Source organism: Leptonotus elevatus, chromosome 1 (assembly GCF_054856555.1).
Source record: "Leptonotus elevatus isolate MCC_2025b chromosome 1, RoL_Lele_1.0, whole genome shotgun sequence".
Taxonomy (NCBI): domain Eukaryota; kingdom Metazoa; phylum Chordata; class Actinopteri; order Syngnathiformes; family Syngnathidae; genus Leptonotus; species Leptonotus elevatus.
In genome coordinates, this window is record NC_141239.1 from 31,074,916 (window position 1) to 31,188,795 (window position 113,880).

General features: G+C 40.9%; 3 protein-coding genes and 1 long non-coding RNA gene across 8 annotated transcripts; 2 read left to right on the forward strand and 2 right to left on the reverse strand.

Annotated features, from left to right (window-relative positions):
- Nucleotides 1–4,406: 4,406 nt before the first annotated feature.
- emc10 (ER membrane protein complex subunit 10) lies at nucleotides 4,407–10,639 on the reverse strand. 2 transcript variants are annotated; one of them, XM_086091600.1, is made up of 8 exons: nucleotides 10,456–10,639; nucleotides 10,291–10,357; nucleotides 9,820–9,932; nucleotides 9,549–9,662; nucleotides 9,099–9,283; nucleotides 6,017–6,110; nucleotides 5,660–5,775; nucleotides 4,407–4,641 (listed from the first exon to the last, which is right to left on the reverse strand). In XM_086091600.1, exons 1-7 carry the CDS (start codon nucleotides 10,543–10,545, stop codon nucleotides 5,689–5,691), a joined length of 750 nt encoding a protein of 249 aa, XP_085947726.1. In that variant the 5' UTR covers nucleotides 10,546–10,639; the 3' UTR covers nucleotides 4,407–4,641; nucleotides 5,660–5,688. The 2 variants fall into 2 exon arrangements, with proteins under 2 accessions (XP_085947726.1, XP_085947718.1); XM_086091592.1 differs by lacking the exon at nucleotides 5,660–5,775.
- LOC147181664 (uncharacterized) lies at nucleotides 9,992–14,148 on the forward strand. The gene is made up of 2 exons (XR_015096715.1): nucleotides 9,992–10,145; nucleotides 12,573–14,148. It is a non-coding gene; the product is annotated as an uncharacterized LOC147181664 (long non-coding RNA).
- A 12,388-nt stretch (nucleotides 14,149–26,536) lies between these two features.
- On the forward strand, nucleotides 26,537–52,496 carry mybpc2a (myosin binding protein Ca). 4 transcript variants are annotated; one of them, XM_086091554.1, is made up of 28 exons: nucleotides 26,537–26,580; nucleotides 27,650–27,664; nucleotides 28,499–28,582; nucleotides 29,113–29,261; nucleotides 30,092–30,209; nucleotides 30,388–30,436; nucleotides 35,555–35,611; nucleotides 35,695–35,867; nucleotides 35,938–36,070; nucleotides 38,952–39,076; nucleotides 40,997–41,102; nucleotides 41,168–41,337; nucleotides 43,643–43,808; nucleotides 44,670–44,776; nucleotides 44,855–44,884; nucleotides 45,489–45,628; nucleotides 45,700–45,859; nucleotides 47,334–47,438; nucleotides 47,512–47,700; nucleotides 48,014–48,148; nucleotides 48,650–48,817; nucleotides 48,894–48,982; nucleotides 49,853–50,048; nucleotides 50,352–50,491; nucleotides 50,560–50,719; nucleotides 51,155–51,291; nucleotides 51,367–51,553; nucleotides 52,366–52,496. In XM_086091554.1, exons 4-28 carry the CDS (start codon nucleotides 29,124–29,126, stop codon nucleotides 52,395–52,397), a joined length of 3,210 nt encoding a protein of 1,069 aa, XP_085947680.1. In that variant the 5' UTR covers nucleotides 26,537–26,580; nucleotides 27,650–27,664; nucleotides 28,499–28,582; nucleotides 29,113–29,123; the 3' UTR covers nucleotides 52,398–52,496. The 4 variants fall into 4 exon arrangements, with proteins under 4 accessions (XP_085947680.1, XP_085947706.1, XP_085947698.1 ...); XM_086091563.1 differs by lacking the exon at nucleotides 26,537–26,580 and adding an exon at nucleotides 26,725–26,746; XM_086091580.1 differs by lacking the exon at nucleotides 27,650–27,664 and having other exon boundaries at nucleotides 26,564–26,580.
- A 22,860-nt stretch (nucleotides 52,497–75,356) lies between these two features.
- lrrc4ba (leucine rich repeat containing 4Ba) lies at nucleotides 75,357–107,630 on the reverse strand. Its single transcript, XM_086092493.1, has 3 exons — nucleotides 107,261–107,630; nucleotides 86,789–87,281; nucleotides 75,357–78,448 (listed from the first exon to the last, which is right to left on the reverse strand). The coding sequence occupies exons 2-3, from the start codon at nucleotides 87,029–87,031 to the stop codon at nucleotides 76,520–76,522; spliced, it is 2,172 nt and encodes a 723-aa protein (XP_085948619.1). The 5' UTR covers nucleotides 87,032–87,281; nucleotides 107,261–107,630; the 3' UTR covers nucleotides 75,357–76,519.
- Nucleotides 107,631–113,880: the final 6,250 nt, after the last annotated feature.

Here is a 113,880-nt window from a genome sequence, read left to right on the forward strand (position 1 = left end):
AATAAGCGGCCAAAGTATTTGTCACACAGACGCACTAAAAACAGCAGGACGGAGCGGAGCGTCTGAGGGAGGGAGCGCATACGTTGTTCGTAAGGTTTTGTAGACGTTCTTCTTCTACATGCATGATGCGTAACAAACAATAGAAATACACTCCAGTGTGATGTCATCAGCTTTCAATTTCAGTACTAAATAGTTTCAAAAATACTTATTTCTTTTATTTTCTTTCATGTGCTCGTATGCTCTTATTTCGCATTCATCTAATAGTTCCACATGTGATCTTGTTGAATCAAGTACCGACAGTGTAATGCTAGCAGTTATATCATTATCCACTAGTTGGCAGTATAGCCTTATGTTTGTGTGTTAGGACACAGAACGATAGTGATGGGCGTGACAGTTCTTTTAAGTGAACTGAATCTTTAGAATCAGTTTATTAAAAAGAACCTTTCAAACGATGCGTTCATCAAATCGTTCGTCTACGCAACAGGTCAAAAAAAAAAAAAGAACTGACGCAAGATGGACGATGTCAAGCCGCCAGGACCGCTTAAAATGACGGGAAACGTGGACGCGAGTCGGCGGGCGTTCAAGCAACAATTCCAGCTCGACCTTGCCGCCGTTGGATTGGGTAATCGGGCGGACGAAAGGAAAATAGCCCTTTTAGCGGAGGCTATCGAGGTATTCAACACGTTTGTATATGATGATCCTGAAGACAAACACAAGTTTGAAAAGGTCCTCTACAAGTTTGATGAGCACTGTCTTGCCAAGAAAAACGAAACTTATGAGAGATATGTGTTTCAATCAAGGCTTCAATAGCCAGGTGAGGCCTTTGATAATTTTCTCACCCATCTAAAAATAAAAGCTAAGTCCTCCAACTTTGGCCAACTAAAAAAACTCAATGATAAGGGGTCAGATTGTGTTCGGGACTAATGAAAAGAAGCTAAGAGAAAGGCTGTTGAGGGAAGCGGACCTTACATTGGAAAGTGCAATGAAAATATGCCAAGCTAACGAGCTAGCAAAGCAACAGAGACAAAAACAGAGACAATGATCAAGCTCCGTTGAATTGTAAAAAAAGCGGTGAGAGTCACAAGCCAAAGCAGTGTCCTGCATTTGGGAGAACATGTGCAAAGTGTAAGAAACAAAATCACTATGCAGAAATGTGCCACACCAAGAAAGTGCTTGAAGACACAGATGCCAGTGATGATTTAAGCGGTACGTTTTTCATCAAAATGGTATGAGGAAAACTATGTGCAGCCCCAGAACGAAGGTGACGGAGAGCATCCAGTAAATGCAGTTAAAGAAAATAAATGGATCGCACCTCTGCTAGTCAATGGGACACTAGTTACTTTTAAAATTGACACTAGAGCCAAAGCAAACTTGATCAATGAAAATGACTTAAAATCACTGGCAGAGAAACCAAATAGAGTCAAAGACAAACCCATGTCATTAAAAGCATACAACAACCAGCCAATAGAAACTACGGGATGTTGTAGGCTAAAAGTGACTGCAAAAGAAAAGTTTGATGTTCACAATTGTGCCAAGTGGACTGGAGTCGATCCTTGGAGACAAAGCATCCGAGGACCTTGGACTAGTGAACAGAATCTACCAAATCAACAGTAATGATGTACAAACAGACAAAACAAACAACAAAATGTCACAAAGTGAAGGTAGTACAAATATAGTGAACAAATACATTTCCGTCTTCAAAGGACACGGTATGCTGCCTTGCTCTTACAAATTACGGCTCAAAGAAGAAGCCGAAACCTGCAAAACAGAAAGATGTACCGAAGGAACACCAAATTCAACTGCAGGCAACTTCTCAAATGACGGAATCTCTGAGAAGATCAACAAGACCTCGAAAACCACCTGACAGACTTATTGAGAAGGTTTAAATGTTATATTATTGTGGATAAAAGTGTTGCACTGTTAGTTAACAAATGTTTAAAAAATAAAAAGAGTGAGAAATTGTTATATGTATATGATATGTGTATGGTTAAAAAAAAGGCTTTGTAATAGGTATTGTTAAAACTTTGGAGGGGAGATGTAATGATAGCAGTTATATCATTATCCACTAGTTGGCAGTATAACCTTATGTTTGTGTGTTACTGGTTGAACCAAGTGTGTAATGGCTGTGCAACAATAAAGAACAATCAGCTGACAGCACATGTTCCTGCGTGACTTCTTGAATAATAGAAGGCAGAATATAACAGACAGTACATATTTACATAGCAAAAGAAACAATGAAATAATTAACAAAAAGTGTGTATTGCAAAAAAGGTTCATTAGGGATCACATTTGGAAAAATATATTGGTCAAAGAGAATCATTGGTATTGCAAAAGAGATTTTTTTTTTTTAATGGGGCTAATTCGCAAAAACAAACAAACAAAAAAAAAACATTTAAAAGGCAAAGACAGTAAATGGTACTTCATTTATATAGCACTTTCCACCTTACAAGCGCTTTACATTCGACTACTCATTCACCTACTGATGACGCAGCATCAGGAGCAACTGGGGTTCAGTATTTTGCTTACTTCAACGTGGTCACAATGGCATGGGATCGAAACCACAACCTCGGGGTTGTAAGACAACCACTCTACAACTGAGCCACGCCCAGTAAAGATCAGGGGGCATATTTCCAACGAGAAAATGTGGTGTTAAACTTTTGAAGAGAAAAAGAGGGGGTGACGTGATGTAAACATAAATAAGCGGCATATTAAAACAGCATTTTTAAAGAAATACGATGCATATTTTAGGGGGAAAAAGATATTTGCAAAAAATGTGCCAATTTACAGAAATAGGTAATATTTGGACAATGAGGAAATAATAGGGAGCATATAAAACATTGTTGGCATATTATAATATTTTTTTTTAAAGGGGGCCCATATAAAAATTAGGGGCACATTTGGAAGGAAAGGAGAAAATTCGGTGGCCTATTACAGATTATAAATGGGGCCTTACTTGGAAAAAGAATAAAGAGTACAGGACATACTTGATTTTTTTTTTAAAGGGTTGTATTTTAAAATATGATACTGTATTTGCAAAAAAGAAAAGTAAAAATAGACTGCATATTAGAAAAAATACTGGTGATATTTGGAAAATATAAAGTATATAAAAAATGGGGAATATTGGAGAAAAAATGAGTTGTACATGTAATTAAAAATAAAAGGGGGGGGGGGGTTATTTTGTACATGCATGAATTTTGATATTAATGATAATTTATCTTCATTTCATCACGTGTCTTGACTGCCTAGCTTCCACTTGAGTGTATGTTAGGTTTTTTTGGGGGTGCTTTTTTGCCCAATCAGATGTCAGCTTATATTGCCATGTCCTTGTAATCAGCCCAGGGCCTTCAATGCCACAAGTGCAGGCCCATGACACATACTGTTAAGTTAACATTGTTTTGTTTTTAACTAATTAGATATCAGATTCACAACTTTCGGCCTTCTTGCAGGCTCAAAGTCTGCGTGTTTCCATCCTGATTGGTTAATCAGAGCCATCAAATCATATTGCAGCACGGCTTGACATGCCCTTGAACAAGGGCGGGAATCATAATTATGCATAGGTGGCTGAGCAGGAGAGGTCCAATCAGGCATGATTGAAAATCCAAACTGGCGGACTTTTCAAGAAAAATTGGACATTGTGAGGACAGACCGACCAACATTAAAGTTGGTTGGTTCGTTTCACGGAGTAGAATTTCGGCACTACTACCAGAGCAGCAAAACACACGCTAGCGCTGAAAAGCGACAATAATACGTTTCTCATGTAGTATATTTCAAATGTTGATGTTTTCGTCATCCATCCATTATCCAAACTGCTTATCTTCACTCGGGTCGCGGGCATGCTGGAGCCTGTCCCAGCTGTGTGTGTGCCCAGCCAATCACACGCAGGGCACACACAATCATTCACACTCACAATCACTCATATTAAATATTCATTGTGAACTACTATATTATAACATCAAGGTTTGGACTTAACGCAATGCCTCTCAATTATTTTCAATTTATTTCCACTGGAAGAAGAAAATGATTGCCACATATAGATTACATTCTTGTATATCATTTTGCATTATTATGTGCTCGTGCTGGTTGAAGAGGCGGATTAGGAAGGCCAAATGCAGCACCTTCCACTGGTGCAAACCTTCATCACAATTTATTGTATTAGTTACTAGTATTGACACCAGTTTAATTTTTATCCTTGTTAAATATATTTCAAAATGCAAACGCGCTGTTTATGAGCTATCATATGTTGCATCACATCCTAACGAGTCATTTAGAATGAAGTCATCACATCTCTGTTTACATCACTGAATGTATGCTATGGAGATGCAGTTACAAACTATGTTTAGTTGTTGTTGTCGGAATCTAAAATTAACCGTCGCCGCTTGCTGTCAGCTCAAACCACTTCAATCCGATAGGTCATAAATACTTTTATTATTCTATTCACAGTAGTATTAAAAAAAAAATTAATCACAATAACGCTCATGTACAGCAGCGCACAAGAGAATTTTGGGGAAAACAAAACAAAACAACAAAAACAGATTATCGGCCACCGCCATTAGCTGCGCCGCCACCGCCGGCCCCACCGCCTGATTGGTCCTGAGCGCCTGACATCATCAGGAAGAGAACCAGGGGTACGATGTACATCCACTGGGGGAAAAAAACATAAAAAAACAAAAAAAACAATTCAGTTCTTGGCTTATTCCTGACGAGCTTCAAGAATAAGAAAAGCCTGTTAGCAGGTTGTTAGTGGTTAAGTGGAACATGATTTATTCAAGTCCCTTCACACAATCATTCCCAGTTAGAAATTACCGATCTCGATATAGTTAGAAAGTGTCACATTTCCTCAAATAGTGGCCTCTGCTATAATAGATGCCACAGCTCAATTAATGAATTGATTGGACCTAGAAGGCCATATTAGGAGGCACCACCATGAGTCATGTCACTCTAGTCAGGTTTCCATCCAAACGTTTCCAGCCGCTCTTCTTTTGCAAATATGTGCCGCGAGATGACGTTGCAGTGACGGAGCTTTGGGAAAATGGGGAGTTCCAGGTGGGAATGTTGGTTTTGACGGACTGAACGGAAGTAGTTTGTCTTGTTGGCTTCCCTCCCGCATGGAAGTGAAGTGTGTCGTTACATTGAGAGCTGATCTTAATAAAGCCGGCTAAAATTGCATTCAGGTTTTTTTACTTTAATTAAATATAAAAATAATCGTGTTTCTTCGTCTCCCCAAACATATCTTACTTTATCATCCGTCATTTATTGTACTACAAACGTGTAGTATCTGTCAAAACGTGCAACGTATATCCGCTCATGTAGTCGCTTTTTCGCAAAACCTGTTTCCATCGGCAAAATGCGCATTTTTCCTTTTTTCGATACGCTTCAAAAACCAAAATTTCTGCCGTTTCCATTCAGTTTCTTTTTCGCAATTCTTGAAAATTCTAATAAAAATAGGTGGATGGAAACCCACTGTCTGTCGCTAACCAAAACAGCAGGACTTAGAGGCAAGACTCAAATGGGGCCTCAAGACACCAGCATTTCTTTTTGTACACCTTACAGATGCCTCGTCTTTCTGCAGTCGAGTACTAGGACAAGCAATGGTGGCCACTGTGTGAGGGAATGAGCAGGATGAAGATGAGGAGCCACAATGAAGCATTCTCATGTTTACTTCCAGTGAGTGAGTCTGGGGGGGGAGGTTCAGCTCTGCTCTCTGCCTCCCCCTGCTGGGGGCTGTGCCGAATTTGAAGCCATGAGGAAGATTGCGCCTCCCAGTATCAAATACCACTGCAACACAACAGCACAGCAACCGGCATACAACAGTCAGCAAGGCGCAGCGCGGGCCATGAGACGGCGCCATCTTCAGGCGCAGGTGTTGCATCGCAACTGACAGACGCAATTAGGGAAGCACTTTTGTAAACATCCATCTCGCCGTGGTCGGGGAAGCAAAAAGACGGAAGTTTGTTGACAAGCGGGAAAGACGAGCACAGCTTTGAAGAGGAGTTGTACGGCCGGGGAATCCACTTACGTATTTAGCGAAGAAAGACTTCTGCTCCTGAGGATTCTTGCCTTTATTCTCAGACTCCTGCTCCAAGCGCTCCAGGAACAGAGCCGTCTCGGGCCTGCGAAGACAATTTGAGGCAATTACAAATCAAAAAGAGTCAAAATGTGCCACCGAGTGCTGAGAGATGACAAATCCTGGCGGGAACGCAACTGCAAGTGACGCCAACAGGTGGAGACGGATGACATTCAGAATATTTGTTCATGTAAAAACTATTGGGGTCATTGTTTTTAAATTATGCAAGTCATTAAATGATTAGAAAAATACAAAGTAACGAAAATAAATAATTTTGAATTTTGTAGACCGGTGAAATAAAAGCAGCAGATTTTGAAGCATAAAGATAGCAGAGAAGTGCAATCTTTCGTTCGGCTGTGGAAAGAAAGGAGGGGGAGGAGCACCTTGCGCAATACAGATAAACACAAAGACACTAAGTAATACACACACAGAAAAAATTCTCAGCCACAAACAGGTAATCTACTGTCAACTTTAGCAATGTGAAAACATTTTTATTTCATGTGCCAATAGGGGAAACCCTTTCTCGATTGGTTGATAATATTGGCCCCGCCCCACAACTTGCACTTCCAGCCTTGTGCCCCTCAATTGAGTGTTCCCATTGATGAGTGTGTAGTAGGGCTGTGCAATTTGTGGAAATTCAATTACAATTACAAAATTGGCATAATCGTAAACAAAAGAAAAGATTAATAATACCAATTTTGATTTGTATAAATTTATATATTTGCACTTTTTTTTTTTTTTTTTTTTTAAATGACTAATGTCATAAATCTCGTTTGGTCCAAAAGGAACTTGCATGATTAATGTTTCAAATAAATGTATTTGTCTTGATATTTTTATTACGTCAAAACATTTTCTTCTTTTGTTCCAAAAAACAAATGATTGTCCCAATCCTGATTTCAATTATTATTAAAATAATTGTGATTAAATGTTCTTCATATTCGAGTGTAGGGTGTCCCAGTTCTCACCTGAGTCACTACGCCCTGCCCCCTTTGCGCCCTTGTTCTACACTATATTACCCACAATTGATTGCAGTTGACCAAAATAGCCTGAAAATGGCGGCGTTCGATGGTAATTCCTGTGCCGAAAAAAAAGTATTTTCAAGTATAAGTATCAAAGTATTTGTTTTATCGTTTATATATGTGTAATTTTAATAGAGCTGTCAAATGATTACATTTTTAATCAGATTAATCACATATTATAATTTTGATTAATCATGATTAATCACTTAATTAAAAAGGCTTTTCATTAAAAATAAATTGCCCGCTAAATATGAAGAGCACCTATTATAGTTATTTTGTATTATCAAACAATAAAGTGTGCAAGTGCAGGTATAATTTTTGTCCACTAGTAGTCGCCATGCTCATATTCTAGACTATAGTATTGAAGAAGAAAGTGGCAATTGAGCTCGTTTTTCACAGATTGGGAAGAAAATGTGCTTTGGCTTTGACTATTGTTATCTTACCTGTGTGTATGTGTTTCTACAGTGTTTGTGAATATTTGTTATTTGAAGGAATATTACTACCAGAATTCAATGGTAATTTACCGCTAGCATGTCAATGGCATTTTTTATTGAGTTTAGAATTAGCATGTTTTTTTGTTTTCTAATGAAGCAGGTATTGTAATATACAATGTGTGTAATTCTTTTTCTTGAGTATTTAGTTTTACAGTAAACTGAAACTGATCTCAAAAAGTAGGGGTGTTAGAAAAAATAGATTTGGCAATATATTGCGATATTACAGCACGCAATTCTCGAATCGATTCAATATGCGGCCGAATCGATTTTTAAACAGAATTTTCTTTATTGGAATATTCAACAAAACGTCTTACTTAGGGTTAGGATTTACACATTAAGCATGGAAAAATGTTATATTAATGGAACATTAAGCGTTAATATTTTATTTCAGTGCTGTTCAAACAAACAGACTGCAACCTGAATTTTCAGATAAATAAATACATTTTCATACAAATCTTACAGTGTACATGTACAAGTTTCGTGATTAGTATTTTCAAAATTTGAGTTTTAAAAATCGCAATAATCCATTTATAGTTTCGTATCGGGATTAATCGGTATTGAATCAAATCGTGACCTATGAATCGAATCGCCAGGCACTAGGCAATTCACACCCCTAGTTTCAAGCACACGGAGGGAGGGCAGAATCACACACACTTGCTGTGCAAGTAACAGTACGTTGAGGGAACTTGCACACACATAGAGCACTGTTCAGCACATTAACGGTTTTCTTCAATTATACTGTTTTTAAGTCATTTACCGCCAAAAACGTTTAATGACGTATACTACAATCCAAATGAATGCTGCCAAAAACGTTAATTCATGTTTACTAGTTTTTTCCTCTCTCAAAAGGCAGTGGGACGTCTGTGCAGCGCTGCCTTGTCATTGGGGTATTAAAATCCCAAAACACCCACTAACTATGGCCAGCAGATGGCAGCATTGTATCTCTTTTCAATGGGCTCCCGTTAGTATGGAATTACACTGAAACATGACAAATCTGATGTAATAGACCATTTTCAAGGATGACGTGAATGATCAAACCCTAATCTAAATCGCACAGCGTCACTAAACAAAAAATATTAGTGTCAAAGTCACTGTTCAGAAAATGTCTCAATATTACTCAAATGACCTATTTGCAAATGATGATTCCTAAAGAACGGAATAAGGTAGAAACATACTTTTTTTCTAATGAAAGAATGGAACGCGATCTTTCATTTGATACCCACCATGTGTATGTAGTCAGAGTACACAATATTCTGTTTGCCTTGAAAGATTAGTTAAAATGCTCGAAATCGGCTGGCACTGTCGGGGTTGTTTTTTGGATAACGTGCGGAAGTAGAAGAGTTAAGATCGAGAGAAGCCAAAATCCAAATCGCGACTAAATTTTGATTAATTGCCCAGCTCTGTGACTCAATTAAGCGTTTGGGCCCTACATGCAATCACTTGAAGCCATCGCTCCTCTCGCCAGTTCCTCACGAAGAGAAATTATCAAGTAGAAAGTAACGAGCGTTGCGTGTGACCAACCCGGGCGCGTTGATGGGGGCCATGATGCTGAGCGTGGTGTTGAAGAGCTCCAGGTCCACCTCGTCCTCCACGTCCGCCCCCCTGCACGCGCCGGGCAGCGTGACGATGGAAATGCCGATCAGTGTGCCCGACACATCCGTGTGCAGCGTGATCACGTCGCTCAGGTGGGACTCCACCATTGCGCACTGAACAGAGGGAACATGGCAATCATCATGATTATTATTATTATTACGAACATTCATGTTCATATACTAGAGCAGTGGTAGTCAAACAAACCTTAAAAAAACAACAACTCTCCAAGTAAACCCTTGCATGTGCAGTTTCATTCACAAATTTCAAAATTTATTTGAACCCTCTGCTGAAAATCATGACTATGCACCGGTTTGGTGCTCAGGTCAAAGCAATCGATTTTTTTTTATTGGTGCCATCTATTATTGTCGAAAGACTTACAGCTCTGACAAAAGCAGTGAGATATCCATCCATCTGTCGCTCCGTCTGTCTGTCAGCCTGCAGCGAAACCCGAGGCACTCTGATTCGGTATAGACCGTCCACAGACGCCACATCCTGTCACACATTTTTAACACGTTTTAATACATTCATATTGCTTTCAATCAAAAGTGGATAAACGTTTATGAGGTATAAATAAATACATACAAACATGAATAAATAAATGGGGGATTGAAAAAAAAAAATCTTGCTGTTTACTGCTGCTTTGACTCACTTTGAGCTTGACTCTGTCATCCAACGTTAGTTGGTTCTGACTCAGGGACACTCCGGGCTCCCTGCCGGCTTTCAGCAGCAGCGCTCCACGCACCCGGAACTTGCTTACGTCATCTGGACAGAGATCACGCGAGAGTTCTCGATTAAATGCACCTGTTTAATGGCATGTTCAAATGCGGCGACAGTTCAATCGTGTGGGAGCAAAGTAAATAGACAGGATCTTTGAGAAACTATGATGGCGTGATTTACAAATGACACAAGCCGAATTAAAGTCAGAACAGTAGAGTTTGTGAATATCTCGCCAGACACAGCCTGCGAATGGCGTCGGTAAGTTAAAGATAAAGAAATCGAATATTTTCGAATGGCGTCTGGTCGCTAGCTTGTTCTCCCCAGTAGCACTGAAACGGCTTCGTGAGGTGACTAACAAAAACGAAGCAAAACAATTTGCTCTTAAACAGGAAAACTTCCTCACCAGCTTCAAAAGAATGTTCTAGAGGCACGGAGAAATCGCTGAATTCCGCATCTTGGACGTCGCCAACCTGGAAATCGAGGGAAACAAGTAACACATTAGCCGTTTAACACACCGCTAACGGCTTCATCGAAGATCATCGATGATTTTGAAACGACACGCACGTACCCTCCTGCCATTGTTGCAAAAGACAATGTCAATGCACACAAGCGATAAAATAAAAGAAATAACTGCCGTCGTGATTGATAAAGGCTTCATTTTCGTATTGCCAACCGAGTTCAAGCATGTAAGGGCGACGCAGCGTTGATAGAACGCCGTTTTTGCTTCCGCTGGTTTCTTTCGCAATAAGAGTCTTCCAAATAAATGACAACCTAGTTAATGATTAAATGGATGCAAAAGTAATTGTAATTAAGTAGTTCCAAATGTGTGTATTATACATTTACTAATTAAACATGAACAACTAAACGTAAAACGGTAAACGAAGGTACCGTTGGCAAAGCAAAAAAGCAATACAACGTTGGCGCTTCCGATATGCTGTCATAGTAAGAGTCAACCAAATGAATGACAACGTATGTGTTTCCGAACGTGATATAATTGATCAAATAACCCTCGAAATATCAATGGATTGGTTTAAAAGTCTATATTTCATGTTTTAAGTTGAACAAATTACATGCAAAACTGTTTCGTCATCAAAGTGTATCATGCACCTCTCTTTCTTAAACGACAGAGGTCACCAAATGACAAAGTAAGGTCCATATCGCCTGGTTCCTATTTTAAAAATAAATACACAAATACTTAAATAAAAACATAAATAAAATGAAAAATAGCACAGTAAAAATGTTTTAAAAAATCTGAAGACGTATATTTAAAAAAATACATAAATACATTAAAAATAGATAAAATAACTATTTGTTTGTTCAATAAACAACATTTGCCATAGAGCTCACAATTTATTTTAGCTTTAACACTTTTATTGGATGTACAACAGCTGAGGAGGAGGATGATGTCATGCAATAACACGTCTAATAAGGAAGGAGATTATATATAAGTAGCTGACTCATGTAGTTTTTGCAGAACTTGAGATGAAGTATCTGGTCACCGATTAGGTGTTATCTCTCTCTTTAACACCTTAAACAGCTGTGCTATTCTTATTTGAATGTAAATGTAGACTTTATATGAATCTCTCGACTTTGTCGCGTGTTCAAATGGCGTGTTGTGAGAAAGAAGACCACAACTTTTTTTTTTAATTTATAGATAGGCTCATGATGCAGAATGTAGGACTCCATGCAAAACAGATGTGAAGCAGATGTCAGCAACGGTTATACAACATTAACCGTATCCGTTCCTGTAAACCTCAGCGGTAAGCAGTTTACAGGAAATTAAAATGTTCACATTATACTAGGGATGTTCGATACCACTTCTTTTTTCAGACTGAGACCAATACCAAGTACTGATTTCAATAATACTTTTGATACATAAACATTTCCCCCCAAAAATGACATAATTGTAAAGAAAGACCTATATACACCCTTAAAATGGCATAAAATGAAAGGCAATTTCCTGTTCTTCTAATTTCTAGCTTCTGATTGTTTAACAGCCACAGGAGGGCGGCCCATACTGGTATAGATCGCGGGTACAAATATCTTGAAATTAGGCCAAGTATTGGATACCTGGTATTAATACTCGCCCGTCTCTATGCACTACTGTAAATTCTTGTGAATAAAACTGCAGAATAATGTTTATTTTTCTTAACTCTCTGTACATAAATGACACATTTTTCATTTTTGTTTTGGTTGGGTACTTTTTAAAAATTAAGCTCCAGGTGCCAGTTTCACTCAGCAGCTTGAAATTTGGTAGGAATGTCTATCATAAGTAGACACACAAAAGTCGCCAACGCTCATGCCCCAAAAGACACAGGAAGTCGGCCAATTTTGTTTAAAGCAGCCATTTTAAGCTTTCTTCTGCCATTTTCACAGGACCTTTAAAAACAAACTTCTACAAATTGTGTCCGATTGCTACCAAGTCTGAGCGACAAATACTTAACAGATGAGTCATACAAGTGAGAGGAATTTTGATTACTGCCCGAAGCCAGCTGGGATAGGCTCCAGCACCCCTGTTACCCTAGTGAGGAATAAGCGGTTAAGAAAATGGATGGATGGATGATTTGTGTGGGTGAATTATGGCAGCATGAGGTTTTAGCTCAAAAACTAAAAATCTTGTTTAAGCCCTTTTCACTTAAACGTCTAGCATTTCATGTTTTTGTATATCTATGACATGTCTTTCAGGAGTTGACCTACAAAAGACTCAAAAAGCCATATTGAAAAGACACAAGAAGAAATCAGCCAATTTTAGTTCAAAGTGGATATTTTTGCCTTTGGCCATACTTGGAAAAATCATCTCGTTTCCCTTAGCAACTTGATATTTGGTAGAAATGTCTTTAATGAGTAGACTCATGAAAAAGACTAAAGGCATGCCTGAAAAGTCTCAGGAAATCTGCCATTCTGGTTTAAATTAGACATTTTAGGGCCATTTCTAAGGGAATATTTAGAAAATTCAACCACTCAAGTCAATTTCACATAGCAACTTGAAATTTGATAGACCCACAAAAGTCTCAAGAAGCCAAGATAAAGAAAAGTCCGCCATTTGCTTTGACGTCAAGTGGCCATTTGATGGTCAATTGTGCCATCAGATTGCTTCTGCATTAGACACGCCTTAATACCGTGTCTGCTGAGTTTATATTTACATCAGCTGTAAAAGTATCCACAGGCATGTCAGCGTCTGAGTCACGGGGAGTGTACAGGGCACCTCCCAAAGAACCCATGAGATCCTTGATCTTATGGATCCCACTCTTGCTGACAGCTCAGACAAATGTAATTGTCCAAGTCGGGCAGTGTCCCTCCACATTTTCCTCTTTTTATTTTGGACCACAGAAACGCCCTCGGGGCCTCCGTCACCCCGATGATTGATTAGAGCGGCAGTCGTTAACACCTCCGATGAGTTGCACCTCGGGGGCGGGCGGCGTCTCCCGGCGGCCCTGATCTCCTGCTCTCTAAGCTGCTGCCAAGGTTTCAGGTGACAAGCGCTCTGTCACTCCAAGAAGATGAGATGACTGGCAGCGTTGGCGGGCGGTAGGAGGAGGAAGGAGGCGGCGGTGAGGTGATAAAAAGGGATGGAGCAGGAAGTGCAGGCAGATCCCCGAGACGACGAAGACGCTTTGGAAGTGACTGTGACAGACATGCCTGAGCTCCAGGAGCCTGGTAAGATGGCACACTAAAGCTGCCGGCATGTCGACACAAAGGAACAGCTAACCGCTAACGTAGCCTGTCAATCACCTTCCACTGCTCGACTCACGACAGGCCCACCAGGAAGCGCACAGCTTAAAGGAGGATTGAAATTGTACGTTCTATTCTATAGTTTAATACACCATCAGAAGCTTAGTGTAAGGGAATCAGATGGTTTTGAAAAACAGACGTTGAATGCATTTGAATGAATGCAGATGATGACTGAGGTGTGTACGCATTTCTTGAAATAATTGCTGATGTTGCGCTTTGATTTTGTATTGTAGCTTTAATGCCAAGGTCATTTTTTAGATTGTTTTTTTATTTTCTCGTCTAATTTTCTAACATTTTCTTAGACTTTTTCAGTTTTTTTGAAATAGTTTGTGTAATTTTTCATTAAAATTATTTTATTTTTATTTTTTTTATTTTTAATTGCCTAATTTTGTATTTGCAACCTAACGAGGACAAGTGGTATCAAATGGATGGTTTTGTATTGTCAGAATCATTTTGTGTGTTAAAAAAAAGATCCTAATGTTTATAGTGTTTTACTTTTGACTCTAATATTTTTTATATTCATCAATTATCTTGTGTGTTTGTTTTCTTTAGCATTTTAGTTTCTCAAGTTTTGTCTTTTTCCCCAACATTATTTGACCATTTTTTTGGTCTATTTTGTTTTGTTCCAAATAGTTCTCTCTTCTTTCCCAGTATTTTCATCTAATTATATATATATATATATATATATAACAAATCTATTTTGTATTATTTTTCCTAATATTTTTGTCTGCTGTTTAGTGATCCCCCCTCCCACCAATATCCTAATGTACATTTGTATTTAGCCTAATACAAGTTGTAGCTATTAACCTCGGGTCCTGTAGTCGCCATGGATTGATGTGGGAGATGTTTTTGACACGCTCGACTTAGCAAATATTTGTCCACCAAAAAATGGCTTCAATGATTTCATCCAAAACAAACGTGGCATAAATTATGCTGCTAACTTTAGAACTGAAATTCTATTTGTGAAATTATTGTATGAGTATGTATGAGCGAGCGTTTGACGGAGTGGCATGATCACATCCATCAACCTGATCACCTACACCTGTGCTTAAAAATTAGAGAGGGAAAGTGGAGAGGTCCGGCAGTGCCTACACTGCCCCCTGTGGTCATCTACCGCAAATAAAAGCAAAAATAGCATGTGGCTCCTACACAAGTGCTACATTTTTACTTATTTTGTCATGTAGCTTTACTGCTTTGGTTCTGGTACGCTTATGCTGGCATACCCTGGCTTGTCCCACTCCCGATGGCAAATCCCCGATGTGTCATATTGCAGTAAATTAAATCTGGTGCATTTGTTCATCTTTGTGGCCATAAAGCGTGAGGTGTCACGTTCAAGAATAACCTGGTGTGTTGTGACATCACGCCGCGGGGGCTGTAACGCATGTTGGTACTGTCATGGTGACTAAAATATGCGCTGTCACCGCCTTTTGTCAACAGGCGCGTAAATCAGAGCTTGAAACCTGAGATGAGACGCCAGTGCAGGAGGAGAGGATGGATAGGGAGGCCTCTGGCCGAGCAGGTGCAACCACCTTGTCCTTTGTCCCCTTTCTGTGGAATGTACAGTAGTTGTTCATTCCACCTTTTCCATGAGCTAACTCTGTGCCATGTTTGTCAGCGAACCTCTTCGGGGGTTTTTTTTGTACAAAAATTTTTTTATTCAAATTTTCAAGAATTGCGAAAAAGAAACTGAATGGAAACGCTTGGAGGGGTTGGTTTTTGAAGCGTATTAAAAAAAGGAAAATGCGCATTTTGGCGATGGAAACAGGTTTTGCGAATAAGCGACTACAAGACCGGATATACGTTGCACGTTTTGACCGATACTACACGTTTGTAGTCACAATAAATGGCGGATGATAAAGTAAAATATGTTTGGGGATACGAAGAAACACAATTCTTTTTATACTTAATAAAAAAAAATATGAATGCAATTTTAGCCGGTTTTATTAACATCAGCTCTCAATGTAACGACACACTTCACTTCCATGCGGGAGGGAAGCCAACAAGACAAACTGCTTCCGTTCAGTCCGTCAAAACCAACATTCCCACCTGGAACTCCCCATTTTCCCAAAGTTCCGTCACTACAACATCATCTCGCGGCGCATATTCGCAAAAGAAGAGCGGATGGAAACGGGCATAAGTCGCATGTTCGTTTAGCGCATTTTCACAAAATTCGCATAAAATGTCGAAACATTTGATTAGTGAGAATGGAACAGGTTGAAACAGATACCAGCATTGGACTCTTTTTGAGGGACTGTTCGCTGTTTGCGAAACTGTACTACTCACTCTGATCAGGGAGGTCAGAATGTGTATGTGTGTATGTATATATATATATATATATATATATATATATATATATATATATATATATATATATATATATATATATATATATATATATATATATACTGTACTATAAAAACCATACAATTTATAGCTAGCTACATAGAATAGCATTTGTGGTTCACACACTGTTTTTGTTGAAAAGGGCACTTTCATTACAATTCAAAACTTAATAAAAATTTTTTTTGTGTTTTTTTAAAGAAGACATTTTATTAATGTCTCCATTTGTCATTCTGTCTTGCAAACCAGACAATTCTTTGCACGCCTATAGGTTGAAGCAGAAATCATTGTCAATCAAATCATTTTGAATCAAAAATAGCTTTGAATCGAAAATCGAATCTGAATCGAATCGTGAGACTCCCTCCCCGTAATACTACATCTTTAAGCGACTGTTACTTGAACACGTGGAGCAGCAACATATACAAACAGCATATATGTTGGTAACGAGCATACATTAGAGCTCAGCGTTGTTCAATATTTTGTGGCACAACTTGGTACTACATTAAACGTCTCCGAAGTTAAATAAATTCCCATAAACTTCCATAAAAAATATATTGCTTAAAAATCTGTGATAAGGCAGCGTGTGCAAATAATGAACTGTGAATCTGTTCACGCATCCCATGTCTCGGATTACTGCCGTCTGCCGGGCAAGGGCAGCCTTCGAATATGCTTGAAGTTCATCACACCGTCTCAGTTTTGAAGCCCTCCTGGCCTCCTTGGCTTCGGCCAGACCATGTGACTCCCTTGTGGGTTTGGTGGCCGTGGGGGCGATCTGGAAGGCGGCACACAGCCCAATAAACAGCCACCAGAATAGTTGACGGAAGGTGTGAGGAGAGAGCTTGGAAGCTGCGCTCATTCGATTATGTCACCTCTCCAATCGGGCAGGGAATCTTCATCCTGCCTCACGACAGGTGAGGGGTGCGAAAGGCCTCTTGGATGGAGTCACTCGCCCAGTGTGTGGGCTTGTTGGTGTTTGCGGGGGTGCGAGGTGAAGGCGTTTGGGTGTGATGACCCAAAAAACAGTGTACTTTATCTCCAAAAATTCTGTAGTGACCATCATGTAAGGTTTTCAAAACACAACACCCAAAATCTGTTTTTCTTCCAAGCATGACATTTGATACACATTCACATCATGAGGAGACCCACAAAAAAAAGTCTCAAGATGCTACACCCAAAGGAACACAAAGTCTGCTTTTTTGCTTTGAATCAGCCATTTCTGCTTAGTAGTGCCTCCAAAATGTTTAAAAGTTTCACTTAGGAGTATGACATTTAGTAGTACAAAAATAAATAAATCGGCCCCTGAAGCCAGTTTTACTCAGGAGCATGAAAGTTGGTCAACCTGTCAATCATGTGGAGAACCACAAAATAGTCTCAGTAAACCGTGCCCAAAAAATTTAAAAGTCTGCCATTTTGGCGAGAATAAACCATTTTAGGGTCCAAGCTGACAAGTGATTCTGTTTTAAATTCAGCGCCAGATCTAGTTTTACTTAGCAACATACAATTTGGTGGACATATGTATTAGGAAAAGACCCACAAAAAAGTCTCAGGAAACCATGCCCGAAAAGACACAGGAAATCTGCCATGTTGCTTTCAAGCTGCCATTTTTGGGTTTATTGAGCTTTTTCCAGATGTTTTTCAGATCAAGATTGACTCCTTGGGACGGTGTGGATCAGTGGTAGAGTGGCTATATCACAACCCTGGGGATGTGGGTTCGATCCCAGGTCATTGTGACCACTTTGAAGTATTCTTAAGCAAGATATTGAACCCCCTGATGCTGCGTCATCAGTAGATGACTGAGTAGGCAAAATGGAGAAGCGCTATATAAATCAAGTACGATTTTGTCTGATTGTGGCAAATTTGAATCTTTGTCGAGACATAGCAGACAATTAACTGATTTGCCATAAAATGTCAATCATACTTCGTGTTGTTGCTCTGACATAAAATATATACCGTAAATGTACTACAAAAAATGTAGCTGTTCGATTTGTACATGGCTGTGAACTACTACGACAATAATAAACTTGTTGTCAAATGAAGGATGTTAGCACAGTAGGCTAATTAGCGTCTATTTTTAGCCGCAGCTTGCAGCGCTGCAAGTCCGATGAGATTTGTGGCGGCCTCTTCTTTTAAGTGGCTAAAATTCCAAATGGATCTCGTTTAGCCACGGAATCACTTTGGAAGTGTCTCCCGTACCGCATCGCCACGAGGCCGAGTGGTTGTCACACCATGGCGTGACCGACATAACCCTTATTCCTGGTGTGAAAGAGGGGTGTGTGTGTGTGGGTGTGTGTTTGGGGATTAACATTGGTGTTGAAAATGATCTATTCTTAAATATGCGGATGGCTGTTTCACTGGCATTAACGGCGCTTGGGCGGTGGCCGTAACTTGACGAAGGGAGGGGAGCGCCATTATTACCAGGACGCTTGACACATGAGTTAGCTTGACATTCTCCCCATCGGTGCGAATTGTCACCAAAGAGATCATCGCCTTCTATAAGAGGGACTCTGAGTCATGAATGAGGACACCTGTCCTGTCAGCAGTATTTGTATTCCGTTATAAGGGAATGGAACTAAATTAGAATTGAACAAGATGTCTGGATGACTTTATACATTTTGTCTGTCGAGGCCAAAAAAGTGAACATTTTCATATATATATATGTTTAAAAATATATATAATTTCATGAATATTTAACAACTTTTTATAAGAGTAGGAAAGAAAAAAGGAAGTCATACTAATCTATTAAGACAAGTTTTGTCTGTGAACTATGAAATGTGACAATTGGAACGGAATATGAAAGTTGAATTCATTAATCATTAGAATTCACCACCAAGTGTCCCCCAAAACCACAAATTAGCAGACTTCTTGTGTTCTTTTGGACATGTCTTCTTGAAACTTTTTTTTGGGTGAGTCTAGTCATAATCGACAAGCATCCAAAAAGTCATGTTGCTAAGTGAAACTGACTTCAGGGGCTGACTTATTATTATTGTAATTCTTTTTTAATCAGGGTTTGTGCTTGGATCCTAAAATGGTCACTTAAATCAAAATGGCAGGCATCCTGTGTCTTTTGGAAATGGCTTCTGAGACTTTTTTTTTGTGGGATAGACAATATACCAAATTTAATGTTGCCTAATAAAACTGAACAACAGGACTGAATTTTCTGGATTGTCTGGCAACCAGTTCAGGGTGTACCCCGCCTACTGCCCGAAGCCAGCTGGGATAGGCTCCAGCACCCCCCGCGCCCATTGTGAGGAGTAAGCGGTTAAGAAAATGGATGGATGGAGTTTTTCAAATATATTCCAGGAGAAGCTTATCTTTAAATTGTGGAGTTTCAAATGTTAATATTAATGCATTTTCTACATTATGCATGCTGCACCAATGTCCAGATGAGTACAAAGAGCCCTGACTTTTTAACTGCGACTGCGCCTATCAGCTTTTATGCGAACACTCCATTGTTTCTTGGGGGCGGGGAGTGGTGGAGGGCGATGTCATACTCTTCAAAGCGGACATGTAGCGTTAGCATGCGTACGGCACAATTGTGATGGAAACGGAAAAACACAAGAAGAGGCCAGCGTCAAGCTCTGCCCAAACTCCAGCTCAGATTCCAAGAAAACAGAAAAAACGAAGAGTTTATTCGAGCGCACGTACTCGCATGCTCACCATGCACGAACTTGACAGAGTCTGCAGTTACATTTTAGGCCAGTGGTGGCAGTCGCGAGTAAAAAAGTGACAAAGTCCACAATGCACCTTTATTAAAAGACTCTTGGAAATGGAGCTTAATCGCAGACTTCTTTATGGCTTTTCAGACATGGCTTCTTGAATCAAAAACTCATGAACTGAGTTATTAGAATTTTGTGTTTTATGGTGAGTTTTTTTGCGTTATTTTCTGTGTCTGCAGCACATTTGATTGGTAAAATGTGAGACTATATTTGTTCACTGACTACGGCAACTACACTCGGTCAAAATATGTAAAAAGCTACCCAAAAGACATCACTTCCATCCTTCGCAGACTTCTTCTTTCCACTGACTGTTTGATTAGGTTTGCCCCGCTTCAGAAATGTGCTTGATAGCGAAGGACACCTGGGAAATGATCTTAAAAAAGCCACTTCAAAGTAAAATAGCAGACTTCCTAACCAATGTCTTTGCAGGATTGCATGCCTTCCTGAAACTTTTTTTTGTTATACTCATGATAGACATACTTCCATATTCCATGTTGCCAAGTGAAATTTCAATCTTTTCTCATTTGAAATATTTATCATAATCCAGTGCCTTAGACTTGTGGTGTAAAGGCAGCCTGGTTAGTTGGCTGTCACTTCCTGTTTTGTTCCCATGACAACCTTATCAGCAAGTTCATACAGAGCTGCTAATATGAGTTAATATTCTGGGACAAGTTAGCCAATCACAACTCCAGTGTCTGTAAAGCTCCAAAGTTGTTGTTTGTCTTGCTACAAATGTTCTTCCTGCCCCGCTAACAGGCGACAACGGTCTTGGATTGGCTCGCTCGCCAACATTCCGCCTCGGTCAGGCATGTGATCCGTTTCGGAACGCCAAGGACGGGATGCTTGGCTGCAACGACAGGAATTACGGCTTGTTTGGATTTCGCCTGGGGCGTCTTCCCAAGAGGATTTATGGGGGAAGGAAGGGTATGCGGTTATAAGGCTTGTGGGATTAAAAGGTTGTGAAGCGAAGATTACATTTGATGGCCTGACTGTAAACTGATAATTGGAATTCCTCTAAAACGAATGACTGTTGGAAACAAAAAGCTACTTTGAATTGTCTCCATGCCCTGAGGAAGTTTTGCGAACTCTCCATCCATTGGTTAACTTGGCGTCTCTTTTTGTCCGTCTTTTGATTCTACATCTGCCCGTTGTCCATCAAGTGCCCGCTGCATACTCGCGGGAACTAGATGACGGCCTGGGAATGGGGTAACGTTACACCGGAATGGCAGGAAGTGAGCCTCGGCCAAAAGGAACGTGTCCATCTGTTGAGCCACAACGGCCTTGTGCTAATTGAAGACGAGTAAAAGATAGTGGATAGGGGTTGTCTTTAAAGGCCAATTGGAAATGGCTCAGAGAAAAAAGAAAGCCTATAATGGCTGCTTCAAACCAAAATGTCAGACTTCCTGTCTCCTTTTGGCATTTGATGGAGACTTTTTCGGTCTGTTCATTATGCACAAGCCCACCAAATTTCAAGCTGCTGAGTGAATCGGACTCCTGGGGCAGAATTTTCAAAACTTCCCAACAAAAAAAAAACAAGGAACATTATTCTACAGTTCTATTTAGTAATATAAAAATATTATAAAAAGTCCTTTTTTTTTATGCTCTTGGTTTATTAAGTGTATTTTATATATACTGTTTTATATTTGTTTCTGTATTGAATTTGTAATCTGAATATGAAGATTATGTATCAGGTGAGATATTTTTTCATAAACCCGATATGGGTTTCCTGATCTCTCCTGCACATTTTAATGTTACGACAGTTTTTCTAATATTGTCTTTTTGTGCGAATAAACGAAAACGAAACATATTTTCAGTATAACGTAAAGATTTTGCTCTCCTGCAAGCCGCATGGATTTAGGGGTATGATTTCCTTGAGATTTTTTGGTTGGGCCTCCTCATCATTGACATGTCGACCAAATTCCATGTTTCTAAGGCGCCGTTCACACTGCAGGGCGTGATGCCCAATTCGGAATTTTTGTCAAATCCGATCTTTTTCTGTACTGATCACATGACAAAAATAAATGCGAACGCAACGCGCCCGTGATGAGACTTGCGTGCGCAAAGAGCACACGACCTCCTCATTTCATTGAGAAGTCTACCGAGGATGACGTCATATCATCGCCGTTCGAGATGAAACGTCTGCAGGGCTGCATTTCTACTATCGCCACACATGTCAACTTTATGCTTCATGTTTCAAGTGCGATTAAATTAAAGACACTGTTACTCTAAACAGCTTTGTATATATATTCACAGACGTGTCGGTAGTCTCCCTTCCAAGCACCCTCTCCCGCCCGCGCGGAGCGCATCTCAGGCTTTTGATGACGTATGAATCGGATGCGTGCGGATGAGCGTTCACAGTGCAGACGCATCGCATACATATCCGATTTATATCCACATACAAAAGAGGCCCAGATCGGGTGCGAATAAATCGGAATTGTATTGTTCACACGGCATGAAAAAAATCGGATACAATCGGAATTGAGCTGCAGTGTGAACACAGCCTAAGTGATAGCCTACTGGCTTCGGGGACATCATTTGTAAAACATTATGGGCGGCCTGTTTTAATGTATGAAAGGTGCTTATATACATAAAGTTTGATTTGATTTGATTAAAAAAGGCTGCTTCAAAGCAAAATGACAACACTGCTGCATCTTTTTGAAACTCTTTTTTTTTGTAAAACATGCTAACCCAATTTCCTGATACTAAGCCAAACATTTTTTGAGGGCTCAGCTTGTTAGAGTTTTAGAAAACTCCTCAGCTTCCGACGAAGTGTCGTAATGCTTTTGTGATGTAGTCCAGTTAGGAATGAGTAAACTCTCGGCTGCTATAGGCTAGACCAGGGATAGGGAACCCTGGTCCTCGAGAGCCGCTGTCCTGCCTGTTTTCCATGTCTCTCTCCTCAAACACAGCTGACTCAATTTATCAGCTAATCAGCAAGCTCTGTAGAAGCCTGTTAACGATCTTGTTCGCCAACCAGGTGTGTTGATGGAGGGAGACATGCAAAACAGGCAGGGCGGCCGCTCTCGAGGACCAGGGTTCCCTACCCCTGGGTTAGACGATCTGGTGTACGTCGTCTGCTCCATAATAAACACGCAGCGATGCTCGGAAAAGGCCACCACGCTGTTTTAAGAGTGCAGGCGGGAGGGGATACGATATCGCCAAATGGTCTGGCGCTCGGCCACGCCACAGACATCCTGGTTAGCAAAGATTTGGACGACTCAGGTGACATCATGTACACATGCACACACACACACGCACACACGCACGCACGCACGCACAGGAAACAGGTGTGGTGCCCCAGCTACAATTACGTGACATACTCTACATGCATGATCAAATGTTGGACTTGGACGAGACGCGAAATGTCAGCAGAGATTAGGAAGGAACATTCCGGAGAGTTTTTTGTTGTTGTTGCCGTTTGCTTCTCACGGCTATCTAACTTGCTGCACAATATTAGCTCGTGACATGAGTAAGTATAAATGATGCATGAGTTAAAAGTTGTGTATCAGTCACTACAGTAAAGTTGCAAAAGCGTCTTTCGTCTGTATTAGTGGTGCTCTGATTGATTGACCACTGATCATGATCGGCCAATTTCCGTAGAAAACTATGCGATCGGCATATGGCGACCCGCAGCTTGTACTTTGCAGCCTGCAGCCAACTAGGCTTCCCCTTTTCCTGAATACTGCACTTTACAGACCAAACCAGTCATTAAATCATGTTAGTGCATTTCCTGTATTGTCAATTTGAAATAATGTCCCGTTTTGTACAATAAAGGGATATAAATTTGGATAAAATGTTTTTTTTTCATGTGATTCATTAATAAAAAAAAAAAGACAGCTTAATCAATTATTAACTCATTTGCTCCCAACAATGTATAAACATGTTCTATATTAAATATTATTATACAGCCTCTGACCTGAAGAGGTCGCTTAAAGCAATGATAGTTATTACAAAAAACGGCCAGCAGGTGGCAGCAGAGCGTAAGAGATCAACCAGAGCCATGTTGCAACATGCTCTTTCCCCCACTGTTTTCAACAGGTTTGATAATAATGATGAAACTTGGCTACACTCTAATGCTAATTGCTGCAAAACGGAAATGGATAGAAACTTTCCTGTTGAAAGAAGAGACTCTAATCTTTCTTTTGGTAGGTTCCATGTTTTTATAGCAATAGAACACAATATTCTGTGTGTTTTGCAAAATCTGTCCAAATCCAGTAAAACACCAAAGAGCGAAGGAATCGGCAGCATAATTCTAATCTCCCACCTGATTGGACACCCTCAGCGACTGGATTGTCTTTGATGTTTTTATTCTTCAATTGTTGCCGAAGATGGTGTTTCATGGCCCATGTAGTGTTTAATGCCGTTTGCATCAAGCCAATAGAGTAAAGACATGTTTTCAATTCTTGTCTGTTGTGGAATTGCAGCCAGTGATGGTGGTGCAGCTGCAGCAGCGCCTCCTGCTGGCGAGTGTGGGGGGGGGGGGTGTCACTGAATTATGTTAATCACATGACAACAACTGTTTATTCATTCTAATCTGAAATCATCATTTCTGTTTCTGTTTCAGATACCATAGGTGAGCAAATTCAACCTGGTGTGTGCACGTGTGTGTGTTTGTCTAATGCTGAGGGTGAGATGCAAACACGCACACACATCATAGACACATCAACAAACACTCATCTGCATAAACTGTACAAGCAGGAAAACAAGCACACAAACATGCACGCATGAACTTGAACACACGATCACGTTGGCACGCACGCACGCACGCACGCACGCACACACACACACACACACACACACACACACACACACACACACTTCCATATGTTTGCTTGTCGTTCGCACACACTCAGATTCACATTTTCATACACGCACACACAGCATCTCACATGAGCACTTGCATGCTTCATACACACGCATGCTTAGTACGCACACATCCATACACTCTCAAAATCCACAGAATCATGTGCACACGTGCACACGCCGAGCCTTTGAAGAGGCAAATCTGGTTGTGAGCAGCGTTCATCTAAGTCACCATTCTTCCTCATCATTGCACCTGTTTATGCACTAATTCATCTGGATTGACAGCACACACACACACACACACACACACACACGCACGCACGCACTCTCATCCGCTATTAGACTTTGCCTGGCTAACACGAGCGCGTCTTAATCCGACAAGGTGAGCACACAAAAGGTGTTTGTGACTCTCGGGGGGCTCGTTAGCGATTAGCTGCTTCCTGCCTCGCGAGGCAAACATCTCCAAACATCTTTTAGGAGCCTTCCTTCTATTTTACCTCCAGCGTCTCACCCCCCCCCCCCCCCCACACACACACACACGCGCTCACACTACTGCTACTCTCGAGATGCCAGGAATAAAACATCTAGGTGGTGAAAGGGTGAAAAGGGGAATAAAAAAAAGATATATCCAGAAATACTTGAATACAAAATTCCCTTCCAGATCTTTTTAAGTTTGGTACTAAAGTGATCAAAGGCCCAGACTGCAAACGTGCACAAAGGTAGCTGAAGGACACATGAAACATTCATCTGCTTGGCCCGCCATTAGGAAAACACACACAGGCATGTGTGTGTGTGTGTGTGTGTGTGCGTGCACACACATGGAGACACACCGTATATGCATACACACCATAAATGTGTCTTTTTTTTTCTGACGTCGTTTGCATTTGTGATGCTTCACTGTGCTTCATTTTGTGTGATTTTTTTTGTGTATTTTCCCTGCAAATGTGCTTCAAATGAGAATTGTTTGACTTTCACGGAGCTTGAAAGAAAATTTGAAAGTCACTCGTGATAAGACTCAGTGAGAACGTGTGTGCGTGTGTCTACCTGTGTGTGTACATGTGTTACTTGCTAAACTAAAAGCATCATTCTTAGGGGGAGTCTGGGGTTGAGTCTTAGCCCCCCCAATATCAATACAATAGGGGTTAGAGGAATGGTTAGAATTAGCGGTTAGGGCTAGTTTTAGGTTTAGGAAATAGGGATTAGGTTATTTTTAGTGGGATATGGGTGGGGATTAGGGGTTCAAGTATCATGTTTAGGGGAGTCGGTTAGGTTAGTTAGGGTAATGATCCGATGGATTTTTCTTGCTGTTTGTAAACACACCATTTAAAACTGACGCTCAAGGAAGCTGAAGACGGCAGCCAACCAGGAACGAGCATGACACCAGTCCACGAATCAGCAGTGGCACGGCCGAATTTACATATGCCACCGAGAGTATCTTGCCTCCGCGTTTTCTCTTGGGGGAAAAACGTCATGGCTCCGCCCAGAAACGCCCCAGACAGGCCGAAACAAATCCGTCGGACTATACCTTTAAGAGTGGGATTTGGGGGTTAGATTACGGGTTAAATTAGGATTAGCAGTAAGGATTAACAGTTAGGATTAGGGTTTATATTGTAGGTTAGGTTAGGATTAAGAGTTCTGGAGTTCAGAGTTCAAGTTAACTGGCTTTGGGATTAGGTGTGGAAAAAATGGATAGGGTTTGGTATTAGGGTTAGGTTGGGTTATGATTAGGGGCTAGTGTTTAGATGACATATTTTGTTAGGATTAACAACCAAGTTAGTTTGAAAGAATTGAGGTTAGGGGTTATGATTAGTGGTTATACTTGAAATATAGGGTTTAATGGTTAGGGATAAAGGTTAGGAATGGGACTAAAGACTGGAATTAGTGTTTTGGAGTGAACGGTTAAGGGGTTAGGGTTGAAAGAAAACATCCTTACACAGACATGAAGAAAAAACGTTTTTACCAAGCAGCAGCACGTTGCAATTTTTGTTGTCGATCTTGAAACATTCATTGAAAAAAGACCACTGATGCTACCAGGCTAGTAGAATGTGATGCGGCTTTCGCTTTTGCTTGTCGTCCATCAGCAGACGTCCAGCCCACCTCAGGTAAGCTCGCTCGCTTGCTCGCAACGCACCGGCTCCCTCTCTCTCTCGCCCTCTCTTCCGTGTTTGTTTGTCACCAAATGTCTTCCTCCCGCTGCTGCTTTTCTGCCTCCACGCCTCATTGGCATCCATGTTTCCTCTCACTCAGCAAACTCTGAGCCAAGCGACGGTAAGATGGCGTCTGCCAACCACAAAAAACTCTCACCCCCCCCCCCCCTCCAAAATGTCCCCCGCTTGCTGTTTGTCTGCTTGTTGTGTTTTGTGCTTCAGTAAACATGAGTGTGTGTGTTTGTGTATGTGTGAGACATATCAGAAAGTGGCTCTTTAGCTTGTAGCATTAGCAATAGATGTTGAGTCAGGTAAGTAATAGTAGCATAAAGTTAGAATTTGGCAAAAACATACGTTTATGTTACAGAGAAACATATTTGGGAGCAAGTGTGCTTGGTCAATTTTGTGTTCCTTTTGCCATTTTATTGACTCAAATGATCTGCATAGTTTTAATTGTTTTGAGGTATCCAAATGCTTTAGCCTTATCTGTAGCGCACATTTGTGTGCAAGTATTCATTCGTTTTTTGTATTAACTCAAATGAGCCGCATTGTATTTTTTTTTATTTTTTTTTTATTCAAATGACTCTATGGATGGCTGTTTTTAAGGATCCAAATAAATCAAAAGGTTTCGATTTTGGAGGGATTCAGACAACGATGGAAATTGCCACAGAGCTTTAACCATAGCCTCTCTTTATTTGGGCTAATTTTGATTATATATATATATTTATTTATTTACATATTCCGAAGACTATGCAGATGGACGTATAGTTACTTTTGAGTGATTATAAAAAACTATGCGGACACCGCATAGCTTTATCCAGACTGCATTAACTGTACATAGAATTATTTTGCAAACCTTTCCCCATCAACCTCTCTGGATAACGTGTGTATTTTTGACATAACTCAGTAGTTATGAATAAATGTGTTGTTGGCCTTTTCACCAACAACGGCAACGTGCAAAGAATGATGCTTTTATAGAGATTGACATACGTTCTCTTTCCCACCAACACGCTTTACGATGCAGAGTTGCCTCCTGATGGTAAGACTTGCCGAGGAATAAAGAAATAGACATGGCTTCATTAATTAATTCATTAGTGACATTGTTTAAAGGCTGATGTGAGTGCTCCAACTCTGGTCCATTGTCATTTGCCCTCAAAGGACCATTGTGGTTTATCATAATGACTGCATGATGTATCACAAGTTAGAGGTAACAGTTTATGATACAATCTATACGGACTGATTGTATCTCCCAGGACTAATTGTTGGGGTCGGGGTACAAAGGAAAAACTTCCGAGGGGTATCACTGACAAGACATTGTACCCCTAAATGTACAATGATGGATTTTTTTTTTTAATCTGTGTGGACACATGCTAAATGTTGGATGCTTTCGCACTTTCGTCGTTGAATCGATTTTAAACACATCCTAGTGCATTGAGTTTCTATTTTGCTGAGTAGCATTCGGTTTTGTATTTATTTAGTGATAGCACCAGCAGCTAATGGCTCAAAGTTATTGACATGTTAAATCCTAATGCAAGAAAGATATAAATATGAATCCTAACTACAGATTCAACGCGTATGACTTTCATTTAGCATGTTAGCAGCTAACATAGTCACGTTGTTGAAGCCAGTGAGTTAGCATGAAACCCTACTTTTGCACCATTTTGTGGTTTCGCTCACTCACCCGTGAGACTTTGGTACGGATTTTGGTACGCTTGGTATTTTGCTTTGTGAACATAATTGTAACCTTTGCTTACAAAGCAGAACCAATCGGAGAAAGTATTGGTGTGACATTTATAGTTTCCCCGCTACTAAGTAAGTATACTGGAAGTCCGTTTTTTGTGTGTGTTGATGACAACATTTGTCACCCTGGCAGAGGTGGCCCCGGGTGAGGACCCTCAGCTGTCCGAGCTGACCGGCCTGTTTGCACTCAAGCCAGAGAGCGCCACCGCCATCAAAGGTCTGAACAAAATCTCCACTGGCATCTACTTGGTTGTCCAACAGACGTTTGCGCACAACCCTGGTCGTTTTATACCTAATGTTTATTTTGGCTATTTATTTGGTTATTTCGGCTTTACAAATAATAATAATTTTGGTATCACTGGTCTTGTATTCATTTTTTTCTTGTTAAACCTTGTTAATGTACATGTCGAAATAGTAGTTGTCAGTTCATTTGCCATGTAATATTCTGCCTCACAAGTGAAGATGTTTATCGTCAATATTCCAATCACTTATAAAATGTAAAAAAAAAAAAGAAAAAAAAAAGAAGAAGTTATTTCTAGAGAATATGAATAATTGCCCTTCTATATTGGTTTTGTGTACTCAAATTTTTGTCTTTATACAATGGTGCCTTGAGTTCCGAGTTTATTTCGCTCATCTCAAGTTCTATTTCTCCATTGAAAATAAAGGAAATGCGAAAAAAAAAGTGTCAGAGGTGAAATATTGTATCTAACAAACTATTTGATTGATTGAACTGTGTTGTTTGAGCAGGCCAGGATGTGATGTTCCTGGCCAAAGTGGACTCGTCCACCCTGATGAGGAAGCCCACCATGAAGTGGTTGAAGGGCAAGTGGCTTGACCTGGGCAGCAAAGCTGGGAAGCACCTTCAGTTCAAGGAGACCTATGACAGGAACACGAAGGTATGCTAAGATTATGACCGACTCAGAGCTAAGTCTCTTGTTGAGGCAGCAATTTTACATGTTATATTATTACATTTACAAACATTAGGAATAGTTTTTTTTAAAAAAATGTATTTTACTGCTTGTGATTAATTTGTTGCAGAAAGTCGAAAACTGAATTGCATGAAAACCAAAGCAGTATTTCCTAAAGAATGAATCTTAATCCAATGAATCTGTTCCCGAGTCTGGAATGTAAATATCCCGAAATATTTTTTTTAATCCATTTTATCGAGAATAACAATAGTCTACTAACATACTAAATTCAGTTTAAAAATGACAATTGAAGTGGATAAATAAGCATTTACAGTTTTACATTAATTGAGACTATTTATAGCATGTTGACGATAGCGATAAGGGGAGAGGAAGGAACCATTTTTATACTTTGCTATGGGTTCTTTCTTGAGCTTTATCATGTATCTCACCTTTTTAATCAAATGGCTAGCTGTTGGAACTTTGTATCGTTTTGTGTAAAAAGGGTTCAACAGACCGCAAGCAGGGCCGGCGCTAGCCATTTTGGTGCCCGAAGCATAAATGCTTTGTGGTGCCCCAAACACCCCTGACAGAAATGAACAATATCTGAGAATTTGTCTGTTTTTGTTTTCTCCATTAGAAACAAAATCATCATGTCCGATTTAAGCGAAAACTAGGGCATACAAAAACCGAGGTTTAACAGTAATAAAGACAATAGACGATCGTTTTTTTCCCCGAGCTACGAGTTGCTGGCATCTTGACTTTGGCCGGGAAGAAAGTGTCTGCCTGGCTGACTTTACACTTGCTTGTTTGTTTTTCAGATCTACACGTACGAGATGCGCATCGTGAAAGTGGTGGACGGTGACGCGGGCGGCTACCGCTGCGAGGTGACCTCCAAGGACAAGTGCGACAGCTGCACCTTTGAGGTGTCCGTGCAGGGTGCGTCGCGTAATCGCGTTACTGTCGCCTTTTATCCGGCCGCCTCCTCCGTGTAACCGCCTTTGTCAGACAATAACTGCGTGCGCGCTATTTTCCGTCATCTGGCGAGGTCATGAGTCTCTTATTGGCGTGAAGATGAAGGAACCTCCACGGTCTTCTACTTTTGTTTTGCTTTCAGCTGTGGAAGAGCAGCAGCAGGACAACATTTTGGAGGCCTTTAAGCGATCGTGAGTGTCCGCCGTCCATCTGTCCACCTCATGTCTGTCTGTCATGTGTTCATGGTTAAGCAAACCTCAAACCTCACACGCAACAAAACAATCAAGTTTGGCAAACTTTCAGTCCACTTGGATGAGGTAGGAGTCCCATCAGGATTGTGGTACTCACACGTAATCGTAGACGTGTCACATGATTATCAATCTCATCGAACCTTGAAATTTGGCAAATTTGCGAGGAAAAACTTGCAAATTGGCCACTTTATAAAGTGGCCAATTTGCAAGAGAAAAACTTGCAAATTTGCGAGTTTATGAAGTGGCAGATTTGCAAGGAAATAAATAAGGTGGTAGTAATTGCTTTAGCAGAGATGAACCATATCATGTTAAGCATTCACACTTTGAAGCGTTGGGTACTGCCAGCGAAGAAGACGCCTCGCACCCTGAGGATCAAGCATTAAAGTTCATTTGTTAAAATGTATATTTACTTGTACATTTATGTTTCCAGAATTATTATTTATACATTTTGTTTTTTTGCACAAGTAGCTAAATTGATGTGTTGAATCTCCGCTGCTCTCCGTCATACTCTTGCATTTATTTAACGTATGCTAGCTTCTGATTGGTTAGCGTTAGTCAGCTGATAAGGGATCAGGAAGCGTTGTCGCTCTAGCTACCATGTATAATGAGTGAAGTTTAAATTAAGCATAAATCCGTCTTTATCCTGCCTACGTTTCGTGTATTTGTCGAAAGTTCCTGAGGGTTTTTTTCTCACAAATTTGCTAATTTGCCACTTTATAAAGTCGCAAATTTGCAATTTTTTCTCTGGAAATATTACCCCTCCCGAATTATTATTTTTTTATACGTGGCCCTAATACACCGTCGTACAAAGCGCCACTGTATATACAGTATGTGAACTGTCTTGTAGGTTTCAGTAAGTGTTTTAGCTGTGAGCTCTCCAGTCACAATGATAAACTAGCATCCACCTTCAGTAGGCGTCCCGGTATCAGTAATCTGTGCGTGAAAGCATCATTTCCCGTCCTCGTTAGCGCGCCTCGTTGAAGACGAGCAGCGCAGCACGCAAAGCGACAGCGCGATATTGAGCCACGAACGAGGCAGCGGCGGAGTCATCATTTGCACAAGGCTCATATCGCAAATGGCAAAAGAAGGAGGAGGAGGAGGTGGAGGAGGAAATAGAAAGTGAAAGGTTGCTTGGAAGTCAGATTTACTGGCCTGCGAGGTTAAACGATGATGGAGGATGATGATGCTCATAGAATCTTTGTGACCACTGTTGGAGTCCATGACAGTCCTTTTCGAGACGCAGCTTACATGAGTTTGCTTATGTCGGAATGCAGGTGCATCTGAAAAAAATTACAATATTATTGAAACTGGAATTAATAAAGTTGTTCAATTAACGGATTTATTGCACACAGTGAAATAGTTAATGAATTTAGCTTGTATAATATTGATGATTACAGCTGACAGTTAACAAAAACCCCAAAATTCACCATCTCGAGAAATTTGAATAAGACCTCGGAAACAATCCAAATTAATTTGGTAGGAGGTGGAGGAAGTCGTTGGCATGTCTGACTCACAGCTCGGAGATTTTAAGCTTGGATGATTTGGAATTAGAAAAAATAAGCCATGTCATTGATTGATGAGGTAATTAAAAAATTGTTACGCAGTTTTGTTTGTATTTTTTTTCTGAATGGATTGCAGACAAAATCAAGTAACTCAGACTCAGGTGTATTTAGGAAATAAAGTAATATTTCATTCTCATTTTTAAATTGTTTGTAATCAATGTAACTATTTAGTCAACCAATTTTTTAATAAAATGTGTAAAATTGTAAATGTTATTATTTTAATTGTATTTACGATAAATCACATTTTAAATTAAAAAATTAAGAAAAAATTCGATATTGTCAGATATATTGGTACACTCTACATTTAACATTCTCAACTGTCCCGCAAGTGTGAAAATAAGTTAACGGTTATTTTAAATATTAAAGGTGTTTTCAAGTGGATCATCTCAACGATTGGCTCTCGATCCCGTCAATCAATCTGCCATAATGACGTCGTGGTGCTTGTTCGTAGCTGCGCAAGCATACTTCGACTGTTCGTAGCAAATTGCCGCTGAGCTTCGAATTCAGCCATTCATCGTTGTAGCTCCACCGATCTCACCGCATACATTAAAAATGGTTGAGAGCCGCGAGAGGACATCCGTCTATGACGTGAGGCCGGCTGCAGGGACTGATGAAGATGAAGATGAAGAGGAGCTGGCATGTTCCCAAAATTTCGATTGACTTGACACAAATCGAGCAGAAATTCTAGTTAAACGCCTTGTAAAATTGACTTAGAATTTCTGAGTGCATCAACCTTTACTAGGCTTTTTCAAGTAAATGTCACTCCCCATTTTTACAGTGTCGGCGTTTCCCCCGGACGAGCAGGAGAGCTGGTAGGATGGTCCTCCGCATGCGCACTTTAAAAAAAGTAACAAACGGATGTTTAGCTTCTACTTTTTGAGAAGATCCCTGAATACACCTTTAAAGTTACTCATTCTTATGGTTAATGAAGAACATGAAGTAATATAGCCCTTACACAACAATTAATTGTTTGATGAACAACTGATCAATTATAAAATCATTCAACAACTATTTTGATAATTGATGAATCGTTTAGAGACCTTGTTTAGCTAACTTAGTTGGCCAAATCCTTGAAATTTCAGCCTCAGTTTATTTTGTCTTCCATGAAAAAAGACAAATAAGAGCTTTACAAACATCTGCTTTTACTTAGGAAAAACAACAATGAATTTTTTTGCCCATTTTCAGACACGTTACAGAACAAACTAGTAACTGAATCATAATCAATTTGTTCCTGCATTTTCTGCATTGACAATGTGAAATAATGCCTTGATTTTGAATAAAGGGATGAAAAAAAACACAGCAGTCAGTCAGCAGATGAACTAATTATGAATTTTTTTTTTAGTTGCAGTACTGTCCAGGCAACTTGTAATGGTCCCTGAACAGAATGTGTTGAGGATGCTCCGTTTTTGGAATACGTTTCACAAAATTAGCACGAAAAAAAAGAAGCCAAAAAGCATTTGTTGTCAAACTGAGGAGCTTCCATGAGAGTGTAGGTCCAGACACGAAGGTCAACCAGAGTCTGTACAGTGCCGCAGGCTTAAAAGGGGGGAGGCGCATGGATTAGTAAGCACAATGCCTTAAAATATCACCCTGGCGTCCAATAATGTGGCTAATAAGTTGACGAAATAGTTTTAATTGCTTGCCATCCTCAGCCTAGTCAAGCGCCCGCTCTACCCTCCTCCTTGCACGAAGGTTATCTGAGGCTCTCGCAGGCCTTCAAGTACAGTAGGCCGTGCCGACGTTTTCACGCTCAGCCGACCGCCGAGCTGGCGCGTCCCGTCGACGAGGTTATTATCGCTCCCCGGGGAGGGTTTGCCCTCCTTCCGGGATTATACCACCACCATCAAGCACGCGTGTTATCCTTGAGCGGAGCGCTCATCCGTGCAGGCACAAGTGAGGCTCGGAATTTATATCGTCGTTGAGGTTTTCTTTTCTTTTTTTGGGGGGGGGTTCCTGAGGCCAGTGAGGCGGTAAAACAAACACTGTTTAACAAAACAAAACATTCAACTGTACGCACTTGTCACCTTGCAAGAAGGTGGCTGTTGATCAGCTAGTCAAACGGTTTTTCCAAGTGGAGTAAGTGGGTGTCTGTGAGGGAGGTGAGCGGTGAGGAAAAAAAGTTGGACGTGACTCGTAAAGAATAAGCGCAGCACAGTTGATTAGCTGGAAGTCTTTCTAGATTTGCGAGTGGAGCAAATTGGTGTTTGCCAGGTGGGCAAGTAGTAAATAAGAAAATTGGGTGCCAAACAAATGATGTCACATTTAAAAATAGTTTAAGTTTTGTAGTTCAGATTAACACAAAAAGTAGCGCAAGTTGGTGTTTATGAAGCAAGCAAATGGTAAGTAAGAAAGTTGGGCCTAAGTGAATAATTTTTGTTTCTAAAGAAGAAAATTGTAGACATAAAGCTATGCTTAGTTCGTAAGTGGAGTCACATGTCTTTGTAACATTTATGCAAATGGCGCAAAGCTTGTGTGCAAGGCGAGCAAGAGATGAGGAAGTTCAGTGTAAAAACAATACAATTTACAACATTACACATTTAAAGAAGGAAACGGCAAAAAAATAATAATAATAGGTGGACTCAGACATCTTTATTGATTTGCAAGTAGGGAAAGTTGGTGTTTTGAGGTGGGCAAGCGGTGATGAAGAAAGTTGAGTCAGACAGACAAAACCAACACAAAAAATAACTATGCAGAAAATGTAGTGTCAAGCACTTATACAGCTTTGCAAGTAGAGCAAATGGTGCGGGCAAGAGTGGTGAAGAATTTAAATTCATAGTAAACACAAAATGAAGCAATGTTCACCAAAATGACACTTAAAAAGAAAACTGCAAAGAAAAATGTGGATTAAGACACCTTTGTAGCGATGCAAATAGAGCAAGAGGTGTGTGCAAGGTGGGCAAGAGGTGATGAAGAAAGTTGAGTCCAAAACCAAACAGTAAAAAATGTTGACAAAAATCATCCTAAAACAACAAAAACTGCAAACTGCAAAGCAAAATGTGGATTCAGAAATCTTTGTATCTTTGCGAGTGGAGTGAGTGGGTGTGTGCAAGGTGGGCAAGCGAAGCCGTGATGAAGTTAGAATTCAAAGCAAACACAAAACCAAACACTTTTCACTTAAATAAGGAACCTACAAAAAAAATTATGGATTAAGCGACTTTCGTTGTAATGCAAGTAGAGCAAGTGGTGTTTAAGAGGTGGGCAAGCGTAGATGAAAAAAGTTGAGTGCAAAACCAAACACTATTCCTAAAAAAAGTACCCAAATCTTTGTATCTTTGCAAATGGAGCAAGTGGGTCTGTGCAAGGTGGGCAAGCGGTAAAGTTAAGTGATGATGAAACTTGAATCCAAAAACAACCCTGTTGACAAAGACAACCCTAAAACAAGCAAAATGCAAAGAAAAATGTGGAGTCGGACATCTTTGTGACTTTTTGAATAGAGCAAAGGTGTGTACGAGGTGGGCAAGCGGTTAAATTAATCCTGAATATTCTTCTCCCACAGTGGCGACGCTGGTGAGGATGCCGGCGATCTGGACTTCAGCGCCCTGCTCAAGAAAAGGTAAATCCAGCACTTTCTCTTTTTGTGCCAGCCCGCCGGCGGCTGACTGGATGGCCGCCACGGCTGCGGCTTCTTTTCCTCAGGGAAAAGAAGCATCAACAAGCCCCCCCGGAGGAGGTGGACGTGTGGGACATCCTGAAGGAGGCCAGGCCGTGCGACTACGAGAAGATCGCCTTCGAGTACGGCATCACCGACCTGCGCGGCATGCTGAAGAGGCTGAAGAAGATGAAGACGGTGGAGCCCAAAAAGAGCGACGGTGAGTCAGCCAAGGGACGGGGAGCGGGCGGGGGACGGCGACCTCCCCTAACCGGCCGTTGCGCCCGCAGCCTTCCTGAAGAAGCTGGAGCCCGCCTACTCGGTGGACAAAGGTCGCAAGATCCAGCTGAGCGTGGAGGTGGCTGACCCCAACGTTCCCATCAAGTGGCTCAAAAACGGACAGGAGATCAAACCCTCGGCCAAGTGAGTGTATCACATTATCACATTATGTCAGGGAAGCATATTTGCGTCTAGCAGAACCATGTGATCTCTTCAGCCAATCAGCAAACACGCATGATGGCATAAGGGGGAAAAAAGTCCAAATTAAAAGGAAATTATTTTTCATTTAGAAATTAATACTTCTAAATATGATTAAGTGTGTACAGTGTGCAAAATCTAATATTGATAAATAGTTTCGAAAAGTTAGCTTCAGTTTAAAGAGGCATTAAAAATGGAGTTAAAATTTGGATTTGGATGTAACTACATTCAAATAATGTTAATTCAAAAATTGTTAATATTGGTAGTATTGTTTTTATTACAAATAAAATACATGTAATGTACTTCATTATTCAGTATTAAAATTAGGGCTAGGCAAATTGAGTACTCATAGTGTTATTGGTCTGGAAAAAAAAGTGGTGTCGATCATCCCTAATTAAACTAATAAAAAATACATTTATAAAAATAAAACACTATATAATACAATTTGTCAGTTAAATTAAATTAAAAAATCCAAATATCCAAAATAATATAATATTACATTAAATGTCCTTGAATCTTTCTTTTTATTTTTTTTATATATACTGTGTATACAGTGTATGTATATCTTTTTTATACTTTCACTTTTCTATTGCCCCAGATTGGGTTTAGTAGGAGCTTCTTAACTCATTCACTGCCATTGACGGCTATAAACTTGAACAATTCATTTGAACTATTTATATTACATGTTTTCCACTTTTGTTAACAAGAGTATGAAAACCTAGAGAAAAAAAATATTGTACATTTAGAAGAGATATAAAATTTGTGATTAATCGTGAGTTAACTAGTGAAGTCATGCGATTAATTACAATAAAAAAGTGTATCTCCTGACGAGATGATTATTTAAAAATTAGGGGCGTCAGGCTAATTTTTTTAAATCGTAATTAATCGCATGTCTTTAATAGTTAACTCACGATTAATCACAAATTGTATATCTGTTCTTAATGTACAATAAAAAAATTCTAGGTTTTCATACTCTTGTTGACAAAAGTGGAAAAAATTTAATAGAAATAGTTAAAATGATTTTTTGACGTTTATAACCGTCAATGGCAGTGAATGAGATAAGCCTAAACGAAGTAGAAAATTAATTTTGTCTAGTATATATAAAATGAAGAATAATAAAAAAAATAATTTTTTTTTAAAGAGAGCTCAGTATTGTTCTTTCGGTAGTCTTACCGATTCAACATGTCATCATCATTGCTCTCTTTCTTTTGTGTGTGTGTGTGTTGTGCGTGTGTGTGCTCATTAATTCACCTGAAACCTGTTAAAAATCCCATACCCTTCACCTGAACCGAAGACTTCAGAATCCCGCCAGTCGTAAAGTTGTGAGGAGACCAGAGGAAGAATCAAAGAAAAGCAAGATGAAACAAAGTGAAATCCAGCATCGACCAGACACCACCTACTACCCACAGTTACGAATCAGAATCTTTCACCAACACCAGAAACATCTAAATTCCAACAAATTAAGGAAACCTCAAGAGACCAGAGGAAAAACTGAAGAAAACGGATAGATGAAGCAGATTGAGATCCACAGACATCAGCCTCCACCGATTCAGGGAGCGAGAAGCAAATTCTGTTTGAATTTCAGTAGATGCTGGTGTGGTGGTTTGGCACGCATGAGGACCTCCACCAAAGAAGGGAGCCATCGACCTCGGCTAGGCAGGGCAAGCACAGCCCCACAGTACCCCCCCCCCCCCCCCCCCCAGGCCGTGGCAGCTCCAGGGCACAACCCCCAGGCCCCGCGGGAGTCACTGGCAAAAGAGAAAACCCAGGAGCCCAAAGTACCCCTCACACGGCCCGCGCCCCAAGCCCAACCCAGCAGAACGGGGCACGGCAGACCCACATGGCATCCCACCGGTCCCCAGCCCTGGCTCCCACCCCTAGCACCCCCCACCCAGCCACCTGTACCACCCCCCAACCAACAAGCCGCCATCTCCCGACCCCACCAGCTCCCCCCATCCCCTGACCCCCGAACCCAGGAATCAGCGCTGGGGAGGGGCCGGACAGTGGCGAAGCGAGGGCACCCGTTCCCACCCCACCTCCAGCCACGTAGTAGGGCGGAACACTGGGCAGGGAAGGAGAGAAGGGAGCACCGGGGGACGAGCGGCACCCCCGAACCCTAGGCCCGGCGGGGAAAGGTCCCAGTCGTCACGCCAGCGTACCTAGTGAAAGATAACCCTGTTACTGAGATCGCCAGCTCACCGACTGGCGAACTCTACCCCTACACTGTGGATGTGACCCCACCCAGTGTATATACAAGTGTGTGTGTGTGTGTGTGGTGCATTAAAATTGGGAGCGGGTGAGAAGGAGAAGAGGGAAATGATAACCCCCTGCTCCGATCCACCCGCTTCCCAGAAAAGTGATTGTGTGTGTGTGTGAGTGAGTGTGTGTGTGTGGGTGTGTGCTGCATTAAAAATAAATAGGGGGGCCCAACCGATGGCTTCCCACCCCACCTCACCTGCCCCTCCTATTTTTTTCATGTAAATGAAAGAAGATGTAAATGATTTTTGGCTTCACTTATACAACATTTGAAAACAACGTTTAGAAAATCAAAGCACAATCCATATTTGAAAAGGAGTAAGAAGTAGCTGCAGGTTGAGTATTTATAATGTACATACACGATGTAATACAATCTTCAAAAGGAACTGTCATACATTTTGCCCATGATTTTTTTCCCGTCTCTTGCTGATCGGCTGCTCGAAATCCCAGCCTTGTTCCAAACAATTATAGTACTGTAGCGTGATACAAGGTGACTCGTCACCGTGGCAACTTAGCGAGCGCTACTGTATTCCCTGTGACGTCACGAGCCGCGTTGGTTCTTATGCGACAGGTACGTGTTCGAGAGCGTGGGCAACCGACGCACGCTCACCATCAACAAGTGCAACCTGTCAGACGACGCGGCCTACGAGTGCGTGGTGGGCGAAGACAAATGCTTCACCGAGGTCTTTGTCAAAGGTAGCTGACTCACCTGTTGTCATTCTTTGTGACGCGCCAAATGGAAACTCATCCTAAGCGTTTATTCATCCAATAGAGAATTCGCTGTTCACTAGTCACCACAATGAAAACAACACAAGGCAAAGCAGCCGGGCCGTATTACTACAAAAACATGAACGTATTAAATGTAGCATCCAAAAATCTCTTCTTTTTTTTTTTTAAGAAAAAAAAAAGGAAACTATTTCATAATTCCAGTGCTCTCTCACTAGGGTGTATTGTGATGAGTTTGCAAAATGTTAAGGGACTGCGATGCCAGCGTTTCCCAAAATCAGTGTATAGTACATAGTGGAAATTGTGACTCTAAAATACATTTCAGAAAAATACAATGAATTAAGTACTGACAATAATCAAATGTGAAAAATAGACAATATAGTAATACAGTTACAAAAAATTAAAAACAAACAAAATTAGATAATAAAAATCATGAAATGAAAATAAATACAATTAATACAAATGACTAAATTAGTCCATCCATTCATCCATCCATTTTCTTAACTGCTTGTCCTCGCGGGGGCTGCTGGAGCCTATCCCACCTGGCTTCGGGCAGTAGGCTAAATTAGTTAAATGAATAAAAACAATATTAATAAAATTAATACAAGTAAACAACAAGTAAAGAATCACTACTGTAAAAAAATATTTAAAAAACATCTAGCTATAAAAACAAAATCAAAATAGAATACAATTAAAAATGCAATTAAGATATAATACAATAAATAAACATATATAAGCATAACATAACAATATTACCAGTATTAAAAATCAATAATATATGTTTACAAATGAAGTAAATTAAATTAAAATAAATGCAGTATAATCATACTGCTTTATAAATGGGATGTTTTTTATTTATTATTATTATTATTATTATTATTAATAATAATTTAAATTGGTTATATAATAAAATAGAGTGATACAATTAAATGTACTTAATAATAACTAATACAAATAAAATGATAAATAAATCTAATTTATATACACAAATAATACAATTAATAAATGAAATATAAATGTTAAAATACATTAACAGAAAACTTTAAAAACATTTAAGAGTAAAGTCAATAAATAAGATTAGTTTTCTAAAATAATTAAAAGTAAAAACATCCTAATCAAAGGTATAGGGGGGGAAAAGCAACGTTTTTAACCTGTATTTAAAAGCATTTACACTCAGGCCTGACTTCACTTCTGTTGGCAGCTTATCCCATTTGTGCAGCATAACAGCTAAATGCAGCTTCACCATGTTTACTTACAATAATTGACCCGTCTGTAGATCTCAGAGCCCTGCTGGGTTTATATTCAATCAGCATTTCTTGAATATATCCACGACCCAAGTCAAACCATTCAATGATTTGTAGACCACTGGCAGAATTTCGAAATCTGTTCTACAGCTGACTTGGAGCCAGTGTAACACCTTAAGGACCTGAGTGATATGTTCTGCTCTCTTTGTTTTGGTCACAATCCTGGCTGCAGCGTTCCGAATGAGCTGCAATTGTCCGATGTTCTTTTGGGAGAGTCCAGTCAGAAGACGGTTATAGTGATCCGGTCTACTGGAGATAAAAGCGTGGAGAAGCTTCTCTTGGTCTGCTCGGAGCATGCAGTCCTTCAGTCTGGAGATGTTTTTTCATAAGAAGTTACTACTAAACTCTAAAGTCCATTTATGGTTTTGTTGTGTTTGTGCAGCGCAAGTGACTGAATGCGTCATCGCTTGTAGGCGTCTTTTGAAGGCCACTTTGAGAACTCAAGCATGCTATTCAGAAGTACAGGATATAGAAGGATTCCCTGTCTAAAGGCACTAATTAAAAATACTTGTGACCTTTGGAGTACTTTCCACTACTGCTGCAAATACTCGTATAAAGCAGTCCGTTTGCACCTCTTGTCCTTTAGAGCCTCCGGTGACCATCACCAAGCTTCTGGATGACGTGCACACGGTGGTGGGCGAGAGGGTGGAGTTTGAGGTGGAGGTCTCCGAGGAAGGGGCGCACGTCAAATGGTGGGCCAGTCTTTTGAACGGCCGCCATGTTGCAGCGGTCCTAACAAGTGCGTGTTTGTCATTAGGATGAAAGACGGCGTGGAGCTGACCAAAGAGAGCGCGGCTTCCAAATACAGATTCAAGAAGGACGGCAAGAAGCACATTTTGATCATAAACGACGTCACCAAGGAGGACATTGGCACTTATTTTGCCTTGACCAACGGCGGAGAGTCCAAGGCTGAGTTGGAGGTGGAAGGTACTGTCGCACGATCTGCAGGGTTTGGCAACCATTTTTCTTGTTTTTCTGGTAATCTACTTCTTCCTTAACAATCGCGACTTGTTTTTGTGGTTCAATAACAAATAATCGAGCACAGTATGTAGTAGGGGTGTGCCAAAAAATCCATTCTTATAAGAATCGCGATTTTCATTTAGTACGATTCAGAATCGATTTAAAATTTCCCAAAATCGATTTTATACTGTCCTGCCTTTGTCTGTGTGCCTTTATTTGGAGCGCTGTTCATGTTGTACCTGATTTGGCCACTTAAGCAGTGTGGTTCCACGTGGTCTAATACACTGTTAAGTTGAAGCCACATTAGAGAGTAGAAGGAAAAAGTCACGATCAAGTTATTCCAATAAAATATGTTTTTTTTGCAGTGTGGAGCCGTTCTTTTTGAGTGATAAAAGTGCCGCGAGTAGCGCGCTAATTATAGCATCAGCAAGTCAGACTGGAGTAGATCATTGCAATTCCTTGCACATCTATAGATCGAAGCAAAAGTCGTTGTCAATCAAATAATTTTGAATCAAAAATCTTTCTTAATCGAAAATTGATCCTGAATCGAATCGCAGGCCAAAAAAATCGGAATTGAATCGAATCATGAGACATTCAAAGATTCCCACCCCTAATATTTAGAGCCTTAAAACTCAATACAGGGCCACAGTTTTTCATTTGCAGCTGGCGGGAGGATGTGTAGCCAAAAGTCTGCAACTGTAAAAAAAAAGAATGGCTGTCCAGCAGGATTATAATAGTTTTGGAATTTTCATTTTAGTTCGTTTTTATTTAGTTTTGAGTGTTGTTTTTTAAATGTATTATGTTATAATTAGTTTTCAAGGTGGTTCTGTTATTTGTTTTTTTAAATTAGTTTTACTTATTTAAAAAATGCTTAGTTTTAGTTAGTTTTGGTATTAGTTTTTAAAATATTTTTATTTATTTAATAAATGTGTATTACTCATGCGCAATATTTAAGAAACAACATGGTAAAATGAAAAAAGTAACTAATTTCTTACCTAGCATTGTATTTCGGCTGAGTTAATTGAAAAAGCTGGCGAGCCGAGTCATGGAACCAAAAGTCAAACTCAAATTGTCATCTAGGAGCTACGTCATCTGCAGGTGCTTTTCTATTGGCTGCTGCTCGATGACGTCACTTCTGTGTGACACACTTTCAAACGTCCTTATTCTTATATTGTATGAATAAATATACTTAAAATCACATTTAAAAGCATCTCCAAAGGCAACATGCATTAAAATGCTTAAGAAAGACTAAAACAAAGGACATTTTCACTCTAATTATAGTTAGTTTTGTAAACATAAAATGTAATTGCAGTTAGTTTTTGTTTAAAAAAAAAAAAGATTATTTGTTTTTATTTTAATTAATGAACGAAATTGCCTTTTGAATTTTAGTTTGAGTTTTTTTTGTCAGTTTTTGATAACTAAAATAACCTTGCTGTCCAGTTCAATTGCATCGATGAGCCTAAAAGTAATGAACAACTCAACTTGACGTGGACTTGAACTACATGACTTGACAAGTGTTGCTTGTTCACATTTGAAAAGGGTATTTGTTTTAAGATGGTGGGCCATTTGTTTTGTACGAAACTTGCAAGTAGCTGCTACATGAAGTGGGTATTATGCGGTTCTGTAGCTAAAAATTTGGATTCAAGGATTATACTTTTGGGGTGGAGGCTTTTTGCCACAGTAAGTTTAAGACCCGAGTCTTCTTTCTAACTCACACATATGTGACTTACACCCACCTTTGCTTTGCTGCAAATGTGTGAATCAAGCTGACAGCGTACCGCGGTACTCAATGCTAAACGAAAATAACTCTTCAAATGGTCCATGAAACCAAAGTGAAAGCCGACGGGAGGCCGAGACGCAAATTAATTGGTCGTCAGCGTCGGCGGCGAAGTTTGCTGACAGGTATTTCAATTAGCTTAGCCGTCGCTACGTGTTGATGTTTTCCATTCGGACAAGCGTGGAAACTCATCAATTAGTTACCGCCATAATTAATAGTGCTCGATTCATCTGGGAGGCCGTCTGCCGCGGTGCTATCAGTCAGGCTAATTTGCTCTACATGTCCACAACTGATGACAGGGTCGCGGCTTCGGCTTCCTCGCAACACTGCTGACTCTCTGGAATGTTCCTTTCACGTTGCCTCCAAAATGCCAAATTGGCCAAGAAATTCTTGGTGGAAAAAAAAACATAGAAAGTTTGCACTTATTTGGCCCGCAAGCAGCTGCTTGACAGCTAAGCTAATGGCTACTATGCGCTGCGTTTTTCTCGCGTGCAGATAAGGAACTGCAGGTCCTGCAGAGCATCGCCGACCTGACGGTGAAGGCCAGCGAGCAGGCCGTGTTCAAGTGCGAGGTGTCTGACGAGAAGGTGACGGGCAAGTGGTTGAAGGATGGCGTGGAGGTGCAGCCCAGCGAGCGCATCAAGATGACACACATCGGAAGGTAGAGTCACCCTGGAAGATATCCGAGTCGCCCTGGAAAATACCTGAGCTGCACCAGAAGGTAACCAGAGGTGGCAAATCCACGGCCAGAAAGTAAAAATCCTGCCACAGTTTGGCTTCAGCCCTTCATGCTAGCTTGCTGGCTAGCAAGCTCTCGAGCAGGTCAACGAGCACCATGGGAGCTAGCTAGGGAGCTAGCTAGCTAGCACCTGGGGCTGAAGCCAAACTGTGGCAGGGTTTTTACTTTCTGGACCTGGATTTGTCACCTTTGAAGGTAACACGGGCACGAGAAGGTATGGACGTCAGACTGGAAGAAATCAGAGTCGTATTAGTCATGCTGCAAGGTTCTGGTGTAGCCCTGGAAGCTATCTGAGCCGCACTAATCACACCGGAAGATATCGGCGTGGCTCTGATGGTTATCACAGTCACTCTTGAAGAATCTGAGGTGCACTGCAAGGCATCAGAGTCTCACTGGAAGGTAAAAGTCAACCTATGAATATAGTCAGTTTGTCATCTCTACTGTCTTACGCCAAAACAATCAATACCAAATGATTCTCTTAGCGTTCGACCCGTTTTTTTTGGGGGGGATAGGCAGCAATGTGCAAAAGTGCAGTCTCTTAAGTACACACACGCACGCACTCAGATAAGCACACATGCAGAAAGACACCCCCAGGGCCGTCGACTTCTCTGCGTAATCCCTCCATCGTAGACACGCCAAGGCGACAGCGGTCACGCAAGGTGAAAGCCATTTGGGATGATTTTGTTGCCGGGGAAAAGAAGCAGAAGAACGTCTCCTCTCTGTCGCTTAATTGCCGCTCGAGCAATGACTTTGGTCTCCATGGTAACCGTGCGATGTCTCCAGGACACACAAGCTGACGATCAGCGACGTGAAGCCCTCCGACGTGGGAGATTATACCTTCGTGCCCGACGGCTACGCGCTCTCCCTGTCGGCCAAGCTCAACTTCCTGGGTAAGCCTGTAAATGATCATTTGAAGTATTATTATTTTTGGCAAATGTGAGCTGACTCATGTGTTCTTTTTCTTGCAGAAATCAAGATTGACTATGTTCCCAGACAAGGTGAGTCCCTTGTACTTGAGCAAACAGGAGTAGTTACTGTGTTATTACACAGTTATTATGCAGTAACAACTAGATTGTTCCAGTACAACTTATTTGTAAGCCCTAAACTTGATTTGTTGTTACTCGATGTTTATAGTAATATTAAGAGGTTATGAAGAATTTAATATACGGTTGTAAGTACTGTTATTGTACAAGTATTAATCAGTAATCACTGCTAAATTGATTATTATACTAGTATTCATGAGTAAATACTTGTTCATTGTATTTGGATGATTTCATTATTCTTCATTTCATTATTACACACTTATTAAGCAGTTATTACTTTTAATGTTCCAGCCTCATTGAGGAACTTCTTGATTATTACAATGACTACATGCATAATCTAAAAGTAATTAATAACAAGTCATGGATCATTACATAATTATACAATAGCAATTACAGGAAATATTACACACTTATCAAATAATTACAACTGGCTTTTTATTCAGTATTAATTGCTTGATTATTACCCCAGTATACATGAGTAAATATTGGATTATTTGAATGGAATTCAGTCATGCATTATTGTCAAGCAGAATTTACTAGATTTCTTGTCACGTGACAGACCCCCCCAAGATCCACTTGGACACAAGCGGTACAGGGAGCAAGAACACCATCACGGTGGTGGCCGGGAACAAACTCCGCTTTGATGTGGAGATCTCGGGGGATCCCCCTCCAGTCGTTTGCTGGATGAAGGGCGACAAGGTGAGCGAGGAGGTGGCGGGAATCACGTGCTTTCCAAATGCAGGTCACATGACAGGGTGACTGCGTCGTAGACGGTGAGCGAGGCGGAAGGGAGGGTCCGCGTGGAGACCAGGAAGACCCTGAGCAGCTTCGTCATCCAAGGGGCGGAGAAAGAGGACGAAGGCTTCTACTCGCTCACCGTCACCAATCCTGCCGGAGAGGACAAGGCTGATCTCTTCGTCAAGGTCGTGGGTTAGTTGGACGCGACCCGTTTATACTGCTGCTAGGGCTGTCACAAACAAATCATTTTAGAATCGATTTTACTATTGATAATTCTGTCGATTACTCAGGTAATCAATCATTTTGGATTTAGGGTTTAGGTCAGGGTTCTGCAACCTGCGGCTTTGGAGCCATAGGTGGCTCTTTAGTCCCTCTACTGTGGCTCCCTGCGGATCTCTAAAAAATGTTTAAAAATTAAAATGTGTTTGCATGTTTATTCTTATTTTTTAGATAAAATATTCTTTACATAAATTAACACTTAAGATTAAAAAATATTGAATAATTAAATATTAACTAATTGTCAGAGTCCAAATTGTTAAGTTGTCAGGAAAAGAGAGATGGGAAAAAGTTAAAAAATTACCTAGAATTGTCCAAAAAGTCACCATAAAATGTCCATGAAATTGCCCAAAATGCCAGACAATTTAGTAAAAAAATAAAAATAAAAAAATGTGCAAAAAGTTAACATAAAATGTCCAAAAACAAAAGAAAGTTACCATAAAATATCTTGGAAAAAAAAGTCACAAAAATTCTTCTTTTTTTTTTAAACAAACAGAAAAACTATAAAAGCTATAGCTATAAAATGTCCAAAAACCAAAGAAGAAAGCCCCAAAATTACCATAAATTGTCCACAAAATTGCCCAAAATGCCAGAATTTTTATTTAAAATTGGGGAAAAAAATCAAAAAGTGACCATAAAAATGCCCAAAAACAAAAGAAGAAATCCCCAAAAGTACCATAAAGTGTCCACAAAAATGCCAAAAATGTCAGCAAATTGATTTGACAAAATGCAGGACAGAAAATGTTCAAAAATGAATCATAAAAATGTCCAGACACAAAAGAATCCCCCCAAATTACCATAACATTTCCAAAAAATTAGCTAGCAAAAAGGCAACAACAAAAAAGTAAATAAAAAAATACATAAATCAAAATAGCCATAAAATGCCCAAAAAGCAATAGGCAAAATACCATATGTGCATAAAATTGCCAAAAATGTCAGAAATTTGACAGAAAGGCAGAAATGTCAAAAAATGTATGAAAAACGAAGTATAAAAAAATGAAGCCCCCCAAAAATCTAAAAATAGAAGAGAACAGTAGAAGAAAATGAAATGCATTGGATGCTGCATATTTCTGTTATGGTGCAGCTCTAATTAGCTCTTGGGCCCTCAGTACATTAGACTAACACGAAGACACTGTTTGGTTCATCACAAATTCAATGTTCAAATGTTTCGCTGCTCCAGACGGACTTTTTTGTTATTTGGCCTAAAATGGCTCTTTTGACATTAAAGGTTGCTGACCCCTAGTTTAGGTTAACGTTGGGTTATGTGCATGGTTAGTTGCACAAACATACACAAACACAACATGTTTTTCCTTGTTTACACATAATATAATGTAACATGCTTCCACCTGCTGTCTCCTCTCCATGTGCCACCTGCTCCTCGGCACGCCAGATGTGCCCGACCCTCCTGAGAACGTCAAATGCACATGGGTGGGCGAGAACTCCGCCACCATCATATGGGACCCACCTGCGTTTGATGGCGGCGTGCCCGTTAAAGGTGACCCTCCCCCACCACCTTCACATCTAACGTTGGATCACGTATAGCGACGTCTTTGACCTCCTGGCGCCAGGTTACCTGATGGAGAGGAAGAAGACCGGCTCGTCCAGGTGGACCAAACTCAACTTTGACGTGTACGAGTCCACCACGTACGAGGCCAAGAAGATGATCGAGGGCGTCCTTTACGAGATGAGGGTGTTTGCCGTCAACGGCATCGGCATCTCGCAGCCCAGCTTCAACTCCAAGCCTTTCATGCCCATCGGTGCACAGACAACTCTCAATTGTTTACTACTTCATGTCACACAGTGGCGAGTCAGGCATTTGGTACATGCACTCTAAAAACTGTTAGGGGTCAAAAATGGACCGATCCACTTTATGGGTCAAGTCGACCCAACTTTCCGGGACTCATTTTTTGACCCAAATAAAGGATCTGACCAATATACTCAAAGTTGGGACAAACATTTTTGACCCATAGTTTTTAGAGTGTGAAATCTAATTGGACAGCAAATCTCTACATCTACATACAGAGAAATGTCCTTCCTGGCCATCTTCATGTGGCTTTTGTCTTCCGCCAGCCCCCACCAGTGAGCCCACTCGCCTCTCGGTGGAGGACGTGACCGACTCCACCTGCGCTCTCCGCTGGCTTCCTCCGGAGAAAGTGGGACCGGGCGGAATTGACGGTTACATCATTGAGTACTGCAAAGAAGGAAGTAAGTTGCAAGGAAGTTGGTCATGCTTGACCCTGAAAGATATTCAAGAATAAAAAATTCTCTTGGAAGAAGTTGAAGCTCTGAAGACTGCAATGTTAGTGTGCAACGAGTCAAACACAAGCTAAATGAGGCCGTAATCCTCAGCATGAAGCTTTATTGAGGGGAATATAAAATGAAAAGTGTGGTAATAAAGTGAGAAAATGTACTTCAATAATAATTCATGGTTAGTGCTGATTAGATTTGAAACAGAATTGCTGAATAAGATGAGCGCTCAGTGAGGACACGTGTCGAGTTGATTTAGGGGAGGGATAGTCCGACTTTGCTTCAAGGTAAGAGTTGAATGATTTGCTTTGAGACTCAAGTCCATGTGGGTTTGGCTTGATTAAGGTGTTACGGTTGCGGTCTTATGAGGTCTTGGGGTCTGGATTATGGTTAGGTTTTCTTTACATCTCCTTTTTTCACCAAATGGTTGAGATCATTTCGCTTCTCCATCACCATCAGGTGATGAGTGGGTGCAGGCCAACAAGGATCCAGTGGAGAAGAACCAGTACAGGGTGAAAGATCTGCCGGTGGGGGAGAAGATGCTGTTCAGAGTGGTGGCGGTCAACATCGCCGGGCGCAGCCCCCCCGCCACGCTCTCCCAAGCCGTCACCATCAGAGAGATCATGGGTCAGACGAGCGACGTCGCGCTCGGGTCACACGTCTGGTTGAAGGTTGAAATGATGAACTTGTCTCGTGTCTGCAGAACATCCAAAGATCCGCTTACCACGCCAGCTGAGAACCAATCTTGTGAAGGTCGTCGGAGAGATGGTCAACTTGGTCATCCCCTTCCAGGTCAGCCTGACTCGTCATCATGTTGACGGATAACGAGAGAGCACACCCTATGTTCGCTCCTGCTCACCACACATACCACCACCCTCACTCTCACTTTCAATAGTTTTATTCACCTCTTTGGCGATCTTTTATGTTTGATTTCATAAGGAATCAAATCCAACGCAGTCATTCCATTATAATCATTTTAAAAGTTAGTGAGGGATAATGCATGTGGTTGCTACACCTGTTTTTAATCCTCTATTATGATTATTATTTGTAACTATATCACATTGTACAGCCATTTGGCTTTTAAATGACTTTGCTCGGCCATCTTTAGCAAGATTGAGACTCTTGTTTCCTCACCAGGCTAAATAAAGGTTAAAAAAAAAAAAAGGATAAGCGATTCATAAAATGGGTGGACGGATGGATGGTTGGATCTCCTTTTGGCAGGTTAAACTTAGAAGTAGGGTTAGAATTAAGATTGTGAGAAGGTATCTTTTCTAGTAATCTCCTGTTTTTGTTTTATTGTTGACTCCCCCAAAAAACACGTTAGCTGTGATTTAAAAGTAGACTGAAGTAATCCAAAAATACGCCTGGGAAAAAAGAAAATCAGTGCGTTGGCTCGAAGTAGGTCAAGTGGCGGTGAAGTAACGACTGGCAGATTTAGAACTGCTGACTTGCCCATTTTAATATTTGATTTCCCGTCTTTTTTATTTTTTTGTGAACGTGCCAAATGCACTCAGGAGTTTTTGGGGTTTCAGCCGAGGCGGAGTTTTTGGCTTTTGGGCTTGGAAATGATGACGGTGCAGGAATAGAAAATAAAAGGTAGATTGAAAGGGTCGACAAAAATGGGGAATCGTTATCAGTTTTCTTGACCTTGGACCTTTCCAGGGTAAACCTCGGCCGGTGGCCACCTGGTCCAAAGACGGCAAACCCCTGGAGGACCGTAGCGTGGGTACGCGCTCCAGCGAGGTGGACTCCATCCTCTTCATCCGTTCGGCCGAGCGGGTCCACTCGGGCACGTACACGCTGGCCGTGCAGATCGAGAACGTGGAGGACCGCGCCGAAATCCGCATCCAGGTCGTGGGTGAGTCGCGGGTTCATCGCGCATCCTGATAACGTGGCTGGCGGGGGAGGGGCATGAGCGCAAATCTCTTCAAGGCGTGATTCCCGTCTTCCCAAAGTCATCAAAGCGCCGCTTTAATCCTGACCGCCAGCTCATTCCTCATCTCTTCACAGGTCAGCGGGATTACTCCACAGGATTATTTGTATGTAGACCGGGATTAGGTTCATACTTGACGCTTGAGAAGGTTGAGCTAATGAGAGGATGAACCCCCAGCAGATCCCCGCTTCCAAAAAGTACATGGCTGTCATGTGTTCCTTGATGTAGAAAAGCCGAGCCCCCCCGTGGAGGTACGCGTCACCGACGTTTGGGGCTTCAACGCCGCGCTGGAGTGGAAGCCGCCGAAAGACGACGGCAACGCTGAGATCATCGGCTACACCATTCAGAAGGCTGACATGAAGACCAAGGTGGGCCGCGGCGGCCATCATGGACTGGACGGACTGTCTTTTAACAACATTGTCTCCAACCACGGCAGGATTGGTTCACCGTGTACGAGCACAACCGGCGGCCCAACTGCACCGTGTCCGACCTGGTCATGGGCAACGAGTATTCCTTCCGGGTCTTCAGCGAGAACGTCTGCGGCCTGAGCGAGCAGCCTGGCGTCAGCGGCAACACGGCGTTCGTCTCCAAGACGGGTAAGTAAAAACGCCACTACAGACCAAATACACTCTAAAAACAGTTGGGTCAAAAATAACCCAAATTTGAGTCAAGAAATGGACCGATCCTCTACTTGGGTCGATTTGACCCAACTTTGAGTTAAGAAATGGGTCTTTTACTTGGGTCAAAAATGGGGTCTTTTGTATAAATAACCCAAAACAAATTGACCAATAAAGTGGATCAGTCCTTTTTTGATCCATAACTTTTAACCCAACTGTTTTTAGAGTATATAAATACTACAATACGTACAGTAGTTATACTTTAAAAATAAATACAAATCTTATGTTGTGTCAATTGTGGAGGTTGAAATTATATTTTGACAAAGTAGTAGAAAGTAAAAACATTCTCTTAGAGAAAAAAGAAAGTAAAAATTTTACTAATGAAGTATCACATCACTTCCCGACATCCTTCAGATTTGGACTACAACCCTGCGCCCTTCAAAGAGACGGACCAGAGCGCATCCCCCAAGTTCACAGCGCCCCTGATGGACCGGAGTGTGGTGGCGGGCTACACCACGGCCATCAGCTGCGCCGTCCGCGGCTACCCGAAGGTACGCGCCACTTTTACGCCACGTGTTAGCATTCGCTCTAGTTGTCAGGAAGCCATGCCTGCCCTCCCCCCGTAGCCCAAGATCATCTGGATGAAGAACAAGATGATCATCGGCGAGGACCCCAAGTTCCTGATGCAGAACAACCAAGGCGTGCTGACGCTGAACATCCGCAAACCCAGCCTGTATGACGGCGGCCGCTACTCCTGCAAGGCCGTCAACGCGCTTGGGGAGGACGAGGTGGAGTGTAAGCTGGAGGTCCGAGGTAGGACTAAAAACTGTTTTGGAACATTCAGCACCAAATTGTTAGTCCGTTTTTGCATAGAGGGGAGGTTTAACGTTTTCTTTCGCCCAATGAGGATCAGCAGTGACTGGAACGTTTTTCAATTTGTTTGTTTTTTATTTAATTACGTTTTTTTAATTATTATTTTTAAAGTGATAGTTTTTTTAAATGTTTTTTTAAGTGCAAAGTTGTCTTTTTTATTTTAGATATATTTTTTTAAAGCAGTTTATTCTTTTCATTGTTTGAAAAAAATGCTTTACATATTTGCTTTAAATAAGTCAATTTTTTAAAATTAAAAATGCATTTAAATTGTTTATTTTCTTCATTAAAAAGTTTCAATTCTTTGTTGTTTAAGTTTTTCCCCACCTTATGCCTTTAAAGTATTTCATTTATGCATTTTATCATAAAGGTTGTTTAAAGTTTGTTTTTGTTTTTTTAAATAATTAATTAATTTTATTTCTGGAGCATTTTTTTATATTTTTAAAAACACATTTAAAAAGCATTTTTTGTTGACTTAAAAAGTGTTTAAAATCATTTTTAATTAAAAAACATTTTGTTAACCATTTTTGTTGACTATTAAAATGTGTTCAAATGTTTTTTAAATTTAAAACACAAGTATTGGCTAGGTTGCAAAAAAAAAAGCAAATGTAGTCACTATTGAATAAATTATATATATTTTTTATTATCATTGTTATTATTATTATTATGACTTGACTTTTGGTTTTTGACATCATCAAACACTTGCTTCCTTCTTTTGCTGTGACATCATCATGGTTGTCATTTTTCTCCCGCAGTGGTCAAGGAGAAAGAAGAAGTGAAGAAATGAGGACGTCCCGATTGGTCGCGCTGCTGAGTAAATATGATTTCATGTGTCGTCAAATATTAGTTTCACATCTTTCGTTGAGTATAAAGTCCTTCAAGTACATCTGCTGCTGTCGTCTTTCAGTCTGTCTGTCTTTTTTTTTTTTCTGTCGTCACTTCCGATTCCGCCGGCATTTCCTGTCAGGTGACGGTTGAATGTTGGGATCACAATTCAGCCAGGATTGGATGACAACAATTCTGTAGAGGTGGCAAAAAGATATGACTTGAACTTTAGGGCCCTATTTTTGTGTGCAGTCTAACTGTGCGCATGGGTGGAGTTTATGTTATTTTTGGCATTTTCGTAGACGGGCAAAGCAATGGCCGTTTGCGCCGTTGGGTGACTGAACACAGCTGACGGGATTTGCAGGAACTGCAAGAAGATCTCCACTTGTGGATGATGTCAAATTGGCTGCTGTGAAGTGGGCACTGGGAGACCGCCTTTCCTTTTTAATCCGATTTCCGCAATCTCCGGTTTCCCCAACTAACTGGGCAGCAAATAAGTCCTGAATACCAAAATGCAACACCAGACGGTCACAGCTGCTCAGTAATCTTCATTATTTATTAGTTGTTTTTCGCAGAGGATAAAGAATATATGCCAGTGAGTGGTACTATATTGTCTGTGTGTTTGCATTGCTTTAACCCGTTGCTTAAAGGCGTACAACACCAAAACATTGATGCTAGTTTCGTTAGCCTGTTTATGCCATTTTTCATTGTGTGTCAACATTAACTCATTCACTGCCATTGACGGCTATAGACGCCAAAAATTCATTTGAACTATTTCTATTAGTTCAACATTTTTTCCCACTTTTGTTAACAAGAGTATGAAAACCTAGTTTTTTTTGTATTAGAACAGATATAAAATGTGTGATTAATCGTGAGTTAACTAGTGAAGTCATGCGATTAATTACGATTAAAGATTGTAATATAATCTTTTCTTTAAAAATAAATATATTTTAAAAAGTCATAATTTTTTTATATTATTTTTAAGAAAAGATTATTAAAAATCAGGGGCGTCAAAAAATTGCACTTTTTAATCGTAATTAATCGCATGACTTCACTAGTTAACTTACGATTAATCACAAAATGTATATCTGTTCTAAATGTACAAAAAACACATTTCTAAGTTTTCATACTCTTGTACAGAAGTGGAAAAAATGTCAAACTAATAGAAATTGTTCAAATGAATTTTTGACGTCTATAGCCGTCAATGACAGTGAATGAGTTAAGTTAGCAAACTTCTGTAAAACAGCTTATGTAGTTCAGTCAACTCGCTCCGATTTTGAAGTCAAGGGAGCACTGTGCTTGTACGTGGTTGCTTCCCACAGATAATACGGCCCTGACACACGCGCGCACTTGCACACTCTCGCTTGAGTGTTGACCCATTGGCGCAAACAGCGGGTATTGGGGTCTCATTAGCACGGAACACGAGAGGCTCATTAAGGCACCCCGACAACAGCAGCCTAATTAGCTCTCTCTCTCCCTCTCGCTCTCTTTTTCACGCTTTTTCCCGCATCACCACTAAGCAAAGCAATTAGTGCTAATTCGCACGGCCGCAAAACAAACACGACGCTGCCAAGAGGGAGGACGGCGAAACCCTCGCAGACGAGACGAGACGAGACCGCACCGACCAAAAGAATGAGATGATGATAGATCATCGCTGGCAGTGAACAACAAAAATGGAAAAATCTGATCATTTGAGTTGTTGACAGCGTCGCGTTCATGTCAACGGGAGCACAACTGGTTCAAAAATCATTTGATATGTGGATATCCTTTTATTATAGTAGTTTAGCACAGATTAAATTGAAATAATTATTTTTAAACAGATTTCTTACATGGGTTGTATTTTTAAAAACGCAGATGTATTGAAATTTAACTTGAATGATCATGTTTTAATTTTTATTTTTAAAGTACAGTGTATGAAATTTAGCGACATCTAGTGGCGTACTAATAATTTAATTTAAAAACCCCACTATTAATTCAATGATGTGAATTTTTTTTATATGTTGCATCACATCAAAGTGCATTTTTATATAAGCGTGGGTCTAGTTTGAACTAATGACTCGTATAGCACGCCTTACAGGAGGTTGACGTGTCCCGTGACCATCTTTCTACTACGGATACACGATGGGAAACTTCGCAAACAGAGTTAGCTCTGATGGTTTTTTTTTGTTTGTTGGTTTGTTAAGATTTTTCACAAAAAAAAAAATCTTATTTTACTTCATATTAATTATTGATCTTTTTTTTTATATTTTAAAGACACTATTTAAAAAAAAAACAATATATGAAGGTATTAGAACTATAATTATGCATATTTAACCTTGTAAAACAACAACAAATTTAAATAACATTCATATTGAATTTAAAAAAACAAAACAAATGTTTAAAAAAAAATTCAGTAGGCCTATTTTTAAAAATGGCCTGAAATATCAACAATTTATTTACATTAATTGCTTTATTTCCATTTGAAAAAAAGTCACTCAATTTGATAAAGAGCATACTGTACAGTATATTCTATGAGTCGATGTGTATGAGTTCTATGCACGCATTTTTCCCCCTTCACCTGAAAGCCAGTGGGGGGCATGTTCCCCGAATGATTGACACATTAAAGTGACCGCATCTCCCCCCCCCCCCCCCCCCCCCCCCCACACACACACAGGGAGGCATCACTCGAGACCGACGGCAACTTTCAACACGCAAACACAAACTATTGTCGACACTCAAGTAATCGGAGCGGAGACACACAAACATTCTCATGTTGACATGCACTCGCATGCATTCACATGATTCAAACATTCACACGGGTTCAACAAGTTCCGCACTAACGCTGACGATTGCACGCGCGCACGTGCACGACAATTCACGCGCACACGCACCCATGTGCAATGGTCTAGAGATTCATGTCATACGTGTTGTTCTTCAAAGGCTTCTCTCTCACGCGGCGCAACTTTGCTTTTATTTCCCCTGATTTTGCGCGGCCACTTAATTGTGTTGTTTTCATTCCGCCAGCAAACGCTGCCAATTGCTGCGCACGCTTTCATCTGCTTTTGTGTTCAATAATGACATTACCATTATTACTTGCATCATTACTTCAAGCTTTGCTTTGCTTTACTGCTGTGCTGCACTCTCTCTCTCTCTCTCTCTCTCTCTCTCTCTCTCTCTCTCTCTCTCTCTCTCTCTGGTAGAGTGAGAAGGGGGAAATGGCTTCAGGTGTTTTCAAGGGAAAAAAATATCATCTTATAAGAGGTTGCAATTTGGTGGGGGAGCAATCATAATTTTGTAGAACATAAAGTAATTTCTGTGAAAATTCATTTTTTTCCTTCTTTTTTTTTTGTAGCGACCAAGTCCGATTTTTTTTTGAAGTCCCAAGAAAAAAGGAGCCTAAAATATTGTTATACCAGAATAGATATGGTTTCTTCCCGTCATACAGTAATTACTATTTTCTTTTGAGTGTTGTCCCGAGAACTCCACTTGTGCAGATGCGTTCGCGGCGAACAACTTGATGATGTCGTCACGTGTCGGCCTCGGCCGACGAGGGAAGAGACGATGAACGAACATGAGAGTGAGTGAGCGAGCGAGCGAGGTATCAAGTGGAGTGTGGCACTTGTGTGAGAGCCTTTGGCTTGATTCAAATGGTTGCCATGGTTTCCGGATGTTTCCATGGAAATGCTGCCTGCCAATAAAATGAATGCGAGAGAGAGAGAGAGAGAGTGTGTGTAGGGCGGCGGCGGATCTTTGCGGCAGGTTGGCAGGACGGTGAGATTGGGGTGCAATAAACGGGGGTAAACAAGTGAGCCGGTCACCATGGCAACGCAGCAGGTAAATCCAGGAGCCTGCTGCTGATCAGCATGTCCTTCATGGAAGATTTGCACATTGCACATTTTCTTTGTGTTTTTCTTCTTAGCTTTCCTTCCTCACTTCCTTCTATCCTTTAATCCTTCCTTACACGCATCCTACCTTTCTTCCTTCCCCTTCCCTCCATCCTTCCGTCTCCTTCCATCCGTGGCCTGTCGTCTCTTAAGGACGGAAGTGTTCCCGCATTTCTACGTCGCCACGGCAACACTGCAGCGAGCGATGGCCGCAGGAGAGAGGCAGGGAGGGGGTGATGGGGGGAGGGGGTGTAAGTCTGGGCCCGTGTGAACAATACTAATGCCACTTCACTCATCAAAGCCTCCCCCCACCCTCAAACCTCGCCGTTAACCCCCCCCCCCCCCACTCGCTTCCCGCATTTGCTCCTCGTTAACACTCGACTTGGCTTCGCACTTGCGGTGACATGGGAAGAAAAAAATATATATAACACCTCGTTTGGAAGATATGATGTAATGTGGTTTTCAAAAATGCATGTTTATTCTCAGAAGATTGTCATTTTTCTCTAATTTATTAGTTTAGTAAAAAAAATTGTCTCTGGAAGAAAAAGATGATTCCCACGTTCAAAAAGCGGTTTTGTACTTGAATCACCCGCCATTGTCACTTCTCCTGTGTTCGTCTTTTTCATGTAGTTTTGATACCTTTGTTCTGTAGATTGCAATAAAGTTAGGGGGAAAAATCGTCGTCTTCTTTGCTGATTCTTCTTCTACGCTTTCCGTTAACTCCCAGTGGCTGCGCTACAGCGCCACTCCAGGCTTGGCATATACATTACAGCCGTTAAACATCCTCAGCGTCTTCTTTTGGACACACGCAAGTTTTGAAATGCTTCTGTGTGTATGAGATTTGTTTGAGGAACGTCTGGAACACTTGACTCAAATGATCAGCATTGTTAGTTTTTTGTAAAGCTGGTTGATGAGCTGATCCTTTGCATCAGGTGTGTTGGAGGAGGAAAACATCTAAAATATGCAGGACTATGGCCTTTGAGGACAAGAGGTGCCAATCCTTGCTTATAAATTTTACTTGACAACTTTTTGCCAGGCACGTGAAGCGCCCCGACACACACAAAAAAGTCAGTGGAAGCCATATCCTAAAATGTACAGGAAGTGAACTATTAATTTTTGAATGTCCAATTTTGGCCCATTTTTGCACATTCACTGTGGTCCTTCTTTTTGCCCATTTGCCAACAGTTTTAATCCGATTGACTTCTAACCTGGCATGTATCATCTCAAGACCTGGGACAACAACTGAGGAAATAATCTTGACTTTTTAAAATACTATATGACGGGGGTCGGGGCCTCAAATTTTGCCTTGAATATTTCCTTCATCAAAAAAGAAGAAATGCTTAATAACTCCGCTGTACAAGCTCCAAAAAATCCCAAACTTCTCATTCATTTTAATAGCCACGGCCTGAAAACATCTATATGATAATATTTGGTTATACATGTAGCGACACCTAGTGGTGACAAGAAATGTCATACTTTACATTTTTATCTATTGTGCCGAGCCCGTTTCAGGGATCCAGTTGAAATTTTGTCAGAAAAAAGCCTAAAGATGTTGATCATGTCCAACACTGAATATTGTAACTTTTCGCCAAAGGGCGTGGCCGTTACGGTGCCACTGAGTCTGATAATTCACGATGACAATAAAAGCTGCGTTAACTTGACCCAGATGATCCTATCTTCTGAAAATTTCACACATTTGATGAGAGTCCAGGTCTGAATACATCTACAAACTTATATTTATTCGTACTGATAGCGCCACCTACTAGCATAAAAAAAAAAAATCTTCAACTTTTTTCTCCAACCACGTTAACTGGATCTCCCTCATATTTGCTCAGAAGAGTGTTTAGGCCTTCATGATGGCATAACACGAAGTTTGTGAGTTTTCGCTAATCGCTGTGGGCGTGGCAAGGAACTGTAGGTAGGGCAGCTATAACTACTTACGTAATTGACCGCCACCGGAGTATGAATGTATGAAAGCATGAATAAAGTATCCATCGTACAATGTTAGTGCTGTAATAGTGCTGTATGAATCTGATGCATTATTAATATTATTTGTTATTGTTTGAATAACTATTATTTGGAAGAGAAAATGGCTTTCTATGTTTAGGGTTTTTGGGATCAATCAGCGAGTTTGGGAAAAAACCCCAATACCAATTCAATGATAAGATGGACGCTGATAATAATAAAAAAGATCCTTGAAAGAAGCAGATTCTTTTCAAGAACAAATTTGAAATGTTCTAGAAATCCACCATGTTGCAAGAATAAAGTGGCAAAAATTATAATTAATAATAATAATCTAAAGATATTCTTAATAAAATATATTTTTTAAGGGTAAGAAAAAGGTATATATATTTTTCTTTCACATCATTTTTCCAAGAACACAGTATATGTTTTTCTAGAATTTTTTTCTAGAAATTTAAATACACTTTATGTCTCCAAATTATCTGCCTTGATGCTCAAACTAAAACAAAGGATTTTTATTCAAGATTTATTTTATCTTTGGGGAAAAAAGTCTCTTTTCATAAAGGTAAGTGAGATGCAGTCAGCGTGGAGACGAGCGACTGTTTATTTCATGGCGCCCTACAAGTGAACCATGAAGAGGATGCCTGGCATTCCGTATTTGTCATCATCGAAAGGAAAAGTATTCGCCTTTTGGCGTGATCCCATCACACGTGGAAACGCCGCGGCGACCGATCCCAGCTTAGAAACATATGGTCGCTCTCAGGGCGGGAAAAAACCATTTGGTGGATAGTCGAGCGTGAAATGACCTTCCACCAGTCAATCTTTGTGCTGCTCACACATTCCCTGCTTTCTATGCACAACATTTCATGTCATGCGTGTCCTGCATCCTGTCATACATGTCATGATCTCATGCTACTGTCCTGATGTTGTATTGAACATGTACTGGCATATGTTGTCCTGATGTCACTCAGCAGTTTGTATAAATCCTGATGCTTACATGTCCTGATATCATACGCATCCTGGTGTCATATGATTTCCTGGATTTTGGCATACATGTTTTGGTGTCATTTGTTTTCTTTAATGTTGTCAAACATGTCCAGTCATACATGTTCTGATGTCATACAAATGTTGAAACAATTCCTGATGCCATGCATGCAGTGGTGTAAAAAAAAAAAAAAAATCCTCATGTCATGGTATCATCGTGTAAATGTAAATTTCATGTATGTATACCTATTTAGATTTATCATAATTAATTATATTTTGTGTTATTTTCTTTCACTTGTCTCGACTGCAAGACTGATTTCTATTCCATGTACAGCACCTTGTATGCAGCAATGGATGTTTTAAAGTGCTTTATAAAAAAAAGTTGATCGTATACAATAACGATATATGGGTACAGTGAAAACTAAGCAAACATCAACCCAAAAGGATGTGTAAAGTGTTGTTGTTTTTTAATAGATCTTAGTGACAGTCATCAATATTAGCAAACTTGTCAATAAAACAGAATTCAACTCACACTGTACTGTAACTGTGCTTGAGTGATAAATAATGTTATGCTCCGACATAAGTTGTTAAGTTGTGTTTGTGTGCCTGCGTGGGTCTGTTAACCGCATTACTGTGTGTTGTACAATTTGTCCGTGCGTGTGTTGTGTGGCTTGACTGATTAAAAGAAAAGTTTGCCACTCACTTGTGAATGTTGTAACGTGAGGACTGAAGAGGATTCTCAGCGATGTCAACTGTGTCAGCCTGGATGGAGGTTTGCCGTTTGGTGGCTCCCTTTACAATACAATGCTTTGCATCACTGTTTTCAATCCACAAGAAGACAGCGGCATGACGTGCTCACTGCTCGGTCATTGTGTCGGCGGGAGAGTGCGCGCTTCTTGCGTACAATTTCAGCACAAGCTAAACTATAGCTTATATATATACTATAAACTATCCGGTACATGTGAAAATGTAAATATGGTCAAGTACTGTTGTGAAACTCAACATTTTTTGCACAGTAAATTCTCCGGTTTTGCTAACCACCCAGCGAACATGTACATTTGGGGCCCATATGGGCACCACTTGGTCTAGTTGGGCTTTGGCTGGGCTTAGAGTGGGCTTCATTGTCGGGCCCCACTTGGGCAGTAGGTGGGCAATAGACGGGCAAAACTAAGAATGGGCAATAAGTGGGCTCTGGCTGGGCTTCACTCAAATTTTGCACAATAACAGCAATGATGGCGCTTACTCCCTGGCCTATATTTCTTTATAATTAAGAAAGATTTTCTTTTTTGAAAAAAAATGCACAAAAAATCTATATTTCAAATTAATATGTATTATTTGGATGGCACAAGATTAGTATTCAAACCTAGAAGAAAGCGCCGCACAGCATTCCCCAAAAAGATGTGGGAAATCCCCTCCCCCTTTGAGCCAATTAAAGGAAGCAACATTTTGCCACCTCAACAAGTACTTCAGGCTCCAGGTTCATTTGAGTTGGAAAATGAATAATTCTGATTTGTTGTTCTTTGGCATTCAATAATAATAAAAAGGTAATTAATCGTATTATTGGTCTCCTTGTTATTAAAGCTTGTAACAAAAGAACTGGAAAGGAGCCCTTGTGGGTACAATCAGGAACACCATAATCGGCCCAGTGGGCCCCAGATGGGAGATAACTGGGTTCCCCATGTGGGTTTTAGCAAAGGCCTATATAAGGTCTGCCTTGAGCCCATCAAGACTGGCCCACATGGGGCCACCATGAAATCCCTGGCCAAGATTAACTGAGACCCAGCTGGGCAGCCCAGATGGGACCCATTCACCAGCCCAAACCCAACCCACATGGATGTGTTGGCAAGGCAGTAAGTAGATTTGTCTGATGCGCGTCTCCACCGCCCCCCGTTCCCGATTGTCATAGGCTAGCTTGAGCTGCAAATCAAAGCCAACTTGAAAGGAGGCATGTGGTTGGCTGACACGCTGTCAGGTTCATTCAACCTAGAACATTTCATGAACAGACACGGAAGGAAGACAAGAGATATAGACTCGCGAGGAGAAACAAGCAGAGTTGTGAACAGATCACAAGCTCCTGCCTTTTTTGACATACTCTGTCGTTCTTCCTCTTTTTATTGGGTTGACCTACCACATGGACATTACTGCTCTGAGGGGTTTGGGGAATCCCGTAGCAGCAATGTGACAATCATTTACAAAAAGTCGTTACACAGGCAACAATGCAGACATCCTTTAACACTAAAAGCTTCTCAACCATCTGACCATTTGTCTTGTGATGATGGCACATTTCCTGTCTTTGTGTTGAAGCTTCGTGACTCCAACTCGCACAGTTCAAAAAGAGGTCACAATGTTAAATAAATTCACTATGTTGAATAAATGCTATGCAATTGATAAAAGACTAAATATGGGATAATTAAGATACATTAATCTAACACACGCCATGCTTTACTTGAAACCGAAGGCGCACGTTACATGACTGATAGGAAGAAGAATAGATGGTTGGCGAGGCCTCTCAAAACAGCTTCCAACCCAGGGCGGGCGCGGCCCCACCAATGCCCACCCATGCCGCCGAGTCCGTCCTAAGGTCATATATGTTCTTCCATACATGTGTCACATGTCTCTTGTATGGTGTCATATATGACATGATACCTTAAAATGTGTTTGTCGGGTGTGTCCTGAGGTCATAAATGTCTTGGTGCAGGAAACATCTTGTATGATTAAATACAGTGCTTCTTTAGCTAACCGCTAATCTTAGCCTCTAGGCCTTGCATGGCATTAGACCAGTGCATGCGCAGGTGCACCTAATCAAGTGTCTTGAATGTCTATCCACACACGCGTGTTACATCACATGCGTGTGTTATATTTTGCAAGCTTGTGTGTCACATAAAATCAAAGTCTCTCTCTCTCTCCTCCTGCTCGTTCGTCTGTCCATCCGTCCGAGCGGCGTCCTCTCGTCGTCCTACTGTCTAATCAATAACTCATCTCTCAATGTCCAACCCCATACACCCCCCCCACCCCACCCCCTGCACGTCCCGCGCGGGAAAACAAACGTCCTTCCGGCGAAAAAGCAAAGACGACGAGTAAGGATCATTGACCTACTACGTAAAGAAGAAGAAGACGAGGGACGGATGGACGAATGGATGGATATGTGTTTGTGTGTGTTCGTGTGCGCACGGATTGATGCCCACAATCGACATCCGTCAAAGACTCCCGACGCCAACCTTGACCTCCAGACGACGCTCGCCACCTCCCCATCATCCTCCTCCTCCTCCTCTTCGGCGCGCCAGCCGAGCAAACGGTCGCAACGTGAGAAATCACTTAGACTCCAACCATGTGCGACAATTGACATTTCCATCACCCCCGCTGGCCAATCACGCGTGTCCAAGTTATGCAGCAGCGGGACAAACGACTTCACGATTGAACTCGCTCGCAATGTAACACTCGCCTACCCTCGGTTATTTTGCAAAAATAAACTCTTTTTTTCTACCAAAATGTTCTCAATAAACATCCATCCATTTGTGATTCAGCCCTCTGAAATCTGCCTAGCAACAATTGACCACAGATTAAAACTTTTAGCCAATAGGGCAGTTAGGCGTAAACCCAATGCATTTCTGCCTAGCAACAAGCGACCACGCAAGGATTAGGTCATTTGACATGATCAAGAACAGGTTAAGTTGAATTTCACTCGCTGACGTCAGTCACGTTGACACAAATTTGCATAATCGAGTTCGCGTGTGGCGTGAAATTAGCCTTTTGGCAAAAGCGCCGATGTCACGTGGATTCGCGTACGCACACGGAAACTGGAGGCGTAATCCACACCGGTGTAACCGGATTAGGACAACCAGTTGAGAGAGTTTGCTGAACGTTTGATGGCAGCCCGCAGGCTCCGGTGAGCACACGACAATTACATGTATGACGGCAGCAACGCTCTCAAACACGTTTCGTGAGTTACACAAAAGAACAATAAACGATTTCCGTGAAGGGTTTTTGGCTCTTCAAATCCGCTTTACCATTTTGTCATGCTCGTTACTGCCACCTGCAGGACTGGAGTGGAACAGCAAGGATGCGAAGTGGAGTATAATGCATGTTGTGTGTTAGTGTGTTCATGAGTTGAGGCGATGCTGCAGGTGGGCGGAAAATGGCAGAAGAGAAAGAAGGAGGGGGCGCGACAGCCAGCGAGCATGCGTGTGACTCAGGGAGAGGGAGGGGGGGGGGGGTGAGAAGAGTTGCCCCCTCTCCCCTCCCGCCCTCTCGCCTCCCCCTCAGTGGGGGCACGGAGAAGAGTCATTGGTCCTGGGGCGCTGGCTGACATATAAGCGAGGCGGCGGCCTTCTTCCTTTGCACACACTTATGCACATCCCACACACAATCATAGCAGTAACACACAGAGCTCTCACATACACACATGGTTACAAACTCACATACACACAGTACATGCAGATCAACTACACACACAAATGCAGATCACATACACACACTATCACACTCATTGCATATCTATTTCTCACACACACAGAAAACATGTAGTGTCTGGTCTCCTCTCACATACATGACAAGCACAGGGCGCAAAGACGGGATATCGCGCTACAGGAGGTCTCTCTGTGTGTTCTGGTTTATTTGTGCTGTCAAGATGGCGTCTGCTCGTCTTCTTTGCCTTTTTTGCTGCCTGGCTAACTGTTTCCGTCCTCTCCATTTGTGGCTGATTGCTTTTCGCCCACATCTCAGTGTCCAACAAGTGGCTTTCTCCATGTCTGACTGTTGCCTGGTGGCACGGTGGTTGACTGGGTAGCACGTCCGCCTCCCAGTGCAGAGGACGTGAGATCGAGTCCGGGCTTCGGCCTTCCTGGGTGGAGTTTGCATGTTCTCCACGTGCTTGCGTGGGTTTTCTCCGGGTACTCCGGTTTCCTCCCACATTCCAAAGACATGCATGGCAGGTTGATTGGACTCTCCACATTGTGCATAGGTGTGATTGTGAGTATGGTTGTTCGTCTCTGTGTGCCCTGCAATTGGCTGGCAACCAGTTCAGGGTGTACCCCGCCTACTGCCCAAAGCCAGCTGGGATAGGCTCCAGCAACCCCTGCGACCCTTGTGAGGACAAGCGGTTAAGAAAATGGATGGATGGATGGATGGATGGATGACTGTTGCCTTGGTCCAACTTTGATTTCGGTCGCTTTTCTGGCTCTTTTAGATTTCTGTTGTCTTTTTTAGTCCGACTCTTTCCTCTCTCCATGTTAGACTTCCTGTCCGGTGGTTGACTTTCATGTCTGAGTGTCCCATCTTCACTCATCCATGTTTTTTTTTCAGTGGGCTGAAAATGAGAAGTCGAGATTGTTGCCATGAGTCAAGCCCCTTGGCGCTATCATCATGAAAACCAAAGCACTTTTTTCATACAATCAAATCAAAATGACATTTCCAAGTAATTATCCATAAAACCTGCAAAAATATTTATGTTGTATTTTGATTCAATGTCGTTTAATTTATTTGGATAAATTCACTTAATTAAAAAAATATATATATATTTGTGCGAAAAACAACAAAAGTATTTTTCATATTTTCATTTTTCATATTTTTTTTAGTTCAGTTCATCAGAAACTTAAAAAATATATATTTGACTAATGTTTTGGATCAAAATGAAAAACTGGTAACATCTGCATATTAATGTATTTATTATTTAATACCTAAAATTGATCTTAAACAAATTTTAACACAAAAAAAACCCCACTTTTGATTTTAATTTTTCTGTTTAAAATAATTATTTTATATATATTAAACAGTACAGAAGTACATCAATCCATTCATTAAAATAAAGTCAATAAATTCATTGTATTCATTTTCCCCACTATTTATTATATTTAGTTATTTTACATGGAAATAAAAAAATTGATAAAATATTTTACAAATAAACATTACAATTATTTTTTCCCCCGCAAAAAATATAATCCCCAAATATTTGTTGTTTTTCCAGTAAGAATTGAAAAATAGAAAATTTAGAGAATTTGATTTTGTTTTGTTGAAGAAATATCAGAATTGTAAATGTGCACCCAATATCCATAATAATAATAATACATAATTCATATACACTTCATTTAAGCTATCGGTGGGAGGTTTACAAGGCTCACTATTATAACGTGTCTTAAAGATGCTCAATGCAAGAAATTGAACTTCGAATCACTACTGCCACATGTGGCGGAAAAATGAAACTGCACACTCCCTTCTTTACATATACATTGCATGCATGACGCCACATCCGCAAACAGACGGCGGAAAATTCAAACCCAAATCCAGTGTAAAACCTTTGGCCAAAGGCTTGCAGGAGTACCCATTGTCAGCCGCTAATTAATCTGCTAATTAGAAGATGTTTGAGTCATAAATGGTCAAATAAAAAGACGATTGTGAAGATATTTTTGGGCAAATTGATACATAAATCAGCTTTAAGTAAACAGTCACAAATTCCTCATTTCATGACATTCTTTGTTTCCAAACCTTTTTTCCTGCAGTGAAAATGCTGCCAGCGCCTGACTGGCTGACCCGCGGGGGCGTGGACAAAAGGCGTTAAAAAAAAATCAATACGGTCTGTCAACGTTGATTTCATCTTGATGTAGCTTTACAACTGTTTCCTGTTTTCTTTCCTGAAAAAAAAGAAGAAGCAACGCCTCAATTGCCGGCAGCATGCGGCGGAATTTAAAAGCTCCTTTTGCCCTTTTGTAGCGCGCGTGACCTCGGCCTCAGCAGACGGCTCCATTATCACAACGGCGGCTTACATTAACGCGGCCGCTGGAAGCTTCCGCACGGCGCGCCGCCACATCGCAATTTCCACTTCAAAGCCCGAAAAGGCGGCGCCAGCGTTTCCGCCCGGCCTCGTGCCGACTGGAAGCTGAGCCGAGGTGGCCGCCGAGAGCAAAAAGAGGAAAAAGGCCAAAATGGCTTTTCTCCAGCGGCTGGCTCAGCACATCCCAAACCAGTCATGGATTCTTCGCCGCGTTCCCGCACACAAAAGCTCCACTTTTCCACTTTCAAGCGTGACGTCCCAAAGCGGCAACAGCGGCGGGGGTGGCAGCCATTTCCAGGGAAAACCTTTCATCGCCCACGTCGGACATCTGTAGATAGCCCCGAGAGCTTCATCACGTGGCCACTTCCTGATAACTTTATAATTACCAAGCGCTGCGGCTAGTTCTTTTCGTAACACCTCCTGGGAAGTTAAAAAAAAATAATAATTAGCCCCTGAACCCAGTTTCACTGATTTATATGAAATTGGCTGGACATGTACAACATAACGCTGCGCATGAAAAAGTCTCAAGGACCCATGTCCGGAATGAAAGTGAAAGTCCGCCATTTTAGTTTGGAGCAGTGATTCATTGTTAAACACTGCACAAATTGAAAAAATTAGCCGCTTACACGAGTTGGACAGATAAACATGAAATTCGCCGCACAAAAGTCTCAATAACCCAAGCTCCAAAATGAACAGGAAGTCAGCCATTTTGGTTTGAAGTTCGGCATTTTGAGCAAATTGGCTCATGAGTGCCTCTTGGAAACTTAGAGGAAAAAAATTGCCCCTGACACCAGTTACACCAATCAATATGACAATTATGTTTATCAGAACTGGACACACGAAAAAGTCTCATGGATCAATGTCTAAAATTGAACAGGAAATCAGCCATTTTTGTTTGAAGCAGCCAATTTGGGAAAAATTACTAAAGTTGTGTGCTGCTTGAAAAGGTAGAGAGAGAAAAATTCCGACACTAAAAATGATTTCATCAAAGAACAGACCATTTGGTGACCCTATCTATCATGACTGGATGCACAAAAAAAGTCCCAAGGACCCATGCTCCAAACGGAACAGGAAGTTGACCATTTTGGTTTGAAGCAGCTATTTTGGGCCAAATTCTCTCAGTCACGCCACCTGGAAAGTTAAAAGAGAATCAGCCCCTGACACCATTTTCACACATGAACACGAAATTTGGGTGCAAAACAGGATGCACAAAAACATCTTAGGGACCCTTGCCCCAAACTGAACATAAAGTTGGACATTATGGATTATTGAAGGTGGCAAATGGGCCCAATTTGCTCCATGGATAGCTAGAGAGAGGAAAATCAGAATGAAATGGGAAAATGTCCGCACACCTCAATCATAATAGGACGAATGAAAACGTCTCAACTTAGCACCTGCGACCAAAATTGAACAGGAAGTTGTCCATTTTGGTTCGAAGCAGACATTTGGAGTGAATTTGAGGGCTGCTTTACTTTGACAATCTCCTCTCAAGGGAGCACACCCAAATGAGGAACAATCACAAGCAGGTCTTGAAAGATGGCTGATACTAAATTGAGAAGTTTTTTTTTTTTTTTTGTGCATGGTCATGTAATGTTGGCATAGCATGGTCTCAAACTTTGATGATAATTCATAGTGTTGGGCCTTTTGACAGTGATTGACGGGCCCATGAATTCATCAACCTATTCTGCCTAGCAAAAATTGACCACACGTACACACATATACACACTAGAGCAGGGGTGGGCACACTCGGTCCTCGAGGGCCGGAGTCCTGCAGGTTTTGGATGGATTCCCTTCTCTAACACAGCTGATATATGTTCAGCAAATCAGCAAGCTCTGCATAAGCTTGCTAACGATCCTGTTGATTGGAATCAGCTGCGTTGCAGCAGGGAAACCTCCAAAACCTGCAGGACGCCGGCCCTTGAGGACCGAGTTTGCCCACCACCGCACTCGAGCCACCTTCAAGCTGGCAAGACGACCGGCACGGACACAGGGTTGCCGCTGGCGCTCCGTAACCAAGGCGACGGCCAGCTAAGCCGCATGCTAACGTGTCAGCCGTTCCCTAATGGAGGACACCTTGGCAGGAAGTGAGGTGACGGCTTTGCGCTGACCTCTGCTGACAACACCCCTCGTGCGCCCACCCCCACTTCGTCATTATTCTATCAAGCGGGAGGTTACTGTGTGTGTGTGTGTGTGTGTGTGTGTGTGTGTGTGTGTGTGTGTGTGTGTGTGTGTGTGTGTGTGTGTGTGTGTGTGTGTGTGTGTGTGTGTGTGTGTGTGTGTGTGTGTGTGTGTGGGTGTGGGTGTGGGTGTGGGTGTGGGTGTGGGTGTGGGTGTGGGTGTGGGTGTGTGTGGGTGTGTGTGTGTGATGACAAAGGCGAACATCAGTGTGCATCAGCTGAGTGTCATTAGTGAAAAGAAACATCCACAAGCATCAAATGTGACCAATGATAATGATGATGATGACACACTGGCTTGTCAGGGTGCTCATTGACCCAGTGGCACACCACGTTTCTCATCAACACGTCATTGTTTCACGGACTCAGCGGAATGCAAAAACGTGTCATTCTTTTCCATCCGTCCATCAATCCTCCAAACCAACACAACACAAATGCGTTCTATGTGTTTTGGATAAATGTAATGAATAATGACATTTGATCATTATTTATTTATTTATGTATTTATTTATGTATGTATTATTATTATTGATTAATTTATTTTGCAAACATTGAACAAAAATTAAGCCTCTGAACAAATTTAAGGTCCAATTTTTTTAGTGATTTAACGTAAATTATTAAAGAAACCACAAAATATGGGAAACAAATATATCTCCAAATGCTATAATTAATTTAAAATAAAATAAAATCACTATACTAATATTGTATTTTATACTTTAAAAACCATATCCTTTTTCCCTTTTAACGTTACAGATTTCATAAATATAACACAGATATATACTTTTTTTTTTATTGTATCAAAAACACAAACGAAAAAAACTGTACATTTAGATTTTCCTGATAAACAAAAAAATTGAAATAAATAAACTAATTATTTTTACTTAGCATTTAAAAAAAAAAAAACATTGTAGTGTAGAAAAAATATGTATCACCAAATTTCCTATTTCATAAAATGTAACTCATTTTGCAGTTCTAAAAAGGGGCGTGTCCATCTTAAAAACATAGCAGCAAACATACAAGTTTTGTGTGTACTGTATTGTTTATTGAGCTGAGAAAATAATTTATATATTATAGAATATCAAGCAAAATACTAGGGAGGTTAACAAGGGTTACACAGGTGTTTTTTAAAAAAATTTATAATATACCCCCGAACCCTGGTTTAGCGCCATCACTTAACATGTTCAGGCAAATGAACCCTTTAAATAGTGACCTTACTGAATAAATCCTTAAAGCGCCCTTCTTTTTTTTATGATCTAATGATGCCCTTGTTCAGCACTGTATGCTAAAAACTGGGGTCAAATGTGATTTCAAAGATGCGCGCCTGTGAAGTTGAAAGCGTAAGGCTGAAGGTGGAGCAGCATGCTGATAATGGAGAAGCACACGTTCACTTTCATGCTTTTGGCTCGCAGACAAAAAGTGCAGCGCCTGCTGGCATTTTTTGACACCAGACGGCTGCGCGACATATGTGCAGCCTTCGCCGACACACACGTATTACAACATCATGTACAATCTTTTTTTCTTTTTTTTTTAAAGCACAGCCATCACATGGTACTTCCTGTCACATGACTTCTTCAAGCAGGGATGGAGCGACACTGGGGCGAGTGGCAGCCTCATCAGAAATGTACGTAGCGACAGTTAAGCCAATGCAGCATTTTATTTGATAGACTAAAATATGTTTATAAATTATTTTCTCAACCCCACCCCCTATGTATCAGTCAAGTCCTACTTTAGTAAAAAAAAATTTAAAAAAATCCCATATTTATATTTTATGGAATATTTAGCATGAGATTCATGAACTGAGCTCGGCAGAGTATCAACGCCTTTGTCTTTCTAACTTCACTGCTGGCAGGCTCTCACGCTGTGACAACAGGTTAGCTTTGCATTAGCTAGCTGATATGACACAATGACAATGGTCTCCTTGAACAAATCTACTACTTCCTGAACTCAGTACCACTCCTTCATTTCCTGTCTTTCATGATTGGACAAAATGATTAATCCAGGTGTGCCTGACCTCAGTAACCACAATGACAATGGCCAGACACACCTGGATTAATCCGTTTGTCCAATCATGAAAGACAGGAAATGAAGGAGTGGTATTGATAGATTTAATGGACCAGAGCAAAAAAAAAAAAACAGCAAAACACCCTAGATTCTAGCATTGGCCAGGGTACGACGAGGGTTCCTGGAAGTTGAAGTAAGCTATTTTAAACTAAAAAGTAAAAACAATAGATAGATACATCTTGGTTCAATAGATAGATACATCTTTAAATAAGTGAGAGAATGAGGCTTTGTAAAGCGCTTTGGACACCATATGGTGTAAAAGCAGTACGTAATTACACTCAATTTACCATGTTGATCAAACTGGATTTCTCATTGGTTGGACTATGAAGCTTATTTTTCTTAGAAAGTAGAATAAGGAATTCAAGTTCATTCGGTACTCACTCTTTAACATGAACACGAATAGCAAATGCAGATTTTGGGTGCAACAGTAAACAAACAACTGGATTTAATTTACATTTTTAAGAATAAGAATTAAGAATAAAAAGTGTCAATAAATATTTCAAACACTTTTTTTCTATATATTTCTCTAAGAAACAAAAATAAATATTTTTGCTTGTGCTTGTTTTATTTTATTTTTCCTCTCCAAATTGTGTGGCTTAAAAGCTGCTCTATGGAGGAATTTGCCCCAAAATATCTTGACAATAGTCTTTTTATTTGACCTTTTATGACTCAAACGTCTTCTAATTATCACACCTGACTTGTTCACAATGGCTACTCCTGCAAGTCCTTGGACAATCATTTTCGAGTTTGAATTTCCCACCCTCTGGCTGCGGATGTGGCGTCATGTGAGCGTTGTGTACGCGGGGCTTAAAGTACTTAAAGTGCCGGATTTCCAGCGTAAGAGCTACTAGCCAATCACAAGCAGAGTAGGGCTGGTCTTGTATTGAAACAGCGCAATGACAAATCCAGCAAAGTAAACAGTTTACATTATGGCCAATTTAAAAATAAACCTCCCCATAGCAAGTAATATGTGGCGCGCAATACCAAGGAAGGCTTTTAGTTTGTCGTTTTTCCCGGCAGCGTTTTGCCGGTCGCGGCGCAACGGATGACTTGACTCGTCCTGCGAAACGTGTGTCTGCCGTTCTTATTGCCGGCGTAAACAATTGCGACCAAAGTCAACAAAACAACTCCGCCAATTAAGGCCACTAAACGAAGACTTAATTACGCTGGCATTGTATCGCACGGTGCCTGTTGCCAGTGTTTTGGATTTCTATAGTGTTAGCGTGCTAACGGTGCTAGCGGCTGCAGCTAGAGCCACCGGACTACTTTTCAAAGGCAGTCTAATCGACGTGATAATTTTCACACTTTGATGCCGACAGCCGGACACAGTTGCCGTTCCTAGAGATGCGTTTAATAAACTGAACTCACTCAATTGTGCAGTTGACGGTCATCAAAATCACAGCTGTGGTTCTGACGTCACTTTGTCTCACTGACCAAAAACCGCTCAACTCGGAATTTCATTTCATACAAAGTGCTGTACATGGAGTAAAAATCAGACACGGAATAAAGACGGGTAAAACAAAAATAACACCAAATAAATTTAAATAAAATAATACAAGTAGGTAAGTAAAAAGAATAAATAAACTAATACTAAAATACAGCAGGCACCATAAAACATTGAAACAATGATGAGTCTCATGCCGAGTCAAACGGCAAAGAACAAAAATGTGTTTTAAGAGTGGGTAGAGAGGGAGGTTGCCTAATATTTAAAGGAAGGTCATTCCAAAATCCATGGGGTGAACAAAATAAAATAACAGTTGATTATCTAGAAAATAAAGTTGGTCGATCATTATTAAGTGGAAATATATTTTTAATGTCTTCTGCATTGATAATTGTTCTTTTACCATGCAAAAATATTTTTTTTATCCAAGTACCTGATTATTCAATCGAATTTTCCGTAGGATATTTGATTACCTAAATATTCGATAACTGCAGCACTAGAGGGGGTTGCAACCCGCAGTGCTATACTGTACTATACATAATATAAATAGATAATGAAAGAGATGACCTGACACTTGGGGAGGACTGGACTTCGGGAATGTCATGAATTTGCCGAATGCCCAGTCCATCCACGGCAACGAATCGAATAGTAATACCTTGATGTCGGTCGAACAACGAATCAGCACGTTGGACACTGCACCACCGTTCCCCAGAAAAAGTTCAGGCTCAGGATTTTTTTTTACTTTAAGCCCTGTGTATGTGAGACGCTCGTCTGCAGTTGCATTCTTCAGCCACACGTGGCACTAGCGATTCAAATGTCAATTTTCTGTATTTGAGCAGCTTTAAAAAAAAATACAAACAATACTGATTTATTTTGTTTTGAGTTGAAATTAAATTACACACATACACACACCATCCTGATGCATTGTGGGTAAACAAAAACATCTCTTGCAGACAAAAAAATGCAAGAATATGCAAATAAGTTGTGGCAATATGATAATAGTTAATGCAGCATGAGTGTGAGCCGTTTCATAACACGGCACAACAAAATGGCCGTCGCGGCAAAGCTACCAACAAGCAGTGAGTTCAGCCAATCAGCAGGCAGCTGGGCGGGCTTACTAGTCTTTAGCAGAGTTTATAGAGCGAAGGGAGACTGTCGCAGCAGCCACAGTTGCCAAGGAGACCTGATGATGATGATGATGATGATGATGATGAAGGATTCTGGAGAGGATGGGCGACAGTTGAGGTCGATGTAGCAGAGTTTGTTGCATGTCGTCATGGTGACAAGGCCCTGGTGTTCAGGCCTTTGCCGCCATGATAATTACAAAAAAGATTTCCCATAAAAAAATTGGGTGGATGTTTTTGAAAATTCAGCCCCTGACACCAGTTTCACATAACTTGAAATTTGGTGGACCTGTCTGTCATAACAGGACACAAGACAATTTCTCAAGAACCCAGGCCAGAAATTGAAAAGGAAGTCAGCCATTTCGGCTTGAAGCGGCCCTATTGTCCAAATTATTTTAGAGTGTCCAGAGGAAGTCTAAAAAATAGAAAATAGCCCGTCATCAAGACAAGATGTATGAAAAAAGTCTCAAGGACTCGTGGCAGAAAGTCAACATTTTGGCCTGAAGTTCCTTTAAAGTTACTTGTGTAAAGAAGACGTATGCTGAAGGTTTAGATCAACAGTCGTTGGAGCGGTACACGTGGAAACGTTGTTTGATGAATGGAATTGATTGGATGACAAACATTTGTCTGTGTCCGGACTCCATTGCGACGTTGACGTTTGCTCTGAGGTAGGATGTTGTCCATCCCAGCTCCTCCTACTCTTGCGTCTTCTGTATTTTCGGCTTTTATTGGTTGCTATATGTGTATTCATGTAAATCGTTTGTGAATGAGAGGCAAAGAATCTGCTTATTTTGAGGCCAAGTTCGCTTTAGAGGTGGGCGCATCAATGAATTTTGAGCGTCCGTCATGCAGCAATCGTCAACAGTCCGTCTACCCTTCTGTCATCGTCCATCCGTCAATATTTCAAGCCAAAACCGTCAAGCCGTCATTTGTCGATTGCTCAGCAAAATGAGCGGCTGTCGTTGTAAAAACGCCCAGAGACTCTCAGTGAGAACGCGAGTTCAAAGTTACTTCAGTAGAACTGGCGAATGCAGACATGCATAACTCCAGCGAAGCTTAATAGATACAATAATGATATACCTGATACTTGCTTTAAATGTAGGGAAGCTAAGGGAACATTTGTGCACTGTATTTGGCAATGTGATAAAATAAAGACATTCTGGCAGACATTCTGTACTCAATATAGTTAGTTTAATTTTGTCTACGAAAATCCCTTTGGATGCTAAAATGGTGCTAATGCATATATACCCTAAAAAATTTGTACCGAGGTACCCTGCTCGTAAATGTATAGATTTTGCAATATTACAAGCCAAAAGAAATATAGCCCTTAACTGGAAAAAATCTGAATCGCCTACGATTGGAGTATGGATCCAATCAATGGGCAATGCATGGCAGTGGGGAGAATCTCTTGTTTTCTTAAGAATAAACTGGATGAATATGATACGATTTGGAAACCATCTATGCAATTTATTGAAAATGCTGATATTGGTTATCTTTTAAACAATATGTAGGCATTACTCACATTTTAGTAACAATTGACAGATATAATGTATGTATGTAAGCATGTATGTATGTATGTATGCATATGTATGTACCGGTATGTAAGTGTATAATGAAAAAAATATATATATATATTTTTTTTAATGTATGTGTATATATGTATATCGGTATGTTCTATAAGGTACCTAATGCAACACTTGAAGGAAAATAGAACTTGTACATTGGTTATGTTTATATTGATGTATACGTATAAGCTATCTCTTTGTTCATTTTATGTTTACAATGAAGTTTAGTGTATAAGAGAGTGTGTTTGGGGAGGGTTGGGAAATAGGTTTTGCATTGTTTTGTGTTGCGTTAAAAACCAATAAATATATTGTTTAAAAAAAATGAGTGGCCGTCAATGTTTCCGTCAAAGTGGGCATCCATCAATGTTCCATCAATCCGTTACCAGAATGGGATGCCAAATTTATTGACAGATTGACGATTACATTAACGGACGAAAAGAAACCTTCCGTCAATGCTTAGTTGGTCAAGTTTCGAAGTTTCCCGTCAATTGTCAACAAAATGGCCGTCTGTCATTGACGGATTGAAGGACCTTCCGTCAATATTGACGGAATGCCCACTTCTGCTCATCACTTATTTTCATACACTTTGACTACAATTTAAACTTATGAGCTGCTGGGAAAGGAATATAGAGACCTTAAGGAGGGTATCAAAATAAAACTTTTGATCACTCGATCAATTTTTAGCCAGAGCGGTCACACATATCAAATGCATTTTAACAATCTTACAATAATACTTACCTTAAACAAAATGGTCAGAACACACTATGGTAGACTTTGTCGGCTGGAAATCTTTTCGATTTATCCTTGCAATCCCTTCTCACAACACTCACACTTTCTTTGTTCACATTCGACATTCTCTACACCCGTAAATGGTACACAATGTGGGTCACATGATGTCATGTGAATACTATTGATACGGTACACCACATATTTTAAAAAGCTATCAAGAAGAAAACATCCACTTGAATCCAACTGCCGCCATTTTGTGTGCCAGTTTTTTATTTTATTTCCAAAATGACCTGGGCTATAACAGAACAATTGTCGGCATAATTAGAACCCGTGGAATAATCTAATTAGAAGAACAAGAACAAGAAGAGTACAAGAAGAAAGAACACTTAAAAAAAAAAGAAAAAAATAAGAAAATCAAAATGGGAAAAAAAACACATCATCATCGTAATATTTCTTTTTTCTTTTTCTTTTAAAAGATAGCTAGACGTTTCTATATTTTTTCATTGATTTGTCTTTTTATTTTTTATTTTTTTTAGAAATAAAAAAAAGTCTGTTTTTAGTTTTTTTTTTTGTCCCACCGACAAGTTGCGCTTACCTTCGGAAAACCGCCATCTGTGAGTGAAATAATCCTTCCAAAATCTTCCAATCCTGACATTTTGCACCTGCTACTGTTTTTGTCCTTTAAAAAAGACCCTCAAGTGTACAAAAAAAAAAAAAGAGCCAACGACGTGATAATAACAATGCTAATGCTAACGCTAACATGTGAATCCAAAGATGGTGATTAGCGAGCAGCCTTTTGGGATTATGTACACTGTGAGCTTATAATGCTTATTAATGTTATCATTATTATTATTGTTGTTGATGCTACACAGCACGCCGCCGCTGACCCTGTTGGTGTGAGCACTGCCCCCCCAAAAACGGGCCTGGATAGAAAAAGAAAATAGATTCATCCAGCCGCCATCTTGAAAGGCGGACAAAAAGGACAATGATTTTTTTTTTCTTAGATTGTTTAAATATACTCTTCACACTTTCTACGTCGGCAGCTCGTTAAAGATTTTTTATAATTTATATCTTCCAGTGAAAATATATTTACCGTTTATATATAATAATATCAAGTACTTTATATTCTTTTTTTCGCTTTTTTATTTTTTTTTGCTCTGGTTTGTCCATGAAGCCACGTGGAAACGCATCCCACTATTCCGACCACCCGGCCGGTCCGTAGAAATAATCCACAAAAGATGCGGCGTCCTTTCAGTTGGCTTGACTTTGGACTTTGGCAAAAAGTAGAGCTGCTTGTCACCTGAATGTGGGTGGGAGCATGTGCTCGATGAGGCGGAGTGGGGGCGGACGTCCACGGATGATGCCCTCCACCTTTCGCAACGACATGGGGCTACAGGGGGATGTCGCAGGTCCCCTCAGATTTGAGTCTCTTGTACGTTCTCCTTGGAGCTGCTTTTAAAAAGCAGAGGCTCGTTCTGCCCCTTGGCCATGAGGCCCTTAAGGGAACTGTGCAGGCTCAGCTGAGGCAGTGGGACTGGGGTGGGCAGGGTGCCGCAGGTCCCCAGGCCGCCGCCGCCCATGGAGCTGGGCACCTGGGAGCAGGACATGGTCATGTTCTGGGAGCAAGGCAGCGGGTTATTGTTGTTGTTGACACCCAGTCCCACCATGTTGTTGCCGAAATGGTGGGTCTTGTAGTAGTTGAGGTGCTCCGAACGAGTCAGGTGCGGCAGGGCGACCACGTCTGAGTGGTGCCGCCTCAGGCTCTGGCCGCCTCCAATTCCGCTGCTTTGCGTCAAGGCGCAGCCCCCTGAGATGCCGCCTCCGCCAACGCCCCGGCCGCCCAGCTCGTCCTCCACGTTGATGATCTCTATGGCCCGGGCGGGGCCGTGGTGCTTGTGGAGCTGGTGCTGCTTCCTCAGCTTGTAGAAGACCACCAACATCACTGCCGCCATGAAGGTGATGGCCACGAAGCAGCCGATGATGATCTTGGTGGTCTTCATCACGTCATCCAGGCCAGAGAAGCCCGGCTCGGTGATGGGCACAGTGAAGGTGGGCCGGGTGGCACGGGGCGAGGACGATGAGGACCAGTCGATGGACAGCGAGGAGGCCGTAGTTGGGACGCCGTCCGGCCACAGATGCCCCGAGGGGGTCGGTCCTGGTAGGACACGGATGAAGGTCTGGTTGATAGCCACCAGGGCAGACTCTTCTTCTCCTGGCGTCTCCACAGTTTCCACGGTGACCGTGGTGAAGTACGTGTAGTTGACGCTGACGTCGGCGGCAGTGACGTTGAGGACGGCGGTGGCCGTGGTGTTCCCGGCCGCATTGGTCACCATGCAGGTGTACTGGCCCGTATCTCGCAGGGTGACATTGGTGAAGTTAAGCGTACCGTCGTGCAGCACCGAAATCCGCACCCGGTACGAGCCGTGTGTCATCAGAGTACCGTTGGGCGTGATCCAGTTGACGGAGGTGGTGGAGGTGCTGGTGCGGCACTTGAGCTCGGCCGCCATGCCCTCGGTAACGTTGAGGTCGGTGGGTGGCTCCACGATGACGGGCGCGTAGCAGGTGAAGTGGCTCTGGTCCAACTCGCCGATGTATTTTCCCTTGAGGAAGGGGGGCGCGTGGCAGCGGGCGCAGCAGGTGGTGTTGCTGGGGACCGTCTCTTTCAGCCACCAGCTGAGCCAAAGCACGTCGCAGTTACACACCCACGGATTGTGGTTCAGGTGCACCCGCTCCAGCTGGTGCAGCGGTGTGAAGAGATCGTGCGGTAGCGAGTGTAACGAATTGTGGGACAGGTTGAGCTCCTCCAGGTTTTTCAAATCGTCAAAGGCGTTGCGTTCGATAACCGACACTTGAGAGTGCATGAGCCACAGCTTCCGGAGTGAAACCAAACCTTGGAAGGAGCCGGGCCGGATGATCTCCAACCGGTTCCCCGACAGTTCCAGCTCCTCCAGTCGCACGAGGGCCGTCAACTTGGGGATGTCCTTGAGCCCGCACATTCCCAAGTTTAGGTAACGCAGGTTGACCAGGCCCACAAAGGCGGCGTCCGAGATAAAGTCCAGTTTCTTGAGCTCGCCCAGGTCAAGCCGACGCAGCGAGGGCACGCGGTGGAAGGCGTAGCCCGGCAGCGTCTCGATGGGGTTGTTGCGCAGCCACAGCTCTCGTAGCTTGCTGAGGTACTCGAAGGCGTGCGATGGCACCAGCGTGAGGCGGTTGTCGAACAGCTCCAGCGTGTTGAGGTTGGGGAGGCCATTGAACGCGCCCACTTCGATCTGACGAATCTGGTTCTTGGAGAGCTGGAGGATCTCCAGGTGCCGCAGGTGCTTGAAGGTGTCCGACTTGATGACCTGCGGGGGGGACAAGTGAGTTTTGCTTATTACTTTGGATTTTCAGGCCCAAGAACTTGGTAGTGCAAAGGTCCTTTGTACTTGTAGCTGATGCTGATGCACTGGGGGCCTCAACATGATAGAGAATCTACCAGTTTGTTCAAGATATGCATCCTGTGGGATTGTTTTGTAATTTAGGATTGACGGACATAACTCCCCAAAAGTCACTTGGTAACTAAAGTTTTTTTTTTTTTTTTGCCTATGTCACTTAACTCATTCACTCCCAGCCATTTTCATTGAAGCAACCCTTTTGGCTCCCGGCTGTTTTACTGAATTTTGATTGATTTTGCAAGGCCCACAGAATATTGTGTTCTATTGCTATAAAAACATGGAACCTGCCAAAAGAGAGATTAGAGTCTCTTCTTTCATCAGGAATAAAAAGTGTATTTCTATCTGAATATTATTATTCACAAATCTGTTTAAAACAGTGGGGAAAATAGGTTTTTTAAACATGCCCTGGTTGGTCTCTTATACTCTGCTACCACCTGCTGGCCGTTTTTGTAATAACTACAATTGTTTCAAGCATTCTCTTCAGTTCAGAGGCTACATCAAAGCCTTCTGTATGCTCTTGCATTAAAAAACAAAACAAAAAAACGCATAAATACGTCTCCGGGAGCATGGTAATATTTAAAATAGAACGTATTTATAAGGTTTTGGGAGCAAATGAGTTAATGTAGGCATATCATGGCATCAAAGTTGGATGATCATTTCAAGGATTTTCCATAAACCGGCGTTGTAGAACGGATTGTGTTCCACTTTGGGGGTTTCTGTGTGTATGTGTGTGTGTTGTCCAATCTTGCTCACACTTACACACACACACACACACACACACACACACACACACACACACACACTCCTGGAATTGAGCCACCTCCGCCTCCAAATGTAGAGCAGGAAGTGGGAGGGAGGCGTTGGGGGCTTGTTGGAGGGTTGGTGGGGTGTGTTAGCGAGGGGGTGGGAGCTGTCAAGGCTTCACCGCGAGGGTCCTCTGCCGAGCAAAGAAAAAAATAAGCCGGAGAATCTAGGATGCCTTCAGGTGTTAAAACATTTTTAGATTTTTTAATCATTTCAAGAGGAGCTCCGGGATACGAGCGAGCGAATCGGAATGTATCTGCTCCAAAGGAAAACTAATATTGTGTTTTGAGTTTCTTGTATGCGGCAGCTCGTTCAAGTCCCAGAAGAAGTTTTAAAGATGTAAGAAAAAGGGATGTGCATGTCAGAACCCCTCTCAAAATTTGCACCATGTGGAGTTTGGCTGTAATTTGGATTTGACAGTTGCCCTGAAGTTTAAACAGTAGCTACAACCAAGCTCATTAGATTTCATTTTGGCTAACATCAAAGGAGTAACTGTGTGTTTTTTCATCTTTTTGTTGTGCTTTTTCTGGCGATGGTTGTAAAAAGAAACAAGAAGTTAGTGCGAAGCAAAAAGATTCACAGTAAATGACAGCTTTCATCCAGTGCATGCGTTTGCGAGATGTAACTGATGTACTGAAAAAGCTGGATAGCTTAGCACAAGTTTTACCAAGCGACCTGATATTTGGTGGACATGTATATCATAACTGGGCAGTGTTGCCAACTTGGTGACTTTCTCGCTAAACCTGCCGACTTTTAAAAAGCCTCTTTGCGACTTTTTATGTTGTTGTCAAAAGCGACTAGGGATAAATCTAGCAACTTTTTTCTGGTCTTCTTTAGGGTGTTGCTACTCACTTTTTGCGTCCATTACTATTGCATGCAAATTGACAATTATGCAAACTACTAACTAGGCAATGACATCATTTGCTACTTTCCTTACCCTACACTGTAACTGGATGCATGGAAATGTCTCAAGGACCCATGCCTGACATTGAAGTCAGCCATTTTGGTTTGAAACAGCTGTTTGCACTGTCATTTCTAAATAGTGTCTTGTGGAAAGTTCGAAAAAAGGAGCCGCCGACACCAGTTTTACTAGGCAACGTGAAATTGAGTAAACCATCAGAAAAGGACATATGAACAAGTCTCAAGAACCCATGGCCAATATCGAACATGAAGTTGGACATTTTAATTTGACGCAGTCATGAAGCAGTTCATTTGGGTGGAATCTTTCAGAAGTGCTCTATGGAAAACCAAAAAAAAGATGGAGCCGTTTACATCAGTTTGACCAATCAACACAAATATGGGTGGACAAAAAATCTGAATAGCCAGTGCCCAAAATTGAAGTGGAAGTCCGTCCTTTTGGTTTAAAGCAGACACTTTTGGCAAATTCCCTCAATAGCTTCCACTTGAAAGTAAAAAAAAATTTTTTTTTAAAGCCCCCAACACCAGAAATGGATGGATATTGTTGTGACTGTGTTTTGGGTTGGGTCATATGTGACGATGTTTTGGTCATGGGCTGATTGAGTGTTTTTTATGGTCCTATATTTGTCCCTTGAGATGACGATGTTGTCAGTTGCTATGCAGTTGCTATGGTCCTGTCATTTTCACTTTTAGGTTCTGTATTTAGGTTCTGTGTTCTGTGACTCTTATTTTGCCATATTGGCCTTTAGTCTGTCATATAGAATTGAGCATAGGCCGAGCGAGAGTTGCTCAGCGACACCTTTGTCAGTATGTCGAGGTTGTCTCTCAGCACGTCAAGGTTTCTCTCCACCCAGCCCGCTCAAGGTTCTTAGTGAAGGTTTTCCCATCAAGTGTTTTCTTGGAGGCCATCTGAATCCAGCCCTGCTTTCTGTTATTACTTTGTATTTTTGTATATAATGACTGTGTTTTCCAACTTCCGTGCCTTGTTTGTGTTTGGATCACCACTCTATACTTCGCGTGACAGAGAGATTTTTTTTAAACAGAACCGCCCAACACTTTTTCTTCACAAAATTGGGTGGACATTTCTGTTATTACGGAATGTACACAAAAGTCTCATGAACATTAGCTGCAGTTGAAACACATTTTGGTGAGCAAGTTAGAAGGCCAGTGCTCACTGCTGCCTCCCGAGGAATACGGTGGTACTACAATACAAAGCGTCTAACCTTTTTTTTCTCCCTGTCGACATGTTTGTAATTACTTCTCTCATAAACCCCGAACTGGTTTTTAATTGAAATCATCTGCACGGTTTGCAATCAAGCGAGCGAGCAAAAGTGAGGCGTTCGTGAGTCGATATGTAATATATAAACTCTTAATTGGAACATGTCTGACATTGTTGTTTATCGCCAACAGTCAATAAGTGGCACGTATATTTCTCCCGGGGGAACGTTTTTATGCGCGTGACCATAAACAAAACACAAAATGTCTTTTAAACGTCATTGAGCCCGTTTGGGATTTTAGGATTAACTTGTCAATGTTGACTTTTTCAAACTGCACTTGAGACGAGAGAACAGACAGAAAAGTAAAGCTGGAATAATGGATGAAAGATATTTAAGCTGCCCGAGAAATAAGAGAATATTTTATAAACGCAGAGTGTGCCGCATTTACGTGACAGCGGGCTGCCAAGAAATTTGGAACAATCTCTCAGCTGGGTGAGAAAACTGATGAGGCAACACCCAACTTAATGTGGTATTCACACTTCACATTTGGAGCAACCACTTAGTTGTGTTAGGAACACTATTATTTCTGAAGTTCCCTGAAGGCAACATCTGATTGAATGAGATTTTTTTTAATGGTCACACTTAAACCATTTCGTGCTTGAATGTAACTGTTAAATAAGCCACCAAGAAAGTGTGGCGAAACGACATGCTTTTATTTTGAAGGTCTGACTTCTGACAATGTTGCATGAGTGTTGCACAGCATAAGGACGTGTTATTGTGTTGGGTTGTTAATCTGTTGAACCTTTTATACACAATTTACAAAATGCTTCAAATGAACGTTATTAGAGAGAGTCCTTATGACATTAGGGGTTCAAGTCTCTACCACAAAAAAAAAAAAATCAAAACCAGAACAAATATTAAGCAAAGGTGTGTTTCTGTATAAGGTGTTAATTTGTGGAATAATTTTGAAACTGACCTGAAAAGATGTGAGTCACTTGCTGAGTAAAAAAAAGAAAAAAAAGAAAAAAAATCACAAGCAAAGTAAAAAAAAAGAAAAAATCAGACATGAGCTGGTAAAATTGCAGAAACCTTGTAAAAAAAAAAATTTTTTTTTTTTAGATGTATCAGTATGAGTGTAATGAAAATTGTATATGTGAGCATGATGATATGATTCATAAATACATTATGGATGATGTATGCGTATGCCTATGAATTTCATGTGCATATGCTGCTGGCAAATGTATGCGCATGTCAAACTGCAGTTGTATACAAGAGCAGGTTTATACATTTTATATATCAACCTATTATTGTATTAATAATGAAATAAGTCCAAACATACAAAGAATAAGGCACAGGACGAGATAAGTGTTCAACTTCTTCCTACTCCCTTTTGAACATGTCAACCATGACTAATGATGACTGTATAAGGTTTTTCTTCTTTTAAATTTATTATTTCAATTTTTCGCACATTTTTTTGTACAAATATTGATACAGATAAAACAAAAATAAAAAAATTATAATCCAATCATAGAAAAATAAGAGCAAACGAAAAGCGAGGTTCCACTCAATTGTGTATTCATCAATCATACTGGGCCAACGCTACGGTGTCAAGAAACACTTGACTTTATGCAGGGCTGTCACGCTTTACTTTAATTTCTCACGCTAAGAAAAAGTATCTGTAACCCATATGTACTAAACTAAACTAAAACAGAAGTGGATTGGAGCGATTGGGCGGGATTAAAGACCACATTTTATTATCAGGAAAGAGCAGCACACACATCTGCAGAAGGCATTTCACCTCTGAGGATTTCGTGTTGGGGCCCGAAACCCAAGGCTGTTCCAAGCATTTTCCCTTGGATTAACTTTACGCCGCCTCCTACGAGGAAATCTGTGTTTGATCGATGCTGCAAGCAAACGGGCCCTCACTGGAAACGTGGTCAGTACGTAGCGGGATTATGACACACGCACATCACACGTTGCCGTCATCATCATTGAAAACAGACTATAATACTTCAATAAGGTCCTCTATATCCTTACTATGAATTAGGCCCAGAGAGTTAGCAGCTGCCTTCGTACCTTACCAGAGACTGTGGGGGAGCTCGTGCGTGGCTTCATTTTTAGAAAACTACGACCAATCGTAAACAAACCGATCATATTGCTATTTTAAGAGATTGATGTGGGCCTCAATTAGAGATGTGCATTTCATTTTTGTTGGCCCTTGGCAGTGGCGAGCGCTCATAATAAGCTATGAATGCGGTGCATGCCCAAACCCTTCAATAAAATCATTGAAAAGATTTACCTGTCAGTGTCCTCTATTATACAATACTTTAGTTCTACTGCTTTGGTCTTAAATTAATGTGTCATTTGTCCTGTTTTCCTAAAAAAATCAAGTTGTGTTAGTTCCGAGAGGTTGTTTCTGTACGTGCGCCTTTTGAATGGCAAAAAGGCTGGCAGTAAAGCATCTTATCGCGTAATTTGTTTACTTGAATTGTTCTGCGGTAAACAGTCAGTGGTTGAGTTCGTCGCCGAGTCACAACAATGAGTGCCGTTTTCCCGGAAAACTTTTGAGGAAAAGAAGAATATCATTTGAAGTGGTTGTCCTACTGAAGTAATCATTACAAAAACAGGGACGAATTTCGTCCGTCACTTTCAAGCCAGGGCATACGAGAAACATAAATGGCTCGCTGGCTGTTCGCAGGTTGAGCCCACTTCATGGGCCAGTTCTGAATACTGTAAATTCCAACGTTTTGGAAAATTTGTGGGCATGTGATTGTGTCATTTCACTCGCTGGTTACATGACACAGTGTGCGCATCAACCTGCGTCAGTCCTGAATATTTCCGCTTTAATTTTATACCTACACACTGGTATAAAAATAATAATTAAATTACTACTAATAAAAATATGTGTCACTCCAGCATGCCCACTCTAAAAGGTCACCGCTCGCCAAGCGCTCGTAGTCAACACGTTAAGCTTTTTATAGTGAGTGTCTATGGGGAGGAAGGCTGAATGCCAACATCATCCAAAATACTGTGGCGATTGTTTTTATATTTTCACAGGTTGAACTGGGCATAAGACGTAGAGATGTGTGGGTGAACGTTGGTAACTGCAGTCCTTGTGTTAAAAAAAGAAGGGTTCATTTCAAAATCCCAGCCGCGGGAACTCCCAGGTTGCTATGGGTTAGGAGTACACACACCACTAAAGTGGCTATTCATAAAAGTTTTCTGACCTTTTTCGATGAGTTTCTCATGGGAAAATGCGTACCCTTTCTTCATTGTTTTTTTTTTTTTTTGTGATGGAGTTTTCTTGTACAATGCTAGTTTACACACCGGCAAAAGTGATTTTTTCTAATAGGTTTTTGGTGAGCTAACAAATACACGCACGCACGCACGCACGCACGCACGCACGCACATACACATAAAAAAAAAATATATAAATATATATTTAAAAAAAAAAGAGCAATGATGATGACATTACCGAATGAACAATACTGAGCTCTTAAAAAAAAAAGAAAAAAAAAAAGCAATGATGATGACATTACCGAATGAACAATACTGAACTATTTAAAAAAAAAAAAAGAAAAAAAAAAAGAAAAAAAAAGTGATTTTGGGCAAATCCTTGAGTACTGCGCAATAGATACTGTGCGATCCATTTTGCTTTTAACGCTTAATATAAGGACCGGAAGTTGAGACACACAACGGTCACTTAAATCTTCCGGGTTTTGTGAAAAAGGTCCATAGCGGAACGCAACGCGCCAACAGTCTCGGCAAATCACAGTCGGGGTCCGTCGGGAGCGCCGAACGAATAACGGTGAGAAACGGTGCGCAGTTGAGTTGGGTAGTTTTCTGACGTAAATCAATCTTTAAAGGGTAAGTCAACAGAAAGTCAGACTCTTGCTCCACCCCTCACTAAGATTTGAAATCGGCGCTCAAATGGGGTGTTACCTGGAGGACCGTTGGGTTGTGAATGGAGAGAGAGTTGGGCGTGGTCTGGCTGTGATTGACAGCAGCAACTCGCTAAGAAGGCATTTAAGGAGGCGTGTATGGGACTGAGCCGGTGGGTGGTGGGGCGACTACGTCACGATCCACAAGTGATGTCGTCTGAAACTTCTCGTGTAATGAGAGAACAAACAGCCAAATTGTGTTTATCTCAGTGTTTAACTTTAAGATGGCACCAAACACACACTTTTTCAATCTTTCAACAAACATGCACTAAAATGTCAAGATAATTACCAGGACATGAAGACAGCATCTGTCGACACCAGTTTATCAGGAAAAAAATAAGTGTTGAGTTGCCCTTTAAACATGTCTTTAAATGTGTAGAATTATAAACCGAAGATATATCACCATACGCTCTTAATTGAAAGTGTACAAAAGTATGTTTCTCAGGGAGATCAAGTGGAAGCTGATGATTTTGAGGAGGAAATGTAGTAGTAGTTATGGCTCATAACATTGTCAATTTCTTTGATATATTTTGATTATAATGTGCATATGCACCTATAAGAATATTTGAACTTTTGATTTTAAGAAATGATTTGCACTTTTCCAAGTTATGTGAACTTCTTCAATGATGAGCTTTTCAGTTTGTAAGCTAAAAAAAATTGTTTATACTTTAATGTTTTATGCTACCTATTTTCATTAAGAGTCTCTTCTTTCATCAGGAAGAAAAAGTATATTTCTAACTGTTTTCCGTTTTGCAGCAATTAGCATTAGAATATAGCTAAGATCTGTTTTAAACTGTGGGGAAAATAGCTTTTTGCAAAATGGCCCTGGTTGATCTCTAATACTCTGTACTCTGCTGCCACCTGCTGGCCGCTTTTGTAATAACTACTATTGCTTCAACCGTTCTTTCCAGTTCAGAGATGCATCAAAGCCTTCTGTATGCTCTAGCATAAAAAAAACACGTAAAAATCTTATGAACGAGTCACGGGACACTGGTAATATTTAAAATAGAACGTGTTTGTAAGTTTTTGGGAGCAAATATTTGAAAATATATGTTGCTTTTCCAAACACTTCTTGTAAAAATGCACTTAAAATTTGCAGAAAAAGTGTGAAAAAATGCAACTTTTATTACGAATTTTTGAAAAATTGACCGCAAAATCAGGCATTTTAGCCCACAAAAATCATTAAAAGTTCTTAAAAATTTGCAACAAAATTTGTGCAAGGGGACGCATTGCGATCATCAAAACCCCCGCACCCACACATGCATAGCTAGATGGCGAGACTAAATGTTTCATGACATTTGGAACAATCAATCATGAGTTTCTCCGATTTGGCCATGTTCCTGGAGGCACACCACTTCATGCCCGCTCACCTGTATGGCGTTCTCCTGCAGGTTGAGGTATCTGGTGTTGACGGAGATGCTGTCCGGCACGTCGTCCAGGCTCTGGCGGGTGCAGATGACGCGGCTGGCCTGGTTGGAGCAGGTGCAGTGGTCCGGGCACGAGGACGACGAGGACGATGTGACCACCACCGCCGCCGCCAACAGGAAGTACAGCAGCGCAAAGAGGAAGGGGGAAGAAGGGCCGGGAAGGCAGGTCAGCGTGGCGATGCGCATGGCAACTGGGTCATGACCCGGCGCTGCGATCCGAAGGTGCGGCCCACGTGTCCAGAAAAGCCTTGGGGGATCCCGCCGTGCTCCTTAATCCCAATGCGCAGCTCCTTAATCCCTCATCGCGCCTTGGCGCCGCTGCCGATCTCTGCGCTTCTTCTCTTGCTTGCCGAGGGAACATAGAGCGACGCAGATAAGCAGATGTTATTCCCTTTCTGCCGACGCTCGTTTGGGGAGGATGCAAAGCTGCGAGTCACTGAGAATAAACAACAAAGACAAGAAACAAATGTACATACATTAGGGACGATAAAGACAAGAAAATTAGCCCCTAACACAATTTTCACCAACAGACGCGAAATTGGGTGGACATGATTACCACATCAGGATACACGGAAACGTCTCATATCAAGGATGCCCGTTCCCGTAATTGAACAGCAAGTTGAACATTTTGCTTTGAAGCAACCACTTGAGACGTGTTCTACGTACTTACTGTCTCCTGGAAAATAAAACCAATTATAGCCCCAAACACCAGTTCCACCAAACAGCAAAAAATTGGGATTAACAAATAATAACGGGACACACAAAAAAGTCTCAAGGACCCAAGACAGAAAATGAACAGGACATTTTGGTTTGGAATGTTCATTTTTTGCTAATCCTTACTTCCTTACTGTAAAGCTAAAAACACTGACACCAGTTTCATCAGTGTACATGGAATTTGGTGGACAGGAAAAAGACAAAAAATTCTCAAAGATTCATGCCCAAACCTGAACAACCAGTCAGTCTTTGTGATTTGAAGCAGCAATTTTGGGCATATTCTTGGTATGCCTATGAAAAATTACAGAACAGTTTTACATATGATGGACAAGAACTTGGGTATGAAAGTCCGTCAAGATGGAATACATGAAAATGTCTCAAAGTCCCATGCCCGGAATTGAACAGCTAGTCTGATGTTTTGGTTCTAAGCGGCCATTTTAGACATGTTTGTCTGAAGCAGCCCTTTCACACTCACTCACAAATACTGCAATGTTGAAAGAAAGAAAGTTGAGATGGAATTCATTGGACATACAATATCTATCATAACAAGACAGATAAAAAAAAAAAGTCTCAAGGACCAATTTCCCATAGCCATTTTAGGCGTGTGCTTTGGAAAGTGCCCTGGTCAAAAGCTGGAATTATAGTCAGACCCAGTTTTTTTTTTTTAGGGGTAACACGCAGCGACGTAGATGTTATTCCCTTTCTTCCCGCCGCTCATTTGGGGAACATAAAGCCCGGGAGTCACCGAGGGAGAACAACAAAGATGAAAAGAAGAACGACAATAAGAAGAGGAAGAAGACAACATATCAAAGCCTCTTCCGTCAACACAATAAACAATGCAGACATTTAGAGCTTATCAAAGACAAAGATCTTCTGGAAATATTGTGTCAAAACAGACGCAATTGTTCTGGGCTCACTTCCACTCAGTTGGACTGGTTTGATTGAATGAGGAAGGTTAATACGTACTCCAGGACCATTTTTCCTGGAAGGGGTGAAACATAGGAATTGAATCAGAATGTAAAATTAACTGTAAAGAATTGAAGAGTATGAAACTGAACCAAAGTGTACCAATATGAAAAGAATTGAACCGCATCGAACTGAACAAAAGTGAAACCGTCCATGGCAAGCTGAAGAGGCCTATAATAAAATGAATGGCACTGATCCAAAGTCAACAGAAACATTGTGGACAAACTGGATTGATAATCCTAACTAGTCCGAATTGAACTGAAGAGAACATAACTGCAACAAATGTAACGGATTCAAAATGAACAGAAACAAACAGGGTTAAGTGAACTCAAAAGAACTGCAACAAATTACTGAAAGAAGGTGAAAAAAAATTACTGTAAAAAAAACGATGTACGGAAGTGAATCAAAGCGCAACATACTAAACTGAAGAGAATGGAAGTGAACCAAACTGAACACAACAGAACTGAAGTGAACCAAAGTCAAGTGAACTGCAACTGCCCACAAACGAACCAAAGTGAAGCAAACGACAGGACCATACTGAAATAAACAGAACTTAACTGACCCAAACAGAAGAGAACTGAATTGAACTAAACTGAACAGAACCAAACTGATCTGAATTAAAAAGAGGTGAGCCAAGGTGAACAAAACCATCTGGAATTAAAGCGAACAGAACTGAACTCTACGGAGTGGAACTGATTTCAATGGAACCCATTTGAACCAAACTAAACCAAACCGAAGCGCATTTGCTAGTAACAAACAGATTTCCAATGAAAACAAAATCTCTCCTCTCTTAATCATGTCATCCTTCCCAGCCTTAAGCAACGGCATTGCCAGCAAACTTCAAGCACAAAAGGAAGCTAAAATGCTAATTCTTAGCCTCGGGGGCTGACACTAGCCTGCGTGCCGCAGTCTGCGTTACAGCATAGCTAACAGCGTTAGCATCCTGGGTGGAAATGCAGGAAGATGGCCCCCGGGCTGGGCCATCTGAGGCAGGCCGCCCGCAACAGGCAGCGACACCTTTTATTTTACTTTTTTTTTTTTTTTTTCATCAACAACGACGACTTTAATGATGCCACTCTGACACCGCCGGGTGAGGAAGGAGCGAAGGATGGAGGAGAAGGACGAGGTGGGAGAAGAGGGAATTATCAACGGCGTAATGGATGAATACTGAGCAGCTGCAGAGGAGGAAGACGAAGAGGGGGGGGGGGCATGAAGCGGGAGTGAAAGGATGATGAGGGATAAGGAGATGGTATAAATAGAGAGAGAGAGATTAAAAAGAGAAAGAGAAGAATTCCGAATATTAATAAGAAGGAGGAGGGGGGGAACAATGAGAAAGTGAGAAATTCTTGCGCCAGAAAAGGTGACAGGCGAAGGCGGTTCGAGGGAGCTTTAGCGTGATCAATAATCGTTTTTAATGAAATGTTACCATCGGTATTCTTCTCACTATTCGGCAAGGCTCAGATATTGATACTGTCCTATTGTATGGTACTGGCATAGTATCAACACACCAATGTCAGGTAGCGATTGATATTACTGTGACCAAGTTTGTCCAAGTCATGTCAACATTAAAACATACGGTACATATGGCATTAGTTAAGTAATGATTGATACACCTTTTTAGGTTTTGATTGATTTTCAGGTATCAATATTGTGGCTCCGCTGCATTATAGGTAAAGTATTGATACACAATGTCAGGTATTGATACTGTTGCTGTGCAGCATCAAAGGCCAATTGTTTACACACAAGGGTTAGTTTTGAAATGTTCATTATAGTTACTTTTTATTTACTTTCGTTTTTTTATTCAATTAGTTTTAATTGTTTTTTAGAGCAAGTTTCTTAGTTTTATTGACTTTTTTTTTAATGCCTCATTTTAGGTTAGCTTTTTATTAGTTTTATTCATTTAAAAATGTAGTATTTCTAAAGAAAAAAGTCACTAAGTTTTGTGTAGTAAAATACAGTTCTCGAACAATATATGGTTAGTTTTAGTGAGTTTTGTTTTTATTTTATTTCGTCAACAAAAATGTTTTTCCAATTTTAGTTTCTGTCACTTTGTTAGCCATAATAATGTTCTGCTAAATACAGCATTGACACGCCAACATTACGCATCATGACTAAATCTATGCGACATTCAAGTATTTTTAGGTATGCATTGAATGACAAGTTTGACAATTTCCACGCGCATCGTCATGGACCCCACCCCATCGACCCCCCCGCCCCATCCGACCACCACTACCTGTCACCCTGCAGCCATCCACCACCATGAATAAATACATATATCCCAGACCACCGGAAGCCAAAGCCCCCCCTGTGGAGTCCGACGCCGCAGTGACCTCGCACTTAGACGAGACATTAACTCGCTACCATGTCACACATTAGCCCTTTGACACAAACACGCACACACATGCACATAGAGCGTAGCTTCCTCTTCCAGCTTTGCTCCGGCTCGCTGTGCATTCAAATGTTCGCCAACAGTTACCATGGTAACCCTATTCAGCCTCCATCCAGCTGTATCCCACTGCCCCCCCCCCCTCCCCTTGCTCATTAGTAGCCCAAACACAGACTTGTACAAATGACACGACCTGAACGTCGTCACAGCGCCGCCGCGGCCGAAATGACAATGTAGTCGTGTGCTAGTCCTCGTCAAGTGAACACTACGAAAACAACATTGAGACCTCGTTACAAGTGGTAGTGGATGGGGGGGTAGACATTGTAGGTGGCCGCTAGCTAACATTACCATATTGCATCATACAATTCACCGCACGTTAGTTAGCGACACCGTCGCAGCTAGCTATGTTGCCGCTGCTGCTAGCAACGTCACCGCAGCTAGATATTCTGCAATCGCTATGCCGCCATTGCTACGCTGCTGCTACCCCGTTGCTGCTAACGCTAAACCATGGTCACTGCACAGTGTGACCAGATGTCACACTTTAACCGGGATAGTCTCGTTTCGAGCCTTGTGTCCCGAGTAGAGCGAGATTTTGCCAGCGCCATTGTTTTTACGCATGTCCTGTCCCAGCGTCTCGTTTTTTGGGCCACGTGTCTGTCAATCATACAGTTGTCACAACGATTCATTTGAATAATCCAACTATATCTAATCGCTATCAGACGTGTTTTCGTCATGTGGATCTAGAACTACTTCCTGCTTCCGTGTTCAAGAATCATGGGAAATGTAGTCCTACTTAGCCAGGAAATCCAAGCTCACTTGTGGCTTTGCCAGAGACTGATGCTGCATTCGAGGATGGTCGGACGTCACATTTATCCCAATTGTTTTCTCCCAGTTCAAGTCCAAGGGAAACGGTATGGAAACTTTTTGGGCTCCTAACATTTATTTGTCCATGATTGTAAAACCGTGTAAACGTCATTTTAGACGTTTCGAGAACTCACAAGGAGGCCTTTTACTGCGCAGGCGTTTTGGGTTGAAAACCCCCTTCTTTGATAAGCTAGTTCTAAAAAGTTCTCTTGTGATTGTGTGTGGAGGACACCAGAAAGTGAATGAGGCTAAGCTAGCGACTTTCTAGATATATTTTTGCACCTTTTATGTTGTTTCTGACGAATGTATTTTAAAGGGGAAATTTATACTGATTGTTTCACAAACAAAAACATTTTACTTGTGAGATTTTGACAGACTTTTTTTTTCTTCCTGATTGTGATTTGAGGTTAAAGCTACTCACGATAAAAGAAAGTAATTTTATTTTAAGGTATTTGAAATGGTTAAACGAATACTCCTATTATATTACCTTATCTCATCATCATTTGAAATCCATTGTAATTATTAAGATTAAAATGTTATATTTTCACTTTATTGAACTGTTAATGGGAAATACTGGTTGTCGCTTTCCTTTCCATGCTCTTTTATTTTCCTTACTGAAAATTATTTTATGTTGTACAACAACTAGAAAACTTACTAGCTTATTTTGTATTAAGTAGGGGTGGGAATCTTTGAATGTCTCACGATTCGATTTGATTCCTATTTTTGGGCCTGCGATTCGATTCAGAATCGATTTTCGATTGAGAACGATTTTTGCTTCAAAATGATTCGATTGACAACGATTTTTGCTTCAATCTGTAGATGTGCAAGGAATTGTAATGATCTACTCCAGTTTGACTCGCTAATGCTAATTAGCGCGCTACTCGCGGCACTTATATCACTCAAAAGAACGGCTCCACGCTGAATAAAAAAAATTAACTTTTATTGGAGTAACTTGATCGTGACTTTTTCCTTCTACTTTCTAATGTGGCTACAACTTAACAGTGTATTAGACCGCGTGGGACCACACTGCCCCTCAGTGGCCAAACCGGGTACAACATGAACAGCGCTCCAAATAAAGGTACGCACAAACAAAGGCAAGACCGTATAAAATAATTTAATAATTTAAAACCAATTCTGAATCGTACTAAATGAGAATCGATTTTTTTTTGGGGGGGGGGGGGGGCACACCCCTAGTATTAAGTATCCTGAATTCTGAGCCTGTTCTTTTGCCGTTTTTTTTGTAATGCAAGAAAGATTGGTGAAGCTCCAATTTTCCTACAAGCTGCCTCACTGATCCTTTGATGGCGAGCAACCCACGACGAACAAGGAACGATTACCACACCCCTTAACCGACGGCCTTGTGGTAGGATGGTGCTAATCTTGTTGACCAACAACAAGATCACCTTTTTGGATACGTTCTATGACTTTTGACTTGGACTAAATTGGATCGTCACGGAACAATTTCCACAAGGAACAAAGAAGGATTACTTTAGTTATCGGGCCGAGGATTGTGTTGTACAATTTTGCATATGCTGTTCGAACTAAAAGTTATAATTTTGCAACGTTAAACCTGTGTCACTCCGTTATTGCTTCAACTCTCAGCAGTGACGTGCACATGCTCTGAAGTGGGTTGCACAGGGCAAGAAAATCAAACATAGAATTTTGTGCTGTTTGTGCAATGTGGGTCACTGACCCACTTGGCCCAGGATGCCACAGACTGTCAAGACATGAAAAATAATACGAACAATTATTGCATGGATTTCAAACAAAAGTATTCATTTAGTGTTGTTAGTGCGTTTGAGGACATCATGTTAAACTGACATTTAGCATGACAAGCGAGCGCATGACAGTGGATTTGATGTTTGTGCGTTGTGAGGGGGCAAATGTAGGCACTTCACTTCCCGTTATTCCCAACACGGCCCCTGGCCTACAGACATTCTGCTCTGTACCATCCTACAGGCCCCCCCCCCCCCCACTCTCTCTCTCACTTTTTCCCTTAAATCTCAGTGAAATATTCCAGACGTTGAGCGCATGTTTTAGTGCGTTTAGCGTGCGCGCCATTAATGCACGCTGACATATTTCATATCTTTGGACGCGTGACAGGAATTCCTAATCGCACACAAGCTAAATGTTTAATGGCCAATGTGTCGGCTGGAGGAGGTTAAAAGATGGCCTGCACGCGTTTGATCCGGGGCGGCGTCCCGGCTTGAGTATTTGACTTACTAAAGAGCAAATGCACCTCTAAAGTAGAGAAGATTACCGTTTGCATCCTAATTGGAGTCAATCGCGTTCTACTTGCAGTCAACCGCGTCGCACAGTAATTGCAGTGAATCGTTCGTACCGACTCATATTGCATCTGGAGTCGCTTTCTTCATAGAAAGTATGTTCATCGTCGCGTTGTATCGAGATTGCGTTCGTGCATGCGCTGTCAGCTGCAGTGATGGGGTCCTTCCCACACATTTCAAGATGAACGTGCAGAGATGTGAAATGTCAGAGCGTGAAAAATGCTGACGTCATGCCGGCAAAACGATGATGAAGCGGCGCGACGACACCGACTGACTTTGACGCTTTGTATACCGGACACGTGAATCACTGAAAAGAACCAAGCCGATGCGCTCGTCAGAACATTTTACAGGTTAAGTGTTTGTGTGTGTGGGGGGGGGGGGGGGGGGGTCTTCTTCTTTGCCGCGTCCAGGCAAGCGTGAACGAGGACCCAAATCCGTCAGCCGCGCTCGGATAAGGCGTGAATACCTGGATGATCCCCCGGGAAGCGACACGCTGCCAGGCGCGACGCCGAGGCAGCGGCGATAGAAAAGATTAGACAGAAAAGACTCCAACCCAACACCAGCCATTTTCCACACGTAGGCTACACGGCCACCAATGTGTACATTTTGCAGTTACATGACAATTTTGCTACTAAGTTTAAAATAAAATAAATAAAAAGTAGCAGTGGCAGGGTAGTGAGTCAGTGTTTCATTATGGTGTATGGCGTAGCTAGCGGGAAAGAGTCAGCTGACCAATGGCGTCAGTTGCTTCCTTGCGGCCTAGCTAGTAGCATAACTAGCCATGGATACTGTAGCTAGCTCTGAATTGGCAGTTGGGCATCAATAGGAGTGAGTGCTACATTTGTGTGTGCCTTAGCGCAGCTAGCTTCCGTTTGCAGGAATTAACAACAAAGAACACCGAGTGGCAACGGAGACGTTAGCTTCCGCTAGGCCAGTTAGCTGCTGTACACTTGTCTCTTGTGTTCAGTCTACGACACATTAGCAGTCATAATCTGTGACGTACTAAAAGTCTCCATTAAGGGGGAGTAAAAGAGCCACTTCCTGTGTGTGCGTGTGTGTGCGTGCGTGGCGAATCAATGGCGGTATTGATTAAAACGGCGTGATGGAATCCATCATGTCAGCGCGAGTGCGCCGCTAAACGCATTTTAATAAAACGTTAATGGATGGAGTGGATGGATTCAATCAGCGGCTGGCAGCCATGCCACAAAGTGCCACATATTGTGACATAATGTCATAGATTGTGCCATATTGCCTCGTATTGTGATATACTACCACGCATCGTGGCTTGGCTCGAAATGAAAGACAATCCGATTGTAATTGGAGTGAATTCCGTTTCAGTGCGTTATCATTTTAAGTGAATCAAAAGTAAAGTTGGAGTGAATAATATGGTAATTATAGAAAAGACACCATCGTTGGAATATATTGAATTGCATTGTAACTGGAATAAATCATATCACAATTATGGAGAAACACATAATTAGATTAAATCGAATCACATTGTAATGGACTGAATTATATCCTAATTATAAAGAACTGCACTATAATTGGAGTAAATCAATCGTACTGCAATTGGAGTGAATCGTATTACAATTAGAGTGAGATACACCAGAATTGGAGTGAAATGAAACACTTTGTAATCGGAGTGAATTATATCATTATTATACATAAATGGAGTAATCGAATCACACTGTAACTGGATTAAAAATATATCGTATTATAGAGCAATGCACCGTAATTGGAGTGAATTGAATGCCATTGCATCAACATTGCTGTAAAATGGTATAGCACGAGAAATCATGAATTGAAAAGACTCATAGCATATGTCATAGTAAATTGAAGTGAATCACATTGCATCGTGATTGGAGCGAATCGTATCGCATCACTAATAAAGTGGATCGTATCCTAATTGGAATGACTCTATCACATAAAAATGGAGTGAAATCAAAACACTTGACATCGTAGTTGGAGTGAATTGTAGCGTAGTAGAAGTAAATGGTATCATATTCATCATGACCGGAGTGAACCTGACCATAACACCACATATTGTGACATATTGTGGCCGATTGAGCGGAATGGCGTTCGCTCAAGTCCGATTCCGTCTCGCTGTCCCCTTCGGGCGGTGTTCAGGACGCACATCGCGCCGCACGCCATCTGCACCTCCCGTCTCCGTCTTTTCTCAGGCTCGCCGGATGGTTATTGACAAGCTGAAATGTGGAAACGAGGCGCCCTCAAGGAGTTTGCTTTATCTGTGAACTGGAAAAGAATTCATCAATGATGGGTCGTTCATCATTTTTGATTGATTTTAAGTGGCCGAAAAGAGGTCTGACATGGAGAGGTTCACAAATGTCAACATGAACTGACTTGTTTGGATTTAAGACGATATGCTCAATTGATATGACTTGCTGCAATTGGAATCCGATATGATACACTACAATTAAATTCCAATTACAGCGTGACGATTCAATTTACGGTACTCCAATTAAGATACAAGACAATGACAATATGACGTGACCATTACGATGCAATCCATTTTTATTCCAAATTAGGTTGTGATACGAACACAATTGACAAAACAATCCAATCTGGTTATCACTCAAATTGCAATACGAAACACTTCAAAAATACAATTACTACAATTTTAGTGCAAGATGATTCAATTTACCAATTAGGATATGACGCATTACACGATTAGTTCAATCACGCTGCGATACAATTCACTCCGAATTATGATATGATACATGCCAATTGTAGTCACGACCATCGGATTCACGCCAAATCGGATACAATATGGTTAGCCCAAAACTCCTATTTTGATACAACGTCCTCCAACTGAGATGTGATCAAATCAACTGCAATTATGGACTCCAATTACAATACGATGCGTTTTGCTTTTTGCTTCAGCGCTACAGTACATTCCGATTGCGATAACTATACCCTTCAAATTGTGCTGCATTATGTAGCGCCACTATTTTTAGAGCTATAATTTGCCCACCATCTTTAGCTTTAGCCGTCCAAAACGGAACACGGTCGAACATCAGCGGGGCTCGTCTATCGCAGCTCGCGCTGGTCGCGGCGCTTATAAACATTTCAAACCTTTGACTAACCGCCAGCAGACTTGACTTTGACCCGGGGGGGAGTTTGAAATATGAAAAAGGGGGGGGGGGGACTCACAGACGCTCTGATTTAAGGCAAGAACAAGAACAGAGTAGAGGAACACAAAAAAAGAAAAGACAAAGAAGAGGAAAAAAGCAAAGTGGCAGCGGGCAAAGATGACGACAGAGGCGAAGAAAAAGAGGACAAGACAAAGACAGACATGGTGAACAAGTTAAGGACAAAGAACATGAAGCAGAAGGCCAAGAAAATGAAGAGGACAAAGAAGGCAGAGAATAAAAGATGAAGAAGACAACAAAGACGATGAGAGGATAAAGAGGAAGAAAACAACGAAATAGAGGACAAAGATAATGAAAAAGAAAAGGAATTAAGTGATGAAATAGAGGCCAAAGAGAAAGACAGATGGCAGAGGACAAAAAAATATTGTTCAAGTAAAATTCTTCAATTAAAAAAAATAAGAACACAAATTAAAACAACGAAAAGTAATAAAAAGTTCAAGTAAAAAAAAAAAAAGCAATACAGTAAATAAAAAGTACATGTCAAAATGTAAATACACGTCCATAGAGTCCATGATGAGGAAGTAAACCAAGTCCACCTCGACTCAAGTGCAACAAAGCGTCCCGTTTTCTTGCAGTCTCCTTTTCCCAGACTCCAAACAAAATCTTTCACGTGACGTTAAAGACGCTTGGCGGTCCTCAAGGATGTTATTTGCATATCCCGCGCAACCAAACGCCCTCCGGGCCCAAACATCAATACCGTTCACGCAAACGCACACGACACACATGCACTTTGCTCCCTCCGCGTGTGTGCGTGTGATCATGGCTGTGTGTGTGTTTTGAAATGGCCGACGTCAAGAAGTGCAGCATTCTTTGTTGTTTTCCACATGAAATATTCAAAAGTTGCTGAAAAGGCGCACGCGGGCCTCCGGCAATCACGTGACCCCCCCCCATCCTCCAAAAAAAAGAGAAGACATTTAAACAAATGGCGCAAGTTGCAACTGCCTCAATGTCAAAGTCCATGTCAAGGTCAACCACAAACAAGCCTGCTTAATAAATTTTAAAAAACACTCCAATACTGCGCCAAGAACACAGTAAGTATGCAAAGATGTCAATGAGATGGAACACGAGAAGAAAGCCACATTTTACACTCTGCGTGTGCCTGCATTGGAATGCAGGACATACCGCCTCATAAATATTCTCACACAGTATACACACCATCTCCTGCATTAACATTAAAGACGCACGCTGGTGGGAAGAAACATCAGCAGCTCAACGTGTTTTTTAAAGGGAAAAAACATCAATAGGAAAAACTGAAGTAACAGTAAAACTAAATAAAAAATGTCAAAAAACGAATACAAGTATTTTTTTTTACACTTGAAAGGAAAATATTCCGTTTTTTTTAAACAAAAATATTTTCAACATTTTTAAAAAGGAAACAAAACAAAAAGAAAAGAAAAAAGTAACAGTTTAACTATTTGTCAAAAATTATTAAAAAGTAAAAGTGAAAATGAAAGTAAAATATTTAAAGATTTTAACTAAGAATTTTAAAAAAACGAATAAAAGTATATATTTTTTAAACTTGAAAGGAAAATACTCAGTTTTTTAAAACAAAAATATTTTAAAAAGTAAAAAAAGCAAAAATACAAGAAAAATGTAACAGTAAAAGAATCAAAATAAAATGTAAAATATTTTTCCAAAAACAATTAAAAAGTTTTTTTTTAAAGTCTAAACTTCAAGAAAACTTAAGGTTTTTTTTTTAATTAAAATATTTTTTTAACATTTTTAAAAAGTAACAAAAATTGTGTAACGAAAAAAGTGCAGCAAGTTAAAAAGAAAAGGATGTCAAAAAATATTTTAAAATATTTTGGGGAAAATAAAACAGTGACTTAAAAATTGAATCAAAACATTTTAAAATCATTTTTAAATTAAAAAGTGAAATGTAACATTTTTATTTTTGCTGACTGTTGTTTCGCCTTTATTATGCACTAATTGTGCTACTGAACATGCTGTTGCCTTTGGTAAAAAAATAAAAAAATACTTTTAAAAAATAAACTAAGCAAAAGCGTATTTAAAAAAAAAAAAAAAAAGAAGGAAAAAAAGAAAAGAAAAAAACCCCAATCCACTTACACAAGTCCATCCACATGAATAATGTACTGTGTAACAGGCAACAAACGGCGCTTGGTCGCATACGTGTCACTCTTTGGCGACCTCTCCCGAGATGATTGACCCGCTGACTAACGCGCGGCCAGATCAACAACGGCCCCATGCGAGGACGTCGCCCCAGGACCACTGGATGATGGACATCGCCGCGGTGACGTGCCGCACACATCACATGGTCGCTCCCGTGCTTTCCTTCCTCGCCGCCTTCCCTTAACTAACACGTGGAGGCCAGTTCCACACCTCCTCGCCTCATTTCTACACGCGCGCACGTCCATGTGCAAAATAGAAGCTCTCGGACGTTGCCATGGTAACGTGCCACGGTAGCCATTTGCAGTACCTGGACTTGATCCTAATTGAGGCACTGAGAACAAAAGAGGGCTAACTAAAAAAATGTATTCCAATTTTGACATGTAGGGGAACTTCAGCACTTTTGAACAGTGCAGCTCGTGGCCACCTCCCATTTCCAAGATGGCCGCGTCCATGAAAGCGGCTTCACCTGCCACCAAAAAACTACAAAACAATCTGCATGTTTTCAACTCTATAGGCAGGATTACTATTTGGCATCTTTTATGAAGAATTGATAGATTTGCCGGCTATTTGGATTTATGTCACTATTAAAATCCACTTTTTGGGGGGTTCTTTTCTTTGAGGAAACCTAGAAGATGACAGTGCCTCCTTTGTGGGTAAAAGTTTTCACACAATATGATCAAAGTTCCAAATCATGGAACCTCTCTGTTTCTCGGTATTGAAATGAGTAGCTTAGATGGATACGCTTCTGTCATTTTCCATCCTTAGCGTCGCTCGGAAGTGCACGCAAGCAAAGCAACGTGCTTGAAACTCTTGAAATCATTCCCTTCGGCCTTTAATTAACAAAATTTAAATGAGGCAAAAAAACAAGTAAAGTAACAAACAGCTGAAAGAGATTTTTTTTTTTACTGAATTTTGGGAGCACATCTTAAAAGGATTTTTCTTAAAAGGGCAACATTTTTAATAAGCGGAAATAAACAGTTTTGTACAAAACATAACAATTATGCGAGTGAGTGAAAAATAAATGAACAGGAAAAAAGGCAAAAAAATATAAATCCATCCATCCCCAAAAAAATTATATAGGTAAAAGTACAGTAAAAGTATGTAAGTCCAAAAAGTCACAAACAAAATAATCATGGGGGTGTCGAAATAAGCTAAATAATATTTTTTTTTTTAAGTAAACTTTTTTTTTTTTAATACAAAATTAACAAACTTATTTCATGGACTTACGATACTTTTACGCCATTTTTTTTGTTTTAGAATATTTCTTACTTTATTTTTAATTCCTGCATTTCGCTATTTTTGTATATTTTAAACTTATTTAATTTAACTTACATTTTGCTTTAAATGTTCAATAGAAAACATCTTAATATAAGATACAATTTTCTTTTTTAACCCCCAGAGGGGACGTTGTGGTTTTACAAGAGTTAAAAATAAAAAATAAAAAACCTCCTCCTCCAACTACGACTACAAATTAGACAAAGTGCAATTTCTGGAGAAATTGCATGTGAAAGCTGAATGCTAATAAAAGCTGAATGCTAATATTTGAATGCATGTGGAATGCTTGTGAAATGCTTACGAAGTCAATTGAAAGATAAATTATGTGAAAATGACTAAATATTAATTGGAGTTGAATGATAAATGAAAAGAATAAAAATGCAACTGCAACCAGTCTAAGGTGGGGTTCAAACCCTCGCCTCCTGTTTCGATGAGCTGCTGTCGGAGGTGGGATTCAAAGCCATGACCTCCTGATTACTGGCCAATGCACTTTATCAGACAGCTGGTAATGATGATAAGTTGTATGTATGGAAGCGGGCGTGCAAAGTGACTTGGAAAAAATTCAATGTCTGTCCTATCGAAAATAAACGAGGAAAAGTTGATATTAAATGTTAAATTGCGTGAAAACGGTAAGTAATGTGGAATCAGATGATATATTCCCAGGATGGCGTGACTTTTTTAAGCAAGTTGAAACGTGAACAGTAGGCTATACATCGGTTGTATTATGTGGGAGTTTTTGCGCATCAAAAAAGTGTGGAGGATAAAGTTCGAGTCTGCCTGCTGTTCCACTATTAGCCTGTTGGTGGCCTCAGATTGTATCAAGTTGTGTTCTGATTCCCCAAAGGAGGGAAAGAAGAAAGATCTTTATGTTCCTTTCATTTGAGCATTCAGGAGCTCCACACTTTCTAGGGCCCAAAAGCGAAAAATTGCATCTTTGAGACCCTGAAAATAAACAAAAACTCTTCAAACTTTACACACACATCGGGCCTGGTGAATACTTTTTTTTTTTTTTTTTACATTCTCAAGAAAAAAAAGGTTCTATACATAGGTTTAACAGAGACCTATACCGTTTTGTTTGACATAAGGCTATGAAAAATGGGAGGCGCATTTTCACCCGTGCAAAAATGCCTTTCAAGCAAAAATGGACACCAAGTAAGTTATGAGTATCTGAACGCCCAATTTTGGCCGATCGATAGACGTCAAACTTTTGACCCGATTGACTCGAAACTTTAGCTGTACCATCTCAACACCTGGGACAAACACAGGGGTTGTATGTTTCAGCTGCATCCATGAAAATTGGGAGGCATAATGCAACAGCTCATGATGTACAAAAAAGTATTTTGTAGCCATATTCTAAATCTAATAGGAAGTCCTCCATTTTGATTTATTTAGGAATTTGACACCATTTTTGCGGGCCTTTTATAGAGGTCATATATTTTAACAAACACCTCCTACAGAATGACTCCGACAGTCTTTCAACTTTGCGTATTTCATCTAAAGATGTTTAAGATGAAAAGTTATTGAAAAGGTTTTCTTTCATGGCACACTGTTGCCATGGCGATGCACTGTTTGCAATGAAAAATGATGCGCTTTTGAGAGTCAAAACTTGGACAAAAACGCATTACATTTTGAAGGCAGATCAAACCCGGTATAAAAAAAAATCTTTGTTTTAGAATTTTTTTTTTTCAAAAAAATGTCTCAAAAGCACCCCCTATGAATTTTTAACAAAGCAACCCCAGTTGACCGTGTGCAAGTCTTTTGGTGTTAGCCATATGCTAAACCCAACAAGAAGTCTGCCATTTTAGTTATTTTGGAATTTGCCGCCATTTTTGGTCTTTTATAGAGGTCATGTTTTAACAAACTCCTCTCACAGGATGTATACAATTGTCTTCAAACTTTGGGGTGTCTCATCTAAAGATGTATAAGATGAAACGTTATTGTAAGCTTTTTCTTTTGTTGCACACCGTTGCCATGACGATGCACCTTTTCCAGAGAAAACTCATGATACCTTGCACACACACAGGGCCTGGCAAAACATTTATTCTATTTCTGAGTTGTTTTTTAATTTGTGCCATTACCCCAACGTGCAAGTGCTCCAACGTGGCCAGGGTTGCGAGGGCCCTTTATAGCTGTGCGCTGCTCCAGTTCTTCAAATGTTCTTTTTGCTGTAAATTAAGTGCTTGCATTCAAAACAAGTGCAAAAGCTAAGTTGACTGGATGACCCCAACGCAGCAAAATTGGAACTTGGACGCATTCACCAGCGCTGCGGGAGAAAAGTGCAAAGAGGGCAAAACGTGTAAATAAAACCACGCCACTGAGTCACCCCCCCCCCCCTCCCTTGAGGAACAAACTGAGAGGAATGGTCCAAAGCGTGCAAACATTACACCGGTTGGTTCCTGTGTGCCCATCACCAATCCACTCCCCCCCCCCGACCCTGTGACATCAGCACTCAGATGAGGTCTTATCTGGTGCGACGCTGCACCCCGGGCGCCTCGGAAAGTGAGCGGGTTGGCTCACAAGAGGCGGCGTGACGCTCGGCTTCTCGCCATCCACCGTGTAAATGTTTACTTGCTAAACGATGGCAGTGGGACCACCGAGGCTTTTATGGCATCACTGACCCCAAAAACAACAAGCGCCCAAGAGCTGCAATGCATGCTGGTCCCTGAGGGACGCAACAACAAGTGCAACTCAACCTCACTTGACCTGACAAGCAACCAACGCTATGCTAGGATACTGTGGACCCCCGCTATTTGGCGAGAATAGCGAAAATTCGCTTAGAATTGACGTCTATATTTACGATAGAAAAAAAGGGTTTTGTTTTGTTGTTTGAAAAAAACAAAACAAAAAAAAACTATAATGCCTAAAAGCATTTTCGACGAAAAAGAGGAATCCAACACGGCTCCCTTTGAATAAAATGATAAAGAAATATGGTAGGTCAGGGACGAGCAACTTAAATGCTGGAGGGGGCCACAATTTTTCAGCAGTGCTACTGGGGGACAAAGTGGCATTTTTAACTCATTCACTGCCATTGACGGCTACAGACGAAACAAAATACAACAAATTGAAGTATTTCTATTAGTTTAACATTTTTTTCCCATATTTGTTAACAAGAGTATAGAACCTAGATAAAAAAAAATATTGTACATTTAGAACAGATACAAAATGTGTGATTAATCGTGAGTTAACTAGTGAAGTCATGCGATTAATTACCCCAAAAAATGAATCGCCTGACTCCCCTAATTTTTAATAGTATTTTTTTTCTTTTTTTTTTTTAAAGTAATTGTAATTATTTATTTATTTATTTTTACTAATCTTTTTTTTTTTTTAAGATGATTAAAAAATGTATCATAATCATTCGCATTACTTCACTAGTTAACACATTTTAGATCTGTTCTAAATGTACAATACATTTTTTCTAACAAAAGTGGGAAAAAAATGTTAAACTAATAGAAATAGTTCAAATGAATTTTTGACGTCTATAGCCGTCAATGGCAGTGAATGAGTTAAACACAGTATGTGCTCTTAATATATTGTAATTTTCATAATACATTTCCCAATGCATGTATATAACAAATACAATCCAACAACAAAATGTTTGAAGCAGACCACAAAATAACCACATACTGTCATTACCCCCCCACCCCCACCCGCATTAAAAATGACCATTGAAGAACAGCACAAAACTAATTTTTCAACTCAGAACTCATTTTGTGCATTTTTTCACAAAAATCAACTCGGTTTTATACGTCAGGAGCTCAGCGCGAACTCCACCCTCACAATTTTGAACCCCTCCCCCCACCTTCCTTATAGCCTAATACTCGCGGCAGCTGGTTGGCATTGCGGTCGGCAGTGGACCTTCACGAGAGCAGGGAAAGGCGGGTTTCTGCTCGCGGAATGAAAAAAGGAAAGAAAATAAGAGGCTATCCAATATGGTCCATGTCCCAAAAAACATATTTAGCAACATGCCGAAATCTGAGTTACAAACACAATTTCTGCAACAACAAAAAAAACATCCAGAGGATGTTACATGCACTCTCACTCTCCAGCAAATGACTACCCCCCCCCAAAAAAAATAAAAAATAAATAAAAGAAAACTTAGCCCATCTAGTTCTCAGTGGCTCAATTGTACATTTTGTTTTTAATATACTGTAAATCAGAATCTGTTCTCATTCTGCAAGGAATAATCTAGAAAGGCAAACTCTCGGTCTGGTGCCGTCGTGTTTTCCATCCGCGGCCGTCCTATGAAGACATCAGCGCCTCTCGCTGACTCGCTCGCCCTGATTACGGCACTTTTTCTGCCATCCATAATCTCGGCCCCTCTGCTGCTGTCTGGGCGAGCACACGCGCACTCACGTACTGTATGCAAGCACACACTTTCACACAAACACACACACACCAAATTTAGGGCAAGTGTTACTCGGTTTGCCCCCTAATGCAGCAGCGGAGATGTTCCTCGCAACTCATGCGGCCTACCTTAAACTACACTTGCGGAAGATGCCTATTGACGGCAGGAAAGGGGAAATTCCACAACTACTACCAGTGAAGGAGAAAATTTCAAGAACTACCCAATTTGTGTTGGTACCATTCACACAAAACAATAAGACAAAAACAAGCTGTGAAGAAGATAACGTTGATGGTTGGGGCTATCAGATACTACCACTTCAGGCGGAAAATTCAACTCGCCAGTTTGTGTCTGCACTATTCACGCAGAACAATAAGACAGAAAAATCTGGGGGACACATTGACAGTCAGAAAGGGGCTTTCGGATACTACCACAGAAGCAGGAAAATTCCAGGGCTGACCGACAAATCCCCAATTGGCGTCAGTACCTTTCACATGAAACAAAGAGTCCAAAAAAGCCGGGAAAAAGCTCATTTTCACAGGCTGAAGGGCCAGCCTAATACCACCTGCACCCCCAATTCCGTATCGATACCTTTCACTCAAAACAGCAAGACATAAAGAGAAGACAGAAAGGGGCTATTGGTTAATCCCAACAAATGTGTAGGACAACTTCGATACCCCATTCCATCCCTTCACACAAAAAACACGAGAGAAAGTTGACTGACGAGCAGAAACGGGCGATCTGATACTACCACAAAAGTTGACTTGGAGCCATTCATACCGAACAGCAAGACAAGAAAAGAAAATGTTGACAGTTACTAACCATCATACCTCCGAATCAGGAAAATTAGCACGGCTGTTTACACAAAATAATAATTAAGGGAAACCATAATTGATTGGCAGAAAGGGGCTACCTGATACTACCCCTGAAGCCGAAAATATTAGCAAGTTGACTACAACACCACATGGGTACTCGTCACGAAAAACTTTATTTTTAGGATTCAGTATTTCTAAATTGGGAAAAACATGACTTTGATGGACAAAAAGGGGACGACCTGAGCTACCTCTGAAGCTGGCAAATTTGCAGGCCCCCTTTCACACTGAATGTCAACACGGAAAAGGCGAATTTTCAAGGCAGTGTGAGAGTAATTGATCTTCGACTACCTTTGAAGAAAGTAAATTTGTGGGTCTGCAATACTTCCACACACTTTAGTGTCGGTGATTTTACCCCTGGAAAAACAGCATGAAAAGAGGTGATCTGATACGACATCTGATGCCATTCTGTGCTCGTCTCTTTCACACAGGACAGCGACATAGGGGAAAGCTTACCCATATTGGCAGTACGAAAGGGGCTATCATACCACCTCTGAAGCTGATAACTTTGTGGGTCAACTTCAACACCTCCACCTCCAAAAGGCGACTTAAAATGACAGTTATCTGATAATACCTCCAACTTCCCCATTCCCAGGTGATAAAATTCCTGTCTTGGTGAAAGGGGTTTGATTAGGGAGGCATTTGCACATGACGCACCATGCTCTGAATCTTGGCCGTCATGAATACAAATCAAACATCGGCCGTGAACAGGTGACTTTTTACGCAATTCCTGCTCCCCAATGGTGCTGACTCGCACCCCACTGCCCCCTTTCACCCCCATTAAGACACATTATTCCTTCGTAAGCCCTCTATCTGCTGCTTGTTCACCACCGGGGGTGCAGGGGTGAGTGTGGGCCGGGTCTTAAGGAGCGGCGGAGGTGGGGTGGGGAGTGGGAGATAAGAAGGGGGGGGGGGGGGGTGGGGGGGGGTTTGTCTCTGACTGACTCACATGCCTAAGCCGGCGCACATGCAGCAGTCCCCGCAAGGTGCCTGCGCAATTTCCCGTGATTATCACGGCGGAGGGGAGGTGGGAAATGGATTATCTGCGCAAACAAGTGCCATTAATGGATGACAGTGGGAGAAGGGAGGGGGACTCAAGGTGAGACCACCAGCGCTAGATTGGGGAGGGGGGTTGAATCTGTTGAATTCTGAGTAAGCAAATCAGCTGACTACTCACACACATATACACTCTCTCACGCACAGACCAACGCATCAGCAAACACACACTCGCACGCAGTCATTCGTGGATTTTCCAAGTCGTCCCCGGCGCAGGTGCAAGATGCGGATAATTCCAAAGAGTGGGACCGAAGCCTGCACGCGCGCGCGCGCGCGCTGAAATGTTGCTGCGTGGATGCCATCCATCCTCAGAAGTAGAGACAGACGAAAGGACTGACAGACAAAGGCGGCTCACCTTGGCGGGAAAAGAGGCGAGCGATGGGGACGGCGCCGGCGGGAAAAGATGCATCCTGCACCGAGCGCTCTCACGGCAGCAGCGGCGACGACGTGCTCCTCTGCAGAGTGGTCGCGGAATGGGAGGATGTCTTCCTCCACCTCCCTCCCTCCCTCGCTCGCTCACTCGCTCGCTCTCTCTCTCTCTTTCTCCACCTTCGTCTCCAGTCTCTCTCTCCAATGAGGATGATGATGCTTCCGGAACGCACGTGAGCTGCCTGAACGCCTCAAATACAAGACGAGCAAGTGGTCGTTATGAATGACGACGATTATTCATTACAGCGTGAAAGTGTGCCTGGGGGCGCGTGTTCGATTCCCACGCACGCGTTCTGCGGTTTGCGTCACCTTGCTTACCGGAGCGGTCGCCGTGACAACGCCCACGCGCAGTCGGTGCGGCGTGCACACATTCATGCTCACTCATGCACAGACGCACTCGCACCCAGATTTGAGTTTTGTTTTTATAACCACGTTCGTTTTAATTAGTTTTCTGAGCGGGTTTGTTAGGTTTTATAAAAAAAAATTGTAAATACTTTGTTTTATTTGAGTTTTTATTAGTTTCAGTTTAGCCTTTTACACTCTAAAAAGAATTATTGAACTAATTTAAGATTAAACAGAGAATTGTTGACCAACTTCAATTAAATTAATCCAAAGTGAATATATTAAGTTAAATTGATTATGAGTTCATTAAACCTTATATATTCACTTTGGATTAACTTAATTCAATTGTATTAAGTTGGTCAACAATTCTCTTTTTAGAGTGTACTTTTAGTTTTTTTTGTTTATTCATGTGTGTGCAATTACTATGGAATGGCATTTCACAGGTGTCAGAAATTGGTGGACCTCATGCATCACAAATGTGACAACGGCTTCACATCTTTACTGTATGGAGGCCACCTGTGAACTGCCTTTCCAGGCCACAGGACCACTGGTCTAAATCTTACGATTGCTTTCAGTTCATACAGCTGACATTTGACTTTGATGAAGAAGCACCGTTCCAGACAACTGCTTCACATCTGTGTTAGAATCCAACTGCTGGCTCCTGTGAGCTGGGGTGGAAAAATACGTGTGATTGGTTGACTTCAATGCAACACGGATGTCACAACAGCTATGGAATCCACTTGTGGACTGCTATTCCTTCCAGGCCAGGACCTTTAAATTACCACCCATTTAGCATGTACGAGAGGGCTAGAACAACAGGTTACTGGTGCCAGAAGTTGACGAACAGCAGTTGGCAGATGTCATAGATTGGTGGACTTTTATGCAACACAGGTGTGAAGCAGTTGTCAGAAACAACTCTTTATTCCAGATATGCTTTCAGTCTACATGCAAATTCTTGACTTTGGAAAACGTTAGGTGAGTAAATGTTTTTGAGACCTGCTTCACATCTGTGTTGCATGCAAGATCAATCACCTCTGGTTTCTTGGGAATGCTGATCCATCTCAGAAGCACTTAACTACTACTACTAGCACTACTAGTAGTGGAACAGCAGTTGACAGGTACCAGAGGATCCATGCAATACAGATGTTTAGCGACTGTTGTGAACGTGCACCACATCTGTGAATAGCAGCTGACTGATTCCATAGGTTGGTGGGCTTCCAGGCAACACAGATGTGAAGCAGCTGAAGATTCCATCCGTGTTTATGTGCAGCCCACTATCGCTTTCCCCACAGCAACAGGACAAACAACCTGTTCTTCTGTTTGAACACGTGACTGCTGCTGTATGCGCCCCTCATGCACTTAATGAGCACTATGTAATTGCTTATTAGCCGCCCCCACCCCACCACCACCACTCGCCTTACACGCCGTCTGCAGTGAGGGTCCGCCGTTATGATGCCTCACATACAGCAGCAGCTTGTTTAGTGGCTCCCTCAGTGTGGCTGCTATTAAATTTCCAGTCACACAACAGTGCAGTGGAGATCCCTCCCCTCTCCGCCCCGCCAACACCCCCCACCCCTGCCTTTCACACACACAGACACCCCTCCCTACTTCACTGTGTGTATTATGGTCATTCCGGATGTCTCCCTCCTCTTTTGTCACTCTACCTCCCACCCTGACTCCACACCCCTCCCTCCATGCCTCATTATTTAAATAAGCACCCCCCTAAAAACACACATACACACACACACACACACACACACACACACACGCGCGCGCACACACCCTCCTCTCCCTGTTTGTGCTGCAGAGCCTTTAACGCACAAACACACACGCATACCGCATGAGACTGGATAAAGATGGCCGCCGGCGTTAGCCTGGAAGCGCCTCGGGTGGCATTTTCGAGCCTATCGGCCTTTGCCTTTCACACAGAAGCCAATCAGGGATGGGTACTGCTGTGATTGAGGGTGATTTCACACAGCAGCATCTCAAATTCAGATGATTAGAGTAGATAAACACGTGCTTGTGGGATGTATACAATACAGGGCGGGAGAAGTGAGTCTCGGGTGTGAAGCTTCACACCTCCGTCCCGGATTTATGACATTACCTTTCTCACCGCCAAATAGACTTCAATTCTCCCCTAGACCCCCATTCAGCCATCAGTGCAACACTGCTGAGTGCATAATTCTTTTCACACTGCCCATCAAATCAAGGACATTTGGCTGTTTTGTGTGACAGGTACCGAGACAGGTAGGCTGATTTGACAGGCATGTGGAAGGGGCTACACAGTTTGCGGGATTATAAAATACTTGTCAAATAGTGACAACAGGACAGGAAAAGTCAAGTGTTCAACTTCACACTCCCCGGCCTGGCATTGCACAATTCCCTTTCACAGAGACACCTCTGACACTGTCTCAGAATGTGGGAAATTGCAGGGTTGCAAGTGATGCAGGAACAGCCAGTTTTGACGAGCATGATGAAAGGGGCAACTGCATGCAGTTTTACACACAACAAAAATACATGGCTCAATTACTTTACCTTGAAGTGGGGTGACACGACCTATCCTGGTGTGATGTAAGAAATGCTTGGGTGAGAGAACCGTCTAGTGTAAAATGTCACAATTGCAGAAAGTTTGGACGAGGGCCTTTGTGCTACTATTCTCTTTCACACGTTTCCTGCACGACCTCAGAAGCTACCGGTAGTCTCATAACCAGGGAAATGGTCAGACCTTGTATGTTGAGTATATGGCTGCTAACGCAATAGCACTGTCTGACAAACGCATTATCTATTATCTATACCTAGCAGAGACTTTGGAGCACAATACCAACGGTTGTCCCGGGACCCAACCAAAATTAAAAATGGTCCCTGTCACTATGTCAGTGACTAAAAATGGTTTCTTTGATAAAAGAACAATAAAAAGGGCACGCCATATGTCTTCATTTGGCCGCTTGTCTTTAGGGAACTTTCACACTTGGTCGCCATGCAATTGCGCTCATATTTCAAGCACGCCTCCTGCACTTGTTGCACAGAATTGGGGAAGTTTGCGAGAAACACACCTGCACACACAGACACATCAGGATGAGAGACGTTAAGGACACTATTGTTTTTAAGTCAAAACAACCGATCCATTCCTTTTGTACCCTAATAATGCAGTAAGGTTCAGTCTTGCCAATAGCAGAGCTCAACCGATTATGTTAGCATAGTTTTTTGGTTGACACAATATAATACAAGACAATGAGGTAAAACACAACCCCCCCCCCCCCCCCCAAATGGGAAAAAAACATGGGCTTATTTTTGCCAAATTTTCTCTCTGTTGTAAAATTAATACTAAAGGAAAAAGTGAAACATTCTGCCTGTAGTTCAAATCTTTTGTTGGTGTAATCTTAACGGATCAAAAAACAAGTTTATTTATATACATACACATATATATATACACACATATATAAATATATACACACACGTATGTATACACACGTATGTATACACACGTATGTGTATACACACGTATATGTGTATACACACGTATATGTGTATACACACGTATGTGTATACATACGTACGCGTATATACACACCTACGCGTATATACACACCTACGCGTATATACACACCTACGCGTATATACACACCTACGCGTATATACACACCTACGCGTATATACACACATACGCGTATATAAACACATACGCGCACGTACGCATACGCGCACGTACGCATACGCATACGTACGCACACGTATACGTACGCATACGTATACGTACGCACACGTATACGTACATACGTATACGTACGCACACGTATACGTACATACGTATACGTACGCACACGTATACGTACATACGTATACGTACGCACACGTATACGTACGCATACGTATACGTACGCACACGTATACGTACGCACACGTATACGTACGCACACGTATACGTACATACGTATACGTACGCATAAGTATACGTACGCATACGTATACGTACGCATACGTATACGTACGCACACGTATACGTACATACGTACGCACACGTATACGTACATACGTATACGTATGTATATATATATATACGTATGTATACGTATATATATATATATATATATATATATATATACATATATATATACGTATACATACGTATATATATATACGTATATATATACGTATACATACGTATATATATATATATATACGTATATATATACGTATACATACGTATATATACGTATATATATACGTATACATACGTATATATACGTATATATACGTATACATACGTATACATACGTATACATACGTATACATACGTATACATACGTATACATACGTATACATACGTATACATACGTATACATACGTATACATACGTATACATACGTATACATACGTATACGTATATATATACGTATACATACGTATATGTATATACATACGTATACATACGTATATGTATATACATACGTATACATATATATATACATACGTATACATATATATATATACATACGTATACATACATATATATACATACGTATACATACATATATATATACATACGTATACATACATATATATATACATACGTATACATACATATATATATATACATACGTATACATACATATATATATATACATACGTATATACACGTATACATACGTATACATATATACACGTATACATACGTATACATATATACACGTATACATACGTATACATATATACGTATACATACGTATACATATATACGTATACATACGTATACATATATACGTATACATATATACGTATACATACGTATATATATATACGTATACATACGTATACATACGTATACATACGTATACATACGTATACATACGTATACATACATACGTATACATACGTATACATACATACGTATACATACGTATACATACATACGTATACATACGTATACATATATACGTATACATACGTATACATATATACGTATACATACGTATACATATATACGTATATATACGTATACATACGTATACATATATACGTATACATACGTATACATATATACGTATACATACGTATACATATATACGTATACATACATACGTATACATATATACGTATACATACATACGTATACATATATACGTATACATACATACGTATACATATATACGTATACATATATACGTATACATACATACGTATACATATATACGTATACATACATACGTATACATACGTATACATACATACGTATACATACGTATACATATATACGTATACATACGTATACATATATACGTATACATACGTATACATATATACGTATACATACGTATACATACGTATATACATATATACGTATACATACGTATATACATATATACGTATACATACGTATACATACGTATTAATATACATACGTATACATACGTATACGTATACATACGTATTAATATACATACGTATACATACGTATACGTATACATACGTATACATACGTATACATACGTATACATACGTATACATACGTATATATATATACGTATACATACGTATCGTATACATACGTATACATATATACGTATACATACGTATACATATATACGTATACATACGTATGCATATATACGTATACATACGTATGCATATATACGTATACATACGTATGCATATATACGTATACATACGTATGCATATATACGTATACATACGTATGCATATATACGTATACATACGTATGCATATATACGTATACATACGTATGCATATATACGTATACATATATACGTATGTATACGTATACGTATATATACGTATGTATACGTATACGTATATATACGTATGTATACGTATATTTATATACGTATGTATACGTATATATATACGTATGTATACGTATATATATATATATACGTATGTATACGTATGTATACGTATGTATGTATACGTATGTATACGTATATATGTATACGTATGTATACGTATGTATGTATACGTATGTATACGTATATATGTATACGTATGTATACGTATATATATGTATACGTATGTATACGTATATATATGTATACGTATACGTATGTATACGTATATATACGTATATGTATATATACGTATGTATACGTATATGTATATATACGTATATGTATATATACGTATGTATACGTATATATATATACGTATATATACGTATATATATATATACGTATACATACGTATATATAC

What these genes read in the sequence shown, in the direction of transcription:
- emc10 (XM_086091592.1), bottom strand. Translation starts at nt 10,545, where the DNA reads ATGAAGCCTTTATCAATCACGACGGCAGTTATTTCTTTTATTTTATCG. An exon ending in ATGACAGAGTCAAGCTCAAA is followed by an intron (nt 9,663 to 9,819) that starts GTGAGTCAAAGC and finishes AATGTGTGACAG; the next exon opens with GATGTGGCGTCTGTGGACGG. An exon ending in GCCCCCATCAACGCGCCCGG is followed by an intron (nt 6,111 to 9,098) that starts GTTGGTCACACG and finishes TTGTCTTCGCAG; the next exon opens with GCCCGAGACGGCTCTGTTCC.
- mybpc2a (XM_086091554.1), top strand. Translation starts at nt 29,124, where the DNA reads ATGTTCCTGGCCAAAGTGGACTCGTCCACCCTGATGAGGAAGCCCACC. An exon ending in TTGGAGGCCTTTAAGCGATC is followed by an intron (nt 30,437 to 35,554) that starts GTGAGTGTCCGC and finishes CTTCTCCCACAG; the next exon opens with TGGCGACGCTGGTGAGGATG. An exon ending in GGCGTTCGTCTCCAAGACGG is followed by an intron (nt 50,720 to 51,154) that starts GTAAGTAAAAAC and finishes GACATCCTTCAG; the next exon opens with ATTTGGACTACAACCCTGCG.
- lrrc4ba (XM_086092493.1), bottom strand. Translation starts at nt 87,031, where the DNA reads ATGCGCATCGCCACGCTGACCTGCCTTCCCGGCCCTTCTTCCCCCTTC. An exon ending in TGCAGGAGAACGCCATACAG is followed by an intron (nt 78,449 to 86,788) that starts GTGAGCGGGCAT and finishes TCCCCCCCGCAG; the next exon opens with GTCATCAAGTCGGACACCTT.